The 144,179-nt window shown below is 37.8% G+C and overlaps 1 protein-coding gene across 1 annotated transcript; it reads right to left on the reverse strand.

Annotated features, from left to right (window-relative positions):
• Window positions 1–10,379: 10,379 nt before the first annotated feature.
• Window positions 10,380–80,933, reverse strand: LOC146002073 (protein C-mannosyl-transferase DPY19L3-like). Its single transcript, XM_083139789.1, has 12 exons — window positions 80,832–80,933; window positions 76,886–77,050; window positions 64,290–64,436; window positions 61,186–61,538; window positions 51,088–51,211; window positions 48,269–48,403; window positions 38,772–39,005; window positions 29,572–30,064; window positions 23,433–23,644; window positions 17,991–18,236; window positions 13,730–13,885; window positions 10,380–10,867 (listed from the first exon to the last, which is right to left on the reverse strand). Exons 2-12 carry the CDS (start codon window positions 76,979–76,981, stop codon window positions 10,706–10,708), a joined length of 2,358 nt encoding a protein of 785 aa, XP_082995915.1. The 5' UTR covers window positions 76,982–77,050; window positions 80,832–80,933; the 3' UTR covers window positions 10,380–10,705.
• Between the last annotated feature and the right edge of the window lie 63,246 nt (window positions 80,934–144,179).

Here is a 144,179-nt window from a genome sequence, read left to right on the forward strand (position 1 = left end):
TTAGAGTATTCAAATTGGTCTACTTACGCAAGTGAGTATGTATTCTTATGTGAACGACGTTTCGGGAGCTTTACTGCTTCCTTCCTCAGGTTGTCGTTTTCGGCTCGGAATATCAAGCCATGTCAGAGAAGTGTCACGTAAGGATACTGGGTGAAAGGTTTAGGTTAAAAACACTTCATAGTGCTTGGCATATACAGAATTAAAACTACCTTGTTAAAAACCCTTAAAACTCACAATAAAACATGTTAAAACCACCACTACGGTAAACTGGAGTGGCCGTTGAGAGCCCCCACTCCCTTTCAAGGTGAAGCGTGCGAGCAGATGGCACCGCGCAGCGGAGTGGTAGGGTACTTCCCCTCCCACGAGAGATCCCTCCCCTCTCTTTTTCTTTCCTCTCGTCACCAATCCAAGGAGAATTCGCATTCCACTTCGGCTGCTTTCTTTACCTCCGATGTGACATGGAAGCCTATCGGGGCACTTTATTATTCATATTGTCCCACTTTTTAAAAAAGCTAATCCATACATCATCTAAATTGCCTTCGTCCCGGTTCAGTTTATTTCTGTGTCCCGCGCATATGAATGCCGTTTCGTATACGTTCCTATCCAATTTACTATTACTTCTTTTGATAACATCTCTCTTTTTATTATTCTATACCCACTGTTTATTATATGCTCTGCAAGCCCCGTTTTCGGATCCCTTTCTTGGATGTTCTTATCGTGTTCCCCCCATCTAATATGCATGTTCCGGCCGGTTTGTCCAATATATTCCATCCCGCAATTGCATTCAATCCTATACACCCCTTTTTGTTCATCGGGGTTATTTCGAATTTTTACCCCCCTCTTATAATCCATGAAATGCTTTTCAATATTTCTAGGTGCTCTCGTGCCGCATTTCACACCATACTTTTTCACTGTTTTTTCAATTTTCTCCGTGAGCCCTTTACAGTACGGTATCCCAACATAATTAACTTCACTATCCAACCCTCCCTTTTTCCCTTCCTCCTTAGTGAAGTTAATTATGTTGGGATACCGTACTGTAAAGGGCTCACGGAGAAAATTGAAAAAACAGTGAAAAAGTATGGTGTGAAATGCGGCACGAGAGCACCTAGAAATATTGAAAAGCATTTCATGGATTATAAGAGGGGGGTAAAAATTCGAAATAACCCCGATGAACAAAAAGGGGTGTATAGGATTGAATGCAATTGCGGGATGGAATATATTGGACAAACCAGCCGGAACATGCATATTAGATGGGGGGAACACGATAAGAACATCCAAGAAAGGGATCCGAAAACGGGGCTTGCAGAGCATATAATAAACAGTGGGTATAGAATAATAAAAAGAGAGATGTTATCAAAAGAAGTAATAGTAAATTGGATAGGAACGTATACGAAACGGCATTCATATGCGCGGGACACAGAAATAAACTGAACCGGGACGAAGGCAATTTAGATGATGTATGGATTAGCTTTTTTAAAAAGTGGGACAATATGAATAATAAAGTGCCCCGATAGGCTTCCATGTCACATCGGAGGTAAAGAAAGCAGCCGAAGTGGAATGCGAATTCTCCTTGGATTGGTGACGAGAGGAAAGAAAAAGAGAGGGGAGGGATCTCTCGTGGGAGGGGAAGTACCCTACCACTCCGCTGCGCGGTGCCATCTGCTCGCACGCTTCACCTTGAAAGGGAGTGGGGGCTCTCAACGGCCACTCCAGTTTACCGTAGTGGTGGTTTTAACATGTTTTATTGTGAGTTTTAAGGGTTTTTAACAAGGTAGTTTTAATTCTGTATATGCCAAGCACTATGAAGTGTTTTTAACCTAAACCTTTCACCCAGTATCCTTACGTGACACTTCTCTGACATGGCTTGATATTCCGAGCCGAAAACGACAACCTGAGGAAGGAAGCAGTAAAGCTCCCGAAACGTCGTTCACATAAGAATACATACTCACTTGCGTAAGTAGACCAATTTGAATACTCTAACGTATTTTTGTTTTTCAAGAACATAATGAAACTGCACAAATTTCATACAAAAAGTTACATTTTTAACATCATAGTATTTATTATGTATTTGGTCAATATTGAATAAATATGTACTATGTAAAAATACGATTGCTAATTTATTTATTCTAGTATTATTTAACCCAGTGCTACTCCAGGTCGGATCTGTCACACCATTAATTGTGGGGGAGCATGGCGCTCACCCCATTTATTTTTGTATTTTTAATGATTTTGTTTGCAAAAGTAGACTCCAATCAGGAAATAGGGCATTACGAAGCAAATAAAATCTACTGTAACTCATTACCAGGCAAAAATACTCTGGTGCTGTCATATCAGTTGCCCATAAGTCTTGGATATTTTGAGGAGATGATTTCATAACTCCTGCTAAGAACAGTAATACAATCAGTGCCTTTATCTCGTTCACATTTGTGCCTAACACGTCACACTAACGAGTGTAATTTTGTCTCATCTTATACAAACAAATGTTTGCACAATTCCCTAGTTCAACAATCACATGATCAGGAAAGAATAATTCCTAAAGCTCAAGAACTGTCGTCGCATGCTGAGTAGTTCCTTTCACACCGGGTGGATGAATGACAATGTTATTCTTGCTCCTTCGCCTGTTGCATGGTGCAGGATGAATGTTCCACATGGTGACATTGTCCTTACAGACATCATGAGATCCCCTGTGCTCTCCAGTGTCAGTATCGTCAACTGCCACCTCACTGCTGTTGTCATGACTACTGCTATAAAGTTCACCGCCTGTCTTCACTATCATCATCTGTCAGGGGGAAGCTTGCGCTTTTGTTGTAAGATTCCTCAAAAAACCAATTCTGAATCAGTTCATCACGTTCCACATCACTTCATAATCAGAATCTCACTACTTCGAACTGCACACGAAAAGTCACATGGTTGCTTGCGGGTAAGAGCTGCACTCCCTTCTGCTTGTGCCTCCGACATGACTGCAATGAAGACGGTTCAGAGAGCATTAGCGATGACTCATACTTTGGATTGTATTATCTTATTGAAGAGGATTCTCAGAAAGGAAGGTAGGCGAGAGCTCGGCTCTCACACTTCCATGAAGTTCGAATTGAAAGTGTTTCAAAACTAAAGTATGTGCAGCACTCAGTAATGGCAGGTTAAACAAAATACACCAGATAAGCTATCATTATTGTTCTGTGTTCCACGAGTGGGAGAATCATGATAGAAAGGGCGGAGGGGATTTTCAATGCTATTTTAATGGTTAATGTCACATTGCTGTGTACAACAGAGGACATTCATATTATCAATTTATATCAACTTTCTTAAACATGCCTTTATATGTATGATTTTGGTGATTTTATGTTTTTATTGTCAAATTGTATGTTCCAGATAATAAATCTGATAAAGGAATTTAAAACTTCAAATTATAAAATTTAAAACATTGTTGTCAAAGTACATTTATTTTTCAGGTATTGTACGGCAGCGAATGCTAACTTTCATGTTGTACAAAAAATCAATATTACAAAAAATGATGTAGCACTGACAGGAAAATAATAACAGGAAATAAATGGATCACTGGAATGTCAAAGCTGAATTACAAAAGCACAAAAATGGAATTAACAATAAACAACAGTACACTGAAGGAACTTCATTCAAATGAAAGACAAATATGTATAATTTTGTTTGTTATAATCCTTCAAATACTTCACATACATTTACCTATATTTAAAATTGAACGAAAATCTAAAACTTCCATATGAGAAATATTATAATACATAATGTTTCATAATGTTTTTAGAGGGTAAGAGAACTGTACTCAACCTGAACTTGAAGAAACAAGCAGGTAGAAAGAAGAAAGGTTTATTCTGCTGTAGTACACAGCCATGGAGTTAGGTTGCATTAGTAAGGAAACAGCGGATATGTGTGTGTGAGGAAGACATTCTACATGATACAATCACTGTGTCACATGAATTTAATGCATCTAGTCACAATTCTATTCACATGTGAAAGAGTATAAAGAAACTGGTTGTTTGTACAGAAAAAACAGAATGTTATCTCTCTTGTGTGTTCTGTCATCCTTGTGCAGACATTACACATTTGCAGGTCTGAAAAGATGGAGATCTTCTTTCTTCCTGCACTTGTTTCATCAAACTCTGTAGCTCACTTGTAACAGATCCTAGTAATCCCCAAAAAATTATGAAAAACCATGTAATTTTATTACCTGATTTGCTTTGAGTGAAATTGTTTTTATAACTTACTTTTCTGGAAATAATTTATTTACTGTGCCCTTAGAAACAAAGATAACACAAATATATTTCACATATTACTTACAAAATCTTAAGTTTGAAGGAAAATATTATAATGGTTATCTCCAATTGGAGCACTAAGGTTGGCTGAGTAACTAACAGGTACAATAATTATTTTAAAATTAAATCAAACCTGCAAATTATAATAAATATTTAAAAAAAACAGCATTAACTGTTATGAAATGAGATCATAAAAATAAAATTCTAGAAAGCTATATAAACATATATAGTCTTTAAATTGAGTATCTTGTTGACACAAAAGCAGAAAGAACTTTCAAACAGTTTTAATAATAAAATAAATAATTACAAAACCAATAAATATTACTTTCTGAGAATATGGTGGCTAAGTTAAAGAGATCATGGTTTATCTTGTAACTTCTGCATTACTATATTGTGCATGAATGTGTAAAGGGTTTGATCAAAGAACAAGACAGCACAGCAATCTATAATAGTGAATAAATTTCTTTGGAAATTCCTGAATATTCTACAATACCTTAAGACAGCAAGAAAAGTGACCACTACCTTGACATAATGAGCATTCACTGCATACATTTCAAATTTGTGAGCAATAATAAAAAAAAAAAATTCTACCAACTTTAAACTTAGAATTTCTATACACTGCTCAGTACAAATATGACACTCGTGACCAAGCTAAATCCTAAATAATTATGAACAAAATTACCAGCAAAAAATATACATAAATATTGTTGTTGATATAATCAATCATTGCCAAATATCACTACGTAGCATTATATATGCATTGGTAAATAAACAGTTGTTTTGACTAGAACATAATGACACATTGAACTTCTATGCATTAATCAAATACAGGAAAAGCTTGATTTTCATGTCAGATTTTATATTTTCCTGTGTTACACATTCAACATTCATGATCTCAATGCTCTCAATATTACAAAGTTTTCCCAGAATTAAGTTTCTTCATCTTGGTCTCCTGAAAACATAACATTGAGGTTTGACTATATCGATTTAGTTAATTTCGAAGTTAACACGGGTGACTAGATAATGTCACTGCTTTGAAAGGACTATCAAACTGAATTAATAGAAATGCAATGTAACATGTTATTTCAATTTTCATAACATATATAGTTAGTATTATAAATACCAAAGAGCTCCCATCCAGCCTAATGGATACCACTCTTGCTTTTGTTGCAAGCAGTCAAGGATTTGAATTCCAGGGGGAGTTCCAACAAAAAATTTGGTTTCCACTCAGCATCATGACAACTGCGAAGCTACTTAAAACCAATAGAAGCAGATTGGAAAGCAATGGTGAATAAGATTGCTGGAATAAGATTAGAAAATTAAAATCAATCGATGTAGGCCATTCGGAAAGTAAAGAACGTTTGTGCATACAACCATGCAAGTGCAGGGTGTCTACCAAAATAACAGATCCAAAATTCTTGACTTTTTCATGACCTTTCTGTCTTTTTTCTTGACTTCCCTCCCTTTTTTTTAACATTTATTTAATCGCCCGCTACTTAATTCAGAAGATAGATATTTTTATTCAATGAAAAACCTCTACCACAAGGCCAGTTAAGATCAAAACTGAAGCTGTACTTAACAAGAGATTTAGACTTGCTTTCATTATTAATGCATGTAAAATAAATGCTTCAGACTTCATCCTGAATGGGAAATAGCCACATTACTTTATTCAATATTATTACAAAACTTCATGCATACAAGAATGCAATTCTTAAGAAACAAAGTGACCAAATCTTAACCACAACTCAATACAATTTTAGATTTCCAAATATTCAAATTTATCAATCCCAGTACTGGTATATAAGAATATAAAATTCACTACACTGTAAAAAAATAGCAAAAATTCTTGGCCACAAGCATAATTTCTTGACTTTTTTGACCTACCTGTTAATTTCTTGACTTTTTCTTGGGTGGTAGACGCCCTGAAGTGGTTTGTTGCAGCTGGTCATTCATTTGCTGCATTCAGTGTGGTGTAGCTAGTTGGTGAACAATGTTAGAGCCGGTGACATGCATCGGAGACTTGGAATCTATGGCGAAGTTGTTATGAATGCGGCAAGTGTCCGGAAACATTGCAAAATGTTTAGAATGGGTCAACACATGTTAATGATGCGGAGTGATCCCCTGTCAACATGGATGCACTGAAATAAAAGGTGGACAACACATTCAAGAGAATCGACGCAGCTTCAATTTTTTACCCTTTTCTCAAAGATGAAGGAGCACTTGGTTGGCAAACCCATTGCAAGTGATGAGGACCTACAGGATGCTGTGATGGATTTGTTGAATCACCAAGCGGCAACATAATACAAGGAGAGGTTAGTTAAACAACAAGTGCTTCAATGTCAAGGCAACTATGTGGAGAAGTAGGTAAAAGTATGTGGCAAATCATGTATATTCTGTTTCTGCAATATTATCAATAAATATCTTTGTGTGGCAAAATGTTCTTTACTTTCCGAATGACCCTCGTACAACTCGGTGTTTCTCATGAGGAAAAAAGTATACACAAGGTATAGGTACAATATCTACCTGAAAATCATAACCATCAGAAAACTACATTCTGTGATCTAGTCTTGCATGCAAAGTAAAAGTACATAATGTTTCACGACAAGAAATTATGCATTGCATGTATGAAACAAATATTATTTTTTTTCTGTGAAGCATGGACAAAATCACAACCTTTGTAATCTTGACTACAAATACAGTACTAATAAATAAAACTACACTAATTAGAACCTCATGATTCTTTTATGTGAAACAGATTTCAACTTTAATGACTCACCCAAGTGTAACTTCTCTACTTGCTATGGGCTCGAAAATATAGTTTATAAATGTATACTTTTGTGCAAAATATCTACAGCAATTGGCATGAAATTCTTGGCCACAGTATTATTTTGACTTTCAATTGTGGTTTTGATTTGCTAAAATTTGTACTAATACTTTTATTCTAGTATTGAGCAGAAGCAGGAGGAAACAATATCATTACGAAACACACAATACACAGACATAAAGCATTTACCATGAAAAAAAATACACACAATGTCATATGATATGTTAAAAAAGGACATCCACTCACAGCACAGACTTTACCATATTTCTTTATCCTGCACTTCAACACTGTTGAAATCAGGATATATTTACTAAATATTTACAAACTGGTATCAATACTTCAAACTGTTCAATAGTTGTGAATCCCAGATGAGGATTAATTAAACAAAAGAGAAACAAGAAGCTACCTCTATGTTAAAAATAAGTAACTGAAGCTTATTTTTAACTTTAAAAGCTAAGTAAAGAAATGCTTAGCAAGTCACTATTAAAACATACACATACAAATGAAAATATTTACTTCTAGATATCTATGCTTAGTAAATATATTGCCAATACATAAACCAAAAGGTACTTATACTTTAAGCACAACAGAATTTCATAAAAACTTGAAATGAAATTGAAAATGTATAGCTCATTGTTCTCACAAAATCTCTCTCGTCATATACTTATTTTTAAACATAGTGTTTTGGACATTAAAAAGACAATGTGAATCCATTAAGTATACTTTAAGCACAACAGAATTTCATAAAAACTAGAAATGAAATTGAAAATGTATAGCTCATTGTTCTAACAAAATCTCTCTCGTCATATAATACTTATTTTTAAACATAGTGTTTAGGACATTAAATAGACAATGTGAATCCATTAAGTATACTTTAAGCAGAACAGAATTTCATACAAAAGCTCATTGTTCTCACAAATCTCTCTCGTCATATAATACTTATTTTTAAACATAGTATTTTGGACATTAAAAAGACAATGTGAATCCATTAAGTATACTTTAAGCACAACAGAATTTCATAAAAACTAGAAATGAAATTGAAAATGTATAGCTCATTGTTCTAACAAAATCTCTCTCGTCATATAATACTTATTTTTAAACATAGTGTTTAGGACATTAAATAGACAATGTGAATCCATTAAGTATACTTTAAGCAGAACAGAATTTCATACAAAAGCTCATTGTTCTCACAAATCTCTCTCGTCATATAATACTTATTTTTAAACATAGTATTTTGGACATTAAAAAGACAATGTGAATCCATTAAGTATACTTTAAGCACAACAGAATTTCATAAAAACTAGATATGAAATTGAAAATGTAAAGCTCATTGTTCTCACAAAATCTCTCTCGTCATATAATACTTATTTTTAAACATAGTGTTTTGGACATTAGAAAGACGTGTTTAAACAGTTGGAAAAATTTACATCCTCACTGCAATCAACAAAGTGCATTAACACAATCAATTGTACACATGCAGTATTCAATGTTTGTAACAATAAAATATCACACAGAAGTATCAAATGAAACCTCAATGAACATTTTTCTTTCACAATGCAGGATATTTTCACAACATCTAGTCTAAATACAATGAATAGAAGCGATATGATAATATCAGTTTAGAACATATCAATTAGCCTTTCAATTGTAGCTCACAAACAGTTTGGGAATAAGAAATAATTACATATTCAAACGTGGAGTTGATGATTTGTTTTGTAATGCTTTTAGATCTCAAGCAATTTAATTGTTCTTTTGCATAAATTAATATGAATCTATATGTGTGTGTGTCAGTCGTCATATGTATCAGTGTTTGGAAAGTTACCTACTTACTTACTATTACTTTGCAGTTACTTCACACAAAGAATATTTCTCATAAAACATACTTCACAAATGAACTACAAACTGCTTGTCTCTTTCTCTTCATTGATAACCTAAAATTAGGTTAACCCATGAACTGCAGTGTCTATATATATATACGGTATTTTGAAATTAACAGTTCTTGTATTGCAGCAAGTCATTTTTATAGACACCACTTTTTCGTGCAATTATTAGTCTATATGGGCTATTGGCAATGCATTTGGCACATGTGTAGTAGTGTAAACAAAGATGGCGGCAAGTTGTGTATCTGTTGCTGTGGAACAGCGGTGTATAATAAATTTCTCGTGAAGGAGAACGTGTAACCTGCTGAAATTTGGCGTACATTGCAAGCACAGTATGGTGAATAAACACTGTCACTGGCAAGAGTGTACGAATGGTGTCAACAGTACAGTGAAGGGCGGGAGTTGGTAGCAAATGAACCGTACGGATTTTTGAACCGGTAAGATTTTGGGAACTGTCTTCTGGGACATGAAAGGTGATATCCATGTGGATTTTTTTGATTTGTATTTGGGCAGGATGCACTTCCAGACAGATGAGGAACTCAAGAATGCTGTCCTGTAGTGGTTATGACACCAACCTACTTCTTTCTACGCCAAAGGCATCAAGGAACTTCCACAATGATGGCAACAGTGTCTGGATGTTCAGGGAGAATACTTTGAAAAACTGACATAGTTTGGTGCTTCTATGTATGTATATTTCCTGTCTAGAAATAAAAGTATTGGTCAATCTTGAACGAGCCTTGTATACATAACCACTTATACAGAGATAACTTAAGGCACACAAGTGATATGCATTGTACACACAAATAATTCTCCCATGGTGAAATACATCATCTAATTAGTATGATACAATTTGCCAAGTCATATTTAGATTTAGTTTACTCTGTACTAACTCAATGACACACACTGAGTACCTGAGTGAGATGATCTTAGCTGATTTCTTTACATTTCCTAAAAGTTGTGTTTTTAACTTAATATTTACATATGTGCATTTGCATTACTGTTGGATTAAAAATTACAGATACTCGAGTTTGGACTCCAATTAAAAATTAACATAAAAATGAGTAGTTAATCCGATAGTAGTCTTGTGTGTATTCTATAAACTCATATATCATGGAACAGTTATGATTGAGACGAAAACAACTCTACACAAATATCTCATCAAATATTCACACACGAAAAGCTACATCTCACATAAGGTCAACAAAAGCTATGGTCAAAAACATAAAAAAATTACATACATGAAAAAGGCAAACAATGAATAAATTTTCTCAAGCTTATCGACCAGGTCAATTCTGGAACAAGTTCCGAGCTTTTGAGAGCTAATGTCAATTCTGGAACAAGTTCCAAGCTTTAGCGACATTAGCTCTCAAAAGCTCGGAACTTGTTCCAGAATTGACCTGGTTAATAGCCCAAGAGAATTTATTCATCATTCGTCACCAGGAAAGCTTCAAGACTTACTTAAAAGGCAAAGAATTCTCAAATCTCACATAAAAAAATCAGTAACAAGGGAATAGTATAATAGCAATGATAGTAAAATTTTCCCCCTTATCACACTGGAATGTAGCTATTCTCACTTTCCTGAAAATACTTTGTAAAAAGTAATAAATAATAATGCAAAATACACAACCCTAATGCAGTGCAAATTGCACAATAATACTAGTGTTTCAATTAACAGCACCCTTGATATTATCACATAAAACTGCTCACAAAAATTGTCAAAATCTGGACACCACTCTGTAAACACGAAAAGTCCGGTTTTCAAAAACAGACTTAAAATATTTGCTGTAGCGAGGTGTCGCATAGCGTACTTCATCACAAAACCTTCCTGGTAGTTGAGCATGAGGTTTATTGGGATCTTTCTTCCGTACTTCAGGAAACTACGGAAAAGCAAAAAAAAAAAAAGGTGACAAAAAAGGACTGATCAAAAATAAGTCTGAAGATGAGTAAATTTATATTTACACACCATTAAAAGCTTTCTCATATTCCAAATTGTTATGTTTGATAAACTGTTGAGAACGTTCTACATTATACTAAGCTGATTTGTAGTACACTTTTCTGTGATTAATTGCGTAAATGTAGCAAAGCAAACTTGGTAAGATGACATGAAGCGCTTACGTAGTATTGCACAAGGGTTATTTTGGCCACAGAAAAGGTTCTAAGTTTTTTCCCTATCTTTATGTTATTGCTGATAGCAATTTAAATATGATTTTATGATGAAAAATTGCATATAAAATTTATATTGAAAATGATAGTATACACTCCATTCACACAATAGATTTCATGTTAATACGAGGTGCATTCAAGTTATAACAACACCTATTTTTTTTTTTTGCAGGACTGGAAGCAGATAGAAACATGAGGTTTGTTGTACAATACGTGGGAACTCATTGTCCATGCGTGACAGAGATGGCAGCACTGTACAGCACATAGAACTCTAGCGGCAGCGGCCAGAGTGAGGACTGTTTTGGATACTTGAAATGGCGACGTTTTCATTACAAGAGCAGCATGTAATCATTTGTTTTCTCCATTTGCATGTGGTGTGACACCGACTGAAATTCATCGCCAGTTGAGTGAGACATGTGGTGATGGTGTCATGGATGTGTCTAATGTGCGTTCGTGGGTGCGACAGTTCAAAGAAGGCAGAACGTCGTGTGACAACAACCCAAGACAATCTCGGCCTCGCACAAGCTGGTCTGACGACATGATCGAGCGAGTGGAGAAAGTTGGTTTGGAGGATCGCCGAATGAGTGTGGAATACATCGCCTGCGAAGTTGGCATTTCTGTGGGATCTGTGCACACAATCCTACATGAAGACCTGAAAAGTGTCCTCCAGGTGGATGCCACGAATGCTGATGGACGACCACAAGTCTGCGTGCGTGACATGTTGCCAGGCAATGTTGACGCGTGATGACGGCATGAATGGGACTTTCTTTTCATCGATTGTGACAATGGATGAGACATGGATTCTGTTTTTCAACTTCAATCTGTGTCACACCACACAAAAATGGAGAAAACGAATGATTACATGCTGCTCTTGTAATGAAAACGTTGCCATTTTAAGTATCCAAAACAGTCCTCACTCTGGCCGCTGCCGCTAGAGTTCTATGTGCTGTACAGTGCTGCCATCTCTGTTGCGCATGGACAACGAGCACCCGCGTATTGTACAACAAACGGCATGTTTCTATCTGCTTCCATCCTGCAAAATAATAATAATAATAATAATAAAAAATAGGAGGTGTCATAACTTGAATGCACCTTGTAATGTAAAAAATAGAGTTATTACACAAATTCCAGATAACATTTGCATATTATATGAGTGGCTCAGGAGTAAAACGTGATAACCCGTACTCCAATAAAAACTGATTTAACATTTTATTCACTTGCTGCACAGTCTCCAGTTGCTGTACAATAGTTGCTTCCTCCAGTAGTTGCTGATTGCCAGAAACACATGGTAACATCTTGGTAAACCATAAGCCACAATGTAATAGACCTGCATTTTTCAGTTTCATACTTTTGTGAGTTATCAAGTTTCACTCCCAAGCTGCTCATATATTACAAAAATATTAATCTGTCAATAACTACAGACATTATTTAACCTCACCATTAACTCTGTCTTACTCCATATTGCCTTAATACAATTAGTGTGATGAGAACTAAATGTTGGGCACATTTTTTAGCATGCAGCAAGTAAATAAACTTACTTTGAACTATAGTGTTTCAAAAGTTGCGCGACCCAAATTTTCATGGTTTATAACATGAAAACCGTAAGAGATATTTACACCAGTTTCCTGCATTATAAAGCCTCATCCATTGAGATATCTTTCAATGCTTAACATTATCGGTTTACTGCAAACAGAAATTATATAAAATAATAAATGGCGATTAAAAGTGTAAAGATTTTTCCAGAATGCCACTTTTAGGCCAGAAAAATATGTAACAAATTACCAAAGGGTCATAAAAAATCATATAATTGTATGTCCTGCACCGTGTGGTGTAAGGTGTCATGCTTTGGGCTCCGGCTACGGGATGCATGCAGGTTCAAGTCTCCTGGGGGGATCCGTAACGACTTTTCTCCTTAGATTTCAACCTGTGTATGAGACTGGTGGCCAGTCAACATCGTGAGGAAATTTGGGAGCTATAAATGAGTAGTGTTACCTGGTCATGGAAACCTACAACGGCTGGGGGATCGTGGTGCTGACCACTGGTTGGATGATTTCCCACCTCAGGTGAGTGAGTAAGAACAGCAGTCGATAGATATGCCTGGGATCTCAATGGGTTGTTGTACAATGGGATATATATTGGAATGGCCAACATTTAAGCACATGTTGCTTGCATCTGTTGACAAATTTTGACCTGCTAGTGTTGCCAGCTAAGGTGATATGCCCCTAAAATGGCACTTTTTCACTTAAGCCATATAATCGCATCCCAAATCAATCAAATACTGCACATTCCGATAATTTCTTACATATCTTGCCCAAAGTGACATTCTGGAACAATTTTAACATTATGTCATCTGTCATTTATTAATTTATAGAATTTTCTGTATAGAGTAAATTGATAATATTACACATTGAAAAATATTTCAATGGATGAGGCTTTATAATGCAGAAAACCCAGTTTTCATGTTATAAACCATCAAAGTTTGGGTTGCATGACTTTTGAAACACTCTGTATGTTATCTATAACTATTAGTGAATTATCCGCATCAAGCATACAGACAAGAAAAGTACAATGCTTACATGTCCATTCACAACATCCATAATATGTGGCAGTGAACATTGTCCATGATGAGCTGTTAGGCAGATACTGTCCTCCAATATTACATACGATGCATTTGCCTCTCTTAAGATTTTATGCACGAGATCAGGAGGTTGTTTTGCGTAAATCTGATATATCTGCATAGAAAAATAAATCAAACATTTTTTTTTCTCAATTCGCCATGTGAGAAGTTTGGTATGGAACAGATGGGAAGAAATGTATACCAAGAAAAACTTTATAATACTGACAGCTACTTTTGAACTGCGAGTACAAAAATGTAAGCTCTAAGTCTCATTGAACCATTGTTTTTGAAGAGCACGGTTTGACAATATCAATAAAACAATGCAAAGACCATTTATAGCATGTTCCGCTTAGAAGGATCGAGAAATATATGTTCACCATTTAAAACAGAAGGTATTGTTATGATTTTCATTTTACAGGATAGAGAAAGAAGAGTTTACATGATTCTTGTTGGGAAACCTGATGATAAGAGACCTGCATGAAAGTCAAGACAAAGATGGAGGGATAATATTGAGATGGACCTAAAGGAAATTGGTAAGGATGAAAAAGACTGGATTGATTTTGCCCGGGATAGGGACGGATGGAAGGCTTGTGTTGCTGCAGCCATAAATCTTTGGGTTTAAGAAGGCTAGAGAGAGAAACTCTCCGAGTTTATACACCAATAGTGAATACACATGCTTGTGCATGCACGCCAATGTGTAAGGTGGGAACAAGCCTGGCACTATTCAGTAGAGCAACACACACACGATGGTAAGAATGTGGATGTTTAGATGTCTACAGGGTAACTCAAGGTGAACACACTGAGTTGCATTTGACCATTTTCCTATAAATTCGGAGAGTTTCTACATCAAGATATGCAAAAAGGTGCATTAATAAACTATTATCTACACTTCAAATTATCAATTATTTCTTGATCCCTCTAAGCAGAACATGCTACATATTGCATAAACAGACACTGCATTCCTGGAATTGACAATGTTTCGATACTCTCATGGTAATTTTATCAAGTGATGTAATTGGTATATCCCTTCAATAGAATTGCTCATGTTTTGTTTACATGTGCCGGCTCCCATGGTGAAGTGGTTAGCATATCGTGCCACAATGCCAGGGGTCCTGGGTTCAAATCCTGACCTGGGCATGGATGTTTGTGAGTGTCCATTCATCAATTTCATCCTGTCATCACTCATCTCCATCTTCGCAAATTGGTCAAAAGTGGCACAAAAAGCAAAGTAAAATAAAGCAAATCAATCAATTAATTTATTTACATGTAACAACACATCCCAGTGTATGTGTGATTTATTTTTTGAAGTACAAATGCAACAAGCAATATGCAATACTTAGTACCATGTTTCCTTGCAATGCAGTTTTTTTTTATTATTTTGCCTTGATGGTTAATTGAGATGATGAAGATGAATGACGATATGACACTCACAAAGGAACACTTACGTGGAGGTTGGTTTTTGGAACTGAAACTTCAGTGGCAAGATTGTTAGTCCACGGTTTCTCAACATGTTTGGACAGTGAGGTGGTTGGGTATAACAGTAGGTAATTTTATGAAAAAATTACTTAAAATCTCTATTGAATTACTTTTCCCTCTGCTACTCTCCAAAATTTTATTTACACCCCCCCATAAAGTAGCTCATTACTTTTAGCTGACATTTTGAATGACACACAGACAAAAAAATGAAGTGTTAAAGTCTGGTTCTTGTCCTTAATTTTGTGAGCAAACTTCAGGCAAAAAGGACACTGTATATGGGAGCCAGGGAAATCCAATTATTTTAAAATATTGTCTATTTCCTTGTATTTTGGTTATTTTACATAATTTTTCGGTCATGATTGGCTAATTGCAATGACGAGAATGTTCTGATGAAACTGATGAAGGGAAACTAAGAATGAACACCCATCTCAGCGTCATCGCCTTGTAATCAAGGGATCCCGGATTTGATACCTGGTGGAGGTACATAGTGGTTCCAATCCCGCTTTACACTGTAGGTCCAGTCTCGATTAGCATATCTGTGCAAAACGTGGACTTAAAACAACAATTCCAATCAAACCCATCTTAGGCCAGGATGCAAACCTGGGAACTTCCTTCAGTGGTGAGATTGAAAGCATACCACTTAACATGCTCGGAGTTTTTGTTTCTAAGTCCACTTCATGCTCAGGGATAACAGTAAGGGACAGGGTAACACAAGTTGCCAAGTTTTGTTCATACACATGCACACACTGGGAAATAAGGCTGGTAGGTGAAATACTTACAGACAATAGGGCATCAGTTGCAAGGAATTTGATTGAATTGGTGTTTTAAGTACACTTTATGCACAGTAAGGCTAATTGGGACTGGACCTACAGTTTAAAGTGGGATCCGAACCACTATGTGCCTCCACTGGGTATCAAACCCGAGACACCTTGATTACAAGACGACGACGCTACCACTGCGCCATCGGGGAAGCCCTACTGCATTTTGAAGCATGAGAAAACCGAATCTGTTATCTTCTGGAGTTATATAGAGGATCTGCTATTTGGACCAACACTGCCCCAAATTGAACTGGAAGAACACAATATCATAACCTATCACTTAGGAAAACCAGACAATGCTACAGCAAGTGAGGCTGAATTGGACAAACATCTGCAATGTCACAAAGATTTTTCCATACTCAAGCACTTGTAAAGTAAAGAGGAAAATGAAGATAAAAAAAGTTTGAACATTTATATTTTCTGATGTAGTGAGTGTGTGTTCTGAAATGTCACAACAAAAACTTTGTTTTTATGCTTGTAACAGCCATAAACTACGAGATAAATAATATCTCTTTACATTACCAATAACTATGTTACCTTATCCCTTCCTGTTAAACCAAAATAACAAGTGTTTTAATATGGAGCTGCACCATAGTTTCACAGACACACAAGGAACATGGGACAGGCTAGTCGGTACTCAGCTGGTATTGGCTAATATAAATACATAAGTGTATTGGTAAAATTACTAATAATTTTGACGATCTGACATGCCTATAATTAGCCTGCAATTTAGTGCAAAATTTTGTCATTTTGTTCTTCATGAATATGAACATATTCAAAATTTCTGGTTTTGTGCAGCAAACGTCTAAATACACAGGTTGTTTTCCAAAAGTAAAAATCACTGCCGTCATCTGTTACACATATTAATTAAATATTTATGTTCTTAAAGGAATCTTTGCAATCTTAAATTGGATCAGTAAGATATCAGCTATCAGCAGGGCTCGAAATGGAAATTTTCATGAAACAGAATGCTTTACTTTTGCCAACATGGCCTTGTCTTTTTTTGTGTATGTACAGCGATGAAAAAAACTACTAATGAAATGATGAACTGTATTAAATTAAATTTGTATACTTTGTACACTGTATAAATTAATATTAAAAATATTTACATAAATATCAAATAATATAAAATACGTTAGACACAAGTCTTCTGGAATTTTATTCCATTTTTAAAAATTTACACAGAAAGAGATCGTGAATGGTAGTCAGCTCGCAAACAGATAAGTAAAAAACGAGAACCACAAGGCACGAAAGAATGAAGACAACATCATCTTTTTCTAAGCCCCCCTGGCAACAATGTAGCTTCACATACGGATGCCATAATGTGTACTATTAAAGAGTATTAACAATTTAGTTCACACTGAAAAGAAAAAGACAGTAAAATAAATTTAAAAAAAAATAACACAAGGGTCCATTGCTATATGTAATGACTCGGAATGGAAGGTTCCAGATATTTACGAACCGGCATACTATTCCGGTCCACTGGTCCATTTCGAGCCCTGATTATCAGTACTGGCATTTTTTCAGCATCAGTAAACGGTTCATACTGGTTCATTCCTAAAATATAAGTCAGTTTGAAATATCTTGGACATATCCTTTTGGGATTGAAATTGACTCATTCTTTCAGATTCCTTGCAGAAAATTCCAACACAGGGTACTACTGCAGAATGTTTATGGCTACAGCAACATTAGCGTGCAAGAAAAAGCAGTTAAGGAAGGGCTGACTTGCGTACATAACAAACTCTGTCTTCACACAGCAGGGCAATATTTATCGTGAATAAAACAAACACTTGGCACATTTCGGGATCAAAATCAGTATATAAAATGCCATTTCGATGTTAAAATGGTGAATAAAAACCTAAATTTGAGTATTGTGCATTGATACTCATAAAAAGATAACACAAACTAAGAAAGATGATTACTAACCTGCTTTGTTCTTTCTCGCAACCACTTGTTCTCAAAGTGAGGGTGGTTTGTTATAGCTCGCCCTGTGCAAAGCTTCACAGCCGCCAACAGCTGCATGCTGCCCGTAAATGCAGATGAGGGTGGAGTTTTGGAACTTATCCACTTCATCAGTTCCACTGTGTCAGGGTCATAGAATTCCATAAGCTGTTCAACTTCCTCAGCCAGAGTTGGCATAAACTGTGGTAAAGATGAGTGATCCATTAAGAACTGAAAAAATAACAGTACACTGCCTGTCACATTATAAATGAGGGATGCAAGACAAAGGGCTGTACTAAATTTTAAATAGTGCACACTCCAAATCAAGTTACTTTAGTTAATATTAGAGCCGAGCTGATACCACTTTGAAGCAATACTTACTGATGGTGTTACTTGAAAATTGTAAATTTTTAAAATTAAATTAAAAATTATTTTAATATATATATTTCCACTGGAATTATATCATATCAAACTACCAGTTTTCCTTTAAAATATTCATAATTTCACATCACATAATCATTTAATCTAAAATTCACTTTTCCCCAGATTGATGTTGCGAAAAAATTGCGAATTATGCCTTTCATAAAATTTCCACAACGTTTAGATTGCGAAAGTGTCACATGCCATTTTTGCAGACCTCGTAAAACACACAGACTCTGGAAAAATATTGGCTGGTATAAGTGATTAAATTCTAGCCAATATTCTCTGACATGTATTGGTATCGGTTTCAGCTCAGCCCTAGTTAATATTAAAGTTAGTTTCAGTACCAAACTGTGCTTTATTCAGATTCCATTATTTTATAATAAAATTCAGAGTAATCAGGGGTAGAAAAAATTTAAATAATTTAGCAGACAGCAATTTTTCTTTCAGGAGTCACAAACAGGCTAAGAAAAGACATGAATCAAACTAAGATAAAGCTACACATTTGGAATCAGACCTTAAAACATCTAATTTATTAATGAAATACAAGATTGGATTCAAAGTAATTCATTTTTAGAGATACTTATCGAAATAGCCATCAGTCAGCTCCCAGTCATCCTTACAAAATTGCATTATGTGTCTATTTGATTTTCCACCGAAATACAGAAAACATATACTGTACTCTACCAGGGGTACTGGGTTCAAATCCTAGCTTCAGCATGGGTTTTCTTTGTGAGTGTTCCTTCATCAATATCATCATATCATTTCTCATCTTCATCTTCGTGATTAGTCAAAAGTGGCAGAAAAGTGAAGCAAAATAAATCAAATAAATACACTGTTCTCGTTATTTTCTTAAAAAAGTAATGAAAAATCCTATAAGCAAACTTAAAATATTATTAAAATATTTATAGCATTAAAATTGAAAATTTAGGTGCCAGGTAAAAATTTTCTGGCACCATGGCAACTGGGCACCATCTTTTCTGCTCCTGCAATTGATTCAGAGTCTTGTATTATCCATAAGTGTTACATGATATTTTGTTTGATCATTCTTAGAAAAGTTGCACCAAACACTTCAAGTTCCTTATTTAATTTTAAAAATAAGTCTCAAATTTAGTTTTGATGAAAAACTTAAAATGTATGGAAATCTTGTATATAGCTTCAAGGTAACCATGAAAATTGAATGTATAATGCAGGAAAATGGGGTACAATACATAACATTATCAAAACAAAAACAAAATTAATTGATGCAGAAAATAAAAAATATAATTAAAATTCCACAATTATGCTGTTTGCATGCCTGTATATTGAGGAAAAGGGAACAGGTTACACCAGGTACAAATAATGTAATTTTGTGTGAAAACAACAGGCTTTGTAATTTATATATTCCACCCAACATGTGACAGTTTTGTTATCTAACTTTTGTCATATGGTACACTAATTTCTAAAGTCAGTCTCACATGACACTTAATTTGATCTTGAATACAGGATTGAATCCCTATCTGAAACTTCCAAAAGGTTTTTCCATTCTCAGTTCAAGAGGGTAGGTGTAAGGGGTCTCACACAAGTGTTATTAACCCTTAAATGTGGGACTGATGTCACCCAATGTAGGTATCAACACTAGGCATGCTTTCAGCAGGCAAAGGCTTTAAATAAAAATGTATATCTTGGTAACTATAAATGCTACATTACAAATTTTAGCTTGCATTATTTTGTATAGATTAAGCTACAGGCCTATGGTTGAAAAAAAAATATATTTATCGTCGACGAAGAAGAAAGAAAAAATCTTGTCATTTTTTTACGAAATTTGAAATTCGTCAGGCTCCCATGTAGGCAATGTGGAGACGTGAGGGTTCAAAATGTTACCTGCATATTGCCTGATATGTTCCATTCTCGTGACAAGAATTAAGCGCTTGCTGCTGATACTTTCAAAGAAAAAAATAATCTAATGTAAAACAGTGATTGTTTTTCGGCAGGGGTGGCTCCCGTGGCAGAGTGGTTAGCACATTGCGGTAAGATGACAGGGTCCCGGGTTCGAATTCTGGCCTGGGCATGGTTGTCTGTGAGTGTCCATTCATCAATTTAATCATATCATCACTCATCCCCATCTTCACAAATAGCCAAAGTGACACAAAAAGTGAAGTAATTTAACAATATCAATATTTTTCGGCAGGGAATATAAAATTCTGGTTTTCACAAAAAAAAAAATATTCCTCAGAAGCTATGTATTCTAGAATTACAAATTATACCTAATTTTCTTCAGTCCAGACTAGGCTACAAGCTTGTGGTCGAAAGAAACATATTTTCATTTGACAAGTAGAAGAAGACAACAAACTTAATTTGTTATTTCTTTACGAAATTGGAATTTTGTCAAGCCCCCACATAGGATGTCAGGACTTGAGGGTTCAATACAGTACCTGCATATTGCCTGATCAGTGTATCATTTTCACAGCAAGAATTGCACACTTGCTGCTCATACTTCCAAAGAAAAAAAATTGTAATGTAAACGCAGTACTTTTTTTTTTTGGCAGCAAATCCCCAACCTTTGCTAATAACTAATACGATGCCTCAAGGCTCATGTAGCACTCAAAACATGTATCACCGAACATTACCTGTGCACAGTATGTTCAGATATGATAAAAACAAATGTGACATGTGTCACTTCCTGGCATTAGCAACTACACCCGAATGTGACATACAAGGGTCGTTCAAAGTTGACCAAGACTTTCGTGTGTAAAATATTAATGAGTCAATGTAGTGCTGCATTACTTCAGCAGGACAGACCATGATTCCTTGTGAGTAACCATGATCCTTTGCAATGCATTTGGTGCATGCACAGTAGTGTAAACAAAGATGGCAGCAAGTAGTGTATCTGTTGCTGTGGAACAGAGGTGTATAATGAAATTTCTCGTGAAGGAGAAGGTGAAACCTGCTGAAATTTGGCACAGACTGCAAGCACAGTATGGTGAACAAACACTGTCCTGGGCAAGAGTGTACAAATTGTGTCATATGGGTTCCCCTGCACCCAAAAAAAGCAAAGCGCTGCCGTCTGCTGGTAAGATTTTGGGAACTGTCTTCTGGAACATGAAAGGTGTTATCCATGTGGATATTTTGGAGAAGGGTGCCACAATTAATGCCCAGTATTACTCAACACTGCTTCACAGTGCTGTACGTGGGGCCGTTCGGAAGAAAAGACTGGAATGTTGTCGAAACATGTCATTCTTCTCCATGACAATGCCAGGCCACACACGGCCCATTTGACTCAAACAACACTGGCCAACTTGCACTGGGAGGTTTTACCACACAGTCCTTACAGTCCAGATTTAGCCCCCAGTGATTTCCATTTGTTTAACGCTCTAAAAGAGCATTTGAGTGGGATGCACTCCCAGACAGATGAGGAACTCAAGAACGCTGTCCTGTAGTGGTTATGACACCAACCTGCTTCTTTCTACGCCAAAGGCATCAAGGAACTTCCACAACGATGGCAAAAGTGTCCGGATGTCCACGGGGAACACTTTGAAAAACTGACATAGTTTGGTGCTTCTATGTATGTATATTTCCTGTCTACTAATAAAAGTCCTGGTCAACCTTGAACGACCCTTGTATATGGCATGTCCCGGCAATTAAGGAATATGGTAATTGAATAAACACAATGTACCACTTGTTAAATTTTGATGGTAATAACTGTAGAAGAGATGGAAAAAAATTTTCAAGATTGTTTCATGCCACATGCCAACATTGTAATATAATAAAAGGTGCTCGCTCACTTTGTCATGTGTAAGATTTGTATTCAATGTTTCACTTTCTTCAAGAATAAGTTTTGAAACAGGAGAGACTGCAGAGTTAAAACTAGGTATCCATATGAAGGTTAAAATACAACCCTTTTACCCTTCCTATGAATACCTACATTTACACTTTTAACGTTGCAGTCTAAGTGGGGTAAGCAACGTAAATATAAAACAAATCAATCAATCAGTCCAGTCCCGCAACATGGCCATGCAGTGTAAGGCATCATGCTTTGGGTTCCGGCTACGGGGCATGAGCAGGTTTGAGTCTCCTCGGAAAAGCGTAACAACTTTTCTCCTGAGATCTCAGTCTGTGTGTGGAACCAGTGCACCACTTGGGACCTTACCACTTGCAAAGGTACCTTCTGTTATTGTTGGAAAAATTATTTTAAATGGATAAAAAAAGAAGAACATATGCAGTAGGTATAGTATGTTACACGTGTCACTGGTAGCACTAAGTTGATTACTACTCTACAGAGAAACTGGCACAGCACTGAGGACAAGGGGGAGAGCCACTTGGAAGCAATAGCACTGCAGAGTCTCGAAAGCCAGAAAACAGCGCTGATGGAAAATGATGTTCTGACCACACATCATATAACAAAAAGCCATTTGACAAGCCTTGGCCCTCAAAGGGCTGTTTGCACCACTGGACATCAACAATACAACTTCATCATCTACTACACACAGCACAGCATTTATCACATCATCCCAGTTGTTAAATATACAATATGTATGTACTACTGTAAAAAAACTATAACAGTGGGAAAAGTCAGACATATGGACTAAACTACAAGAAAATCTTTATTTTTGTTAATTAGCGTCACTCATCTGCCACTTTTGGCCAATCACGATGATGATGATTAGATAAAATTGGTGCAGGGACATCACAAAGAACACCCATATCCAGAATGGGACTTGAACCTGGAAACTTCAGTAACACTTAACATGCTTGATCACCGATCCGGCCAACAGAAAAAAGTGTAAAATTTTGTGCACTCCTTGATTCTGATTGATAGTTTAATGAAAATTCAAATGTTCTTTAAGGACGGTTTCTACTTCATCACATTCAGATTCAATTAAGGACAGGAGAAATTTCAATCCTCGATTGTGAAAAAGAAAGCTCACACACAGGCCTGAAATAAGAAGTTGGCATTTTATTCTGAATTCAGGACTAAACTAAGTGTCATTTGAGACTGGCTTAACAGGAAAAAAAATGAATACGTACACTGTAAATAAGTGCTATCAAAATAGAAACTGCTAATAAATATTTTATGAAAGACAAAAAAGCCTTTGATTCACACATTCCGAAGAATCTAAACATGTTCCACAACCAATCATCGGTGATTCCAACACTAGCCAAAATGCAGGCATGTGGTCCCCACACAAACTTCATTCGCAATACAGCAGCTGCCATGAGAGCCAAAGGAAGAGAAATGCCTGTAAAGGAATGCAAAAGTTGGTTTTAAATTATATTTCACTGTCTGAACTGTTCTCAGTAGAACACATTATACAAATATAATAATACATTTCTAAAACCACCATATTTAATTCATTTAAAAATAGTTGGAACTGCATTTAATATTTTTTAAAGAAGAGACCGACACAAATTCTTTTCCAATACCAATAAAGTGGAGATATAAAATTTACCAATACCGACCCTGATATTGTGGCGATGTTATATGAGGGCATTTTGAAAAGTTTTGCCTCCTATGCAATAACTCTGGCAACACTGCCCAGACACGTGGAATTGGTGTGAGAATAATCGCTGATTCACTGACTGTTGTGGCATCATGCATGCACACAATAGTGAGTAAAATGGCGACGTACAAGGATGTGCAGTTAAAACAACATGCTGTTATTGAATTCCTCACAGCAGAGGGTTGTGCACCCGTTGACATTCATTGATGAATGCGTGCTATGGCCAGGCCTGTGTGGACGTGAGTACTGTCAAGAGGTGGGCAAGGAATCTGAAAAGTGACAATCCGGCCACGACAAGCCTGCATGATCAGGTCCGCAGTGGATGACCCATAACAGCCACGTGACACGTCCTTTCCCATTGCACTAATATTTATTGTTATTAATTACCTTTCTCGTTGTACAAATGTTTATTGTTATTAAGCTTAATCTCTGCTATTTAGTATTGATTCTTGTGGTATTTAATATTTAGATCTATCACTGATAATGTCAGGATAGTGACTGACCTGTATATTCATATCTTGTATGAGCTGTTGCCATTGGAATTACGATCGTGTTTTGTCTTTACTTTTAATTTAGGCTTTGAGTTTTAAATAGTGGTCAAGCTGAATTGTAAGAAGCTGTTATTTCTTTCAGTGAAATGGATGAATGCACATAAGTATTTATTTTGCTAAGAAGTAAAATATACTTCTTTTCTCTTAGTGAAAACTTGACTTCAATTTATTTTCACCAACTAAGGAACAGAGATATTATCACCCCTACCCTGAGAGGCATCACATGAATGCTACAAGCCTTCATGTGATAATTTTTATTGTGTTTGGTTTAAATCATGTTCTCTTGACTGAAAGAACGTGTCACACGGATGCACAGGGAAAGTGTTGATGACAATCTCTTGGGGCTGCGACGGCATAGTCCACACAGAATTTTTGGATCACAGAACCACTGTAAACTCTGATCGGTACGTGAAGACTTTGAGGAAACTGCGAGTTAGGACTGGCAAGAAAGCAATTCTTCAACATAACAATGCTTGTCCACGGACGAGTCGCCAAACACATGATGCATTGCAGCATCTCAAATTCCACGAGATATTACCCCACCCGCTGCACAACCCAGATCTCGCACCTTGTGCCTTTTCCTTCTTCTGAGGCTGAAAGAGCACCTGAAGGGACACATTTCAACAGGATGCAACAACTTGCCCGATGTTGGCATTTGTGTGTTGACAATGATGGTGACTACATGGAAAAGTAGTGACATCCTGGTAGAGGACATTACAAGCTTTAAGAAGACATATAGTTCACGTAACTATGTTGCATATTATTGACGTTATTGCGTACGAGGCAAAACTTTTCAAAACGCCATTGTATATTACACAGGGATGGACCAATATGAAATTTTGGCCAATACCAATAAAGTACCGATATAACATTCCAAATAGATCTTGAAGAACCTTAGTGGTTCATTAACCTCCTTAATAAATGTATGTCACCAGATGAACCAAGCCTCTGCAATGCAAAAGAAGCTACAAATATAGGCATTTACTTTTTTAAAAAAGTAAGGAATGGAGACTACCATGTTTATATCCTTAAAAATGATAACAAAATGGCACAATACGAGGTCTGACACAAAAAAAAAGTACTGAATTTATATTTCATAGATGGAAGCAGTTGGAGTAAATTGGTTAGTTTTGTATCCAAGCACCATACCTCCCTTCCGTCTGCATGAAATGTAGACTTGCCCGACCTTAGCAGTTCCGAGTGAGGCATCATTCCGTGAACATGTGTAACTGTGCTGTGATGGAAAATGGCTAGTTTGAAAGTGGAACAAAGGATTAACATCAGCTTTCTTGTTAAACTTAAAAAGTCGCCAACGGAAACATTCCGAATGCTGACCGTGGCATATGGTGTTACTTGTATGTCCAGAGTACAAGTAATTCAGTGGCATAAATGTTTCTTGGAGGGGAGGGAAAGTGTTGAAGACAATGATCGTTGAGGCAGGCTGCAGTCTTCAGTTACTGACACAAACATCAACAGAGTTCGAGAAGTGATCAGAAGTGACCGTGAGGTTTTGACCAGACTTCCCGAAAAAGTGAGGAGAAAGAGGCCTCAACTGTGGAAAAAACCAGGACAACGCACTGGACCATAAGGCTCTCTCTGTCAAGCAAATTTTGGCAGGTATTACCGGATCTGGCACCATGTGACTTCTTCCTTTCCCGAAACTAAAGTTTGGCCTCAAGGGAACACGTTTTGACTCTGTTGAAGAAGTCAAGTTGAAAACGGCAGTCCTCCTATGTAAACTCAAAGAAAATGACTTCCAGTATTGCTACCAACAGTGGACACAGCGAATGTAGAAGTGTGTGAATGCCGAAGGGAACTACTTCGAAGGTAAGTACCAGAACTTATGAGTCCAATACTTTTTTTTTTTTGTGTCGCACCTCGCATTGCACTAAATTGTAAGATATTTGTTCCACGAAGACCCTCATTCACCTCCTTAATTTATGTAGAGTCAGCGGCAATAAAAATGGGATACATACGTGGGCCGTTCAAGTCAATCGGGGACTTTTTTTTTTCCAGGTTTAAATAGACGCCTAGGCTGGAGGTTTTGTATGCAGTAGGAACTGGCAACTGTGTGCTGTTACTGGTAGGCGGCGCTCATTTCCCGCGTTTCTGCATAGATCGTTATTCAAGATGGCGGACAACAGTGTGAATGTCTACATGGAACAGCGTGTTGTGATGAAGTTTTTAGTGAACGAGGACAGAAAACCTGCAGAAATTTACAGAAGACTTCAGGCTCAGTACAGTGATGAGACACTCTGTCGCAGTAAGACATTTGAATGGTGTACGCGCTTCAAAGATGGCCGTATCTCTATTACTGACGATCCCGGTCGTGGTGGATCACAGCCCACGGCAATCATTCCTGGAAACATTCAGCGCGTGGAGCAGCTGATCCTGGACAATCGTCGCATAACCTGTCGTGAAATTGCAAGGGTGTGTAATCTGTCGTTAGGAACAGTGAACACAATAATTCATGATCATTTGTTGTTCCGAAAAGTGAGTGCACGGTGGGTCCCAAAGCAGCTGTCCGCTTTTGACCGACACAGAAGAGTTGAAGTCTGCAGAGAACTCAAGGACCGCTATGGCATGGAAGGCCAGGATTTTCTGAATCGCATCATGACATGTGATGAAACATGGGTTCACCATTTCACTCCAGAATCCAAAAGAGCATCGATGCAGTGGAAGCATACGGAATCACCACCTCCCAAGAAATTTCGAACAGTTGCGTCTGCTGGTAAAGTGATGGCAAGTGTCTTTTGGGATAAACAGGGGATTATTCACGTTGATTTTTTACCCCATGGTGTCACTATCAACAGTGAGTATTACTGCCGTGTTCTGCGTGATGTGCATAAGAGTTTACGGAAGAAACGTCCGGGTTTCATCACAAAGGGTGTTCTCTTTTTGCAAGACAATGCACAACCGCATACCGCTCAACACACATTCCAAACATTCCAGGAAATCGGCTGGGAGATATTACCACCCCCCCCCCCCCCTATAGTCCTGACTTAGCGCCAAGTGATTTTCACCTGTTTGGACCCCTGAAGGAATTCCTTGGAGGAAAACATTTCAACACTGATGATGAAGTGAAGAATGCTGTCCTACAATGGTTCCGCTGTAATGATAAATCCTTCTATGCGGAAGCATTCCAGGCGTTAGTTAAACGCTGGGATAAGTGTATAACTGTAGCAGGAGGTTATGTGCAAAAATAAATCCAGTTACCACACTTTGAAATTTGTTCTTCTTTTTTTTAAAAAAAAAAGTCCCCGATTGACTTGAACGACCTAGTAGATCCTGAAATTCTCTCTTCCCTGCATGGCTTTATGTGTTTTGTCTAATTCTAGGGTGATAAGCGAACAGCAATAGCAAATGTACAATGGCAAGTTAGTTCCATCTCCACCGTAGAGTTAGGCAACACACATAACGCCACACAGGGACGTGAGTATTTCAGGATCTAGGTGTTTCATTTTTATTGCCAGTGACTGTACGTAACCAGCAGACTGAAACAGGTTTGGCCTTGTATAAAGATAAGTGAATATATTATTCCTTTACATTGATAACTTTATATAGAAATTTTGCTCTAAACTTCAAACCATTTATGGAAATATTGGATCAGTGCATTAGCTAGCAAAATTACTGATAAACTGAAATGTTAATATCAGCTGATACTTACCGATCTGTGCATGAGTTATTTTCAACATGGGTTGGCAACATGCACAATGAATTGCACGAGTTATTTTTAGTCCCCACCCTACCACTTACTCCCCCTCTATCATTTTATTTCTGAAGAAGGAGTGGTTGTCTTCTGAAGCAAGCAATGTGAAAGTCTATTTCACCTGCTGAAAAGTTATCGCTGCAAACACTTTTGACAACAATGCCCCCTTCCCCTCCGGCCATGACCTGCTTCGGCATGTTGAGAAGGAAAACAATAGGCAAACGATTTCCTCATATGTCGCTTTCCTGAGATTGTAACCAACCATTGTAAACAAGCATTTACAACAGCCCTCTTTTACTGCGCCGACAAAGAGGAGGTGTAAATTTAGCAGCTGCTGCTGATGTCATTAGGCAGTTGAAGAGCACCAGCATCACTGTCGATGCATATCGACTCTTGGATTCAAGTTCATGAGAATAGAAAATGAACACGGTTGCATGGCAACGAAAAAAGGTTCTGTTCCATCGGTCAGCATGTGGCCAAAAATGCCATCGGTCAGCACATGACCAATCGGGACTTAAAAAGTTAAAACTCTGATAACTACATAAAAGGGGAAATGTATATTTTGTGTAATAAGTGTAGTTTTCAAATAAAATGTAGTTAAATTCACCATTTTATATACCACTATTGATCCCAAATTGTGCTTTTGTACCAAAATCTCGATCTTTTATTCACCATAAACATGTGGCTCAACAAATTAGTAACTAGAAGAAATGGCTAATATCTGCCTCTTGGTTGCTACACCATGTAACATTATTTAGCTAGTTGCAAAAATGGCATTACAATCCTGTAAACACACAACTGAAACTGCATATAAAGTAGGATAGCCGCAATTAGCAAAAAATAGGGCTGACCTGATACCACTTTGAACCGATACCGATACTCTTACCGATTCCCACCGATACCGATACTTGAAAATTACAATAATTAACATTTTTCAAAATATTGTAAATATTCTTTTCCAATGATATGCATCAATTAACCAAGAAATTTGCTTTAGAATATTCAAGAATTACATCAGAATATTAAAAATAGATGTTACGTACTAAAAAAAAATACAGATTTTGTACAAAATAAAAAGAAGTTTCATTTTTTCATAATTTCCAGGATAATTAGATTCCGTGAAAAAGTTGCACAGCAATTTTGCTGACCCTGTGAAAGACCAATATGCCGGTAAAGTATCGGCTGGTATAGGTAGATGAATTCCAATGGATATTTTCCATCTGTATTGGCTCAGCCCTAGCAAAAAAGCCAACGTTTTTGGTCATAAAAGTTAGCTTTGTATTGAAAAAACACCTCACCATTCAAAACAGCTGTTTTTTGCAACTCTAAAGGTAATCAAATTTATGAAAAAAGAAGATAACTTTGTTTTATGCAAACTGATACTATGATGTGATGGCATTACTTACCAATATGGTACGTCAAATCTGGTCGAAGCCTCAGTTCTGTGAAGATATTGTCTAGTTCATCAGAATCTTCCGATTTGCAAGCATCTTTTGCAAAAATCTCTCTCCTGAGAGCGCTGACTGGACTAATGGCTTCACTATCATCACTATCTTTATCACTATAGTCAGTTTTCAAACTATCCAACGTAATGACTTTTCCTACATCTTCATCACTCACCTTAACAAAGAACATATTATTTTCATACATACTGTTAGGCCTTGGTTCGCTCCATCTGAACAGTACAGATAGGACAATTCCCATTAGATATAAAAACAGCACAAGGAGGTAAGGAGGCAACAACAAGCCCTGAGTGAGTCGCTGCAGTGTGTCCGAGTCAACTGACTGAAAAATTGCATTACAAAGATACAACCTTGTATCAAAATCCGTTGGATCTTCAAAAAATTTGTTTTTTGTGAAATTGTATATGTGATCATCTTCATCAACATTTAGCAAAATCTGAAAGAGAACAAAAATACAATTACTTCTATTGCAGTAAAGTTAAAATTTAGAAGAAAATAAAGAAAGAAAGAATACTATATTTCTATAATGCCTTGCATCATCACATTGAAGCCAATAAAATATATACAGGATGTTTCTGTGACTGTGTTACAGGCTTGCAGGGATGATGGAAGGGAACAAACGCAACAAAATGAAATAGGGAACGTTGGTCCAGAAATGCCCCAGTCAAAAGTTACAAGCCAAAACAATCGAAGAGCAGACAACCATGCACAACGTGGAGGGGAACCATAAAAAATGTCTGGGGAAGTGGAAAATAAACACAGAAGAATCACTGTAGTGGCTTTAATGAGTAGTAACTGCAGCCATCATTACAACAGTTGTTCAAAGTGATGCACCTCTGCCTCGATATAGGCATGACAGCGTTGCACTAAGCTCTGTCGCATCCGATCTAATATCCCAGGAGTCATTCGGATCAGATCACAGGCTGCAAGGATTCTTGCCATGAGTTCCTCTGCATTATTCACAGGTGTCTCGTAGACAACACTTTTGACATGACCCCACAAAAAAAATTATTCAAGTGGGTTTAGATCAGGTGAACAGGCAGGCCAAGCAACAGGTCCGCCACTTCCTATCTACCGCTGTGGGAAAGTCTGCATCAGAATATCACAAGCACCAGCTATTATTTTCCAATCATATTTCATTTTTTTATGTAGCACCATTATTTTCCAATCATTTTTTCATGTAGTTACCATTATTTTTCTATCATTTCTCCATGTAGTCACCATTATTTTCCCATCATTTTTAGTTTTTCTATGTAGTCACCATTATTTTCACAATCATTTTTGGTACCAGGGAACACATTTTGGTGTAATAATAATCCTTCTGCATATAATTCCACCGCCTGGAATTTGAGCCAGTCCAGTACTGCCATTTTTAATACTCACTTTTGTGAACACAGTTTCTGTCAGTAACAAATCGGAACAACAAATGTCTGTATTTCTGGAAATTTCATGTGAAAATAATTTTTTTGTGCACTTTGCCAAACACATGCTCAACAAGTTCATTGGTCTGAACACTAGGCCTACAACTCTCTCTCTCCATCTCTGTAGTGAACAGTTGTACAGCCTTCCGTAAACTCAAGACACCATTACCCTACTCTTCCTTCACTCATTACTAGGGCCCGGGTCCTATAAAACTGGAAAATATGTATGTAATTATGTCATAAAAAATTTAAAATATGTCAGAAAATGCAGAAATATTCTCAGTAAAGCCAAAAATATACACAACAGTACTTTCTAATTTCCAATTATATGGGAAGTCAATATCTTTCAGGGTGGGGGGTGGGTATAATATGAAGTCAGAGTCCCTTTAACCCGAAACATGTAGTGGGAAAATACTGAAAATATCATGAGGTTCACTGTAATTATCCTAAGTTTCATTTACTATTATGTCAGAATTACACCTTTGTAGAAAATAAACCGAAAATGACAGCTTGCTGCAGCTCTGGTAAATCTAGGGAATCAATATACAAACACAACTTTTTAAGGCAGATTTTAATTATGTAGAATCTATAAAACAACCTGCAAAATTTTTGTCAGAAAAAGTTACACTTCATACGTTTTCCCTTTATAAAGTTACTGTTTGATTGCCAATAGTGTAGAGCATGGGTGAATATTCCGTGGAATGAGTCACTACCTTACAGTAGAAAATGAACTAATTTATTAATTATGCTTATGTGATAAATTTATTTTTACAGTTTCATTCAAACTATCCTTACATAGATGCATATGTTTTTCTAAGGACTAGAGGTTAATACAACTCTATATAGTGCTGTTGAAAAAGCCGAGAGACATGTGTCTTCGTCCTGGTCCTACTAACCAGCTGGCTCTACCAGTGTGTCGCTCACACTCGGGGTTCGGTTGTTCCGTGATACTTCGGGAAAAGGAGCTCTTCATTCTTCGTAGATCTTCGGCAAAGGGAACGCATGAGCTCTACTCATTCTGGCCCGATAGCTACTTTGAAAGTTAAAGCTGCTTAAAGAATATTGTATTGTAATATTTTTTTTGTTCATTTGCATCAAATTTTGTGTTGTGAGTTATCCCAATACATTTCATTTGCTTTATTTCCAGAATTTGTATCAAAACCATACGTTTAAAAATCACACTTAACAGTTGACCAAATCACTGCGGTTCAATTGACTCAAAGGGAATGAATATTAGAACTCATTCAGGTCTTGAGGCAGCTAGGTAGTGCCGTGAAGCAGGTGAGCGGGGGAGAGTGTACGTGCGTGCTTCATTCAGAGCCCGAGATCAAGAAGTTTTCAAGAGAAAGAGAGATTATTTCTGGTATTTTAGACCAACGCCTGATTTACTGGGTATAAACTGTAGACTACAAGATTGATTGATTGATTGAATTAAAATTTTTGGGTGCGTCAGCACCTCAGGCCATTTTGCACTCTTCGATGAGTGCAGGGAAGATCCCCTTATCTAAAACCCTTACCTTAAATTTAAAAAGATAAAAAAAGGGGTGTAAAAAGCCCCTCAAGAAAGGTTAAAAAATGCACGTTGTAAACAGACCTGCATTGGACAAACACAACACATTAAAAAAGGCAAGGAAAGCTTAAAACTACCTCAGAAACAGTGGAAGAGACCTGCTCTTATCAAAAACATTCGTCAAAACACTGACATCGTTACCCAACATGGATGAAGAGTCCTTGGGAAGGTTAAAACTCTGTCTGAGGTTGTTAAAATCGGCACATTCAAGAAGAATGCGTCAAATGCTTAAAACAACGTCACAACTACGGCACAACAGAGGGTCTAGTCCTTGCAGCAAATGGCGATGCATTAGACGGCTATGTCCAATTCGGAGCCATGTTAGGGTCACTTATTCTCGGCACGATGGCCGAGACGAGGCATGCCAAGCACCAGTGACGAGCTTGAGAGTACGAAGCTTGTTCCTCCTTGTCTCATCCTACTCGACTTGCCATGTTTCAAGAATGCAACAAAGAAACACATTCTGAAGGTCCCTAGCTTTCAGAAGGTGGACGAGAACGTTGCCGTCTGCATCAGCAGACTTAGCGGCAGCATCGATTCCCTTGATGCCCATGTAGACTACAAGAGAAATAAGAAACAAATGTGCCTGTCATTTTAATTCAGACCAATGTGGAAAATAGAGTTACTGTTCTAAGTCCACTTTATGCACAGTTAGGCTAATAAGGACTGAACCTACAGTTTAACGTGGAATCCGAATCACTGTGCATGTCCCTCCACTGGGAATCGAACCTGGGAACCCACGATTACAACCACACATGCTTTTCAATTTTTACTTGAAAAGAGGATCTCTTGGATGGCATAGTGATAACATTGTTGTCTTGGAATCAAGGGGTCCCAGGTTCTATACGAGGTGGAGGCACATAATGGTTCCTATCATACTTCAAACTGTAGGTCCAGTCCTGGTGGGGACTGTGCATAAAGTGGACTTAAAATCAAAACTCATTTGAAAATAGGACGTAAAGCCAAACAGAAGGTATTAATGCTCTTCTGCAAACAATCTATTTTTCCACATTGGCAGGCCTCCCCGATGGAAGTCGGCCTCCGTGGCGGAGTGGTCAGCACAGTGCTACAATGCCAGGTGTCCCGGGTTCTAATCCCGGTTAGGACATGGATGTTTGTGTTTGTCCATAATGAGAAAAACTGAGAATATAGTAAAACTGTGTGATATGTGTGAAAATTGAGGGAAAAAAAATGAATGCCGGGGTATACTACTGCTAAGGGATATTTGTAGTGGTAACATCCTCGCCTTGCAGTTTAGGTATTTTGGTGACATGTAGAGTTTACTTAAAGCATCACAGGGTTATCACAAAACACAAACATCCACTTTGAAATTATGCTGACAACATTTGAAACTATGAGTTCAACTGCGGAAATTGGAGATAATAAATCAAAATGAGAAGTTAAAGTTTTCTGTAACAATTAGTTGATAAAAAGAATGTGAAACAAGTTATTATAGTGACAGAAGAATTCATAAAGGAGGAGTTATAATAACAACAACAATGCTTGTTTTAATTTCTTATGGTATGTGCTTCCCTTGCTGTAATTATCACGGACTGCCTCTGTAGGGGCAGTAATGTACCGATTCTTATTTTTACTTTTGACTGATTGTTGAGAAGGAAAAAAAAGTAAAACAATTAAAACTGCTTATGGTGATTCTTGTGCCAGCACAACAATGACAGAGAACATTTTTCCTCAAAAATGTTCGCACTGCTATCAATTGTCGGTAGGATAAAAAAATGGGGGGTATTATTGTTCTGTACTAGTTGGTAAGAAAAGACAGCATCTGCTTTTGATTTCTTTGTCTGAAATTTTCTTATACTGCCATCGATAAACTATCGTTGTGCTAAAGGTACGAAGAATAAATTACAAAATAACCGATTATATGCAAGACAATTATAAAATTATACAGAAATATGTCTTATTACCAGAAAAATGAAGAAATGTTTTAAAAACAGGAAATTGGTAAAATTTGTCAAAATATACCTTATCAATTACATCCATTTCGTCTGATTTCCAACAGATATGTAAAGATCTCACCCCAGTATTTGTTCCGATGCCAAATTAAAAACATGTTATAACATAAAGTCCCGGGCCCTACTGTCAGACATAACTTCACAATGAGCAGGATGCTTATTCATGCAGCCATCATTACTCTCTGTAACACAAATGCAAACAACAGCAGACTGGTGAATATATGGTTACTACATGCAAGCACAATATGACCACTGTAACCACTCATGTTTTATACCCAATCGCCCTTTACTTTTGAAATGCACCTCATATATTACACACATGCCCACACACAGTGATTTTTTCTGGCAGTACACAATTGTACATTTTGGCACCTTTTCATAGCTCAGAATAAAATCTAAATCAAACATGTCAATGAAAGAAATATAGGGAAACATGTATGATCAGAAATGAATATGCAATACTTTTTTTAGTAGTTGAAATTTCATTAACTTTGCATGATTATTACTTGTGTTACATAGCAGATCAATTAGCAACAGAACTGAAAACTTTGTGCCTCGAAAATAAGCACTGTGTGTGTGTATATACAGGGTAATCAGAACTCAACATATGTTCTTTCTTTTTAGGTTCAAGATGAAATGTAAAGAACAGTTCTGAATTTTTGAAGTTTGTAGTTTAGGCCTGAGAAACATTACCGTTTGCTGGAGTACAATAGTCCAATTTGGGTAGAACAAGCACTTGCATAAATCAATCTTTAACATTAGTATCCAGAGTATTTTTAAAATGGTACAAAGATTTAAGTTTTCCCATACAGGCTTTCCTTTCACAATACATTTGACTTGTACGTACCTCCGAATTTAGGTGTTTATTGCACACAATTCCCAGATTTTTGCTTCAACTCACTTCGCCTTGCATTACATTTTATAAAGTTTTTTAATGATACTATGAGTTCCTTTGGTCATTTAATTGGAGAGAGTTTCCAAGTGATCAATTTGTTATACTAAATACACGGCCATGAAAATAGGCAGCTGGGGAGAATTGGGCTGATATGGGAAAAGCACATCGAGAACAGGACAAAAGTTACTGGTTCCCGCACACTGTGTGGCAACGTCAACCGGCCTGCGTTGCCTAGTTCAAACGTCAGACCGACCTCTCTCCAGGGCACTTTTGTGTCATCCCTGACCTTTAGAGCAAATACTGTCAGTTTGATGAATAAATTCTCTCATGCTATCGACCAGGTCAATTCTGAAACAGTTTCCAAGCTTTCGAGAGCTGAGTGCTGAGCATCAACCCGGTTTATATGTATCTGGGTATGGATGTTTCCAGTGTAGATAGCAGACCAATCGGGAGCTGCGTCTGTTGCGTCCCTGCTACCAGGCAGGATCCAGTTCGAGCCCTGTGTTGCGATTCAGATTCTCCCTTTTCCCTGTGGATCCTGCCTAGCTAACGATAGTCAGCTGGCAGTGGGGATGCAGCAGTTCTCAATTGGTCCACAATCTACAACAGGAACGTCCATATCCAGATACATATAAGTTTGGAAACTGTTCCAGAATTGACCTGGTCGATAGCCTGAGAGAATTTATTTATCATTTGTCGCCAGGAAAGTTTCGAGACTTACTGTCAGTTTGTATTACATGGATTACAAAGCCAACCTCGATACTGTACAACGGGATCTTTCATTCTCTTAAACTTCCGAACACACGGGGTTTGTGCTCCTTGGCAACAGCACAGACTTCTGCCACCTACCTAATTTCATGGCCATGTGCTTAATTACTAGTTACAAGAGATCAAATTGGAGATTGCTCATCACATAGCGAGAGTCGTCTGTACTACACTGAATAAACATTTGAGGGTTTTCAGCATACTGGTGTTAGTTTTATTTACTTCTTCTTTTGGATGGCGAAGTTAAGGCACAAGCCTTTTCTTACACTTAACCATCTGTACTTCACATTTTACAAATTTAGTTGAAATATCTAACAGTTTGCGAAATATAAAACATCAAAATACCAAAAAATAATAATAAAAAAACACAAAAGGATAAAAAAACACAAAAAGAAAGAAGAGAAAACATAAAAAAATAAAAAAGACAAAACACCAAAATACACATATATGCTGTAAGAAACGTAAAAAGTGCACGTACAGCATGAACACACACATAACAAAAATACTTAAAATACAGAAAAATCGGTCTGTGCTTGTCCTACAAATTTAGATCAAGAAAGGTTGTCTTATGTAATTTTCAATCTTATGTAACTTCTGGTACCTGAAATCCTGTTTTTTTTTCTGTTGCTGAGATATCAGAATTTTTTTTTTTTCGTGTTTCCAATAATCCCTTAGTAAACAGCTTAGTATTGTTAATACCATAATTAACCCTTAAATACCCAGCTGGTCAATTTCTGTCCCACGAAAAAAGTGTTCACATACCTCGCTGGAACATTTTCATACCAAGAACTATTATCATGTAAAATGTGACTTTGGAACACACTGTGATGATTTTTTTGGTGACCCTTAGTACATAGAGAATAGTAATTTGATTTGGCTATAATTTGTGGGGTAAGTCTCAATTATATTACGTCTACTCTTTGTGTGTGGATTTTCACAATATCACTTCTGTTCTTCAATTCTACGCTATTGCAAAATGTTGGGCGATTCTACGTATATCTGGAAGTGTGTCATTAGTAATTAGTGAAAGCTAATGTGAATCTGCGAATAATTTTATAAATTTTCAAAAAATCATATATATTTTTGTTGTTCCTTTTTGTTTCCATACATGTTGCTTTACTTAGCAAAATTTTTTTCAGAAGAGTATCAACACCAACTGTATAACTTTTGAAACTGGAGTGGAACATGTATGAAGCAACCTCCATGCAGCGGTGTTGTCTCTGTGGGAGACAACCACAGTCGAAATTTTGTTAAAAACATTACTTATTTTAATATCATAGCAATCTCCCAGAGTTTTGCTTTAAAATATTCATAGTTGCACATGAGATACTCATTAAATTACATAATCCATTTTGGCCCACAGTATTGTAAAATACAGAGTGATCTATTGAAGTGTAGACCACCATGTCAGTGTTTGCACTATCAGCAAGCGAGGGGCTCGTGGCCATATGCCGGCACTGTAGACTGTCAGCGAATCAAGCGTGCACGTTTTCGTAACTAGTTTAAAGAGTGGTCTATTTGCAACATGGAACTTTTACACCCAGGAATCTTGTTTCAAATCGGCTTTGAACTTCATGTGATAACTGAGTTAACACATATGAATCATAAATAAATACACGCTATGCAGTAGAAAACATTTGCTGAGCCATAATAGACTTTGCGGTTGAATACACTAGGAAAAACACAATACGTAACAAGCACTCTAGCACTTCACAGTGACCAGATTAAAAATCAGGACACACAATACAAAACAAGGACCCTTATCACTTCACAGTCTCCTGTCTACTTTCAGGACCTCCGTAAAAAAACAGTTTCTAGCCCCCTCGCCAGCTTACATTAGTGGGTGTCTTAATAAAGATATATAAAAAATGTGTGTATATCGAAGATGACTAGTTTGAACACCTTCTTTTATAAATCTGGTAAGTAAATCACTTTTTTAAAATAATTACGGAAACTGTTGTGCACTTGATTCATCGATGCTCTATGATGCTGACAAATGGCCACGAGTGGCTTGCTTGCTGATAGTACGAACACTGATGTGGCGGTCTACGCTTCAATTGATTGTTCCCTAGAATGAAAATTAAGCACTTTACACGATTTTCAGCATTTTTATACTCCGTGAAAGCGTTTGTATGACATTTGGACTCCCGATAAGTACTGGCCTGGATCAGTGATTAAATTCCAACCAATACCGACAACAATACACTGGTATTGCTATTGGTTCAGCTCTGTTCACAACATATCTTCAAGGCTTTGCAGACCCTCTGGGAGGGTTTGGTGTCATTGTGGTGAATCTGCAGAACCACAAGTTTCGATCACAGAAATCATCCTGACTGTGACTTCAGGCACCAAAGTCTTGTTAGCTGTCACTAGCACATCTTCATGAGTGTTACAATTAGCTACTAGGAGATTCGAGTGCTTTCGAAATAGGTCACTCCTTGCATCCCTTAACAGTATTGCATCTTATCTCAATATGCATGCATTACTTGCTAACTGCTTTAATGTAGGATATAACTTACTCGTATTGATCCATTGAGCAGGAAGGCAATAACAGGAGTAGCAACACAGACTACAATGGACCACACTAGATTTCCACACAGGCTCAAGTATGGTTGAGAAGGCCGACATTTCAACACATACAGCGCAACAGGAATAAAACTAAGTACAAACGATGACAGAATCATCTGATGATAGAACTGAATATACCACACGGTAAGTAAAGCAACAGCTTGAACTAGTAGAATGGCAGTAACCTGCAAGAGAAAGAAAGATAAAGGCATGAAAGAAAGAAATACACACAACTAATCTTAATTCTATGATGCGTAAACATTTTCCAGCAATAAAATCATATTTAAAAGAATCTTATATCATTCCGCCGTGTGAGAAGCAGAGGAATGTTATCAAATTTACAGGAAAGAGAGTAATTAATGTATTCTTAGGAATATGTCTGACTCTTAATTGGAGATGTGTGACTCAACCTTACTGCTAAGGATTAGAAGTAAAGATATGTCAATCTGATTCCAAATGGAGCTTCAGCGGTGATAATTTTAAAAAAGAAATGTATTACATGCAACTAAAGCTACCCTGGTACAGAGGCTATTTCTCCACATAAGTGCCACCATTGTCCAAACACGAAACAAGTTGTTGTATCCCGGAATCGTAAAAATCCACCGCCTACATCTGGAACAAAGTTGTGACTTCTTCCCTGACCTCATCGCCGTTGTCAAAGTGTTTTCCACCAAGATGTTTCTTTAGGTACAGGAACAGATGGTAATCGCTGGGTGCCAGGTCAGGGCTGTATGGTGGATGTTCAAGGATGTCACATTGAAAATGTGCAAGCAGATCCTTGATGACATTTGCTGAATGGGGCCGGGCCTTGTCATGAATAAAGCAGATTCCATGTGACAACATGTCACTTCGCCACATTTTTCCGATTCATTACGTTCCCGTACACAGTCACTATTTCTCGATGGATCTCCGATGGACACTTTCCTTGTGCCTGCAAAAACCTGATCACGGCGTGCACTTCACATCTGGTGGGATTCGGTACTGCTGCTGCCATTTCCAACGCATGTTCCTCGCACAAGACTCAGCGCAGCACTGACGACTCACTCCCAATCCTCATCCTATGGATCAAGGTTACTACCAGTGTTGCTAACTTTGGTACACATTATTCCCCTAATATGCAAATGTGTTTGTATCTTTACTTTCCTGACACGCCTTGTACATTATAGGGTCATTTCATACTATTAAATTGCACTATAGGGTCATTCCATACTATTTCAGCCAACCCTTGTTGCTTTACAATTTTTAAAAATCTACATATTTTTGCTAATTCACTCTAGGTGTTTGAAAGATATTTGACTGGTTCACAGCTTTTGACTCACTTTGTATGTACATATGTAGTTTCATATTTAATACACATTTTAATAAGTTACATTTTCAATGCATTTATAACTATCTTTTGTCTTGCAATTATTTTATTTACCAATTCCACATATGTTTTATTTGTTTTATTTAGTACTATAAAGGGGCTCATTTTGGCTAAATTTAATCTTTAATTTCTCTCTTATTCAGAAAAACACCATCAAATTGTTACATGATGTTGAGCTTCAAGAGGTCCCACTCTGGTGCAAATTTCATATTTTTCCTATCCCCCATTCAGGTTAGAGCATATTAAACTCTTTTTTTTTTTTAATTTTTAATTTTGAGGGCTTACAGAGAAACAGGGACCCGAGAGGCACTTCATATATTGCATAATTTTCAGACTTAACTAGCACCACACAGTACAAATAAAAAATATGGTTAAAGTGTTTTGCCCCCTTCATGTTATTTCATGCTACGAAGATGAGAAATTATGATGAAAAAAAAACATCTATTGGATTCATTGTAGTACAGCAAGGAAACTACTACTCAGAGCAAAAATGTAATTTTAAAAAAGAAAAGAGCATTTATTTATAAAGAAAATTGTTTTTGCATCATTACATCTGGAATTACAGAACAGAAGTTACAGCAAATTTCACAGAACAGAAGTTTTTCACAAACATCTGAAAAAGGTAAAAATCACTGCGTGTGGCTAATTCAAAATGACTACCAGATCCAAATGGAAGCCTGAAAAAAAATTTTAATTCTCATTTTGAGCACTTGAAGGATATAGAAACAAGTGCTAAAATTGTTGAAATTTTTAAAAATGGTGAAGTGACAAAATTAATTCCAAATTGTTTGAAATGGAATGGGATGGTACGGTATGTTTATCTCAGGAAAACTGTACAAAATAAAACATTGCTACCAATAACTATGGGAAATCATCAATCTGATATAAATGATACTTTTCTGGTTAATAACATCACAAACTAGAGTTGGATGCTTTGCACTTATTACACAAAATTAAATTTTCCATCCTAAAAGGCTTTCGGGATAGGACTGGTTATTTGATAATTTATCAATATTGGCTGACATAGGCATATCAATAAAATTACTGATAATTTTGCAAGGGGGATAGGCCGATATGAAATTTAATTGATCCTAATAAAGTATTGCTTCAAATGTGGAAACACGTCTCGTACAGAAAGTACAGAGTTCTATTAACATGAAAATCAGGAAAAAAGAACAAAAGTCAAAACAGCATGAAAATAAAAGGTTACTGCAATATGCTCCATCCATTTTATGACAAATAAGACTACCATTAATATCTGAAATATGCTACTGAATTATTGAATTGAATTGAATTATGCTCTGTAGAACCTGAATTGAAAAATTAAGGCTAGAACTGATATTTTGTGCAAATTTGTAAGGGTTTCAAACCTGTCACATCAAAATTCTCAAATGAAAAAAAAAAACTAACAATGAATTTGACATGCCAATTAGCAATTGTGACAATAGTTTAGATATATGATTAACAAACTACAGTTGGTAAGTGTTAAGGTTTTAAAAAAAATTGAGATACATTGTTAAATGCAAAAATACAAGTTTATATGTATTTTTTGATTAACATAGAAAGCTTTGTACCCAATTTGGAACAGGAAAGTTACCATTTTGATTCACATTTCATTAAAGGAACTTTTACATTTGTGTATTTCTCATACTTTGCTGAGGAGACAATTTGAGATCATGAACGTCTTTTGAAATTATTATTTCATACCATAAAATTGTATTTATATTCAGGATGAGCTGATGCCAATTTGAAATGAAACTCGTGCAGATGGCGTACTCTAGCCACTGCAATGCTTCAAATTTGTAACAATTAGAATTCAGGTACTCACGTTTTCCGTGAAGCTATTTTAAGTAATTTCTATTAATTTCGGTACCCACTGCCACCATCCTTGTTGGAATTCGTTGTGTTGTTGCTCGGTTCGTTTCTGCTGTTTCTTCCTAAATCGCCGCTAGGTGTGCTGTTGTTGCCTGTATGTCTGCATATGTGTTGTTTGCTGTTGATCGGTGTTAATTGCTGCAGTAAAAGAAGCCAGGAATGGTGTGCCTGAGCTTTGGTAAGGTGGTTGGATGTGGTAGGATGGTAGGGGAAGGAAAACCACTTAATTTTGCTACTGGGGTCTGGTTGCATTGATGGAGCAGGTTGTGTTTACGGTGCAGGTTGTCTGACTTGGATTTCAGCTTTGCTGCACCATGTGGAGAGTAGGTATTCAGTATATCCATGTTTTAGTACCAGTTCCGTGATGGTTGCTATCTCATCCCTCGGGTCTTCATGAGCATGCCAACACATGCCATCATGCACTACAACCATGAACTCAACATAGATAGTGGTCAGGCACACCACGCCTGGCTTCCTTTACTGCAGCAATTAACACCGGTGAACAGCAGATGACACATACACAAACATACAGGCGACAACAGCACACCTAGCGGCGATTTAGGAAGGAACAGCAGAAATGCACCAAGCGACGCCACAACGAATTCCGAGGATGGTGGCTACCGAAATTAATAGAAAATTACTTAAAATAGCTTCACGGAAAATGTGAGTACCTGAATTATCTATTACCGTGTCTCTCATTCCCATAGTATGAACAATTAGAAGTTGTTCAAAATATTGATTAACATTTGCGGGTGAGTGTTTCACCACAACTATAAGATCAATTTACCAGAGTTTTCTTCAAAATAATCAAGACTTACATCAGAATATGTAATTACAAAATACAGATTTTTCATACAATGTTGGTGTAAAATAAATGGAAACTTTGATTTTGCATAATTTCTAGGATAATTAGACTCTGCTAAAGTTTGCATGTGCCATTTTCGTGGATCTTGTGAAAGAAAAGGCCAGAAAAGTATAGGTCGATATTGGTAAATCAAAATCCAACTGATATTTTCTGATGCCGATATTACTGATATTCTTTTTTACTCCCACTGGCAGGCATTATATAAGAACTTCATACTTCCTTCAATCCATTAATTTCATATTTGTAACTGTTCTATTTTGTGAGCAATCAAGAGGTATCGAATGGTTCAATTGTTCACACGGTCAGATAATATTTTACTGAATGATGTAGTTAACTGATATCTCATGGTCAGTACTGTAGTCAGGTTAGCAAATCGCGCTACGAGTCCTGGGTTCGAGTTCCGGACTGGGCATGGATGTTTGCAAGTGTCCATTCATCAATTTCATCATGTCATCACTCATTCACATCTTTGCAAATTAGCCAAGAGTGGCACAAAAATTGAAGTAAAATGAAGCAAATCAATGAATCAATCAAATGTTTCCATTAAATGTATGGATGAAATCAATTAACTTTACAAAAAACATGTCATTCATCTTAGAATACTGATGATGGTAATACCTGTTGGCAGAAAAGAGTAATACAGTATGCGCCAAAATATACAGTACTGAAATTAAAAGACGAACATTACATTGCTGTCATCTGTGAGTTTATTTATCCTGAAAGAAACACTACATACACATTATTAGAGAGTTATAACTTCCTTTTCACTACTGAGAACATGAGCGGCTGGAGCTATGCCCCATCGACAAACGCACATGCGCGTTCGAGGTGCGCGAGTTTCAGTACTGTATTTTGGCACATACAATATAATTGAATGTTGGCAATTGATTATTTTTTTAAGTTTTATTTTATGAAGTTTGAAGTATCTTCAACATTATTCAAACTACAAATATGAAGTTGGGCAGTTTGAAAGAATTCTGAATTATTAACATGTATTAATATCCATTTCCTTGATGGATCTGCTATTTGTCTCTTCTCCTAAAGAATGGAAAGGCAGATTTTTCAACAAAAAAGAAATATGTTTTATTGGCTACAGTATAAGATGTTACAGTATTTTATTTTATTGCATTTATGAATTGTCAGATGGGATACTGTTAAAAACTTTACTAAAAATGTTTGATTGTTGATCGATTTGGTTTATTTCTTTGGCTTTCTGCCACTTTTGACTAAACGCAGCTGGGCAGAATTGCGCTGGTGCCACACATGGCAAAAGCAAAGCAAAAGCAGGACAAATGTCGCTGGTTCCCACGCACTGTGTGCAAACGTCAATAAGGCTACGTTGGCTAGATCGAGCATCAGACCGACCTCTCTCCGAGGCATACAGTTGTCATCCCTGACCTTTCGAGCAAATACTGTCAGTTTGCATCACATGGATTACAAAGATTAACTCTAAAACTCTACAACAGGATCTTTCATTCTCTTAACCCTCCAAAAAAAAAAATGGGGTTGGGCTCCGACCTGGCAACAGCACGAACTTCTGCCACCTGCCTAATTTCATGGCCGTGCATTTAATTGTGAAGATGAGGAGTAATGAAATGATGAAAGTGATTAAGGGACGCTCACAAAGAGCACCCATGCTCAGGCTCATGAATTTAGTGTGACCACTGGCACACTAAAAATGAAAAACATTTATAAAAAAGCAAAACAATGAACAAAATGTTGTTTTCTACGAGATTGAAACTGAAATACAACAGACCTCAATTGTCGGGTTTAACAACAAGAAGCGCCTTTATACTATGCTGCCAATTATTACCATTGTGTTCTTGTTTGGCTAACTTCATACTTCGAAATCTCAAGTTGTATTAAGTCAAACTTCTACACTGGTTTTGATAACAAAAACCACATGTTACATTACTCAAGACCAGCAAAAAAGAGACCAACCAAGCTACAAAAGGATATGTACACATTTTTACAAAATTAGTATAGCAGTCGAAAGATGGCGATAAAGTTTTGATGTGCATTTGGAAAACATAGCCAACCCTTCTCAACATTATGTTCTCGATCATGTGAAACCAAAAGTATTTGACTGTAATAAGCTCACTGGAGTAACGGCCAAATTACATAAATAAATATGTGTGTTCGAAATTTAATAGAGGCAACACTACTGTATATATGGTATGAAATGGAACCGGTGCTTCTCACTTATGCCACATGTTTGTTTGATACCTAAGCTACCTCCCAGTAAAGGGACTCATCCTTCCAACACTAGAAGCATGCACATTGACCAGAGGAAGAGTATCGTTGGAGTTGGCGATCTAAAGTTGTGTAGTCAGAACCCCCACTAATGAGAAAGATCTGGCAATTCTCGCCGTACCTATAATGTGAAGTATTACTGTTCATTTTTGGAACATAACCTGCAACCTGCATCGCAAAGAAGAGGGGACACTTACTGCTGAATCCTTCTATCATTTTGCAGGACAATGCTTGGGTGCATGATTTGTTAGCTTGATGGGACTGGTAGATGCTCTACCAGCCCATGTGACTTTGATTTCATCCTTAAGATGAAGCTTCCGAACTGTTCCTGAGATTTTTCAGGCAAAGACGGCTCCATTCAAACCATGAACAGAACAAGCACTAATATAGAAATACTACGACTTCCACATCACTGGCAACAGTTGTACACAATGCTGGTGACTACATAGAAGGGTTGTAAAAGTTTCACAGAGGTATCTCTTTGTATAATTTGAGAATAAATAGTTGCCACTATTAAATTTCCAACTCACGTATAAATGAAACAAAAGTAGAAGGTATACGCCCTGTAGCAGAAAGTATACACTAATGAGTAAGGAAAAACAGAGGGTACATGGCACAGCCGCCAAGAAGTTTCTCTGCATCTTTAGTTGATCGAAGGTTGAAAATATCAAATTGTTCATTTTTGATTGTTTGCTCTCAGATTGGTGGACTTTTTAATGAGTATTTCCATTGTAGTAAGGCAATACTGTAAAGATTTTTCAGTCCATTATACTACATCTTAGTATCCCAAATAGTTTCTGAGTAATTGATAAGATGTCAATCGGATTCTATTCTTTAGGAGAAGCAAGTCAATCAAGAGAATGGATATTAATTCATGTAAAAAATTCACAATTCTTTCAAACTGTTTAACTTCATATTTGTAGTTTGAATAATGTTGAAAATATTACAACTCCAAAAAATAATCAAACGTCAACATTCAATAATCTTGCTCTCATAGATGGAAGATGAACTGTGGTGGTCTAGTCAGTAGGGAGTCTGACTGCCACACGGGTGACCTGGGTTCGATTCCCAGGTTGGGTGATCTAAGGATGGAATTTTTCCAGCCTTGTCCCCGCATAAAGTGGCTCTGGAGTTCAAATCAATGGGTATAGTTGACACGCTTACTTGGTTAACGTGTAAGATCTGAAGCGAGATGCCGCCACGAACGTGCGTGGGGATAAACAGCGGGCAAGTTGTTTTCGTCCAATCACACTCAACCTTCAGTCAATGGGCGCAGATGTCATTTTGCTCGTCTAGTCCACGTGGAGTCTCAACTGTGCGGTGCATGTATTGTTGGAGCTGGTGGGTGCGCTCCGTCGACTTCAAAGCCAGCCGCTTGTTAATGTAGCTAGCACGTCGACTATACCTGGGAACAACCCTGGGGGGTAAAGCTGGCCAGAGCATGGTGTTGATCACATCACCTCCAAAATGATGGAGATCAAGAATATGTGAGGCCCTACCCCCACATTCCCTAAATGTGCCTTCAAGACACGTTGCTATATGCACGAATGCACGGGGAACTTTATCTTTTATTATAGACAGAATGGCTGGAAAACTGATATGGTTTACATCAGTTTAAATTAGTATTTGGTAGGGCTTTTAATTTAGAACATTTTAAATCTTCACTTTCCAATTTAGAACATTTTAAATCTTCGCTTTCCAAGTTAATGACAGGTCACTTTAGATCATTTGCTGGCTTTCACTGACACATGGACAGGGCAATCAAGTTAATTTATTTTGTGTTGAGTTTCTACTTGGTAGGTCTTCACTAAAATTTGTCTATTGTTCTGGTAGTTTCTGAGGTACTGATTGGTGACATGACTGACATATAAGGGTATTGTTTTTAAGCTTTGCTGGTTTTGTACACTAAAACTCACAACACTCAGAAAAGCTAGTCAGGAGATGAACTAATGTCACCTCTCAGATAGAATTGAATTGGTTTATTAGTTCTTATTCTCTCTAAGATCATTTGTGTAGCTCTCTGTATTTTTTCTTTAAGATTGTGGTAAGCCACACGAAAAAAAAGATTACGAAAAATTATTGTCACTGAGGTTTTCTTGATCATTGTTGCACCTTCCTTTGCATATCTTTCTAGCTTGGACTCATATTCCAAGAGTCAAATGAAAACTTTAAAAGCCCAATCAAAATTATAGGGCAGACTGTATACAGCTGAAATTTACATGAGGTATCAACTGTTTTTTACAAAACAACCTCAAGGCTGCAACACTAATTAAGTGAGCTTCGAAATGCCATTTTTGTTATTTTAAGATGGTGCCTCCCATGCAGGAGTGGTTTCTTGCCGTGTGTCAGCCTAAAACTTACAGAAATTTCTCAGCAAATGAAAATGCAATATCTCTGTGCATGCTTACCACAACAGCAAGTTTACTAATCGAGGTGAAAGTTTGACAATGATCTCAGTGGCAGGTAGATGGAAAGGGCTTCGCAGTGGTTCATAAGTGACTGCACATGGACCCCAAAGACTTAATATTCTTAAGGTATACAGGCACTAACTCAAAGTTGTAAATATATGTAGATCAGCAATAGATCTGTGCTAAAATTCAGCAAACTTTTAAAAGTAAATTCTCTCTCCCTCCCAATTAAATATTTAGCATTATTTTACCTTACCACCAGTCGCCGAATTGCAAATAGATTGCTGCCAGTGTGCTCATATGCACAGACCTGTCTTTTTATGCAATAATTGTTGTGTGATTTCTTAAATAATATATCCATTCTCATTTCTCTCTTTTTTTATCACCACAAAGAAAGAGAGAGAGAGAGAGAGAGAGAGAGAGAGAGAGAAATGAACGAGTACATTGTTAGCCATTGCGTAGTTACTTGTGCAATCAGCTCCAATAAATAAGTGCCAATTTAAAAATGTTACTGCCAGTATTCCTTTTTGGCATCTTAATTTACTACCGGTATCCCATACCGGCTCATACTGGCCCAATTCGATCACTGCTTACCACATATCTTCAGTTACAGTTCATCTATTTGTTAATAAACAATTTAAGAGTTACAAATTCCAAGGACAGATGTCCGTTTTCACATACCTTTCTTTTGTCAAGCATCCACATGGCACCCAAACAGAACAGAACAACTGATTGGATGAGCAGCAAAAATTGTGCAAAATGCCACGTCACAGTGAAAAGAAATGTCAGTAAATATAACACCACAATAAATGGCTTCTGGAATTAAAAAATAGAAATGTTTAAGTATTAGGACCATGATACAGGGTGATTCAAGAAAAAAATATGCACATCTAATCATTATTTTACACATCATTATTAACTTATCTGAGTGTGAGTTGCATGTACTGATAGAGCAACTCATAAAGTTCTTTCATTTATCAGCTTATGTAGTACATTGTTGTAACACCAGGATGACAGTGGTTGCAAAATGGCTTTCTGTCATGGAATTTGCAAGAACAGGGTGATGAACTGGTGAGAATTTTTGGTTTGACAGAACACCACTTCATTTTACCATTCATGTGGCAAGTGGCCTCATTACAAAAGATTAGTTCAGTAGAAAATTCATCATGTTTCACTAGATTAAGCATTTCCATGCAAAACTGTCTGCACAAAGTTTTGTTATTAACTGTAATGGTTTGCAACAACTGCAACTTGCACAGCTTAACATGAAGACATCGCTTCAACACCATCTACACTGTGGGTTGTGGAATACCAAACTCTTCACTGGCTCAATGTGTTGGTTTCTGAGGACTATGTTGACATGATTCCCGAATCCATTCCATGCTATCTGTTGGCTTATCGCCTTCTACTGTTCTTACTTTACAAATGCATCCAGTCTTTCAGAATCTTTTCACCCAATCATAGATTGCCTGTTAGGCAGTGGCTTGCAAATTGGGCTTGAAAGTTGCGATGCATTGTCATTATGAACTCTGTTCTTACAAATTCCATGACATAGAAAGCTTTCTCAAGATGTTGCCATTTTGTGACCATTGACTGGCCTACCGATGGTACGACAATGAAATACAGACTGAAAATAAGAATAAATTTTAAAAAGTCTTAAGAGTTGCTCTATCAGTACATGCAAGTCACACTTATCACTTATATAAATTAATTATGATGGGTGAAACAATTAGAAAAGTGTCAATTTCTATTTCAATCACCCTGTATAATAGAATACATGAACATATTTTTTATTAAGCTCACGTGGATTGTAAAATAAATCTTGATGAGAAATAAAAATGCTTAATATGCAACTAAACAGTATCATCTCTGTCATTTTGTTACTGTAAACTTGAATTAGCATTATCTTCTATAATTGATGCAGAAATTGAACATTGAATATAATCTTTACCAAAGCTAAGAAAGAAGACAGCACTTACATATTTATTACAGATCTATCCAATATATGTATAACATGAAGAAAAATTTAATAGATAAAAGAAAGGCACGTATGAAGTACACAGGTCCTGAATTTATTTTTAGATATGAAATATTCCAGCAGATAATACAATGCAATCTTATGTTTAAAGGAAGCATAATATAAGTACTGAAATGATTCGTACTTAAATACTAAATTTAATTTGGTGTATTATTTACAAATTGAAATCAACAAACAATCTAAAAAAAAAAGTTTAATACAAATTATAATAAAAAAATACTCAAGCATGCTTCAGTCTATTCATACATCAACATACACATTACAAATAGAAATGTTAGAATGAACAATGAATCAATTCAGTCATGCTGTTGTTATCCTTATATAAATATACAATGACACTGCTTATAACTACATTTCTAAATGGATACCTCCATTTTCTTAAGGCTGTCATCAAAACTATCTAATACGTTTTTGGAGATGAATATACAATTGAGGTTTTGAATTAAATGTCTGCTCTCTATATGTTCAGACACATACTGAATATGTACAATCTCTGCTACTTTATAATGGAGCAATGCATTGCTTACTTATATTGGGGAACAAATATACGTAGGCTATTTGGAAATCAACCTCTGGCACGAGCACTTGGCTTACTGCAGCACCACAGCACATTTGCAGAAATGAGCTGTCATATGTTGGATCATGCAACGCCAAGTGGTCGATCACTGTGCTCAGTGCTTGTATGTAGTGAGCAAAGCATGATAGCTGGAGCAATAGAAGCTCCTGCCAAATGTCAGGTTTATAGTGTAAGCTTTTTAGCGGGCAGAAGGCAATAGCACAGAAAAAATCCATCGCATGAAAGAGTGCCGTGTATGGAGAGGTCATGAGTGAAGGTTGTGTGAGGGAATGGTGCTGGAAAATTCGAGATGGATGAACTGATGTGCACGATGAAGGTGGACAAGGAAGACCATTTGTTGCGATTGATTGATTTGCTTTATTTTACTTTGCTCTTGTGCCACTTTTGGCTAATTGTGAAAGTAGGGAACACTGATATGATAAAATTGATGAATAAACACTCACAAACATCCATGCCCAGGCCGGGATTCGAACCTAGGACCCCTGGCATCATAGCGCGATGTGCTCCATCTGTTGCGATGGATGACCTTGTCGAATAAGCGGATGTGGTTCGCGAGTGCCGCTGCTTCACGGTACCAAAGGTGTCTCAAGAATTTCCTGAAATTGGGCGAATCACTCTATGAGATTGTGATGATGAATGAGGCTGAGTTCCCTGGTGGCATCTTTTTTTGAAGAGGGTATACAAAAGATGGTGCAACGTTATGACAAATACCTGAATTCAGGTGGCAATTATGTTGAAAAATAGTTCAAGTATGTGTGTAACTTTCGTGTAATAAATATTAGTTCATTTATGTTTTGTTTCATACCTCTCGGAAGTTGATTTCTGAATTAGTACCCTAGAAAATATCAGTAAAAATTGACAGCTGTGCATACATATAGTACTTACCTCTTGAGATTCTTTTGTGCTTGGCCACATATATATCCCAATGGCATAAAACTGAGCGTACAAGAATGGAAGAGAAAAGCTCTCTCTAAGAGGCACTGTGTAATTGACACGAGTAACATCAGGTCTGCAAGGATAAGCATATAAATCTCAATCACATGTGCAATATTTACTTCAAATTACAATGTGAAAGCAAATGACCACCTTCAAAACTAACAACAATGATAACCTACATTAAAAAATTTGGAACAACCATTAAAATGTTGAGAACTTTTTCCACTCACTCACTCACTCACTCGCTCGCTCGCTCACTCTCTCTCTCCACAGAGTTGCACTAGACATCCCACTAGGTTCTCGAATAAATAAATCAGGAAATTAACATCACCACCATAAAATTCGGATGGGGTGGAATCAAGGTATGGGGCGGGGCTGTTTTTGTGGAATGGTGTTGGTTCTCTGGTTTTGGTACTTGGAACCCTGAATGCCAATGCCTATCGCACACATTAGAAAAAAACTGTGCTTCCCATCTTGTGACAACAGTTCACAAGTGGCCCTTTTAATTTTTAGCATGACACGGTGCCCATCCATAAAGCAAGGGCCATAATTGAGTGGTTAGACGACATGGGAGAAAATTAACTTGAATAGACCTGATCTCAACCCCACTGAACCTCAGTGGGATGAGTTAGTGTCAGTTGCGATCCACTTCGCCATTTTGCAGTAGTAATGGAAGAGACTACTGGCTGACAATTACCACAACTTGGGGGAAAGTCTTCCTCCAAGAGTAGAGGCTGTGATAGAAGCAATACCTTGTACTGACATCAGACCAGCTCCAAGTAAGCACATCCCTACCGGTGTCTGGTCATTATTGGCAATATCTATTGGTGTATCTATTATGGATTGACAAAACACTAGGAAGTTTACTTAGAAAAGGCAATTGGAATGTCAAGATTTGGGACCAAAACCACATGTAAGTACACTTTGGCTTTACATTATAATAAAACAATGGTTATGAGGACATTTAAGAAAGTACAAACATGGAATGCACTACAATTTTACTTTCTTGACATTTTTACAACAGATGCATGTTAGAATGTAGTTTTAAATTTTGTTCTTAGGAACTCCGGTCATTTTGCAAAATGACTGGCACACAATCAACTCTTCAAATTTGAAATTAACATTTTTGAATTTCAGACCTCAAATGAACATTCTGCATTTCATATTCAGTCATATGATGATGCATAAATAATTTGATTGCATACATTCTCCATTTTGTAAAATGGCTGTTGTGTTAATGAACAGACCCAGAGATGCTAATAACATAGAGGCAAAAGGTACCAATAATGGCAAAACAGGAACATAAATTTTTGGAAATTAACAGTATCTTCATCATTTAGACACTCAAAAAAGGCAGTTACATGTATCTTGAAAATATGTAATTATCACTAAAATAGGCAAATAAGCAAACTGGCCTGAATATGAGGCTCAATAGTCTCCATTTCGAGGCTAGGGAACAAAAAAAGATCACTAACTTCAGCCAGCAATATTTGCTACATATTTTGCACACAACCTGTGTAATTAATTAGAGGTTAATTTTTTTTTTCTTTCAGTGAATACGTTTACTGATGTAAAGCATTCTGACTGGCTATTACCACCAGATGCACAATGTATGGACTATGTGATAGTATAAAACAATTAAATTGATAGACATGGGCAAAAGAAAGAAAACATCGGAATCCAATCAGAAAATATATAATTTATGCGTGTATAATGTACATGCATGGATAATGCGCACCCTGGTTTTTGATGGAGAAAAGTGACATACAATTATATCTCATATATTATGTGCAGTACAATCTAGTTTCAAGAAATGGCTTTCATAGTTGTAGGTTGTAAAGCTGTTGCTATGCCGACCAAGAGTGAATGACATCATATCTATTCAATGATTCCATTCACCTCTTCTATGTTGACCACGAGGAGAATATCCTCTTGTGTAAACAATAATGGCACTGCTTTTATTGGTGGTGCAGAACATTACATTACAAAGTGAATACACACTCCATATATACAGGGTTGCAAAATATCTGCTACAACGCTTGGGAGGTGATTTGACAAGTAAAAACAAGGAAAAAATGCCATGTGAAAAAATGTCGAAATCGGCACTGTTTTCGAGTGACAGGCGTGCGAGAATCGCCGCACACCATGTTTAACCTTTTGGAGCCCAAGGCCATTTTGAGCAAAATGCAAAGTTTCAATTAAATGAGTGTAGATTGGAGGCTAATTTCCCTAGAGAGATGAGTGATATACCGTTATACGCGGAATGAACCAGAGATTCAGACTATATAAAATTTATCCAAATTCGGCATATATGTGGCGGGGGGAGGGGAAAAACACTCAAAATTCCAACATTCCCCCCTCCCCGCAAGAAAAAAGTACATGACAGTGTCGACATGCACATGGAAATTATCGCTGACATGTAAGGAACACAAAAATACTTTCATTATTATCATATGACCAATGTAACGTGAGTTGTCCCCCAAAAGGAATGGTCAGCATACCACTGATCCAAGCTTCAAAATGCAGCGGTACCTTGAAATGACTATAGCTCAGAGGCTAATTGCCCTAGAGAGATGAATGATATACCGTTGTACGCGGAATGAATCAAAGATTCAGACGATATAAAATTTATGCACATTCAGCATATATATAGAGGGGGAAGGGGGAACTCCTCAAAAAAGTATTTTTTTTAAAAAAAAAGCTCCCCCCCCCCGAAAAAAAGGACATGAAAAGGTCAACATGCACATAAAAATTATCGCTGGCATGTAAGAAACAGAAAGATATTTGCATCACTATCATATGACCAATGTAAGGCGAGTTGTACCCCTGAAACGAAAGGCCTGCATGCCACCATCTCAAGCTTCAGTTTTCAGTGAAATGCGGGGTTGGGAGCAGTCCTACCAGTTTGGGGAGGGCATTGCCAGTCGGATGGTGCAGGAGCAGGAGGAGGGGAAGGGGAACATCTTTGTGACATATAATCAGAATTACATTCTGATGATATATCAGAGAGAATGTCAAGCTCTTCTTCATCCCAATCGGAGTCTGTATCCATATCCTCCAGTTCATCTCAGATTTCATCAGAACGGAGATTACTCGGGGCAGCCATGGTCGACTATAAGCCTTTTGGGGACACAGCAGGCACAGACGACGCTATCACACTTCACACATCACACGAACGAAGTAAAGATGATGATAAAGTCTTGGGAAGAGTCACACTTCACTCAAAAAAATCTTTGGCACTTGGGCACAAAATGAGTCTCATGTATGCACAATCTTCCAGGAGGAAAAGCTAGAAGGGAGTGACAAAAGCGTGCCAATTCTTGCAGCTACTTCCAAATTCTATGTTTAGACAAAGCAGGGTAACCTTTGTAGCCATTTGTGAAACACTGTGCTCAAGAACAAAGGCTTTTCTCCAGTGCACCTCGAACTTACATTATTACGACGCAGTTTCAACAACCCCTCTTCCACCTCCCCCAACTCCTGCTTGCTCCCGCATGGAAAACATTCCTTTTGACAGATATACAAACTTCCTTCGAATGCAGTTTCCAGGGGTGAGGGAAACGCATTGCTTTAGAACAACAAAGCCAGCCTTCCTTTGTCGGCAAAATTTTTCCCTCGAGAAAAGATGAAAATAGAAGTAACCTTTTTCCCGCCCTTTTCTCGCCATTTTCATGAAAAAAAAACATGCAACAATCATTTCTGTTAAATACATGTGTTAACAACAATATGAAAAAAGAAAATCGAAATTCTAGCCAAAAATAGTGAAGCTATAACGTAAAAACTACGACCTTGAAAGAGTGTCTCAATCAAAACGATCGGGCCCCTGAGGGCTAAATGAGAGCATCTCGATCGAGACGATCGGGCTCCTAGAGGTTAAAGCACAATAACTCAAGAAGGAAGAAAGATATTAATGTTGGATGAAAAGAATACAAAGAAAGTCGTACCTGACGAATATAATGGTGCAGCAATTGAGGCCCAGTGTAAATTGTGGAAGGGGACTCACAAAGAAAGTGGGGAATCTCCTGATGGAAAACACAGGAAATTTACTACTAATTTCTACATAATGTTGAGATCAGAATGTAGTCAGTAAAAAATGACGAAGATGTCCACATGTCCCACTACTGCTGGGACACAGTCCCACACTCGGGAAATAGGAAAATAACTGCAAATCTCCTGTTGCACACGGTTCACATTGCGGTACGAAGAAGAAAAGAAACCAATTTGTCGCATGTCCCACTACTGCGACACCATCCCAAATGGAAAAAATTATGGGAAAACCAGGAAAAAACGTTTTCAATCCCCTAATGTTGACACACTATTTTGCAGTACGGGAAACAAAAGTTAAACAATGGCCACATGTCGTCAGGCTGTACATACTACAAGAGAGCTCCAAAATGAAAGTGGGTAATCCTCGAAGGAATGAAGATGGAGAATGGCGAGAAAACACACAAAATGGCATGTAACATTTCCAGGCACAGCAAATCTTGAAGGGATTCCCCTGAGAAGCACACAACCTTCGCACATGCATATCGTCTGTATGTAGTACAGCGATCTCCAGCATCTTCACTCGCACCTTTGACTAAAAGACATTATGCGGTGTTGATAGGGGCTCACAAACACCAGTATACTCAGACGTTGTTGAAAATGTCTGCCATTGGCTTCAAGACAAAGATGGCATCGGCGAAGCACTGATTGTCTAGTACGTGCAAATACCTCTGGCATGTCACCAATTGTCCCAGCAGCGGCACTAACACGAGCAACGAGGTCCTCATCACTTTCCACAGGGGTTTCATACACGAGCCTTTTCATTTCTCCCCACACAAAGAAATCTAGTGGTATGAGGTCGGTGGAGCGAGGTGGCCACGGTAAAGGTCCACCCCTGCCAATCCAACGATCACCGAAAATATCGTTGAGTAAAGCCCTGGCTCCCTGGTCAAAATGCACGGGGGGCGCTGTCATGTTGAAACCAGATACGTTGTCTACCTGCCAGTGGCACATTTCCCAAAAGTTCAGGTAATACGTCATATAGAAACACCCGATAATTCCCACCACACAAAGTAGAGGGCAAAATGTACGGGTCTATCAAGTGGTCACCTACTAGGCCACGCCACACATTCACTGCTAACCTATGTTGATGATGGTGCACAATGATTGCATGCGGAATGTCCATATCCCAGATGTGGCTGTTGTGGCTATTGAACATGCTGTTCCTGATGAACATTGCCTCATCGGTCCACAAAACTATTGTTGGAAAATCTGGAATGGCAAGTTTGTTGCATGTACCATTGGCAGAAATCCATGCGTAGGGAAAAGTACCTGGCCAGTATGTGGTGTACCTTATGCAATTTGTATTGGTGAAATCCCTCCTCCTGAAGAACATGGAACACATTGCTATGGTGGGTTTGTCGTGTACAAGCAATGACACATGTGCTGGTGTATCCAACACGTCCTCTTCAAATTGCAGTGCGCACAGTGCGGGGTCTTCCATGATCCCACCTACGGGGTAGTAGAGATCCAGGTTCACGCAGTCGAGCATCAAGTCTTTGAAAGAGTGAATGTGCTGGTAACCGCCTGTTGGGAAAACGTTCGTGATATGAACGCCGTGCTTCACGGCTATTTTGGTTTGCCTCTCCATAAACGAGATGCATATCAGCAACCTCATGGGTAGAGTACTCAGCCATTGTCCTGTTCGAGAATTGACCAGCAACGGGGAGCACTTGCCCTCCGAGTGACGGATCGTAACTATCGTGATTAGCACCCACATAATGTCACACAGGTGTCCACACAGTTGTTGCAAACCGAGAAAGAACACTGGAATACGTACTCTAAGTAAAATACTCCTTGGCACAATTCAACCACACACACACACACACACCAGACTAAATTCCACGCTGCGACACACAGAACAGACAGGAAGAACAACGGTCGACTACACTCTCTATGTAGTATCCACCAACGCTAATACGTAACAGGTGACCTACACTTCCAGCACCTCTAGTGGGGCTTTCTGTATCACTTAGCTGAAATAACTCTCAGCGTAATCTGATGGCATAGCATCATTTTCGGGTGAATTTCCTATTTCCCAAGTGTGAGACGGTGTCCCAGCAGTAGTGGGACATGTGGACATACGTCGTCAATTTTTACTGTACATTCAGATCTCAACATTAGGTAGAAAATAGAAGTAAATTCCCTGTATTTTCCATCAGGGGATTCCCAACTTTCTTTGACAGTTCCTTTGCGTAATTTACACTGGGCCTCAATTGCTGCACCATTGTATTCGTCAGGTACGACTTTCTTTGTATTCTTTTAATCCGACATTGATATCTTTCTTCGTTCTTGAGTTATTGTGCTTTAAACATGGTGTAGGCGATTTTCGCACGGCTGTCACTCGAAAACGGTGCTGATTTCGATATTTTTTCACATGGCATTTTTTCCTTGTTTTTACTTGTCGAATCACCTCCCAAGCATTGTAACAGGTATTTTGCAACACCCTGTATATCATATTATTTGGCCAGTAATACATTATAATTATTATTACTTTTTCCTCATCTTGTCTTTCATCCAAAGTACCATAAAAATCAGAACGCTCCTTCATTTTGTGATTAGGTTATTTCAACTGCATTTCACATACTGGTTTTGGTAATACTCTATGTAACCAGAAGTATCCGGACACCCACATGAAAATAAAGTACAAGTTTGGGCAACCCTCCATCGGAAACACTGGCAGTCAATACAGTGTTGGCCCACCCTTAGCCTTGATGACAGCGTTCACTCTCACACGCATTCTTTCAATCAGGTGCCGGAAGGTTTCCTGAGGAATGGCAGTCCATTCCTCACAGAGCACCAAAATGAGAAGAGGTTTTGATGTGGATCGGTGTGGTCTAGCACGAAGTCTGCATTTTAAAACATCCCAGAGATGTTCTATGGGTTTCAAATTAGGACTCTGCGCAGGCCAGTCTAATGGGACGTTGTTGTCGTCAAACCACTCCCCACAAGCCCTACAGTATGAACGGGTGCTCGGTCGTGTTGAAAGAGACAATGGTCATCCCCGAACTGGTCTTCGACAGTAGGCAGCATGAAAGCTGTTAAAATGTCAACGTAAGCTTGTGCTGTGACATTGCCATGTAAAGCAACAAGGGGGCCAAGACCCTCCAGGAGAAACATGACTACACTGTAACCCCGCCACCTCCGAATTTCACTGTCAGCACTATACAGGCTGGTAGATGTCGTTCACCAGGCATTTGCCACACCCACACCCTACCATCGGATCGCCACATTGTGTACTGTGATTCATCACTCCACACAACGGTTTTCCACTGTTCTATGGTCCAATTTCAACACCCCTTGCACCACACGAGGTGGCGTTTGGCATTTGTCTGTGTGATGTTTGACTTATGGGCAGCTGCTCGGCCATGGAAACCAAGTTGCCACACCTTGCCCCAAACAGTAATGGTGCTTGGAGTAGATCCTGATACAGTTCAGAATTCATGTGTGATGGTGGCGATGGATGATTGACGATAATGCTGTACGACCCTCTTCAACACTCGATGGTCTCTGGAGGTCAACATGGGAGGTTGACCTGCACGCTTTTGGGTTGTACACATCCCTTCACTATAACATTGGAAACAGTGGACAGAGGGATGTTTAGGAGGGTGGAAATCTCACACACAGACTTCCTACACAAGTGGCACCCAACCAACTAACCACGTTGATAGTCTGTGAGTTCCTCAGACCATCCCATACTGCTGTCTCACACTGCCTGGAGACTACTGAGTTCGCTGACCATGTGTTCCATGCGGTAGATGCCAGAACTGTGTCGCCCTCTATGATAAACACACGTTTCGTGGTGTGTCCGGATACTTTTGATCACATAGAATATGTTAATTAATTGCTGGCCAGCTACAAGGTGTAGGGTTAATTAATATGTTCCATGTGTGTACTTTTATGTTTGATTGATTGATTGATTTACTTTATTTTACTTCGCGTTTTGTGCCTCTTGGCTAATTTGTGAAGATGGGGATGAGTGATGAAATTGATGAATGGACATTCACAAACAACCAAGCTCGACCGGGATTCGAACCCTTGGCGTCGCAGCGCGATGTGCTAACCACTCAGCCACAGGGTCGGGCTGTACTTTTATGTTATTATTGCATGTAAGTGTATGTGCTTAATGGATTGTGATTATACTGGATATTAGATTCCCCTGTGTTTTAGATTCCCAGTTGGGGAGCCGTCTTTCAAAAGATCGTTGCAGTGGAAAATTCCACGGACGTCCCTCGTAGACTACAAAAAAGGCCAGTTGGGCTTTAGAAAAAAACACTTTTTTACTGCCTTCGAAACAATTTGGAACCTTTACTCGAGTCTTGTCCACTCAGGGTGGCTAGACTGAATGATTGAGAAGTAAATGTAATACTTGGCCAAAGAACCTTCTTCGAGAGTTTAGTCCACTTATGGTGGCTAGACTGATGATGGAATATTATGTATCATTTGGCTAAGGAACCTTCTACGAAAGTTTAGTCCCCTTATGGTGGCTAAACTAATGATGGAAAATATATGTAGCATTTGGTAAAGCCAACCCCTGTTTGAAATCCACAAGTTTCCCAATTAGCAAAAGATTTACATTCGTAAGATATTGCCGAGTCGCATCAGAATGCGTAGCGAGCTGAGTAAGGATGCTGCATAAGGAAACGCAAGACTGGTCGGAATATCAAGTAAGTCGAGGGTAGGCCACAGAGATAGTTAGGCTAACTCTGTGTTGATGAAAGTACCAATGGTTAGGCCATAGGTATGCTTTTGCTTGAATTAAGGAAATTGGTTGATTATGTAAATGTACATATGGAAACACTTTGTAAATATGTAAATAATAGCAACATATAATAAACCCATATAATCCTACTTCAAATGTTCTGATTTAATGAATTAACTCCAAGAACTTCAGTACTGTCTATTTTAAACCAAATATTTATTCACTTTCTGTACATGTGTAACGAACCAGGGACTAAAAATATAAATGTTATGTGAAGGGGCAGCTTTTCACAGTGTCATAAAATCATGGAATACTGTACGGTTTCATGTTGGCAGTGTAGATTATTACGTGCATCACACCATACCTTTTGGGGGCAAAAATTTTGGAAAAAATTGTGCATTATACATGAGTAAATACGGTATTCACTATAGGTACTATAAAGTTACAGCATTCCTTTCAGAAATGGCAAGAAATGGGTTTTAAACTTAACAACATACATTTCCTGGTCAGGAAAGGGGGGGGGGGGGTCCTGATGACATAGTGGTGGCATTGTCGCCTTGTAACCACGGGGTACTGGGTCACTTTAAACTGTATGTCCAATCCCAATTAGCCCACTGCATAAAGTGGACTTAAAACTCAACTCAAACAAACAATTTCCTGGCTGGGGAACAAAAGAGGCATTTTAGAGCAAATTCTCAGCCAATTTATCAATAATATAATTTTGATTAGGTTCTTTCCTAAGGGGTACCTGGTGGAGGTACACAACAGTTCGGATCCTACTTTAAAGTGTAGGTCCAGTCCCGATTACCTATCTGAGCATAAAGTGGACTTGAAACAAAATTCAAATCAAATTACTAAATCACTTCCTTTAGTAGCAGCTCTGTGACAGAGCACATTAAGTGGTTGACTTTTGATCTGACCACCAAAGTTCCCAGGTTTGAATTCCAACCTGGACATTGATGTTCTTTGTGAATAAATCATTCATTTTCATCGTAACGATTAGCCAGAAGTGGCTGAAAAGCGACATTAAATGAGAAAAATACAAAACACTTCCTTTAACTAATTCTACTGGTGCGCAAATTGACTTTTTCTTATCAGCAAGGGCAGTATTTTTTTCACACATGTACAATCACACTACTTATACACTTACAAAAGACACAGCATTACTACAGAGATAAAGAAAAAGAAACTTCCAGATTTCACTGAACTAAACATAAGGTACTAACTAGACTAATTTCACTAACAATGCAAACAGTACCGTAATGTAAAAATCCTGACAAAAAATACAAAATATACATTACCTGTTAAATACAAAGAAGGCCACTGCTAAGAATCCTGTGATCCACGACCCAGCAATGCTCCAAGCAGTCAGGAAAATCACTCCAAGGAACAAACCATGAAGCAGAAAAATGCATCTTATGTAGAAAAAAATGGGAGTCAATCCAAAACTATGGTATTTGTATATGGCTGCTAAAATAAATTCCTGATAAATGTTGAACCTTTCAAATGCATTTATTGTTCGGCCATGCTCAGTTTTATTGTCGTGTAGAAGCTCTTGGTAGCCTTCCCAAAAATCATGTGCGTTAACCAGATGTTTGTAGAAGGAGTAATAAAGCCCTTGCTCTGTTCTAAATGATATCTCTCTCTCTATTTCCTGCAAATTAAAGATTGAAACTAAATAATTTCTACATTAGCTTAATGTGTCCAACTTTTCACTGAAGATGCAAGTACTATAACATACAGACAATTGAGAAATTGTGTAGAACAGTACAGCTGACCGCTCAGGAGAAGATTCCTGACGGAAGTGAAGTGACGTAGCTGCAGGCGACTCCACTATTAGGGTCGGGTGTGTGCACCCTGAGTGAAAAACACATGTGGGCTCGCTGTAACCGGTGCACCGACGCAAGTCGTTTACGGTTATACCCTAAATCTTCTAAGTATCAGCAGTTCGGCATCTTTGACATAACCCTGGAAGTTGTCTTTTACCCAGACAAATCCTGTTTTTCGGGTACTAAAAATGCTCCGGGCAGCTTTTTAGGAAAATTTGGAAATATCCGATTTTTTGGGGTGTAGACAACTGTTTAACTTCAAGATTAGTAACAAAATGTTATTTGTAAATAATCGTTAATATTGTTTCAGTTTTCAAATTCAAAGTAAAGAAATACAACACTCTCAGTTGCAAGCGCAAAGAAAATAAACTTTTCTTGCAACAAAGAAAAAATGTTGGACCTTTGCATCTCTTCTGTTGTCACCGGCACGCCGCATGAGGTTTTGATTTGAAAGCAAATTGTGCATTTACTGCGGCTCTTGGTGAGCAGCAAGTTTCTGACAATAGGTAAGAGTATGCAATTTGCCGCGGCTTACTTTGATTTGAGTTTCATGACAGAATTCAGAAATAAATAATATTTTGAAACTGCCGTACTCTTAGTTGTTAAATGGCAGTGGAGAAGTGAAGTTCTGTCGATCAGCGATCTGAACCATGCCAAAATGCAAATGTGTTTTTAGTGACGACTTACAAAAACGGTTTCCTGACTTTAGGCCTGGAAGAAAAAACTCCGAGGCAAAAATGTCAATTTATGTTATTCTTTTAAAGTAAGAGACCAAGCTTCACAACCATATAATATTAGGACCATAGTGAATAAATATTAGAATATTCAGACATTTACCTACAATGAGGCATATTATTAGTTATACGGAAACGGTGTAAAATTATTTTACAGGGGTGTGTGAGCTACAAGCCCACCAAAACACCAGTAAGCACGAAACGTGTCTCTTCGTCTAAAGTTAACAACATTTTGCAATCTAAAAATGCCTTCTTTTTTAAAGTGTGTCATCTGGTAGCCCTAAAGTCGTTACCGTATATTCTTTTAAAATTCTTTGAAATACAGTCTAAATAATGCATAGGATAAGCAATACAAAAGTAATCTGGCCACTGAAAGAAAAGCAGCAAACTGTTGCTGCGGACACACGCTCTGCGTGATTGACGCAAATCAACTCCCACGCACTTCTAAAAGTCACAGCGGAAGGCTTTCTGCTACCCCTAAAATCTGCAAATGAACCAGTCCTTTCCTTCACACCCACTCCCCGTCACCCCTCGTTTGGGGATCTTCTCGTGAGCGGTGAGCTGTACTTGAACTGAAGAGCTTAATAAAAACATTCTCATTGCAAAAACAAAACAGAAAAACAATATGTACAGTGCACTCTCTTTTATTTGAACTCCAAGGCAACACGAAAAAAAATGGAATTATCAAAAACATCACATCATTTAAAGTTGATTTCAAGGGGAATAAACTTCTGTTCGAATTACCGAGTACTTCAAATTATCCAAGTTCGAATTTAAAAGATTCCACTGTATAGTATTTTATACATGAGCCATAACGAGTTTTGGCGATAGTTAATTTCTCTTTAGGTGCACCCTACGAATGTCACTCATTCTCTTAGAAATAATTCTAATCAAATCACTGTTGTCATTGGTTTTTCAGGCTTGTTTGCTTGTCCAGTTCCTTCAAAGCTGAATCTGTACATAATTTTGGTGTTGAGGAAATATGGATCATGCCAGACAAATATATAGATTATATATGTGTATGTGTAACAATATATACACAGTACGTACTACACAGACAGAGAAACAAATGCATACACATCGAGACAAAATGATCAATCACAAATAGGGCTGAGCCTATGCTATTTTGAACAGATATCAATACTCTTACCAATTCCCACTGATACCGAAGCTTGAAAATTGTTGTTAAAAATAATGATTAATATTACTAGGCAGGTACTTCTCTCTAATTTTACGCATCAAGTTAGAGTGGTTTTGTTTCAAAATATTCACAAAATACATTGGAATGTTAAAATGTCTCATATGTAATCACAAAATAGAGGTTATCGAAATAATATTGGTACCAAATCAATGGAAACTTCGAATTTTGCATAATTTCCAATATAATTAGATTCCGTAAAAACACATGACATTTTTTGCAGATCCCTCAAAAGACCAAACTGCCGGAAAAGTATTGGCTGGTATCGGTAAATAAAATCCAACTGATACTTTCTGATACTGATACATCGGCGTCGATATCAGCTCAGCCGTAATATATATTGCTGGTTTTTCGTGAACTAAAAACTAGAAAAGTGTGTTTTAGATCCACTTGATGCTCAGATAAGTTACTTGAAGAGCACAACTTCTCTTGCCTTGAAGTGAATAATTTCTCAAAACGTAGTGGATAATGTCCAAATAATACTGCATACTAATAAAAACCAATTGCCACTAACATCAGAAAATTTTTGGAAATTACTTTTAGTTGATGAGAAATAAAAAATAAAGTAATATAAATTTTGAATTTACTTCATATGTGCCTTGGGTCCTAAATCACCTAAATTAATACAAAAATGATATACTTACTTTGATATTGCTGAACCCTAATTCATTCTCATGGAGGTTTTCCATGTATTCTGCATATTTGGCTACTGCAAATATGAAAATGATTGCTCCAAAAAGGTAATTCACAATCCTGCAATAGGATTCTACAACTCTTTGAGCTTTGGCTTGCTGTGAACAAAGCAGAGGATATCATTAGATGTGGATTATGTTATAGGGAGGTCACCACACCCTTGTTTAGTTAGTATAAAAAATAAAGACAAATGAATTTCTTGGAATGAGTTGCCATATAAGGAGAAGTAAATAATAACGATTAAAAAAACTGCAAGAAAAGTAGCCACAACAGTAATGCAAGCATTGTTAAACAAGTATGCACAATCAGAATATTGTATACATATATAGTAGCATCTTGGTAATCCAATGTTCCATTTAATATGCCCCCCCCCAAAAAAAAATGGTTGCGTTGGAGGGGACAATGTGCTAAATAGAACAACAGCAAGAGACAATACCTAACAACAATCTGTTTTCATACTATGGGAATGAGAGACGCAGTAATAGATAATTAAGGTACTCACGTTTTCCGCAAAGCTGCAGCATAAAAAAAAAAAAACACCCTCGACCTTATATGTGCAGCAGAAAAAGCAGCCTGTTTTCCTCCCAAACCTCAGGATTCTGACAGCATTCGAACAACAACAGCCGGTATCTTGCAACAAGTGACCACGAATAACAAAACAAGAAAACCTAACCCAGTGCATCAGAAAATTAAGTCTGTTCTATCCGAATTTAGCAAGTGGCTTTATGCTAATGATTGCTGGTGCCTAAATCGGACAAAACAAACCAATTTGTATTAATGCAAAAGGGCGACTACACAAAAAAAGTTATGGAAAAACTAAACAGTGACTCCTACAGTACCATCGCAAAGGACCCCACAGACAGACACAACAAAATAGTGAAACGTGAAGTGAAAAGCAGGAAGACCACAAATTTCTCATCAACCCCCACCTCTCACCCGCCATTGCTTATGGCATCCCCAAAACACATAAACCAGGAATTCCCATGCACCCCGCAATAGCTGGCTTCAACCATCCTACCATACATCTTACCAGCTGGCTCAAAAACAAAATATCTCAATTCAACCACAAGCTCTCATATGTATTTCACAACAATGCCGATGCCAAAAACTTGATAACATCCATAGTGCTCTTCAACGAGCTCGAAATACATATGAGAGCTTGTGGTTGAATTGAGATATTTTGTTTTTGAGCCAGCTGGTAAGATGTATGGTAGGATGGTTGAAGCCAGCTATTGTGGGGTGCATGGGAATTCCTGGTTTATGTGTTTTGGGGATGCCATAAGCAATGGCGGGTGAGAGGTGGGGGTTGATGAGAAATTTGTGGTCTTCCTGCTTTTCACTTCACGTTTCACTATTTTGTTGTGTCTGTCTGTGGGGTCCTTTGCGATGGTACTGTAGGAGTCACTGTTTAGTTTTTCCATAACTTTTTTTGTGTAGTCACCCTTTTGCATTAATACAAATTGGTTTGTTTTGTCCGATTTAGGCACCAGCAATCATTAGCATAAAGCCACTTGAATGAAGAATTTGAGCAAGCACTCAAAGAAATGAGGAATGGGAAAGCAATGGGCACTGATGAAATTCCTGTTGAACTTATCAAATGTCTGGGAGATGGAAAAAGAGAAATACTACACTTATGCAATGAAATCTATGAGAAAGGGGATTGGCCACAAGATTTCACGGAGACTGTTTTGGTACCTCTGCAGAAGAAAAGCAATGTCAGAAAATGTTCTGAGTACAGGACAATCAGCTTGATATCTCACTCGGCAAAAATTCTTCTAAGAATTCTGAACAGACGCATATACTCGAAGGTCAGTGGCAAGTTAGAGGAAGAACAGTTTGGTTTCAGGAAAGGGAGAGGTACAAGGGATGCAACTGGTTTACTTAGGACCATTGGGGAAAGATATTTAGAGAAAGGAAAGGAGGTGTTTGTAGTATTTGTAGACCTGGAGAAAGCCTTTGATAGAGTGAATTGGGTTAAACTCTCAGAAATTCTGAACAAAATTTGGGTAGATTGGAAAGAGAGGAGACTTCTAAGCATGAATTCTCATAGATTTCATTGCATATGAATCAACGAGTTAAAGTGAGAACAGGAGACGAAATGACAGAAGGCTGTGAAATTGGAAGAGGAGTACGACAAGGATGCTGCCTATCGCCTACTTTGTTTAATATTGTAACGGTATATTTTGTGCTTTTAAGCTGATTCTCAGCAACATACACAATATACACAACCATACATTTTTGAATCCTTGTCCCGAGGTTCAAAACTTGCAGTAACTGCAGTTCTGTGGATGCTAGTTTAGGCAATAGACACGTACCTCTTCAAATTACAACTTAACGCCCATTTCCTTTTAGATATATATAGGTTTATTCATATTATATTTACAGAAGTTAATTCTTGGCCGTTATTCACAAAATTACATTCCGGTGTACCCTGTCCCCCCTTCCCGAAGAGTGCATAGACTCGCGTAGCCACTGGCTCCACGAGTAAAAAAAAATATAACCCAAAGTACCAAAAAAGGTGGCTGAAGGTATGTGTGTTGTGTACCCGGTTTCCCACATGAAATAAACTATTGGAATAATGTGAAAAGAGCAAGTGTGTGTATTAAAAGAAAGAAAGAAGGTTAAAGTATCTGCCTATTCATATTATCAAGAAAGATTCTTCGTTTCGCCCCATAGAGAAACGACACCTCTTTACCTCGCCGAATTGCACCGAAACATCTGAGACCGACTGCTCCCGTGCCCTTCCTATTTATAGGCCCCGCTAATGACCTAAACCGTTACTGGAAACTTACCGCTCCCCCAACGGCCAAGAACCCAAAAGTACAGGAATACATAGCCAAACACAATTTATAACATAAAAAAGGATCCAGTAATGATCGCATCATTACAATATCTATTTAGAAGATATAGTAAAAAATTGTTTCCAGAGAACAGGAGGTGTCAAATTGGGAAGAAGAAGAATAAACTGCATAAGATTCGCTGATGACATGGCATTATTCGCTGAGGATGACATAACCATAAATAGTATGTTAGAAGAGTTAAACAGCAGCTGTGAGCAGTATGGGATGAAGATTAATGTAAAGAAGACAAAGGCAATGGTTATAGGATGGAAACCAAGGAATATTAATGTCAGAGCAAACAGTGAAAGAATCCAGCAAGTGGATAGCTTCAAGTACCTCGGATGCACTATAAGCAGTGACATGAGCTGCAAACAAGAAGTGAAAATGAGAATCGCAATAGCAAAAGAAGCTTTCAATAGAAGAAAAAATGTTTTTGTGGACCCATGGACATAGGTCTAAGGAAGAGATTAGTGAAATGTTTTGTGTGGAGTGTAGCACTATATGGTGCAGAAACCTGGACGTTGAGAAGAAATGAAGAGAAACGACTCGAAGCTTTTGAAATGTGGACATGGCGAAAAATGGAGCATGTAAAATGGACGGACAAGGTAAGAAACGAAGCCGTACTGAAAAGAGTTGGTGAAAATAGATCTATACTGGAGACCATCAAGAAGAGGAAAAGAAACTGGTTAGGACACTGTCTAAGAAGGAACTGCCTGCTAAGGGATGCCTTGGAGGGAATGGTTGAAGGATGAAAAGTCCGTGGAAGAAAGAGATATCAGCTTATGGATGATATTAAATTAACTGGGTCGTATGCTATTACGAAGCGTAAGGCGGAGAATAGGGAAAGCTGGAGATTGCAGTGAAAAGCCTGCCAATTAGGCAGAAAACAATGAATGAATGAATGAATCCATAGTGCAAGCAGATAGTGCTAAAATCGCAAGCAACGACATAGTGGACATGTATAATTCAATACCCATAAACCTAGCCCTAACATCAGTTGAAAGGTGGCTGACCATATACAAAGTCCCGGTACTGGAAGTAGCCGAAACTGCCAATTTGCTAGAAGTGTGCTTAAGACACAATTATTTTCAATTTGAAAATAATTTCTATGAGCAATCTGAAGGCCTTGCCATGGGAAACCCACTATAGCAAACATAGTAATGCATTTGGCTGAAAAAAGCATACTCCAAACTCCGGAACCCAAATTCATCAGATATGGATGATACACTGATGACACCATAGTCATATACAAAAATCCAGAAGAGATCAACCTGTTGTTGGAAAAAATAGATAACATCCACCCCAGACTAAAATTCACCATAGAACATGAAAAGCAGGGCAAAATCAATTTCTTTGACCTCACCATCAGCTGCGGGGGAAACAAATTCACAACCACAGTTTTCAGAAAACCAGATGCAGGCAACCAATATATCCATGCACTATCCAACCATCCACCCAAGCAAAAGGCCAATGTATGACTAAACTTCTTCCAGAGAGCCTTCTCCTACTGTTCCAGAGAAGAAGACCTGAGGGACAAGATAGCAACCATCACGGAACTGGCACTAAAACATGGATATACTGAATGTCAACTCTCCACATGGTGCAGCAAAGATGAAATCCAAGTCAGACAACCTGCACCATCAACACAACCCGCTCCACCATCGCAACCAGATCCCAGTAACAAAACCAAGTGGTTTGCCTGTCCCTACCATCCTACCACATCCAACCGCCTCACCAAAACCCTCCGCCCCTACAACATCCAAACAGCACACAAACCAACCTCCAAAATAGCTGACCAACTAAACAAACATAAATGGTACTTCCTCTCCCCCCTCAACAATCCAGGCATCTATGATGCTGAACGCGAGTGCAAGGCTCATTACATCGGCAGATCCAGCAGCACCTATCAAATGCAAAAACTGCCCAACCCACCACCGGATTTGCCAAGCATATCAAATTCCACAACCATAAAATTGAGAAAGTACATGTCAAATACAAAGCACACACTCTGATAGACACAAAAATTAAAGAAACACACGCCATCATGCACTACAACCATGAACTGAACATAGATAGTGGTCAGGCACACCACGCCTGGCTTCCGTTACTGCATCAATTAACACAGGTGAACAGCAGACGACATATACGCAGACATACAGCCGACAGCAGCACACCTAGCAGTGATTTAGGAAAAAACAACAGAAACGCGCCAAGCAACAACACAACGAATTCCAACGAGGATGGTGGCAGTGGCTACTGAAATAAATAGAAAATAATGTAAAACAGCTTCGCCGAATTAACAGTCTGTTATTAAGACAATGCTGTTCGAAAACAATGCAACGTCCTGAAGCAGATGACACCTTACCACTTCTTAAAAGTATAAGTCCAATATTGTTTAACGTTTCCTTCCAAACATCATTGATATTACTGTACTGAGCAAGGCAAGGACAATATTCATAACAATACAATTTGTCACATACTGTAGTTTCTGTTGTATTATTTTTCTTTTAGCTCTTCTGATTTTCAACAGGCTATTCTGTATAGTCTGCCTCTTTTTGTAATTCAAGGCAGTCTGGGTTCCATCCACCTAGAATTATCAGGAGTCTACTGTATCAATAGAGGGTGTATCGTAAGAAATAGCGCAAACTGGTACAGTTGAAAGTACACGATAACAGAAGCAAAAAAAAAAGTCTCAGTAAACATGTGTTTGCAAATGAGCCGTTTTTGAGATAACTGTGAATATGTGGTTACAAGCTACCATTGACTTCATTGTTTGTAAACATCGTCCTAGTTGGTAAAATGCTAATAATGTGTGTGAATGTTTGGTTAGAAGCCGTCACTGATTGCACTGAGTGCTTTAATCCTTGTGTGTCCGAGGTTTGCTCTTTGTTTACAAAACAGAACATTTCCAAGAGGTGGCGTTGTAATCAAACAGGATGGATAGAATCAGTACACAGTCTAATCATACTGTGGGAGTCTCGTCAGTTGTGCTGTACTGCGGAGTGAAAATGGAACCTTACAGCAACGAAGAGCACACTTTACCAACTAGGACAACGTTTACAAACAATGAAGTCAGTGGAGGCTTGTAACCACACATTCACAATTATCTCGAAAACGGCTCGTTTGCAGATCCATGTTTACTGAGACTTTTTGCTTCTATTATCGTGTACTTTTAACTGTTTTAGTTTGCGTTATTACTTGATACACCCTGTATAGTACTAATTTAGCAATGTACTCTACCAATATAAAATTAGTCATCACTAGTAGTGTACAGAGTGATCATAAAATAGGACATGTTATAATTAGAGATTGGAAGTTGAAAAATCATTATTTTTTTTCTGAGCCTTGAAAACAATGCAAAACCTGATATCAGTCCATTTCGCTTCAGTTAGAACCAGAAAACATTGTTTTCATTTTGCATATTTTTTTGTCTTTTAGATCATTAGTATTTTTTGCCATTTTTCTTCATTGTTTAGGTTTATTTTCCTCCTACCCTGTTGTTTCGTGAATTTTAAATGTATTTGTTAGCATAACTAAAATTTCCTGTAGGGTTCTACTTTGAGGTGCTGGATACCATTATTGCTTTAATCTGTGGCTATAAAGTAAAATTAGTCACAATATTAAAAAAATTATAATCTGATGTATGCGAAGAACAACTGTACTTTCAGATACTGACTGACTACTGTATCGCGCAAGGTTCACTCTGAAAGTAAGTGAATGACCTACACAAAAAAACTTTTTGGTGTACTGCATTTTATGTAACCTTGAAGTCAAAATAAAGAAAACTACATTAGAAATTAATTGCTGTTTTCCCCCTTGCTTCTGTAGTTAAACCACTAAATAATAGGTTTTATCGAATTATTCAACTACTCTCTTGTCATTTATGAAAAAAAAAATAATTAAGCTTTCACTTTCAGAGCAAAAATAATTATTAGGTCAATTTTTAATAATTTTAAGGTCACTTCTTGGCTTTTTTTAGGTCATCAACTTCCGAGCCCTATTTATAATATGTTAAAACATATGTTAAAATTTAGTAAGGTGGCAGTACAGGGTTGAACTATGCAACTTCAGTCTCTTAAGAGATACCATATACCAACATTATCTGTTTTATAAATGGGGTTGGCATTCTAGGAACTCTTGTACGAGTGCCAGATCTACAAGCTGCAAAACCTCGCAGTGCGGGGGGGGGGGGGGAGATAAGTGAACCTTTAGGGGGTCCTAAGCCATTGACACAGTAGAGGGTTCGTATATGAGTATGTAAGAAACAAACATAGTTACTAAGGGGTACAGGAACGGATACAATATATACAGGAAATTAAAAGTTAAATTCCATGTGCACATAGCACCATACCATGAAGGCACATTTAGGGAATGTGGGGGGTAGGGCCCCACATATTTTCGATGTCGGTCATCTTGGAGGTGATGTGATCAGCACCATGCTGTGGTCGCCTTCACACCCATCCTCTCCCGGGTACCATTTGATTTGAGCCACTTTATGCTGGGACAAAGCCTGAAAAATTAAACCCTTAGATCACCCACACCGGCTGTCCCGCGTGGCAGTCAGACTACAATCAAATCAGGCTAGAATTTCACGAGAAACGCAGTGGTGAAGGTTTCTTCAACCTATCTTTAATCGGGAAGAGTTACGACTGCATGATTGTAATAAATGTATCATTTTCCAGGTGTGAGAAAACATGGTATTTATATACAGGGTGACAAGAAATAACCCATACAAAGTTTGGCGTATCCTGCCAAGAATGTAGTGTACCGTAGCCAAATAATTGTTGTGTTATTGGATTCTCCATAGTCTTTTGTAACTGTACCTGTTGTTTCGGCTTCATAGCGATTACAGTCTTTGTGTTTCAGACTGTCAACCAAACGCTGTGCAATTTTTTAACTGTGGCGTCAAGGAAAGCGTCAATGTGAAATTGTTCATTTGCTGGGTGTTCCAAAAATGACAGTCTCAGACGCAGTTCATCGATTCAAGGAGCTCGGCCATGAAGGCGACCATCCCGGAAGAGGAAGAAAGCCTACCGTCAACACGTCCCAGAACCGCAAGATCATCAAAAAGCGAGTTCAGCGAAATCCGAGGGTCTCCATGAGAAAAGTCGCCCGTGAGATCGGGATCAACCGCGAATCGGAGCGGCAAATGGCGAAAAAGAACCTCAACATCAAGGCGTACAAGCTCCAAAAAGTTCAACTTCTAACAGACGAAAACAAGCGCCTGCGACTCAAAAGATGCCGCCCTCTGAAGCGCCAGGCCGCAGGTCAGCGATGGGAGGGCATTCTCTTCACAGACGAGAAGCTGTTCACCGTGGAGCAGGAGCACAACCACCAAAACAACAGGACCTGGTCTGCAGAGGCTCCCGGTACCTCAGCCATCGTCGAACACCGCCAAAATCCACAGTCGGTCATGGTGTGGGGCGGAATTTGCGCAAGCGGCAAGACACCGCTGGTTTTCATGGATCAAGGGGTCAAAATCAACCAAGAAGTGTACCGCCGTGACATTATCGAGAATGTCATCCTTCCGTGGGCCCAGCAGCACTCGGCGATACACAATAGACATTCCAGCAAGACTCCGCTCCGGCTCACAGGGTGAAAATGACGCAAGCGTGGTGCAGAACCCATTTTCCGGACTTCATCGCATCGACGGAATGGCTGCCCTACTCACCAGATCTCAACCCAATGGACTACAGTGTCTGGTCGATTTTGGAGGCCAGGGTATGTGCTAAACGCCACCACAGTTTGGAGTCGCTGAAGCAATCGCTGCATCATTAGTGGAACCGATTGTCGCCCGAGGACCTGCGGCCCATCGTGCAAAATTTCAAAGCCCGTTTGGACCTCTGTATCGCCGCCCAGGGAGGCCACTTCGAAACCGGCTGAACATCTTGTTCCTAAGGTCCCATGTCATTGTTCTTCAGTGTTGTTATGCTCAATTGTTTCGGTTTAATAAATTTATGATCACAAACATTAGTACGGGTTATTTCTTGTCACCCTGTATATCACATAACACCCTTCTCATTTAAAAAAAAAATGAGTTGGGTGTGTGTGTGGGGGGGGGGGTCGGAAGAGGGAGCCTTTGATAATATTTTGTGGGCGGGGGCAAGACTCGATCCGGCACTGTCTCGTACCCATACTCCATCTACAATTTGTCTCAAGATACAATCGTCATGAACTCTGTAGCTCCTACATCAATGTGATGCTGCGAAGCTATTACATGAATTTGTGATTCTGTTTTTTTGACATAAAGAGTACTGAGTAATTCTTTCTTTTTCCTTGTGAAAAATAATCACAAAGATGAACACAGGCATATATGGAAATTAGGTACAACAAAATGAGCTCACTCTCGCCTTTTGTGTGAGGGGTCCCAAGTTCAATTCCTGGAAGAAGCTACAAATTTCGATGTTGACACAGCAATAGCAGCAGACTCTGGTCTCGAAAGCCAGAAAATAGTGGCTGACCATGCATCACCCTACAAAAGCTGCTTAGCAGACCTTGGTCTTCAATGGCTGTTTGCACCATTTTTTAAAAAGTAAAACAAAGTTGGTGAATATTATTGAAATATTAAATAACAGCAAGCGTGGCAGCATTTGATGTTATAAAAATAACATGTATGAAGGAAGAAAACCACCCGGCTGAAAATTTCTACTGTATGGTAGACAAATTCTACTGGTTTCGAATGACTTCTACTCTGTACTATGAAATGTATTGAAGCCAAACTGTAGGTCTACTGTACTGAAGAAACACAGTGAATAATAATGCAAAATACTAGCTACAATATGTTGTAAATAGGGCTGTGCGACATTTCAATATATCAATATTTTTAAAATATCTACGCATCGATATCATAAAAATATCGACATCAAAAATATCGACGTTGATATCGATATTCGATATATTGATGTCGATATCAATATTCGATATGTCAATATCTATATTCAGTATCAATATTATCAACGTATGGTGGTGTTGCATTCCTTACGGACAAGCTAAGAATGTTAAGATAACAAGTAATGGGCTCACCACGCGAAGACAGAACTTGAGAGGTGAATGATGAGAGATTGCCTCTGATTAACATGGAAAGCGAATACATGCCACAACCAATAAAAATAACAAGGTTCCTACTTTATAGAACTTGTTGGTTACCCTTGTGTGCCCAAGTATAGGGATGGCATCAACATGATACGAGACAATACTTGGAAAAGACTCGGTTTGAAGTTGTAAATGATTGTCTCGTTCTTGGTCTTGCCTCGATATACAGCATATACACAGCATAAAATATTTTGTAATAACATTTTTCTGTTTGATGCATAGTTTCGACAGCTCAAGTAAGAGGGCAGGTGCGAAACTTCAAATTGAAAGATATAGATTTGTTGGTATTGTCGCGATTATCGATATCGGTATTGTCTGGATCATTGATTTTGGAACTTTTGGTAGGGTCGATATTGGTATTTTTGATATCGATATGATTGTAAAAATCATTTATTGATTGCAAGCATAGATAGTTTAATTCTTGACACCACATTTTTGGTGACTTAGAAGTGCGGTGCAAAAACAGTATATGTACTGAATTTCTTCTGTATTGTAATGAATACTACTGAAGTTAGATATATATATTAATGAATAATTTAATGGAACTCTTCCTTAAGAAATAGCTCAATCTTAAAGCAGCTAGTAGTTTGAATATATGATCATACAGGTTTTATTTTTTTTCAGCATGGAATTTTCATGGTTATTATTATGTCTGTGTAATGCAATTAAAGAAATGAGCAAACTTTTGATCAACTTAGTTGACAGCGTTTGTTTGCTGGTTTTTCAAGCAGTGAGGAGCAAGTCTTTCCTTAACCTAATTTGCTGATATTTTCGTATGAATATACAAAGAACAATATGTCATGATGGATGCCAAAAATGCAGTTTAAGAATTACTTACGTGAAATGTTGTATTTCCACGTTGCACAATTTAATGGTTATTTTCGATTAATGTCTTCATTCATAAAGGGCACGGCATCTGTTCGGAGATGGTACTTCTTTACTGCTTTGTTAGTACAACTAACATCTTTTATTGTGTTCAGCTAATGTGGACTGTGTGAACCACTGCCCGGGAACTAACAAAGCAGTAACATGGTACCATCTCCGCTCCAGACGACGTACCCTTACTGAATGAAGACAAGAGTATCTTCGAAATTAATCGGAAATAACCACTAAATTGTGCAACGTGGAAATACGACATGTCACATAACTAACAATATGTCAGTTTATGACTAAACAGCATGTTTATCAGTTTTCTACAAGTGCATTAACGACAATGGAGCTACATACTATATTCACTACATTTAATTTATTTGTTGTGTGAAAGTATTGCTACATAGCAAATTCCACATGCTTTACCATACATTTATTTTAGTTGTTTTACACGATTTTTTTCATTGAAGTTTCTTTATTGATAATAGTACTGTTTTCATATAGCAATATACTGAACACAATAAAAAATGTTAGTTGTACAATCATGTTACTGAAAACATTAGCAGTACAGATCAGCTACTGAAGACAGTACACACATTTAGGCTACCAAAAGCAGTAGAAAACATTAGCAACACAGTTCAGCTACTGAAAACAGTAGACACGGTTGGGCTACTAAAACAGTAGCAGCACAGTTCATCAACTGAAAATAGTAGGTGTTTCAAAATGCCTATTGATCTACTGAAAACAGGACAGAATTTTCAGTAGGGAAGCAAATTCTTTATGGCTAATGGTTGATAAAATATCAAATAAAGCCAAAGTTTGCACAAGTAGGCCTAAACAATAAGCTATTACAACATTGCTGCAGAAAATTGTTGCAGTATTCACAAAAATGTGTAGTGAGCATCATGATGCATGCCTCTGTGTGAAATGCTGCTATGAAAGAAATGCACGCACAGCTCCTTGGCCTGAGAATCAGCCTCCAAGATGGAGTCATTAGCACAGCATGACACAACACCAGGGGTCCCGACATGGGCATGGGTGTTGGTGAGTGTCCCTTCATCAATTTCATCATATCATCATTTTCAATATTAGCCAAAAGTGGCAGAAATGTGAAATAAAAGAAACCAAATCAATCAATCAACCTTGGCCTGAGCAAATTCTTATGTACAGTTAGTGAAAAAACAAAAGCTACACTGTCTTATTGTAATTACTACCTTGCCTGCTTGCATTTTGTTATATAATACCACTTTTCTATCACTTTAGGTTAACACTTTCTGGTCGGGAATCGGATGTAATACAAGCAGAGTAAAACACCCGTTCCGGTCGCCAATCGGCTAGGATATGATCGCCGTATTTCCATTGCGTTTAAATTTATTTGCCCGAACTTTATGCGATTACCGTTGCACACCCTTGGAGATAGTTCTATTTTTTGCCACCAGAGAGCATCTTATGCTGGTTGGGTAAATGCTTACCATTATTTCATTGTTTTTTTGATAACATGCACAGTGCGTGTTTATGCTGATTGACATAAATTATAAAAATGTAACATCTAAATTGAATTATGTATTAGAACAGACCGGAAAGTGTTAATAATAGCAATGAGGATGAATTTTGTGTAGAGAGAAAATGCAAAGTGACAACTAATCCCAGATTGGACTCAAACCCATGAGGAAAAGCAAGAAATAATGAAAAAAAGTACAAGAAACACACAAAGCTCACCATTAATAATAAAAAAAGTGACTTACCCCTTTTAGTTGCTTCAGGGACTTCCTGTCCTGCTTCTTGGAACCCAAAATAACCCTTGGATCTCTATGCTTCCTTTTTCTTAGTTGAGGAGGCATCCTTTTCTGTATGAAAAATCTCAATACGAACAGAAGCTACCTCTAAAACTAAACGTGTTACCTACCAGTCTGAAAAAATGAAACAAATCCAATCAGAAGTCACAAAATACATGACAGTTACCATTCAATTTATCCAAACAAATTTCTAAGTGTTTAATATAAATTTCCAAACTGTTCTGTAGTGTCTCAGTTTATTTAACTCAGTTTACAATATATCTATTAGGGATGGAACAGATTAATCGGTACTCCATACATGTATAGGTTTATTGAAAATTACCGATTATTTTATCGATCCCATATATCTATGAATATCTTATAATTTACTTCAAAATTCTGCCATTTTGTTATCATTTTTATGGGTAATATCCATGTGCTACTTTATAAAAAATGATTGATTGATTGATTTGCTGTTTTAAGTCCACTTTGTGCACAGTAAGGCTAATCGTGACTGGACCTACAGTTTAAAGTAGCATCCGAACCACTATGTGCCTTCACTGGGTATCGAACCCGGGACCCCTTGATTACAAGGCAACAACGCTACCACTACGCCATCGAGGAGGCCCTACTTTTTTTAAAAAAAGTAAATGTCTAAATAAGCAAATTCTTTCGCACTGCTGTCACCTTGAAAGACACATTTATTAAGAAGGTCAATGAACAATTCAGGTTCTTCAAGCACCATTTGGATTTTTATATCAGATTGGTAGAATATTGGTTATCAGTAAATTTTATATTGGTACTTTATAAAACCAAAATTTCTTAGGGCCCATCCCTCATACACAGTGTTCCCTGACATTCGCTATGAGACTCGGTGGCAAGCGGCCTAGCAGCAGCGCTTGTCTTTCCCGGTGAACGGGGTCCACGACAGTCGTTAGAGTAGGCTATTAATATTACAGTTTTCATATTGTGTACTAACTTTGACTACAGAAGGTGTTCAAAATTATGTCCCTCTGCTGCAACACATTCCTGGCATCTCCGAAGGAAATTGGCATTTACACGTGCAAGTTCGTCTACTGTAATTCCCCGATTTCTTGTACAATACTCTCTTTTAACTCACGGATGGAGTGCAGATTGTCTTTGTATACTTTATTTTTTAGATTTCCCAATTTTTCTTTCCACTTTTATTCAGAACTGACCCTGTTACTCTAAACTTTTTTACGAGGTTTAATATAGTGGTCCTATGTGGAACGGGAACACCAGGAAATTTCATTGCAAAACATCGTCGCACTTCTCCACAATTCCTCTTTCCGAAGTAACACTCGACAAGATAAATCCTTTGTTGTAATGTAAAGTTTTGTGGTGCCATATTAAGTCACAATCTTCAACACAGACATGACACAACACAATTTCTGAGGGAGGATTATACTGGCGTCAGTCTGCAATGTCAACAGAAAGGGAAACAAAAACTCAAAAGATGGCACCACTCACCAGTATGAAACTATACAAGTATCTTGTAAGACCCATTGGCACTCCTGCGAGAAATCTCAATATGTTGGCGGTATAGAGGTTCCTATATTATATGTATCTTGAGAGATACATTTTCCGAAAGATACTACAAAAGGTGACCAAAATACACAAAAGCATTAATAGCATTTACTTGGTGAAGATGGCTATTGAGCTATTTTCATTAATTTAAAACTGTGCATATATGCAGGGTATTACCGGTATGCTTAGTGTGAATTCATTTTAATGTAAGCCACTAAACCCAGTCTTGTAAATAATATTTACCGTAACAACAAAAAAATGCACTAACTATAGGATCTACCTGATGACATAGTGATAATGCTGGCCCCTTGTAATCACGAGGGTTCCCTGGGTCTCCCCGATGGTGCAGTGGTAGCGTTGTTGCCTTGTAATCAAGGGGTCCCAGGTTCGATACCCGGTGGAGGCACATAGTGGTTCGAATCCCACTTTAAACTGTAGGTCTAGTCCCAATTAGCCTTACTGTGCATAAAGTGGACTTAAAACACCAGATCAATCAATCAAGAGGATTCCCACCAACATCCATGGCAGAGTGGTTAGCACACTACACTATGATGCTAGGAGTCCTGGTTATAAATCCCAACATGGCCATGAATGTTCTTTGCGAGTGCCCCTACATCAATTTCATAATAATTCAATCAATCAATCAAGGGGTTCTGGGTTCGATACCCTTTGGAGGCACATTACGCAGTGGATCAGATCCCACTTTAACTCTAGAAAGGTAATGCTTAATCAAAATGATGATGCTTAAACACACAAAGCTTTCCCCCTTCCCTATTTACCAGATGACATGATTGATGTACTCAGTACCTTCGGTTGGCATTGGGCTCTGAAGGAACTGATACTGTCTGTGTTGAATTGCTGTCCAGCTGATTCGTTATTTGCGGTTGAACTTTGATTTGTGTAGTCATCCAGACAAAGCGTTAATTTTAAGTTAAGTCTAAGGTGACCAGACATACTCTTTTTAAGAGTATTATACTCTTTTAGAGGTTCATCTACTCTAAACTCTTTTCAATTTGCAAAAATCCCCAAATATACTCTTTTCCATAAAAACAAAGGTAAATATGATATTGAACAACATATAAAATCGAAGTCTCACACAGAATGTTCATCGGTTTCTGAGACAGGTAAGTTGGATGGTTTCTTCAAGTGTATTGATGGATACAGTAAGTCAATATGGTTTGGAAACTAAGGTTGTTGAATTTGTAGCAGATAATGCACCATTAAATTTTGGTAGCATAAACAAGACAACATCAGGAAATAAGAATGTGCACAGAGAGTTAGAATGCAGATTAGAAAAAAATATTTTGCCTATTGGTTGTGGGGCTCATATTCTACATAATGCAATTTCTGTACCTTGTCTAATGTGTAGATGGACAGAAGTTGTGTGCATTGTTTAGCGATGTTATATACATTTGTGAAGTTGTATACATATATTATATTTCATTGTAGGTATTGAAAGAAGTGCATTTAAATATTTTTAATTGTTATTATGCCAAAAAGATGAATATCACGTACAATGAAAAAAATATAAGAAAATTTCTCAATTAATTGATGGGATGGGTAACTGTCAACATGATTGATTGATTAGCATCTGTTCATCTTTTACATAAGTTTGGACAGTTTTAGTGAACTGAAGAGACAGAAATTGATAATTCTGTGTTGATAGACGATGACAACTATGATGTTGATCTGAAGATTTATCTCATCTGGTGCACAATTGCCGTTGCTTTTACTTGCTTCTGTTGCGTACGTTTGATGACGTAACCCCCAGTGTTTCCAACCACGCCGTTGTTTTGCAAGTAGATGAAAACACCATGTAGAAAAGGGTACCGGAGCCGAATGGTTTTTGGGGCTATGCGTGAATGGTTTGTGGGGCATTTTTCGGTTAAAACCCCAAGTTTTAACTACGTTTGCCTAACTTAACCTAGCCTTACCGTGAATGGTTTCTGGGGCTATGCGTTAATTGTTTGTAAGGAATTTTTCGGTTAAGAAGGTTGGAAACACTGCATACCCACTGATGATCCCCGACGCGCCAAGCTGTGCCCACCATATTGTGTCTTACGAAAGCGAAAAAAGGAAGAACAATAAATACTCGTAACATGAAAAATTGAAATTATTTTCGTGAGAAAAGCAAAATCCTTCCATAAGGAATGTTTGGCAATGCATAATAGGTAAGTACCAATGTCAAACAAGACGCAATGAACGAGTGAAAGGTGTTTTCCCCATAGCAAACACGTAATAAATTTGGTTTCTGAATTGATTATTTTTGTGCAAAGTAAACAATAATTTAGATTACTATGGTACGAATATCAGCATTGTCATCCTAAAATACTAGTTTCTACCTGTAAAATTATAGTAATAAACTTACATGGATATCCGTACAAATGCATATTTAATATCTAAAGGTATACACCTAGAAAAACTAATTTTATATACATATTTTCAAACTTCTGTCACTGACATTCCATTCCTGTTTACCTCCGGAGTCAATTGTTTCCAGTATTGCCAGATAGCACAACAACAACACGTCCGTGTCTAGAGAGGAACTAGGGAGTGCTTTCAGTGCACTAGAAACGAGTCAAATGCTGGAAAGGGTTTGTTTCTTTGTTTCAAAATCACTGTTTATTGTAGGACATGCAACGAAGTGTATGAATTACTGGAATCAAGCAGTGGCTGCGTTTTGGCGGACGTGGGTGGGGTAATTGCCCCGCGTGCGAGATTTTTTTTTTACAAACAGCTTAGGGAATTATTCAATCAGATGTGAGGATTTGTTTCCCGCGCGTTCCTGTCGTCTGCCATCCAGGTGGATGGTTCTGGTGAAAATATGTTTTAACTTTTGCAAGTGATATCGCAATGGCAACGAACCATAGGCGTGCGCTCGGGGCTGCAAGAGAGGGCAGTTGCTCTTCCCTAATACTCTTACTTAGAAATTTTGTGTAGAGCAATCTTATCACCATTGTCAAATAATACGTATTATCATGGACGTCCCGCAGGATTTTTCCAGGGAGGGACAAGCAAGGTATTTTTTCCAGGGATGAAAACGAGACACATTTCCCCACATAGTAGTGTTGCCACCTCAAATAACACTTATTCAGATTGAAGTTATCATATTCCTGCAACATTTTTTTCAATAATTAACTAAATTACTGTGACTGAAGCGAGATATATATGTGTGTAATATATAAATTTATGGTAAAATCCATTTTCCAGGGGGGGCACGGTCCCCTCTTACCGCCCTTCCGGACGTTCATGCGTATTATGCTCTGAAAGAAAGTAAGTATTTTCAAGCCGTCGAAAGTTCCAAGCAATTACGGAAAGGCGCAGTTTATTTCCTATGTAATTGAACTATCCAACTTCGTTCTCTTCGTTTTTGTTGTTGTTGTTGATGTTGTTATTAACACTCCCACATACTTTATTCGTTACTTGTGTTTCCTCTAGTGTTTGCAGAATACATTTCCTATACATTGGAAATCAATAGTGGCGATTGGATGCCGAAACTGGTTAGGGCAGGGCGCCTGTGGCCAGAATTTTATTTCGGGGTGGATCATCTCTTATCAGCAGCCGCCATCTAAAAGCAAAAACGAGTGGGGGGAGGGTAAGAAGCCCTGTGCGTCCCTTACCCAAAAATAGTGGCACTGGTAACATTGAAGAGCATAGGCCCATAGCCCTATTTCTAATCTGTGCCCATAGCTTTATTGTCTGCGCCCGCAAAAGTTTTCGAATGTGTTATTTATGAAAGATTGTTGTCACACATATCCCCAGTAATATCTGCAAACCAACAAGGCTTCGTCCCGGGGAGATCCACTGTTACGAACCTATCTGTCCTAAGTCATTTCGTTGCAACTAATCTAGAAGAAAGAAAGCAAGTAGATGTCATCTATACAGATATATCCAAGGCCTTCGATAGAGTAAACCACGATATTTTGTTGAGTAAACTCCCGTATTACGACCTCTCCAAACCCGCACTAAATTTATTTGCTTCTTATCTAAAAGACCGTAAGCAGAACATATCTTACTCGTATAAAGGAATTTTAACAGTAAGAGTTCGCAGTCTTCTCAGGAGTCCCCCAGGGTTCAAATCTCGGACCTCTGTTGTTTCTAATTCAAATCAATGACTTACCAAAGTACCTGTGTGACTCATTCAGACTCTAATACGCGGATGACTTAAAATTCGGTAGGACTATTTGTAATATTGATGACTGCAAATAGTTACAAAATGAAATCAATACAGTAACAAAATGGTGCAGAATAAATGATCTTAATCTGAAGATAGAAAAATGCTGCGCGATGACTTACTCGCGAAACAGAAAGCAAATTGACTTAAATTACAAAATAAAGAACACAAAAATTAAAAGGGTTAACGAGATGAGAGATCTAGGAGTTACATTTGATTCAAAACTTACATTTGCAACACATGTTGAAAGGGTCGTAAATGAGGCACACAGGAACCTAGGGTACGCAATTAGAATGAGTAAAGAGTTTATGAACAAAGAAATAATGAAAATAATATTTAACGCTTTAGTCCGAAGCAAAGTAGAATATGCAGTAGAAATATGGGCTCTTCAGGACAAAATGTACACGCATAAAATAGAAATGCTGCAGTCTAAATTCGTAAGGTACGCCACTTATAAAGAAACAGGCATTTATCCGCGATACGAATACCTCTGTAAACACCACAACCTGCCTTCTCTCAGCAAAAGAAGGAAGATGCAATTGCTGTTTCTTATACAAAATCATGAACAAGTGCAATATTCAAGTGCAACGTCTTCTAGAACAAATACACACACGTGTTCCTATCTCCAAAACACGATCCAAAGGGGGCCTCTTTTACTGTAGTAACAGAAGATCGAACATTATAAATAAATCACCTATCAGGAGAATGTGTGAACTGTACAACAGATGTTCCGAAAGGGAACCAAATTAGATATATTTCACATGCCTATTGGGACATTCAAAAAAGTTATTCAAGGAATGGAAGAATAAATGTAAACATAAACGCAAATTTTGTAAATATATATTTCTTTCGTAGTTTATACTCAATTACATATATGTACGTACTTTCTAGTGTGTCAATTATTTACAGGTCCTTTATTACACACATAATTAATTTATTTCTTCAAGGTAAATAACTTCTATCCTTGATTTATACTGTGTTTATTTTATTTCCATATTTTATGTAATTTATAATATATTATATTAGTATCTCCTTATATAAGAAAATTTTTGCGGCATTGACTTACCCCCTCAATAGTATCAAACTTTTATTCTGTGCAATTTTTCGATTGGATGCATTCTGCATGCGATATTCCATACTATCATTATAAATGGACCACCCGGTATATATATATATATATATATGTATGTATGTATGTATGTGTATATATATATATATATTGTACGTACATGGTGGTAAAGATCTGAAATACTGAGTGTAAAGATAAATACGTCGTGCATTGTACTTAATAGTTGAAATATTGTATTCATGTAGGCTACTTTTGTAGATAATAGTTAGATATTTTATTCCACTCTCTTCAGTTAACATAAAAAAAGGAAAAGTGCTCCCCTGTGCATAGCACCACGCAATGAAGGCGTATAGGGGGTGTGGGGGTAACGCCCCACACTTTCTTGATCCGGTCGTGAGTGGGAAAGATGTGATCAGCACCACGCCCCTGACCGCCTTTACCCCCCAGGGTTTCCCCCAGGTACCCATGTTATTCGACGCTGGGTGGGCGCCGGGGCCGCTTCCATCGTTAGAAAAGTTCCCGGATTTGAACCGGCCGGGGATCGAACCCGGGACCTTTAGCATGGTAGTCAGACGCGTTACCGACTGAGCATTATATAACATGCATTATTATAACTCGGTTTGTTAACTGTTGTATACACATATAATTTAGCGTTGACATGTTTTATGTTTATTTACATTTCTTCACAATAATATTTCTTATCAAACTGTAAATTTACAAACTCAAAGCAAGAAATGTAGAACACTGTAATTGGGCATTCGCCTGTTGTGTTTAATAATACATAAATAATAAATAAACATTAAAAGGTGTTTATTCCTGCTAGGGAAGTAAAATTTATTACCACTACACACTATTAAAATTACACATTTGTAGGAATTCTGGGGAGAGGTTCAGGTTCCTCCTGACTACGTACATGGTGGGGGTGTCAATAACAGTTTAATTTTTCTTCGTAGACAAGGTTTAGCATTAAGAGGCCATAGTGCGGGGGTAAAAACGTGTGTGTGTGTATGCTCGTGTATAGGTTAAATTCCTATTCTTACATGTATAATTCTTTCTGTTTTTTATTCCTCTGTAATTTTTATATTGTTTTTTTTTTAAATAATTTTCAAAACTGCTAAAGAGATAGGTTTGGAAGTTAACAAAGAGAAAACTAAATATATGCTTACAGGCCGAAACCAAGTGTTAGGTAATAATCAAAATCTAATTATTGATAACAACTCGTTTGAACCAGTTTCCAAATTCAAATACTTAGGAGTAATATTAACAAATGAAAATGATATTAAAGAGGAAATAAAAAGTAGGCTTAATTCAGGAAATGCATGTTATCTCTCTTCATAAACTTTTGTCTTCTCGTTTAATATCTAAGAAACTAAAAGTTAAAATATACAAAACAGTAATTTTGCCTGTAGTATTATATGGATGTGAAACTTGGTACCTTACATTGAAAGACGAACATAAATTGAGAGTATTTGAAAATAAGATCCTTAGGAAAATCTTTGGACCTAAAAGGGATGAGGAGACAGGTGAGTGGAGAAGGTTACATAATTTAGAACTACATAATTTGTATTCATGTCCAGATATTATTAGAATAATTAAATCAAGAAGACTTAGGTGGGCAGGCCATGTGGCACGAATGGGAGAGGAAAGAGGAGTTTACAGGATTCTTGTTGGGAAACCTGATGGTAAGAGACCTGTAGGAAGGCCAAGACGAAGATGGAGGGACAACGTTGAGATGGACCTAAGAGAAATCGGTAGAGATGGAAAAGAGTATATAGATCTTGCTCAAGATAGGGAAAGATGGAAGGCCTGTGTTGCTGCAGCCATGAACCTTCGGGTTTAAGAAGGCTAGAGAGTTAGTTAGTTAGTTTTTTTTAAATATTTCAATCTAGACTACTACTAACATCCATATTCCAAAATTGTGGAAATATGGTCAGGCTCCACAGCCTTAACTTCGCTATGTAAAACAAGACGAAATAAATAAATAAAACAATGATGCCACCTAATGACCGTCACTGATGAAAAATAATAAAGTAGGTGTAGTTGTTTTGAATCTGTTGTACAAAACCATTTTTACATGTAAATTAATCTCTGAATCACAGAGAGGGGAAATGAAGGAGGGGCAAAGAACATTGGTGCAACGGAAATTGGGATTTTTTAGACATTAGACTGTCGATTAGTCCGGACACACTCTATAGATGGCCTTGTTGCGTATCCATCAATACAATAAAATACGATAATAAAATACGGTTACTCTTTCAAAGAACTCAACCCCTCCATTTTCTTGAGGTAATATTATTATTTTAGTAACCCATAACAATAATTACGTGGAATTTTTCTTCAGAGCAAATTCAACTTCATAAAGTAAAATTCTCCTGTAACAAGAAGTTAGAAATGCGGATTCGATATATTTTTGTTCCAAATAATGCACCTGGTTTAACTTAAGCAGTATACTAACACTAAGCATTATATTTTAAGAAGTGATGTTATCCATAATATAGTTCATGTCTTGTAATGCAACTATAGTATAAAACTTCACATTCACCCCAGTAAAGCGCCAAACACGCACTTTTAGAACAGATCAATGTGATCGAAGTGAGCAAGAAGGTTCTTTGCAGGCTTTCAAGATTTCAATATAATGGGCTGTCAATACTTTCTTAGGATCCCGAGATATTTAGTTTTTTTTTTTTTTTATTTGGCACGTTCGCGTTTGAAAACGTGTGGATGCCATATTGCTAAATACAGTCTCCAAAATTTAATGTTCGAACTCTCTCTCTCCACTACAGAAATCTCTTGACCACCTAAGATTAAACACTTTTTCAAGAGCTTCCTATCATTCCATTTAAAATTAATGCTCCATCCTACCACCAACATTTCCATGCAAAATTTAGACTTACTGTTGGTATTGAAGAGTGGATATTGCTTCCTCCAAAAAGAAAAAAAATCTCAGTATCCACAGCAGAATTTCCGCAACATTCTAAGACAATAGTAATACGCAAGAATTGACTACCACCTCAATTTAATGCTCAATCCCCCCTCTAATTAAAATACTAGCCATTCTAAGACCTAGAGTTTGGTTATTGTCCCCCACCCCCAACGTTTAATTCAGAATTACCCTCCAAAAACCCACGTGCCAATTAAGGTCTAATATGTGAGTTTGATAATCCCCCCTTTTCTTCGATAATACCCTTAAACACTTTCTTATCTTTATCTAATGGATTAAATATGGTGCATTTAAGGTGTAAATTTTTCACATATATTTTGGAAAAATATCTAAATGTTGAATTGTAGCCTATATTATTTGAAGGGGAAAAGTCCTCCCCAAAAATCTCGATGGCGCAGTCTGCGCCAAATTTCTCCCTTCCCTAGTGGGCACCCCTGCAATAGCCTATCAAAAAGACAAGGGGTGCTTGCGAACCCCCTAATTTTCTTCCACACCCCTTTTTTTCAACACCTATGTTCAAGGGAAAACACTGACTCTTATGCATTGCAAAGGTTCAAAAAGTGTGTTTTTACAGGCAAGGATAATTTTATTTTGTAAGGGACCAAGTTTCGCATCCATATAATAATACAGGCAAAATTACTGTTTTGTATATTTTAACTTTTAGTTTCTTAGATATTAAACGAGAAGACAAAAGTTTATGAAGAGAAAAGTAACATGCATTTTCTGAATTAAGCCTGCTTTTTATTTCCTCTTTAATATAATTTTCATTTGTTAGTATTATTCCTAAGTACTTGAATTTGGGAACTGGTTCAAACGAGTTGTTATCAATAATTAGATTTAGATTATTACCTAACACTTGGTTTCGGCCTGTAAGCATATATTTAGTTTTCTCTTTGCTAACTTCCAAACCTATCTCTTTAGCAGTTTTGAAAAATATTTTAGCACTGTTCTTAATTGTATTTATACCATCCCCTAATAAGTCTACATCATCTGCACATGCTAACAACTGAGTCACACCGTTTAATTTTAGTCCTTCGTTAGTTTCTTTTACCTTCCTAACAGCATATTCTAAGGCAAAATTAAAGAGCAATGGAGATAATGCATCTCCTTGTTTTAACCCATCATGAATTGTAAATTTGTCAGACACATTAATACCCACACGAATTTTACTTTGTGTTTCACTGGTACATACTTTTATCATATTAACAAGCTTCTTAGGTATTCCAAACTCGACTAATATATTATATAATTTATCCCTTTTGACTGAATCATATGCTTCTTTGAAATCAATGAATAGCTGATGGACACTTTGATTATATTCTCACTTTTTCTCAAGTGTCTGTCTGATGTGAAAAATTTGATCTGTAGTTGATCTGTTACGTTTAAATCCACATTGATAATCACCTATAATTTCATTAGCATATGGGGTTAGTCTTGTTAAAAGAAAGTTAGATAATATTTTATATGTTGTTGAGAGTAGAGAAATTCCACGGTAATTATTGCAGTTCATTTTATCACCTTTTTTAAACACATGAACAATTATGGATTCTTTCCACTGTTGAGGGATTTCTTCTTTATTCCATATTAAACAAATTAATTTATGAATTTGACATATTAACGAATTTCCACCATATTTAATTAACTCAGCTGGTATTAAATAAATGCCAGGTGCTTGGTTATTCTTTAGCCTTTTAATAGCATCTTTAACTTCACTGAAGTTAGGTTCTGGAACTAAAGGTTTTGCTGTGTGAACTTCATTTACTTCTGATTTATCTCCTACATGAACATTTAAGAGGTCATTAAAGTAGTTCTTCCATCTATTTAAAATATCACTTGGATCAGCCAAAAAATCACCGTCTTTATCTTTTATCAAGTTTACTTTAGGTTGCCACCCCTTTCTAAATTCATTTACACCTTTATATAAATCTCTGATATTTTTGTTTTGCTGTTTGTTTCAATTTCACTAATTTTGCTTTGCAAGTAATCTCTTTTTTACTTCGAAACGTGCGCATCATTCTATTATAATTGTTTAGATTTGTATCATCAGAGTTATTTAACCACCTAAGTCTTTTTTATTTCTATTAGATTATGACATTCGTTATCAAACCATGGCTTACTTTTTCTCGGTTTATGGTATCCTATACTTTCTTTAGCTGCTGATTCTATTGCATTACGTATGTGCTTCCAATTCTTATTTACGTCTGTTTCATTTATATTTTCATCATCATTTAAATCCTGCAAAACATTAAATCTATTTGACAGTTTAATTTGGTAATCTTTCTTAATTCTTTCATCAGTAAATTTTCCTGTATTAAATTTTATAACTATTAGATTTTGTTGCTTATGATATATCACTGCGAGTCTTTCTCTTAATTTAGCAATTACTAAATAATGGTCACTGGCACAGTTAGCACCTCTATGTGAACGAACATCAATTATACTAGTAAGGATATTGATTGAATTTAAAATAATGGGTGCGTCAGCACTAAGGCTATTTTGCACCCATCACGTTATACGGGGTCCAGCCCCTTGTCCATTCATGAATTTTATCATGTCATCACTCATCGCCATCTTCGCAAATTAGCCAAAAGTAGCACAAAGAGCGAAGTAAAATCAATAAAATCAAACAATCAATTTTCTCAAAGGAATTTGGTTTTTAAAAAATGCAGTGTAAGATAGCCAGGGAAATACTGTAACGTTCTCAAGTTGTTTGACACAAGATGGACAGAAAAGCACGAAAACTAAGTAAGGTGACTTTTGAAATTGTATACACTAATTTTAGAAACTTTACTGTTGCCAATTTTTGGACCATTTTGTAGTAGAAATGAACCCAAGTTTCTCTGAACACAGTCAACACATTGAAAATAGCTACAACTTATTCCAATATGAAATACCTATTCCTCATTCATTGCAATAGTGTCAAAATGTTGGATGACCTGGTTGATAATTTTTACATTTTCAAATCTGAATGAAAAATGTGGCAAGCAGTAATTAAAGAGACATGTCCAGGGTCTGCATCGTAGGCAGTAGAAAATTGTGACAAGCTTTTGTACTCAAATATGCACACATTGTTGGTGATCTTGGCAACATTGACAGTTTCATCTTTAACATCCGACAATGTCCTCGCTATTCAACGGGAGATTCTCGACTAATGGACCCTGCACTGTTAATTGTACAAATAACACCAATTTTGTTATTTTCAATTTTGTAGCAAGGAGGAAAAGACAAATTCCAATATTGTTTTTTAAAGTGAAGCTGGGATTATCTTTTTGAAAAGCATTTTCTGTTCATTTTATGTAGAGAAATTAGAACTTCGTAGATAGACTTCATTTAATAGATTTGTGGCCTTTCATGTGGTGGCAGATTGGATTTTGATAGCCAGATCATAGCTAGGGGGGTTATACGTCCAGGATTTTCAGAGACAATCCCGGAATGGTATAATTTGTCTCTGTGTCCCGAATGTTTCTTCAGGATGCACAAATGTCCTGGAATCGGGTGGGAAAGAAGAAGTGATTAAGACTGTACTTTCCTGAACTTTTTTATATTTAAATGTGTGGATTTAATTTTAAAATGCTCATTTTACAAAACAATCCAACTCCACATTGAACCGCTCCCTCTCCATAATACAAGAGTTATCGAGTTACAAGAAGATACTGCAAACATCTTTGACTTCTCGATGGCGCCGCCGTCTGCTAGCGGTGCTGAATTTCAGTTACGATTCTCTTCCATTGTATAGTAACCTGCTTACTACAAAGAGTCAGTTCCTATCTGTTCAGTCCGCAGTTTTCATATAAAGTTCCCACACAATGTGTGATGTAAATGACAATTATGTTGTACATACATACAACACTATCGGATCGAGCCTTCTCCACCTTCCCCACCCCCAGCTCCCTACAAGCTTCTGGTCAGTAGTGTCCCGGGTTTTCAGTTATGAAATATAGGAACCCTAATTGTACCAAAAGTTAAACCCCCCTCCCCTTACGTGAACTATATATACGCCGATGACTACGGCCCTCCCTGGACAATGATTGTCTATCTAAAATTATATATTTCCCACACATAATTTCATTTTGCAATAATTTATGTATAAGAGCGTTGCAGTTTGCCCTCTCCCTCCCCTCCCTGTAAAAAAAAAAAACATCCACCGGTTGTCCATGTATGTCATTAGTCTTCCTTGAACAAGCGTTTCTTTCAAATTTCCAAACATGTCGTTGTTGTGCTAAAATCAAGCGAAAATGAAGCAAGTATCTAGTATTCTTCATTTTCAATGGCATATTATCATAGATGTCAACGAATAATAAGTGTAATAAGTGACGAATATTTGTGTATAGAGAAAAAAACTAGTTAAACTAGATGCTGTCGAATCATAAAATGTGAAATTAATAATTTAGTGGACAATTAGTACTCATCTAAAATCATTAAGATAGACGGGAAATTGTGAGCACTTAAGCACATTGCTCTTACTGTCAACCAGTAGTATCAGGGTACGAAATTCCCAACCAACGACATTGTCTTGAAAATTCTTGCCATCAAAGCTTTCCGGGGGGAGGAGTTTTTGTTAAAACAGCAAAGATAAGCAGTTAGTCTGGACTTTCAATATACTACTGAAGATAATATCGAAACACACGAAATAATACAGGGTGTACACAAAGTCTCTGACACATTTTACTTATTAATAAATCAGAAACTAATGAAGATATAAATTTACCAGTGGCAACGATATATATATATATATATATATATATATATATATATATATATATATATATATATATATATATATATATATATATATATACTCAAAAAGTTTTATGTCCTGTATCAGTTGTAATGATGCGATCATTACTTGATCCTTTTTATTTTATATGTACATTAATTAATTTAATTAGGTCGGTCGGCTTTTAGTTTCATGTGTTTTGATAATGTTAGTGTGCAACTTTTGTGTATGTATATGTATTCCTGTACGTTTGGATTCTTGGCCGTTGGGGTAGGTAGGTGTGTCGCTGGACAGCCGACCAGCGGAAAGTTTTCAGTAATGACTTAGGTCAGGTCTACAATAGAAATTTTTTGAATGTTACAAGAACAAAACAAGCTGTTTCTAGAAGTTACTGAGCCCCAGAATGTAGATGTAATTTCAGAATTTCTCCATCGGGCTCAGGTTTCCTGTAAAAATGGTTTTTGTATTTGCCTACCTCAGCCCTGTATATGTATTGGTCGAAACGACTCGCTTTCACAAAAGTACTACAAACGTAACAGGTAATAATTCTGTGTCAGTATTTCAAAGGAATGAAGTAAATGAGTAACATGAGAGTGTATAAACATCCCTAAAAATGTTTCCTTCCCGATTTCCTACGAAAATTTGCGTCAGGAACATCTCTTCGTAAGGTCCAGCAGTAGTCGGACAGCATTGCGGCACTCCATTTGCCTTAATACCGCTTTTCCATTAGAGCAATGTCTTGGTGAAACCGTTCACCGTGTTCGTCACTAACGGCACCAAGGGAGTTGGGAGGATGTTCAGGTGGTCATTCAAGAAATGTAATTTTAGAGACATGTTGCATCCCATACGTTGGTATGATCTAATTAGTCCATGTACAATATCGCGATAGTTCACTGCTTTATGGTTGCTTAGAAAGTTTTTACATATACTTGTAAAAGACAACCATGCCATTTTTTCAACATCTGTTAATTGTTGAATGAAATTCTCGTCATTCATCAATTCCCTTATTTGAGGCCCTACAAATATTCCTTCTTTAATTTTGGCATCGCTGATTCTTTGGAATTTCTGTTGTAAGTACGTACATGAATCCACGTGAAGTTCTGTCCATGGCTTTCACAAAGGTTTTAATTAGTCCCAATTGTATGTGCAGAGGAGGGAGATACACATTTTTGGGGTCAACAAGAGGAGTGTTCGCCACATTCTTCTGTCCAGGCACTAATTCATTGCGAAGAGGCATTTTTCCCCACAACAGTGATTTTTCTGTCTCTCCTGTCCCACTTGCATAAGAAGCAGCAGTGCTTTGTGTATACAAGCTACATGCCAAGCAGAATTGCAATTAACTTGAGATCTCCGCATATGTTCCACTTGTATTTCTCATATTGGATATTTGTCAGAAGCTGTTTCAAGTTCTCATACGTCTCGTTCATGTTAACAGCATGAACAATTGGTACTGACGGGAATTTGTTTCCATTATGGAGAAGTACAGCTTTCATACTAACTTTGCTGGAATCGAAAAGACGCCAATCGTGTGAACTGTATTCATGGCCAAATAATCCATAACGGATGAGATGTCATTACAAGAAACCATGTCTCCTTCGTGGGAGAAATATTCTGAGAAAATAGTATGGCGGTCACGAAAAGAAAAACACTTTCGTATCGCAAGCGAGGAGATTCTAAAATTTCAGTCGCGAAGCTAAAAGTTCAGACTGTTGCTTAGACAAATTTAAATTCCGCGTAAGGTCGTTCAGATCCCCTTGTGACAATAAGTGTGGCACTATTGATGACACTTCGAATATTGGGTCGGCAGTTTCGTCAGCTCTTGCACTTTCTTCCCCGTGTTGATCACCACAAACATCTTCACTCATAGTCACATTCTCAGGAGGCTTTGGTACCGGAATTCTTCATTGTGGCATAGAGATATCGTGGCTGATAGTAAATTTGGGTACTGCACAGTGTTCCTTGTTTTCGACGTGATTCCAGCTATTTTGGTCAGGCAGAAATAACAGTCAGTTGTGTGATCTGTTGGTTCCCTCCAAATCATGGGAACAGCAAACGACATGTGACGTGATTCTTTTGACCAGCTTGTCAGAAGTGTAACACAGGTCAAACAGCATATGTGTGGGGGGGGGAGGGGGCATGTTTTGTTCTGGTCCCCACCTTTACACCCAAAAGAAAGTTCGTAGCATTTCTTTACAAGAGGGGTAATTCGTCGCTTTTGTGACTTAAATGTCAACTCTCCACATATATAACGAAACGAATTCGGGCTACATACGCAGGTACGAGGCATTTTCCTCTGCACTAGCACTACACACGACTTCTGAAACTTCGAATTACAACCTAATCACAGGCAGTCACTTCCCACTCCGTCAGAACTCACAATGCTGAGACGCAAGTGACAACAAACAACACGGCGATTCTACGAATTCGGGCATGACTCATCGACAGTGTGTCTCTATTCACGATTTGGTTGATTGATTGATTGATTTGGTGTTTAAGTCCACTTTATGCACAGTAAGGCTAATCGGGACTGGACCTACAGTTTAAAGTGGGATCCGAACCACTATGTGCCTCCACCGGTTATCGAACCCGGGACCCCTTGATTACAAGGCGACGACGCTACCACTGCGCCATCGGGGAGGACTCACTTTTGATATGGAAAGAAAGAGAGAAACTTTCTGAGTTTTTCTGTCGATTAATACCTATACTTTGCTTGTACCTATTTCTAGGCTGATATTATTCAACACTGAAATGTGTCACACACTTTGTGTACACCCTGTAATAAGAAATAATAATAATAGAAAAACCCACGAAGGATGTCTGTCTTGGTGTGTGGTTGTGAGTGCTTCATCCTTCTTTCCTCTCCCCTCTCTGTCGCTCAAGTGCTGGTAAGAGCATCATGGCAAAAAAGATAAAGTGCTCCCCTGTGCTTAGCACCACGCCAAGAAGGCGTATAGGGGTGTGGGGGTAACGCCCTACACTTTCTTTAACGCATCATGGGTTAAAAAGAAATTTCATTGATAAGGAAAGAACCGCTATTTAAAATAATTATAACAATACCAGGGGCAGTTGCACGAGGAGCAGAGACAAAGAAACCGCCGAAATAACAAAAAGACAAAAAGGTTGGTCGAAAGTAAACGTCGCGGCTACCTAGAAAAGTATTGATGCCCTATGGAATTAGTATTATTGTCAAATTCTAGAAATTAGGCGCTTTCATGAGGTCATTAAAATGTAATGTATTAAAATTTAGGGAATTTCTCAATATTAATTTACTTATAAAATAATATTCCGTAGTAGTGCTGCATCATTTTAACAATACTTTTTAAAATTTTTTTTTACTACTAACCATTCTATATAAAGCATTGTAAAATACCTACTTGTGTATTGTGTAATAATACTTTCCAACATGGAAGTTGCATAGCAACAAATATGCGCAAGAACAAGTACAAGTTTACCCCAACGGATGCATTCAGTAAATACAATCCGGCTACGTTCTGCCTTCATGTCGCCCCAGCGTTCGTGAAAGAACAGGGGGTACGGTCGTACCATCGTACCCCCCCCCCCCTGGAGCCGCCTGTGGATAGTTTCACTTACTTTAAAAAAAAAATCGATTTACGAAACAGAAATATGGTTTCCAGTATTGTATCATGGGACTATGTGCTAATAGGCAGGAGTGCACTGTCTCAACCAGAGAAGCCTTGGGCAAAGTTGAAAGTTTACATATTGGGCCACTCCGAAATACAGAATTAACTTACTTGCTCGCAGATGGCCATCGACAGGAAAAAAATACATCTCTTACCTTTATAGATAGCGTATGTCGTAAACGTACAGTGTATCAATAGTCTAAGGCAGCTGGTAGTGATAGTAATAGTAGAATTGCAGTAATAATTACTGATCATACGAATAAAGGTTTTATAGTTTAAGAAAAAAAAACACGTTTTTTTTTAGGGAGGGGCCAGATCCGAAAATGTGTTCAAGGGTTGCCCAAAATGAAAGTGAGACTTTTGGCTTTTTCTGTAATGATTTATTGGTTGGAATATATGAACATACAGGAAGCAAAAGTGATCCATGGGTGACATATCCTACACATAGTCACCTTGTCTGTTCACATTGGTATGGATACCCTGAGCGAAGAATGTCTGTGGTTGACTTGGTAAATTTGGTTTAGATAAAATTTTCACTATCGTGCCAAGGTATCGGACATTAAGTTTCTCGAATTTCGGGAAGAGATCCCGACTAGTATCGTCCCTGTACAGTGGGATCCATGAGTATTACCATGCAAATTGTCCACGACTATTTTCATTATTTTTTCTCTTACATCCTGTGTGTTTTTAAGCGATGGTTTTTATGTATGCTGGTTAAGAAGTTGTCAAAAGCTTGTTTTGAGTTTTCTTTTAATTCTTGAAGTTCTTATTGGGTCAAATAAAGTGCACGAACATGGTGATGGACAATTTGCACGATAATACTCATGCATCCACTGTACCATCCCTATTTAATTCTGTTCTTTAACCTAGATATTCCATTCATAGTTCATCCTATTCGCAGTGGCGTCGCGTGCGGTTCACATACGGGTGTTCACAATAAAATTTTTATACTCAATGGAGATTTTCCTCTCCCTTGTAACTTCATCTTCAATTGAAAAGTAAGAATAACAGTTCAACTTATCTTCAACAATTACCCCCCTCCCTCAAATCACTCTTATATTTGAAGTAATACAAGATTTTTTATTCAATTAACACCCTTTTAATTACGTAATTTACAATTAGTACTGGCTAGTGCAAACTAATTAGTATAACATACAATCTCAGGAATGTACAACGCAAGACTACCATACTTTGCAATCTACTTTCTATTACACCGACCATATGTTAACCAACCACATTCATTCAGCATTGAAAGCACGTGCATCGTTAACGGGACAGAGGGGAGGACGCGTCCAGTCCAGAAAAAAATGTACTATGTGTATGTAAGATATTTGGATATTATACAGAATGTCCCCCCGCTCACAATAACTCGGTTGCGATGCTTATGATTGAGTGTCAGTCAATGTGACATTGCTGATATTCCTTCTTCCCTCGTGTTTCGTATTTTCCCTCCAAGCATCATTTTGCCATGGCTCAGAGAGATTGATTTTCGACCATTTCAAGGGTTCCTAAACTTATTTGCTTCACGGCGCACTTAGTGTTTCAAGATTTTTCCGCGGCGCCCAGAATGTAGCCCTCTCTAAAACTTGCAACGCTCAGTTACTTGTAAGATTGCATGTCTTGAATTAAAAATTAAACACGTAATCCAAATTGAGAAACATTTCATATGTAAAAATGTACTAAATAAGCACATATTTGAAACATTCATAGCATTGACTAACAATTCAGTGAAAATATTGGAACATTTCGCGGGGCCTTGTAAGTCAATCAAGGTGCCCCAGAGTGCCGCGGCACACACTTTGGGAACCACTGAATTAAAGCGTATAGTAGAGTAGAGGAGGCAAATATGGAATGTTCGGCCAAAGTGGAATACCATGATTTCTACAACTACATACGCCTACCATCTTTCGGGGTAGTTTAGAACTATCAGACGGTGTGTACAAATGGCATTACTGATGCAACCCACCGTGATTTTTTGCAGACAGAGCACATGAAGCTGTCTTCGAGGGACAGGACTTTTTTTCGTTACCGTCGTTTTGCACACACAAAGCAAACACAAGGTAAGATTTCTGCAAATGTTCTATGTATCATTCTTCACCAATGTCGTAGCTAAATAAGCATTGTCAATTAGGTGTCCTGGAAGTTTCCGTTTGTATCTCATATAAGATAAAAAAAAGAAAAATATTTGGTGGGTAATGTGGAATACACGAGTGTGGTTAATGTGGAATAGCATTCCACATTACCCTCTCTTTCTCAGGCCTTGATACAATTTGTTAAAATCACATTCTTATAGTTTTATGACTTCCTGCATGCAGTTATAAGGTACAGTTAAATGCCAGAGAATGTTTACCGTCATGTTGTCAGTTGAGTGTGTGTGTATATATATATGCGTGAGTAAATGTTTTTCCTTGCATAGACCTAAAGTATTCCTTCCGATCTAATTTAAAAATTATAATCTTGTAACAATTTGTGCTAGGATGTTCTATTAGTCTATGGAAAATAATAGGTTATATTTGCCCTGCGTGTGACTGGTGTTTAATATTCACCTGCCTATTAAAAAATTATAAACTTATGCTTCAAAGAACTAAAGAACAGCTTCATTTAAATGCAGAAGATACATTGCTCAGCCTGTAATTCTAGAAAAATTACGATTGTGCTGTTAATACATGTTCAAGGGAGGGAGGGGGGTTGTAGGGGTCCAAGACACCCTCAAAATTTCCGCAACTTGTGATTTGACAATGCGAACATTTTTGGCAAATACCATTTCCTCAGCATTTATCTTATTATGCGGCAGTCATTCCTTCTTCAGCCCTTGTTGCTGTTCTTATTACGAAATTAGATTTTCCTAAACCCCTCCAGAAAAAAATGAAATTATGCCCATGTTAAGAGTAGCATAGTTACTGTAAATGTATAACCAAAAAATCTTCAAAAAATCAAATCAGTGTGAAGGGAAAGGAAATGATGAAGTGACAAAATCCAAAACGCAGCGTGGTAAGAAGCAGGAAGACATTGAAAGTACAAGTGAATCGGCCATTGAAAGTGATGGAATCAGTAGTGTGATTGGTGAAAGTGAGGTCCGAGGAACCCAGACACTGAGTGCTTGTTCTGTCGAGAGAATTGGTCGACTGATGTTCCAGGCAGTAAGTGGATCCAGTGTTTATTGTGTGAATTGTGGGCCCATGAGCTCTGTAGTGCATCAGAGGGAGATGTGTTTTTTTGCGATTTTTGCAAGTAAATTTGTAGTTTTTCATGTAACTGCATAATGAATAAATAAATGAGCAGAACAATAAGGCTGTGTGTCAAAGTTGTGAAATCTCCAATTAGAAGGGTAATGTGGAATACTGTATTCCACATTACCCCCTACTTTAATTTAGTTTACATTTAGCACTTTATTCAATAACGTTTTTTCCTCAAAAGCACATTAACTATTTCAAGTATTCTGAGAGTGTTTTTAAAAAAGGAATGTGTATTGTATCTTTTTGTTGAATTTTCATATCAAAATTAAAGTAATTACAGTTAAAAACAAAAAGGGTATTCCACATTTGCCTCCTCTACTCTAACATCTCTTCATCGTCGTCATTAACATGTTAACCTGTGATCATAGTGATTCGGATTACACTTAAAACTGTAGGTCCAATCCCGATTAGTCTTCCTGTGCATAAAGTGGATTTAAAACACCAAATCAATCAATCAAACATATTTACCATCCTTGATCTTATGCATTGCACGAAACGAATCGTTCCAGAAGCAGTCTTTTGGAACCGAGTCGCTTGTATATGTGCAAATGGTAACAAACGCCCAGGATGTGTCCTTTGCCCGTCCATGCAATCGAGTGAATTGATCAATTTCAAGAACTGTCCGATGAAAAAAAAATAACAATTTTATTTTAAATATATTTACCTATATATTTTTTAAATGTATCTATTGCAAACAAAACTACTTACTGATTTGCCCGAATAAGTGGCTAAAGAAAGTGCATGTTTAGTGTGTGTTATTTAGCCACTTATTCGGGCAAATCAGTAAGTAGTCTTGTTTGCAATAGATACATTTGCACACGAACTCGCTCCTGAAGGATGACCGGCCGAAGCCTATAATTGAGCTCTAGATATTACACAGAAAATAAAATTCTCACTGTGGGTCAAGTAATTGAACGCTACACACAATGCACTTAATAACGATATCAAGAGAAATAATTAAAATTAAATTCTACATTATGCAACTATGTAGCGGCTACGCTCTTGTGCCGAATGCAAGAACTATTGCCGCTGGCTTATGGGCTCGCACCACCGTGTTCGCACAGCGCAGAGAACATTTTCGGGGTATAGTGGCCAATAGCCCCTTAGCTGCCAGTTTGATGCAACACGCACAGCAATTGTGTTCAACGCAATTCGTGGAACACCGTGGGAGTCAGTGTTATGTGACGTGAAAGACGTCGTGTCAGATAAATTGTGTGTGTGTACTCGAACATCAAAGAAGGATTTTTTCTAATAAATATAAGTATGTGTGTGTGCATTTAATATGTACGTAATTTAAAACACATACATGAGTGTTCACGTGCTCATGCGTTTCGAATAATCTAGATTTTTGTTGAGTTGGTGTTTTTAAGTCCACTTTATGCACAGTAAAGCTAATCGGGACTGGACCTACAGTTTAAGGAGCCTCCCAGATGGCGCAGTGGTAGCGTGGTCGCCTTGTAATCAAGGTGTCCCGGGCTCGATACCCAGTGGAGGCACATGGCACAGTGGTTCGGATACCACTTTAAACAGTAGGTCCAGTCCCGATTAGCCTTACTGTGCATAAAGTGGGACTTAAAAACACCAACTCAAACCAAAAAATTAAACCTACAATTTAAATTGGGATCCGAACCACTATGAGCCTCCACCGCGTATCGAACCCAGGACCCCTTGATAACAAGGCGACGACACTATCACTGCGCCATCGGGGAACCCCACGAACAATGTAGATAAACGCTACGTGAAATACAATTATTATTACTAGCTACGTTACTTTCAGTATTAGTTTTTCTGTGTAATTTCTGTGTGTGTTTAGTAAGATCGAGAGCATTGAAATGCCAGAGGAAAAGTTGAAGTTAGAACAAAGAATTTTTGTGTGTGACACTTATGCGAAAACCGAATCATTTCTAGACGTTTTAGGCATTTTTTATTTGTGAGAAACCCTAAAATATAACGCCTATAGAAACAATCCTCATGGATAGATGAACTGAAAGGCAATATAAGAACAGAACTTACAAGAATTTCGAAAGAGTAACTTTTGTGTGTCAATCAAAATCTCATCAAAAAATGCGGGGAATGTGTAAAGTCACTTGACCACCGCTTTGAAGAACTCTTATAACACAGGTTAGTACTTATTATGCAACATAAATATAATTGTCTGCATCTTAAAGATTTGTGCGAAAAAATCAGCCTAACGTTACGGGACGAAAATGCCGGCATCTGCGCCATGCCTCAACGTCTGCAGTCAGCCGCTACATCGGCCCCGAGCCAAACTGAACGCAAGGTATAGTGTAATTAGGCATCAAACAAAATAGATTGAAGCCTTCTTAAAAACGAGGAACACGGGTTCGATACTCTGTATTCATCACTCCATATTTAGATAGGCTTATGAGACACTTCACAGTAATTACTAGAGAAAGGAATTTAAGGTGTATAATTATGGTCGGGAAAGGAAAAGAAAAGGTTCTGCTAATGTTTTCAAAAAGGTGCAAATAGGATGCTTATAAAATGCCTTTATTCGATGCTCTCTTTTTCTGCTCATTCTGTATATAATGCGCGCGGACCGCAGAGAGAACTGTAGTTATATAATCCGCGCGGACCGCAGAGAGAACTGTGGTTCTGCCGAATAGGTTTTGTTGAAGTTTGTGTTTTCTCTCGCGGGTTTTGCTACATTATCTTGGGAACTATTGGGGCTGCAATTATTGTATTATACCATTTTATAGCTCTCGTTCTGCTCTACAAAATGTGACTATAGGATTTTATGTAGCTACTCAAGAAGAATGAAAATCATTTATTTTTCTGTCCAATTTTTTAACAAAACATGAGAGAAAAGAAAGGAGAAAGGTGTTCAATTATCAAAGAGGGGGTAAGAAGAGGATGAATGTGCTAATCTCACAAAAAGGTGCAAAAAGGTGCAACAAAGTGAGTTCATTTTACTTGATGTCATGTCCTAAAATACATATCTCAAACTATCGGTATGAAAACAGCTATATTTCCAGAAATATAGCTGTTCTCAGCCTTCAAATTGTAACAATGAAATTAGCTTAATTGTCACATGTAGAAAGGATTATTACGAGCTGAAAGCCGCGAATCATGTAATTGCATTTAATTATCATGTCCCACATGTTGACATGAGAGCGGCTTAATCTAGCAGCTGTTTCATTTGGTTTTTAGCTCCTCATAAAATGCTCACTTCAGGAGAACAAGCCGACCGTTAACCTCTTCTTGCGGCGTTAAACGTGGGATTAATGCTAATTTAAACCTGGTTCAAGAACACCATAAAAACACAATCAGAGATTTCAGAGCGAAATGTTCTTGAAGTAGAATTTTTATTCTGACGGCAGTAAACATTATAGAAAGCAAGTAGTACGTGTGACCTTCAGCGAAAGTGAGTCTATTCTAGAAATAAATAAAACCAACAACAATAAAAATCTAAGCTAGCCTAGAAAATTAAAGTGCGTGGTGATAGGCAGTAATAAACGTTCTTCAAACATAGAAAAGTATATAAGCTTATGACAAAGTAGACAATAAATGTATTGATATGGAGCTTATTATCTTCACTCCAAAGCATAATTTTATATTAACTTTTGGCTCAGTAAATTTCTGATTATGTAAATACGAAAAGTTCACTGCCGCAAGCCATCCACCCCTTCTTGCTTAAAATTAATATTAAATGTTATTAATGTGTGCCAGTTTCTTAGCAGAGTCTATGTTGACAATCACATCATCTTATTTACACATTCTTGGAGGTATGTTGTAGGATTCTACGGTCACAAATGTTTGTATACCTGCTACCCAAGACCTTAAGATATATAAGGAGTGTCCACAAATTGTGTTTACACTCTTTGAACGTTAGTGGGAACACTAATAACATCAAGTCTAAACTTTTTGCGTGTCACATACCTTAAAGTTATAGATGTTCATTGGCAGCAATACTTTCTCTGCATTGCCACAGAACAGATCGACAAATCAACAAACAGCAGATATGGTTTACACAGGAAGGGAAGCACAGACATAGGCGTGCACACGGTGGGGGGGCAAGGGAGGCAATTGCCCCCCCTAATCATGTACGTCCGCATATTTTTTTCCACGGAGGGACAAGCAAGGTAATTTTCCATGGGGGCATATTACCCCGATAATAGTGTTGCCAGATCAAAAGACACTACTTGAATTTGAAGCTATCGCATTAACGTATGTAAATTATTGTGACTGAAATAAAATTATACGTGTGAAATATATACCTCTTAGGTTGACATTCGATTTCTAAGGGGAAGGTGCGGCCATCCTTGCCCCCCCTCCTTCCAGACGTCCATGTTCCTACATTATTATACTTTCACCTAGAAATTTAGTGTAGAGGAATCCTATCGCCATTATTAAACGATATTATACTCTTAAAGAAAATTAAGTATTTTCAAGCCGATTAAAATTTAAAGCAAATACGGGGGAAAAGGGGTTCAGTGGCACAACCTCAGGAGGGCAATGGGCATTGCCCCTCCCAAACCTTGGATGGAAATCAATTCTAGAGAGGCAAGGGGGCTAACATTGAGATAAAAAAAACAATACTAGTAGAATGTAACAGTAGCAGGACAAAAGGATAATCAAGATGGAATTAGATTTCAAATTTTTCTTGCATTATTTCTTCCAGACGGCCAAGAGCACCTGCAGGGAGCAATAAAAATACATTTCGTAAAATTTTATTGCTCTCTCCGCTCGCAATATCTGCTTTTCTTACAGTCTTGTCAAGTTCAGAGCCGTAGCTAGGGGGCGGCGGGAGTTGGCCCTGGGAGCCGAACGATCTAAATGAAAGAAATTGTAAGCGAGAATGCCATGGCGTCCCATGATATTTGTTGTGCCATTTCAGAGATAATTTATTTATTCGTTACGGTGCGCCTATGTTGCTGCATTATATATATATATATATACATATATATATATACACACATGTATATACGAGGGTGGATCATTAAGTATCGCACAACAATTTTTTCCCGCTATGTTATTGTGGCTGGGACGTTGAAATTTTACAGATGTATAGTTTGAAGTTCGCGCTAGAGACGGCACTTGTTCGATCAGCTATAACACTTGCGGCAGAAGCGTGAACTACTTAACAAAGATGGCGCGCCTGTTATTGTCGTCAACGTGTGGAAAACAAAGAGCTGTAGTTTGTTTTTTGTGGGCGAAAGAACAAAACCGTAGTGAAATTCACAGGGAAATGTTGGGCGTGTATGGGGAAGACTGTTTGGACCAGGTGGTGCACATTCTTTCAAGGAGGCCGTGTGCACCTTGTTGACTCGTCACGTTCCGGGCGACCAGTAACAGCTGCAACGGAACGGAATGTTACAGCCATTGAGCAGACAATTCTCAACGACTGGCAGATCAATCTGAGAACATTCTCAGGGCGGTTCAACATTTCAGACTTCCATCTGTTTAGCCAAATGAAGAAATTCCTAGGTGGCCAACGCTTCAATCCCGATGAAGAAGTGCAATCGGTTGTGCGCAGATGGATGTATTCTCAAATGGCGGAGTTCTATGAACAGGGTATATTGAAACTAGTGCCACGATGGGGAAAATGTGTTGATAGACTTGGCTCATATGTGGCCGCGGTTGCTCTGTCGGTAACGCGTCTGACTACTATGCTAAAGGTCCCGGGTTCGATCCCGGCCGGTTCAAATCCGGGAATTTTTCTAACGATGGAAGCGGCCCCGGCGCCCACCCAGCGTCGAATAACATGGGTACCTTGGGGAAACCCTGGGGGGTAAAGGCGGTCAGGGGCGTGATGCTGATCACATCACCCCCACTCACGACCGAATCAGGAAAGTGTGGGGCGTTACCTCCACACCCCCTACACGCCTTCATGGCGTGGTGCTATGCACAGGGGAGCACTTTACTTTACTTTTTTTACTTTTAGACTTGGCTCCTATATCGAAAAGTAGCTAAAAGATGTGGTTTAATTATGTATAATTTATGTTGTCTTACCTATTAAACTTCTTTTTTAAAAAATTGTTGTGCGATACTTAATGATCCATATATATATATATATATATATATATATATATATATATATATATCAATGCAATGAAACTAATAACAGTGAGATAAAGTGAGGTTTTTCTTTCCCGACTGAACTTTTATCAAGGCTTTTGCTCCCCTAATCCGAGGGTCTGTGCACGCCTATGAGCAGAGGTAGTGTCATCCAGTGGCCATGGCATTGTGGGGTACACATCGTTCTTCAGTTTCTCAGAGGTAGAAATCTAACGGTGTTAAATTGGGATATCTGGGTGACTATTTGACACTTCTTACATTGCTGGAAAGAAATATTGCTCACCTCTGTCACTTTGGGTACACAAATGCCTACCGCCTGGTGGCCTGTGATGGAACTAAAAACAACAGAATGCCTACACACGCTTACACACACACTCATTGTAGATATTTCAGCTTGAAATACAAAAGGTCCAGTCAAGTTATCTTTAATAGTTTCTGTTATTAACTTTCAAAGAATGTTTACACTATTTAGGGACACTCTGTATGTGGAAAGAACTGTAGTAAGTCCCACTGACAAACGAGTTAGCAATTTTGTTACGTGTTTTAAATACATGATTCTGGCTATGATTTGAGTATAAGGGTATACTGCACTGTGTGAATTAAGCTTTGCGGCGGATGCCAATTCAATGACGTACTTGTGATTTCATTTCGGGAATTAGCTTTTTACAGTATTCAAAATTTGTATATGTTACCAGTCAGTAAACTAAACTATTGCCTTGCTGTTCTAAGTACCTCATTAACTATTATAATAACATTTAAACGTAATTGATAAACACTTAGTATTATTTATATTACATTCTAAGCAAGCCCAAACTAATACTATAGCCTGTGTAAGATTTTGGTTTCTCTCTCTCTGAATGAAAGAAGGTAAATGCCAATAGATGGCACTGATCGCAGGTTACGTCATTCAGTTTGCCGGTTGGATGTAAGAATCCTGAACCGACACACTCCACTTCCAGCTGGCACACGTTCAAAATCACAATCCAACAGGGAACTCGACGTGACGGGAGAGGTCAACAGGGGACTTAGACGAACGTAGTGGTGATGGTTTAATTTCATTTCTTTAGTAGAGAAATAGTTTAATAGTATTTTATTTAATTTGGTAGAGTAGTTCGTAGTATTACATTAATTTGCTTGTTGATCTTTACCGAGTGATCGTCATTACAGACAAGTAGGAAAAGGGGGAAATTTAACAAAGAAATATTTTCTTAGGTAATCAGGTGAACATGGATGAATAATGATACCAATTAAATAGTCAGCGAAAGGAGAGAAAGTCAATTATTAGTTAAGGATAACTATTGAAAATTATCTTGATTTATATATTAATGTTATCTTTGAGGTCATAATCGCTAATGACAGTTTATGTGTATATATAATATTATTGTTCTAATACTAAATTGAAGTTTTGTTAAATAAACTGTCATCCAATCCTATCCAGTGAACTTTATATTCTAGTAATTAAATTACTTGATGTATGGTGTACCACGTACCTATGGGGGTCCAGTATGTAGGTTCATAGCTATCTTTCATCGGTCAATCGGAAGGGTATGTTTAATCCCATCTTAAATCCGAAACAGAGCAAGAAAGAAAGGGCTATAATACACAAAAATCCTATTGAACTAGCAACACCGAAAACTTGGCCAAATTTCTAATTCTGAGTTCAAGCTGAATGTCTATGAAACCTACGTTACAAGTTTCTTGTCAACACTTTGATACAAATAAATTATCATAACTATGCTATGAAAACGCATATGGATAATAGCCTACTGGACTGGAACCTTCGGTGAGGTTGTTCAGTTGCAGAATGTTGTCCTTCCTTAATCCACAAGACTGCATAGTTTTCGGCAGGGAAATTTTTGATGGCTGGACCATTAATGGACACGAATTATTTTCAATTGTGTAAACTGTGGGTTCAATCCCTATCTGAGCACGAAGCGCACTTAAATGCAACAAATAACATTTGTGTACAATGTTTAATAACATGCGCATAATTTCCAAAGAGAATTGCAAACAGAAATATACCATCGATATTCAAGCTTGGTATCAGAATAACAAATTAAAGAGAATGCGTAATTGTGAAGCCAAATAACCAAAGGAGAGGATTAAACATTTAGTTGGTATTCTTTGAAAACACTCGGAGGGTTTTCTTTCCTTAGCCTTTGATACGGCAGTCCTTGAAAGACCTTGACCTCCTTTGATACACCGACAGCCGCCTCTGCTCCGTGCTTTCTTCTCCAGGCTATCTTCCCCGTTCAAAGGCTTCTTCGCATCATCTTGCAATCGGAGCTTTGTGTACCAATTTATCTTCTTCTTTTAGGCTCGACCGGAGAAACCTTCACCACTTTGATTTAGTCAGGTGTCTGGTTGGAATTTAAAACCGAGATGGTAGGCTCTTTCAGCTGAGTTGTATACAAAGTAAATAGCGTGTGCAGAACATATGTTCCACATGTCCCCGCGAGGGCCCTCCCCGTGGCGCAGTGGTAACCTCATCGCCTTGTAATCAAGGGGTACCGCGTTCGACACCCGTTTCAGGCCCATAGTGGTTCGGTTCCCACTTTAAACTGTAGATCCAGCCTATCTGTGCATAAAGTGGACTTAAAAACAATAACAACTCAATCCATGGCCTCGATCCCCCTCGAACTATGAACTATTTTAATGTGAACCTATAAAACCTACGAAAGTAACATTGACAATTTATCAGATCTTGCAAGAATTTCGATTTTGTCTTTGCATAAGTGAATGAGTTGTTTGTGGAGAAAGACAGGCTCCAGAAGTCTGCAGCCTGCAATATTTGGTAATTTTAGTTTTATAAGCATTGATGCAAGGCTACCAGACGTTCCGATTTAGACGGGACAGTCCCTTCTTTTTAATCCCTGTCCCGACTTTTCTCGAAATGCAGTCATGATGCAAAGATGTTCCAGTTTTTAAAATTTAGTCACATTCAGACACATTCTTCATCATAAGAATAATTGATAGTCCGTATAATTTAATTTATAAAAGATCTATTATTTTCTAAACATAGAATTATCATGACTGTTATTTGGTACTGGCCTTTGTCTGTAAGTGACTGTGTTACTGATTGTCGGGTCGAGTGGGAGTGGGACGGGGGTTGTCTATCTATGAATTGAATTTTTCCCGTTACTTTGGACAATAATATTGCAACTTTACAATTGTACTTTTAACTCTAGCTCAATGCAGTAAAAACTGCATATCCCGGAACCTCTATCAGAAGGAAACCTGTAAATACGGAAAAAAAAAGTCCTTAGAACTTACCGATTTTATACCTGAAAATGACGTGCTTAAGGCGGAAACCTCCTTTACGCGGAAACGGAACACCATTTAAAGACCATCGAAATGTTTTTATTCTCAGTAAGACGGAAATTTCTTCCTTTATTTTTTCCCTCGCAAGAAAACAATGCAATACTGTAAGTGGAACACGCCTCTGTTGCCACTCGCTTATCGCTAACATTATCGATATGAGAGAATGCGCTACAATACTCATAGCTGTTACGATTCCGTTTCTTTCTTTCATCTCTTATCCTCTTTCTCCACCTTTCTTTGTCTATGTCTCCTCTGTTCTTTCCTCATCTTTCTATTTTTGTTGTTATCTCTCTTTGTTTCTTTCTTTTTCTTCACTTTCATCTCAATCTTTCTTCACCCCTCTTATTCCATCTTTCAATCTTTCTCTTTCCCTCTATGCACATCGCGCTTCGACGTCAGGGGTCCCGGGTTCGAATCCTGGCATGGGCATGGATGTTTGTGAGTGTCCATTTTACTTCGCTTTTTGTGCCACTTTTGGCTAATTTGAGAAGATGGAGATGAGTGATGATATGATGAAATTGATGAATATATCGCATTTTTATTCATGTACGTACATGCATTAGTACTCTACATTATAAGTAATGCGAAATGTAAATCTGTCTTTCCATTATTTCCTGCATCGCTCTATACTGTATTTAAAGTCAACCCTGTATAAGAAGTAAACTGTTAAGACGGAAAATTTTGCTCGGAACCATCATGTTCCGGGATAGACAGGTTTTACTGTATTAACATAGCATTGTTGGTCTTATCTAATACTCCAACAGCATTTCGCTTACCGCGGGGTGTTTAGCAACTGCGGCCTATGGTACCAGGGCCCAGGGTTCGAATCCCAGCCTGGGATGGATGTTCTTTGTGAGTGTTCCTTCATCCGTTTTTGATTATTTTTAATTGCGATATCTGTAATCAAAAATTGGAACAGTCCAATAAGCCATGTGTATTCTAAAATATAACAAATAATATTAATTCAAATTAGAGGTGTACTTGAGAATTATTTCTTAAAATCGTAGCCGCAGATCTATTCGTCAGTCCGAAATATAATTAGGGTGCGTTTCTGATTCAGATGTAGCTGTAGATTGTTTAGATTGAGATTGTAAAGATTTTATTTGACTTGAAAATGTTATCCTAGAGGTACTTGATCAAACTTGCGTCCTACATATGTTCACATAAGGCCAATAGAAAGTGATAAAGCCTTTCTTGTTTTATTCCTCGTCATGTTCAATGCACCGGCGTGAGCATGGGAAAAGAACATGTTTCAAGGCAAGGGAGTGGCACGCGAGAAACTGACCCTCCTGTCCTGCTTCGGGAGGCACACCACACTTCATTCGAAGCCTCATCCTGAATCCTCGGCGAAGGAGGAAACAAAAAACCTGCTCTTAATTGTCGACGAGCCGAGAGAGCGGTTTTACTATCGTTTCGACTGCTGTGAAACCTCACCGATGGTAAACAGAACGAAGAAACGAAAGTAGACACACAACTTCTTTTTTGGACTCGATTGCTCACAGAAATTTTTATGGACGTCACCAGAGGCAGGCTTCCGATTTTTATTATTTTTCTTTTTTATGTTCCTGCGTCGCTCGCAATTCATGTCAAAGTAGCTGATATGAAACCAATGGGTTTGGAAGAGGGGAAAAGTGGATCAGTGGACGAAAATTCGTGCCAATGGAGCAAATATTCTTGTCTTAGCTGATAATTTGTTCAAAATAGGAGTGATCTTTAATGAAAGTTGTTTACATCTGATGGAAAGCAGTAGTCCACATTGCATTCTGAATGAAGTAATTGTTTGATCAGCAAGAAAAGTACAGCCATACATTCTCCTATTGCAAAGTCAGGGTCAAGCTCAAGGTCTTACCATGTCGGGTTTTGTCTATTAGTGAGAGTGAGTGGCATGTTGGGTTAAATTATACTCGCATCTCTACATGTTCTAGTATGAATGACTATACTTGTATCATTTCTAGACCTCGGATTTTTAGGCTCTAAAAATCCTAAAATAGGTTCGAAAAACCTTAAAATAGGTTCGAAAAATCCTAAAATAGGTCCTTAAAAATAGGCCCGAAAGATCCTGAATTAGGTTCAAGAAAACTTAAAATAGTTCAAAATTCATGAAAAATGCTGATTGGGTATAGTCACCTATATACTGAAATACGCACTATCTTGCATAATGTTATGTGTGTTGCCTAACCCTACGGCAATAGCAGAACTTTCCATTGGATATTTGCTATTAAAATCCACTCTTCGCCGTATAGTTTGGCAACAATCTTTTTTCATGTTATCCACAGTAAAACTCCGCAATTTTGTCTGTGAGGATCATCTTATATGATGGAAATAATCTTTCAACGAAAACATAGTCAGTGGTGGAAACTTCAATGCTGAAATGTTAGTTTGCAAGGCGTGAATGCCACAAAGCACCGAAGTGACGCGAAAGTGAGCAAGACCACACAGATCAGACCACTTTGGACTGTAAAGGTAACAGTGGCACCAGACGTTTTGCTTTGTTTAGCGCTTTGGAAAATCACACGGACTTGGAGGAAGGGAAATCAACAGAGAGTACGTTTCAAACACCTTCGTCATTGAATTTATTTCGTGACCAAACATAGCAAATGCCTCTATGTGACATAAAAATTCTGTAAAACCTTTAAAAATATATAAAAAACTAAAAAAAGGCTTGATTTAGGCGCATAAACCTAAAATAGGTTCTAACAAGCAAAATAGGTTTTTTAAGGCACTATAAAACTTCATCAGTTGTTGCGTTCTGTAACGAAATGTTGACATAACTTATTAATTTTTACATACATTTAAACGAAAAAATAGGTTAAAAACCTAAAACCCGAGGTCTAATCATTACCCATTGTAACATTTAACGTGCAGGACTACTGACATAATTGATTGATTGATTTGGTTCATTTCACTTTGTTTTTCTGCCACTTTTGGCTAGTCGCAAAGATGAGGATGAGAGATGATATAGTCAACAGATACGACCTTGGAATGCAACAACACATAGTATCTGTCTGGTGGACATTCTCGTCTTTTCGCCGACATATGCCAACGTGCCTATCAGTGGCGTAGCATGGGCATTTCGGGTGGGAACGCCAAGTCCGAAGGAAAGGTCGGCCCTTTTTTGGTTAATAATTTACCCTACGGAATTAGTAGCCACAGGTGTTGTTTATTTGCATGAAGTCAGCTGAGTTTGCAATAAAGCATCATCATCCATGCAATTTTTAGCTAGAAAATGAGATGCCTCACTATGCAACAAATGTTTTGAACTCTGGTGTTTTTTACCCTTCGGCATGACACAAATCATTATAAAACCTACCTGAATCACAAGCCTCTGGACAACAGTAGACGTCATTGTTGTGAATGATCCAACTAATGATTGATTTGGTTTATTTTACTTTGCTGTTCTACCACTTTTGGTTAATCGCGAATATGAATATGAGTGATGATGATATTGATGAAGGGACACTCACAAAGAACACCCGTGCTCACCCCGGGATTCGAATCACGGGCCTCTGTCGTCTTGGCGCGCTGTGCAAAACACTCTGACATGGAGGTGGGTGGATGATCCAACTATCGTACACTCTACTAACATAACAGTGCCGATTAGTAATTCAGACCACTGTTTATTACGTCTTGAGAATGTTGATAAACATTTTAAAATAATTTTGTCCAGAGACCATTCGATGTTAAGAGTTTTCAAATGAATGCTAAACATTTCCATTGACACAATATTAAGCAGTTACATAATAACTAAAAAATAATAACCCGCAAAACTATTATTTTTTTATTATTATTAAGTGGTAGAGCAGCCACAGGCTGAACTTCTACCACGAGGACTTCAGCAACTTATTTGACAAAAACTGTGTTGATCTTTTAGTTTTTAATGCACATCGCTGTTCGTGCGATAAATTATACAATGCAGTGGCCATTAAGAAGTGGTATATTTGGATTTGGTAAAGTTACGTCAGTCAATATTGCGTATTGTAGCAACACACAGCACGAGTGGCACGAGCGCGAAGAACCGGGTGGAAATTCTACCGCTGTCGTCTGCTTCAGAAGGCAGGAAGGGTCACGTGAACCAATCACGTAGCCCTCTGCTCCATACGCGGGCGTAAGAGAGAGCATTTGGGCGCGTGCTTTAGAGATGCAAGCTTTCCCTCCTGCTCGGCGTCTGGCCAGGAAAGGCATTTAAACAAAATGCTAGAACGAGTGTTGTTAGTGGAGCGTTGCAGGCGGATCGCGAGAAATAGCTATTATAATGCCATGAAGGTCAGACATATATGAAATTAGTCAAGATTTACTTTATATTTACAGCATTTACGCATTTTTTAAATATTAAATCTGGGAGCGCCGGGCGTACGGGCGTACTATAACGCTACGCCACTGGTGCCTATCACCTATTGCCTAACATGATAATATTCCAAACTTTTTGTGAGGAGTGTATAAGCCTGACAGAACAATAAGTAACATTGACAATCGTGAATCTGTAGATGCTATATAGACCTAGTACTTCTTTCGAGGGCGTGTTTGAATATACGTATATATGTATGCATGTATGTATAGGTATGTACCTAGGTAGTATATATGGGGTTGGTGTAGGGTGGTGATTTGTGATTTTAGCATAGAGGAAGGTGGACTAATCTTGTATATTTCTGCAAATAGCTTCGCAGAAAACTATAGTAATAGATTCTCAATATTTTAAACCTCGCATGCAGTATCATTTTAACCTAGTATATATATTGTTGATACTGAAATACAAATGAACACCATTCTAAGTTAAATTATAAAGTGCCAGTGGCGACGAAGGGGGCAGTTGCCCTCCAACTTTTCGCCATTTTTGCCCCTGCACTATGCTAAACCTTATCTACAAATGGAAATATACAGTCTTTGTCCCCCCCCCCACCCCCAGTTTTGGCACCTTACCCTCTCGGTTTGGAACCCAATCACCGCCACTGAGTGAAACTATTATACGAAAACTAAGATTTGGACATACATAAATCTGTTGAATAGACTGAGATGAATGAGAATGTTCCTGCATTTTCAATGGCTTACCAGTTGCTTTGTCAAGGGCACTGTGATGCTTAGCCTTGATCCATGTTGTTGCAATTTATTTGCATTGACGTTATATATTTAAGGTCCATTTATTGAAAGCAAAAGAAAGTTTGAAAGTGATGAAACTTCCAAATGATTTCTCAGACCAGATAAGGTTAGATTCATGGCGCTGCCCGAGTTCTCAGCTGTAGATATTGGCCCCGTCTAGTTCGTTGCACTTTTTACAGGTGTGTAGGTGCAAGGCGTTCAATCAAGTAGACGAATGGCAGTGTTCAAGTTCAGAAGATGCAACGAATTCCTGTCAGTTGCTTTAAACGTTCATTTGATTAGTTAGCATGCACCACGTGAAAATACACCACACAATACACAGCTCTAGAACGGTGCAGATACCAAATACACCAAATCAACGAAACAGACGAGTTGGTGTTGCGCAGTATAACCAAATAGCGTAAGTAAGTATACGGGGTTATTGGTAGAGCCAACGGTCAACGACGGTACATCCTGTGTTGTTTTAAGGAATAGAATTCTGTTGATGGGAAGCAGACGTTGTTATTTGCTCATTCACGTTTCATTTCAATGCATGATCATCACATTTAGAAAACATACTGAATGAAAATGATAATGGACAATTTTCTGTTGAGTGTACAATTTCGAATAAATTCACAAGTCCGCCGGCCCCCGTGGCAGAGTGGTTAGCACATTGCGGTAAGATGACAGGGTCCCGGGTTTGAATCCTGGCCTGGGCATGGTTGTTTGTGAGTGTCCATTCATCAATTTCATCATATCATCACTTATCCTCATCTTCGCAAATTAGCCAAAAGTGGCACAAGAAACGAAGTAATATAAATCAATTCAAGAATTTACAATTTATTTGAGTGAGATGGGAATGTATTTTTGGTTTTCTTCTGTTGATGCTAATATCTTTAACTAATGTCGCGCACATGCTATGGAATCGTTTTATTGAGTAATCAAGGGGTCCCGGGTTCGATACCCAGTGGAGGCGCATAGTGGTTCTAATCCCACTTCAAACTGTAAATCCAGTCCCAAATAGCCTTTATGTGCATAAAGTGGACATAAAACATAAATTCAATCAATCAATCGATCGTTTTATTGAATCATTGAAGTGCTTTTTCAGTTCGCTTTATGCAGAGATAGGCTAATCACGACTGGATCTACAGTTTCCAGTGAGATCGAAAGCACCAGGTATCAGACCCGGGACTCCTTGATTACAAGGCGACTCCTTATTTCTTTATATACGACTATGTTCACATGGCGAAATTAAGGCATTAATGCCTTCTCTTCCACTTAACCATTGATTACAGTGATCATTGTTTTTCTTTACACTTAATTAAGTACAATTAAAAAATGAAAAATAAAGTAATAAAAGAAAAAGAAAATAATAAAAATAAAATTAAAATAAAATGAAAGTAATAGCTACAGTTTGTATACGAGAAGTCATACCATTAATAACAATGGTCCTTATTTTTTTACTAATATAATGAAAAATATAACTCAAGAGTAAAATTAAAAATAAAAGCAATACAGTTTCTACATGGACACCCCCACACACACCCTCACACACAAATACATACAGAGAAAGCAAATTTCGTGAGATAAAAACCTAATGCTTTTTTTCTGGGAATTCAATCTGTAGGTCCAATTGTACGTATAACATATGTGATTTTCATTGTCTTTTGAATGTTACAATTGAGTAAGTGGCTTGAATTTCGGGGGAACAGTCTATCCCAGTGGCCTGCAGAGGTAACGGTAAACGAATTGGCATAGAATTTAGATCTGTGGAGAAGAAAGGATAGCAGAGATTTTTCACGTGATCTCGTGTTGCGGAAGTGAAAGTCGTTACTACTACGCCATCGGGGAGTCAACAAAACTATGAATATTGTAACAAATTGTTTCTTAGAAAGGGTTATGGTGGATACATCTGTGTCTTACTTGAATCCTGAGTAAGATTCAGACGTACCAAAATTGCGCCTTCTCTATCATTTATGATATTTCATTAATTTAGTGTACATATTCCTCGCCTCAATTAACTTAGAGGGTTAGAAGAGATTAAGAAAATAACCCAAAATATTTTTAAGTTTCATTTAAGTCCACTTAAATGCACGGGTAGGATAATCAGGACCGGACTAGAATTCGAACCACCATGTGTTTCCATCTGAATAGAAGCCGTGACCCCTCGATTGCAAGGTGACGACGTTAAAACGGCGAGGGGAAGATAATAACAAAAAATACAAATGATATAATATATATCGATTTCACCGTCAAATTGTATTGTATGAATAAATTCGATGTATAACTTAAATTAGCTTACACTGTTGTTCAAGTTGGAATTTATCATTCTTTGATACTTACTATACAGTACAGTGCCGGATCTATAAACGGCGAAACCTGCAGTGCGGAGTGGCCCAGGAATAAGCAAGCTTTTAGGGGGCCCTTGCTATGCCCTTTACATACTCAAGTATGTGTATGTAAAACAATACACGTAATAATCCGCAGGGCAGAGAACAAAATACCATCTAAATATTGTTGGGTGAAAGGATTTGTGATTAATTGTAAGATGACTAACAGACGGTATTTTTCGATTACTAACTTTATGCTCCATACCATAAACTAAACAATAATTTAATTCTAACAGCGAGTTTTTCTTCCCTAGCTCTGTGGTGTCTGACTACTAATAGTGGAGATTGTATTGTACGTACATCTGAGTTAAGAGGCGAAACGGACCTTGCTAGAAGTCCAACACGGGCGGAGTAAGGGACGTAAAATCCGTCTATAGAACGAAATTACTATTTACTTTGAGAGGAATCAAACCTGATTTGCTTGCCTGGCCACCACAGCACACCAAACCCTACACATGACGAACTGATAGCAAAAACAGAGTAATTATAGAAATATTATGAAACAGATGTTGACCCATCATCCCCAACTGAATTGTTGTCACTTCAAAACTCTCACAAGTGACTTATCAAAAGTTTTATCTTTACATGATTTTGAAAAACTTCTGTGTAAGAAGTACAATTCCAGAGGTATATATGCCTGAGTGGCGAAGTGGTTATCACAGAGCGCTAAGATGTCAGGGGTGACGGATTCGAATCCCAGCCTGGGCACTGGTACAAATCTACAGTTTAAAAAAGTAATTGTTTTACAACATACTTTTTGCGCATGACTTACAAGGGGATTGCTCGGAGTTCTCCACCGAGGATTGTGATGAAACTTGCTCAAAGGAACTAAGTAGTCAAGAGTAGCATACAGCCGAGAGCGTTAATTGATCAACATTCGATTCTCACCATTGAAGTTCTCGGGTTAGAATTCCAGCCTGGGTGTCGGTGGTATTTGTCATTGTCCCACATCAATTTCCTCTAATCATAAATCATTCTCATCTTCATACAGTACCACATCCCCCACACATTATACTGTATACGCGCACACAAACAAAAACACTGGCCTCCCCGATGGCGCAGTGGTTGCGTCGTCGCCTTGTAATCAAGGGGTATAAGTGGTTCGGATCTCACTTTAAACTGTAGGTCCAGTCCCGATTAGCCTTACTGTGCATAAAGTGGACTTAAAACACCAACTCAATCAATCAACAAACAAAAACACACTTATTTACCTGGCATAATAACAAGACTTGAGCCAAAATACACAAAATGTTCTCTTCGTTGCTGATGTGTATCGTAACTCAGGTGGTAAGTGAACAACGGTACCTTCCCTGCTGTTGTAGCCGCACCCGTTTTGAACAAACAAAATTTAGTAGATAGCTTTATTGACTTATTAATGACTATGTTTAAAATAGCATTTGTACAGAAGCTACGTTTTCTTTGCGCCTTCAATGTAGATGGGCGTCTGTTTACAATTCATATTGATTCAGTTGGCACTGGCAGACAAGATCGATTTATTGAACAAGTGCACGCTATCTTTGAAAAAGATCAGTTGTTAATGGCTTGGTTGTTTATGACCTAAAGTGTCTAAAAATTGAGTGATAAAATAATCTTTCAATGGTTAAAGAAATAACCTAAAACTTTTAAAAATTCTCATAAAATTACATGATATTTTAAAATGTAGGACTAAGCTTCAAATTTTCATAGATGACAAAAGAATCACGAATTTATAAAAATACTTGAACCATTGGACACAACTGGCTGTTCGGTGCACTGAACTATTGAAATAAGATATAATACTTAGAGTCAACATTACTTTTTATTGCAACTGCATACAGAACACGAATTGCATCAAATCAAAGTTGACGTACTTTTGGTGCATCATGCTGAAAAATGAACGAAAAAGACACGAAATGTGATCAAAATGAGAGAAAAACATTACAGAAATGCCGAGAATTTTATTGAAAAGTGAACAATAAACACAGGTTAATGTGCAAGTTTTGTTTCTTTGAAATGATGGTGGTTAATCACATATGATGCATTTTAGTAAATCACACGGAATAGGAACTGATAAAAGTACTCTTTGATGCATTTCTATGTGTATTTTGATGCACCAGAAGTGCATCGTTAGTAGCTATTGCACTTTAATAGCTCCGTCTAGTCCGCTGCACTTTTTGACCCTCTCTGCACTCACGCGTCTAGTTATTTACGCGGTGCAACCCGACTCGTCTACTTCGTTGATTTGGTGTCAAGTAGTGTATTTGGTGTTTGCACCGTTTGCACCACGTTTTGGAGTGGTGTAGTGTATGGTGTATGGTCACGTGGTGCGTGCTAACTAATCAAATGAACGTTTAAAGCTGCAGACAGGAGAGACATTTGTTGAATCTTCTGAACTTGAACATCGCTTTCCGTCTACTTGGTTGAACGTCATTTCTTTGCACCAGCCTGACACCGGGATACACGTGCACTACACCTAGTGACAAAAAATAAAACGAACTAGGCGGGACTAATATGTGACTGGAGTCAACACATTTGTGTAAAATGACACATATTGAGTTCTGTGTGATGTCTGCAGCATTAAATCTTGGATTTCTTCCTATGTTGGTCGTTATCCAGGCACAAAGAAGCTTACCTTGGCCTCATCTGTTCTGAATTTCGTTTTTTCCCAAAATGTCATTCCGCTTACGTTCTTGTTCTTGAGGCAAAACCCACTGGCCTTCTTAAAAGAACTCCTCACAGAACCCCCATAATGCTGATGAACTAAATTGAAGATGTTAGTGTTCTAAACTTAAGAAATCAACGAAACCTGACGTTCACTCGTCGTGAAATGAAATCAGCGTTGATCAACTTTCGTTGATTGTACACAGTAATCTGCAAAACTGCCCTGTGGTGTATGGGGAAATCTTGATCTGCTTAGAATCAAACAACCAGTAAATTCAAAACAAAAGTAAATACGTAAAATAAACAAATGCAATACGTTCTGGCAGTAGCAGCGATTGGGTTCCAAAACTGAGGAGACGGGGCGGGGGGGGGGGGGGTGATGCTTTCCCCAGTAAAGAAAAATGTCTTAAAGAATCCGAAAGCACTTAATCCACTATCTTTCATGGCACCTCTCGTCCAGGTTTTCACGCTTTCACCATTCGAATTATAGTATATGAAGTCTTTCCATATATCTCAGGGGGGTGGGTCCCCGCGGCTGGCCCCCCTCTGCGAGCTCCCTTGATTATGTTTACCATTATCTTGAAGACCCCGAAATTCTGAAGCTCCTATAAGAAATGACTGAAGGAATGGATTGAAGTTTAGATATTATCATTTTTTTAAAAGTGTTCAGGTATTTAATTGATGTTTCATTTAGAATTTCTCGTGACAAAGTGTTCTAGCATCATGCAGAAGATATATTTATTCATTTTTGTTGGTTCATTTTACAAGTGGGTGTAAATTATCAATACATACATGGTATGACTTACAATACCTACACACTCATAGACTGTATAGAATATCAAGATGAGCAACTTTTAAAAATAACGTTGTGCTTGCTTTGACACTATGAACCCTCGAAAAACAGTTATAATGCATCCACGCAACACTTAGCACAAATTCAGAGCTGGTATTGATAATACACACTCCTATTTCGTTTTCAGTCTCATCGCATTTCAACAAATAATTACAACAAATAGACAACATCCTAGTATTCCACAGCTAACAATAGCAAGAAGAGCATGCCTATAGATTGAGGCCCTAGTTAGACAGAAGCATTTCCTATAAAATTTTTGCTAGCATAAATGCTATGTAAATGCTTCAAAAAATCTTATAGCAGACAGAACTTTACACGGAAGCATATCATGGAACATTTTGGTTAGCTTTTGCGATTACAATGTATAATATATACAGCACGAAAGGCACTTCACCAGAGTGCACGGTGTTTGCAAGAAATAACTAAAACTAAATTGAAACAACTAAAATATTCTTCCATACGTGTACTGTGTACGTTATAAAGTATGCATTTAAGCAGCGCTATTGATTTGTAACTAAAAACTTTTTGTAGGAAACGTTATTCCTCTTCGTTGAAAACTTATCGGCTTTTAAAAATATGAAGTGATACATTGTTTACATTTCACTCGGCCGCCATTGCATCTGCACTCGTGACCTGGAGCTCTCTCCTGATTGGTTATGCTACGAAAAATGCTACGGAAAGAGAGTCGGTTCTATCCCTCAGAAATGACATGAAACATGCCATGGCATCTGAAATGGCACAATTACACGGTAACATTTTGGTTATGGCATAAATGTTAAGAAAAATGCTAAGTCTTGAGCGAGCCTAAAAGCCATAAGGATGAGAAACTTCATAGACTGTAGTTGTTGCTCCGTGCGTGTGCATTGTAAACTCTCATTGAGTAGAAATATCGACCAAAATTATCTACGTGCTTGGAACTTGCATGCTCAGAAACTGTAACATTATGTGCATGAAGTTAAGTACCATTCCGTGGTGTCGTGAGCCTTTAAATATATTATTTATATATTCGTGTGCGTTGCTCTGCATCTGAATACGTTCATTTATCGATTCAACTTAATGATGTCAAAATCTAAAATATTTCGGTGTTTCTCAGTAAAGTCAACTTTATTTGTTTGATTGATTGAGTTTGTGTCAAGTTCACTTTCATGCACAGAAAGGCTAATCGGGAATAGAGCTTCGTTTTAAATTGGGACCTATCTGAACCGCTATGTGTATTTCATATATGCACATGGAATTCGCAACATGTGAGTTATTATAACCAGTCGACGGCCTGAACTGAAGGTAACCTTAACTTGTCAACACCCACTTTCTCTTCAGTCGTGGCAGTATTTGAATCACTCCTTCCTTCCAACGTTCAATATGGTTTTCTCGTGAAGATGTGCGTTATGTAACAGATCGATTAAAAGGAAGCGATCTTAAATACTTTGTGTATGTACAAAACACAAGAAAATGTTTTGCCATTTCATTCGAAAACCTAATGCACACATAATTATGTAATTTGTTTTTTCTATGTTTCCATTCTTCTTTAATGCTCTTGGGAAGAAGGGAGAAGGATGTTATGTTTCTAAGTCGCACAAAAGTTAACATTTTGAACGACGTACGCAAATGGGAAATAATTTAATTGCAGTTTTAAAGTTCATTGCCATCGGGCACCGTTAGTTTATTTATAATACGACTAAATTGACATGACGAAATATACAATTCACTCATAGATAAAAATCATGATCTTTATTTTAAAAAATCATTTTTGATGATCTTTATTTTTTAAAAATCATTTTTTGATGATTTTTTATTTAACTCGGATTTTTTAATTTAAATTGATTTATATATATATATATATTTAAAAAACACGTTTCAAATTGCTGGAATGGTTTTTGGCACCATACAGATACATTTTTCTTACAGAAAGGCTTTTTCTAGTAAATGGACTGTAAAATATTTGAACAATTTGATTAAAGCAAATAAAAATATACGTAAATATACATTTTTCTGTTTCTGGTACTATATACTAGGGTGAATCAAAAAGTAAGTTACACCCGACCTGTGTTCCTGTACTAAGAGAGATAAAATAATCACGCTTGGTGGCAACACTGTCTGGAATGTTTTCTTCACGCACCAGAAGCAGCCGTGCTTCAGCTGGTTTAGTATGCGAGTGGTGACAGTGTCAATATGGTGCGTCGTATTGAGGTGGCGTCCAACATTGAGGTGCGCTCCGTCGTTCTATTTTTGGGGGCACAAAGGCATAATCGGAGTGAAATCCATCGTCAAGTTGTCCAGGTGTATGGTCAGAATGCGATGTCACGCCCCTTGATCGTAAAATGGTGTCAGATGTTCGAAAAGGGAAGATCGAACGTGAACAACGAACCGCGTGTCAGGCGGCCTGCAACTGTGAACAGTATCGACAACGCGGAGCGTGCGAATGCAATCATTGTTGCTAACCGCTGCTTGAAAATTAAAGAGATTGCAAGTGAACTGAACATATCCTATGGTAGTGCGTCTATGCTGATTCGTGATCAGATTGGTTATTGTAAACTGTGCTCTCGCTGGGTGCCGCGCTTGTTAACCGACGGACACAAAAATCAACGTTTTGATGCTGCGCTGTCATTTCTTCGGCGTTATTCCACGGATGGTCCGCAGTTTCTGGGCAAAATCATCACAGGAGATGAGTCCTGGGTGCACCAATAAACTCCCGAGACAAAGAGGGCATCCATGGAATGGAGGCACAAGGACACCAAGACACCAAGAAAAGCCAAAACCTGTCCTACGGTTCGATAGGTCATGCTGACGATCTTCTTCGATTCCGAAGGAGTTGTTTACAGTGAGTTTGTGCCCCGAGGAACAACACTCAATGCCGCAACATACTGTGAGACTTTAAAGAAGCTGAGAAAAGCCATTAAAGATCGAAGGCCCGGAAGATTGAGTGATGGGGTTGTTCTTCTTCACGACAATGGTACCCCCATACAGCTGGTGTCACACAGGATTTACTGCAGAAATTCAAGTGGGAAGTGTGGTCTCACCCTCCCTATAACCCCGATTTGACACCCTGTGACTACCACCTTTTCGGTCCTCTCAAACGACACCTAGGGGATCAGCGTTTCGCGTCAGGTGAGGAAGTGCAGGAAGCAGTCTCAAAGTGGTTCAAACAAATTGGACGGAATTTCTACACACAAGGAATCGAAAAACTGGTCACACGATACGAAAAATGTCGAGAAAAGTTAAATGTTCATGCGTTTTCGTCCAATAATTTTATTCTTTCTAATGTGTTTTGTTTGTTTTTACAGGGGGGTGTAACTTACTTTTTGATTCACGTACATGAACAAACTATGGAAATGTTTGTTGAGTGTGTTAATAAAACTATAATAAAGTAACTTTTCTACGGGTGAAAATAAAACATTCTGATTGCACTATAGAATTTTAAGTTAAAATATTTTCTATAGTCTTGGTAGCTGATATTTGGCATTTTTTAATTAATTATTTGCAAAATATCAGCTGCCATGTATATTTATAGTGTAATGATTTTGACACAATTTACGGATTAACATGATTAGTATTTTGTATATTATTCTACACAAAATGGTTGTTATTTTTTGCCTGTAAAAATTATTGAATTTTAAATCATGAGAAATTAAAGTGTGTTTAGAGTTTATATAGGCCTACATTACATTTTCTTTCGTATGGGCTTCACCCCATCAATGCATATATTCTGTTTCCTTTTCCTTTCTTGTAGCCTAATTAACACCATTAAATGATTACGAAATCACCAAAAGTGATTCTGATATCTACAAAATCATTATGTACATTATTCTACAAATTATTTATTTAAAGTGTTTAAATCAGTAAATGTTTTTTTTAAAAAATCACCTGATTTAAATCTTTATTTAAATCAATCCACCTTTTCAATTATGTGAAATGAAAAATAAAAAATAAGATTGATATTCATACACATACACACACACCACACACACATACATAACCTAATTTAATTTTTTTCTTCTCATCTTTCTTCTGGGTAAATTAATATTTTGTGCAAGTACAAGAACTGTTATATTTAATAGGTCTGTAAATAGGTAAAGGTGAAGTTCCCCGTGTGAATAGCACCGTACCATGAAGGCACATTTAGGGGATGTGGGGGTAGGGTCACATACATTCTCGATCTCGGCCATTTTGGAGGTGATGTAATCAGCACCGTGCTTCGACCGCCTTTACCACCCAGGGTTGCCCCCAGGTACCAATTGATTTGAGGCTGGGTGAGCTCCAGAGTCGTTTTATGCGGGGACAATGCCGGAAAATTCCATAAATATCACTTGCAAAAAACATACTTGGGGTAAACATTGAGGGAGGAAAGCTGTAGAGGATTAACTTGTCGATTTATACTCTGTCCCGGCTATCTCTGGAGCAAGAGAACGAAAACAAGTATGTGCGCAAGTAGTAACGCGAGACTGCTCCACCAATGAACACGTGAGAGGGAATGGAATTGCGTGGAGGCGGTAAAGCAACTGCGGTTACCAGCCTTCGCAGCAGCGTGTACTGCTTCGCTCTGCCCACTCGATTTCCTCCCCTTCTCTGACGCTATGCGCGACTTTGCTCTAGAGATAGTCGGGGCAGAGCATAGGAACCCTGTTCGCTGTTCCTCCTTGCTCATTCTGAATCCATCGAACGTACATTGGCCTATATGGTACGAAGCCACACGCAGAATTTTTTGATGTGGCTATCGCTTCATAGAAATTTATTTTTGAAAAGTCATACTTTGTTAAAAATAGATTTTTGGAGGCTCTCACAAATTTGTACACACACACACACAGGCGCCACCCGTCATATATATATATATATATATATATATATATAAATTTATGGGAAATTGTTTGGCTTTATCAAGTTTTTAAATGTGTCATTAAGTTTAATACTTTAGCGGAAATGTATGGTCAACACCCAATGATAGTGCACTTACCGATAAGATAGGTGGCGGATTAAGGACGTGATAATTGTGAGAGGGCAACATATACTGACACGGATACTAGGTTGATTGCGTGAAGACTGCCTTGATTATAGGTTTTTGCTTTCTGCCTTTCTTTTAGTCATTTATTGATGGAATTTATTTCTTTGTACACTAGAATATTTATATTGAAAGAGTATTGCCATATAATTTATGAAGAGCAAGCACAATGGTCCTAGAGATGGTCCTTGCGGAGCAATACTCTTCATATTAGATATTACTGAATAAGAATTATTAATTTTAACTTTGAATTTTCTGTCAGCAAGATAGTTTTTATATCATTTACAATAATTATCTGGCAATTCATGTTTATCGAGTATATAATATAATATCTCATGATGTACGTCGATGACCTTTGTTATATCTAAGTATAAGACATCAACCTGACTCCTCTTCAAAAATGATTGGGTTATGAAACTTGTGATGTATACTTAAATCAGTTGTTTCTGACCTGTTTCTTTATAAAACCATGTTGATCTTTGTTTATTAAAAGATATTTTGGAAGCTGATATAACCTACTTATTATGTATTATATTTTGGAATATTTTCCAAATAAGTCAAATATGGCAATGCGCTTATAGTTTTCAATACCTTTGAAACCTTGAAATATTCTATTTTATGTTTTCAAGACATGTGCAAATACGTTTTGGCCAAGAAGTAAATTTTTTAATAGTTTATCTCATATTAATAATGTTGCTCTTTGAGAACTGGTACCCCTTTAGCATATATCCATTTATTTGGAAAATTGTCTTTCCTTAAAGATAAATTAAAGTTTTTGTACTAGTGTAGGTGTTAAAGTTTCTCTATTAACTTTTATTATATAATTGGGAAGAAATGACGGTGTAAAAGAGCCCTTAAGTTTATTTTTCTTAACCGCTGCTATTACTACACGGGACTGCCCTGCAACTCGTATTCCCAATTCTGGCTGTTATTTTGGTAGTTGGATTCGAAATATGTTGTCCGCTTCTGCTGGGTCACTAGTCACGTTGGCATAAAGGGTAACGAAACAGTCGATTTTGCCGCCAAGTCTGCTGATGCAGATGGCAACGTTCTCCTTCACCTTCTGTCAGCTAGCGACCTGCAGAACGTGTTTCGTTGTTACCTTCTTGACACTTGGCAGGAAGAGTGGGAATGCTGAAAAAGGGAACAAGCTTCACGCTGTTAAGCCCACTATAGGTGCATGGCATTCCTCGTCCCATCCTTCTTTGTTCTTACTTGACTGCGTATTGGACACAGCCGTCTAACGCTTAGCTGCATGAGTTGGACCGTCCGTTGTGTCGTATTTGTAAAAGTCGTTTTAAATATTCTGCATATTCTCGTCGAATGAGCCGATTTTGCTTTCCTCAGGCAGACTTCTAATCTTCCAAACTAGGGGTCCCGGGTTCGATACCCGGTGGAGGCACAAGTGGTTCGGATCCCACTTTAAACTGTAGGTCCAGTCCCGATTAGCCTTACTGTGCATAAAGTGGACTTAAAACACCAATTCAACAACATTCAACAACAACAATCTTCCAAACTGCTTGTCATCCCTGTTGGAAGATGACAGCAGTGTTTTATCCAATGTTCTTAGCTTTCTACGAAGAGCTGGTTTCCTCCACTGTCTGTGAGAAAGTTTTTAGAAACTTATTTCTTTTAAATGTGTTGTGTTTGTCCTGTGCAGGTCTGTTTACAACCTTGCACTTTTAGCTTTTCACAAGGAGCTTTTACACCCTATGTTTTAATATTTTCAGCAAGAATTTTAGATAAGGGGATATTTTCTCGTACACATTGAAGGGTGCAAAATGGCCTAATATGCCGACGAACCCAACTATTTTAATTCAATCAATCAAAATATGTTGCAAAGGCGTTATAGCAGCAGTTAAGCCATCATTGCTAAAAACATAATCATAAACGTGTTAGGTAGCGCCGCGTCTTTACTAAGAATTAACCCGTAGCTCTTAACGTAGCGAGAAAAAGTCTGATAACGCTACGTTACAATTTTCAACTTTTTTCTCTTTCCTGAGAAACTTGGTCTGACTGTTCTAATACTGTCGCTGATTACAATGGCGAAATCAGTTTCTTTCAATCACGCTTTGTCTATGAGAAAAAAACAAATAAAAATGTTATATTTTTGTTCTTTGTGTTGCTTTTGGTCAAATAGGTACGTAAAATACATGAATTGTTACGTGTAAGTGTCTCAGTTTTAATGCCATGAGAAAATCTGAGGTGCACTATGACTTCTTACTATAAGAAACACTTCGCTGCGTGACGCCATCTTACACAGCGGCTTGTTATGTTCTTCTCAAAAAAGAGAGGGAAAATCAGTTGGGTAACAACATGACAATCTGCATGGTGCTGCTTTCTCTTCGAAATTTACGTAAATACAGTAAAACCTCGTTAATCCCGACCCCGATAAGCAGGACTTCGCTTCATCCGGACAGGCAAAAAAAGCAGAATGCAAGGTTTTAAATGTAGCTAGAAGTCAACAATCGCATTCGTCATATTCCTCCGTAACGGACTCCCCTTGCTTTAAGCCAACACACAATTTTTTGAAGTCGAACAACATTCAGCAACAAGTTTGTTAAAAAACACAACCCCGAGAAAATGTCCTTTGTGCATTGCATATGCCGCCATTGTTAGAATATACAACAATTTACTGTAGGCTACTGTATAGTGTATTTAAGCCTACGCCCTTATAAAACATCATAATAAACGTGTTTTGTTGCTATAAACGGAGTTTTAATGCACTTTCTACTGTTCTTTTAGGTTATTTAAGTTAATCCGGACTTTCGTTAAACCTGTCAACTTATCCTCCCCATTAGTCCGGATTAACGAGGTTTTACTGTATTACCTAGTTGTATACAGTAGCAACACACCACTTGTTCCGAAATATATATTTTTGACAAAAGTTCGGCTTGCCAATTTGTTGCACCAAGCGCTTCAAATAAAATAAGAATTTTATACCGTCGTCGCCTTGTAATCAAGGGGTCCAGAGTTTGATACTTGGTTGAGGCTTATTGTACAGTGGTTCGGATTCCACTTGAAACTGTAGGTCCAGTACCGATTAGCCTATCTGTGCAAAAAGTGGACTTAAAACAACAATTCAAACAAACAAGAATTGTGAGCAGATATTTTGAATATGTCCTATATGTTTCCGCAGTTCATATTTGATTAAAAGCAATCACTGAAACTTATTTTTTACCGACATCTAGAGCAAATTTCATCCAGTCTTTGCAAAATCGGTATTTATTATAGTGAACGTTATTATTAATATTATTATTGAAACACTTTTGAAAGCTCTGTCTGTCTCTATTCAAAGTGTAAACGTCAATGGGCTGGTCAACCAAAGCTAATTGTAGGTGGCAGCACGGTACTTGTGTCTTCACGCTTTCGATGGGCAATTGTTCTCCCATTTAAATACATGGGGAACTTGATGCTGAACGTGCAAACGTGCTGTTATTATGCAAGTTTATTTTTATCTTAACCTCAGACATTATGTCGGACATAATAGATGAATTATCAGTGCTGTAAAACTAGGATTTTAATAAGGAAGATCGTCAACAACAGGAAATACATCGAAACTAAAAAAAAATGCACAATGTTTGTTTACGTCACTTGCAATTTTCACAATGTAAGTGCTTATCAATGGCGGCGATTGCGTTCCAATACCGGGGAGGCAAAATGTGTCGAATAGTAGGAGGGCAAATGCCTCCCTCGCCCCTCCCCTAATCGCAGCCACTGGTGCTTAAGTTATTGTTGTGAATTGGTCTATCAAAAAAATACTTTTGTAACATGATATCACACTTTTCGGCATGGTTAGTGAATATGTTCCCCTGTTTATATTTATATGTACACATTTTATCGAGAAGAATGGTTGTTACAAAAAACATCTTCTCTTTCATGTCTCGGAACGTCTACAATGTTCTTATTTACAGGAATTTTAATTTTGAAAGAGCTGTAACCAAAATAAATAAATAAAAATAAAGGACGAAAGTAGGAGGTGGAAAATACCTACTTAATACAAAGAAAACATACCACAAACAAATGAACATTCGTCCAAAATCAGTCGCGTACCTTCCTCTTCGTCCGTTCAACTAGGACCATGAGGAAGCATGCTCCACTCTGGCCCTCCGTCTCCACGAGTCGTGTGTCTGCACAGGATCTTTTGCGTGTGGTTCCACTGGAACATTAGATTATTGGATAGCATAAGTATAATAATAAATACAGCATATGCACTTAATACATTTTGTTTGGATAATTTGAGAAATTGCTCATATTACTCCAATCGCAGATTAATTACACATATTTTCAAACAGAAAAAACATAATGCATAGTGTAGAATCTAACGTTTCGTATTATCTACTCATGGCAGCTAGGGACGACCGAAATTATGTAAAGTTTAGAGCTCCTTGTGCATAAACGTAAGATATATGATACTTTGACCGTTCGAGCTACCCTTGTACAGTCACGGACACTGCTGGATTGTAACGATTCCATTGAAAATCAATGTATTCATTACAACCCGGCATAGGCGTAGCTAAGGGGTGTGCCGGGTGTGCCTAGGCACGCCCTAATGGGCTGCTTTATCAAAGAGAATTAAAGACAGATATTTCAATAAGAGAGAAAATAAGCGGCAGTTTGTAAGAAGTTGAAAATGTCATTACTTGGTACAAACGTGTCCATTATCGCTGATGAAACAAGTGTCTATAAATTTTTTGATTTTTTGGTGTCGTTGGAGAAAATATATTTACTGCATTCTACTCTGTACTATAGCGCTTTTCTTCTATACCTGTCACAAGCTGCACGTGTGAGAGAGCTTTCTCCAAGCTTACCCAAGTTAAAACTAAATTAAGAGCAACTCAGAAGCAGGATAGATTGGAAGCCCTGCTCTTGCTATTTGTGGAACAGGAAAACGCTTAGTCTATTGATGTAAATGAAGTTATTGGTGAGTTTAAGAACATTGTACGTACCTTTTAACAGACGTCTCTTGTTATAGATGACGTGTATTTCGATGTATTTGTTTGTAACATTTATGAACATTTTGTGTGTCTGTAATTTCTATGCAATTTGATTTTTTTCTACTACATATATTCAGAAATTTTCAACACTGTCATTTAGTAAATTTATATTCCTTTACAAACATCAGTGCAGTTAAAGAGCCAAGTGATTGTGTTGCAAAATATGCTATTAAAAAAGGTACAAGACCTCATTTTTTTTCTTTGTGCACACCCAAATATAAAGTTCTAGCTACGCCTATGCAACCCGGTACTGTCCGTGACGTACGTTAATATATTAATTCTTAGGTTGGAAACTTATGACTTGCTAGAGAATTCAAAACTTTAAGTAAACACATTTTTATTGTCGTATTACACAACAAACTCTAACTTTCGGTGAAAAATACATTTGAATATCCATTCCATCGAGCTGCAATGTAAAGCATAGGGTTACCAAAGGACGTACAAAATTATTTGGGCGCACAACTATGTTGGCGCCGCCACCGTAAAAGTTTGGCAGTGAACAACCCCATTCTTTCGAAGTAAAATCAACCTTGAACAACCTCCACGCTCCTTGCACTTTCAACAGATGATGTCAGCAGGTTTCTCCCTTGTGACTGGTTGAAAATTTTAAAGAGAAAGTTACAATGAACATTAATTTCATCTAATTTCTGGTTCTAGTAAAACAGTAAAATTTTTGATGGAATGAGAAAATGATTCATGTACGTGAAAAATGAAACAGTAGCAAATTCAGGGCTTAGATACTGCAATTTAGGAAAGATCTATGTGAGCGGAAATGAATAAGGTATCATTCAGAATTATAATACGTTAATGATTTTTCCAGTTATTGTTAGTAAAACAATAATAATGCCACAAAAATTATTTTGCAAATATGTATTTCCTAATTACTCTTGAATCTAATGATGCAGGACATTGGCCATAACAAAACTTTTAGTCATACCCTGACGATTCACCAATTAAAGTAGATAAAATCATGTATAAATAAGAAAAAAAATAACCAAACCTAACTCCAGGATTGTTCGCCATGTTATTACCGTAACTGCTTCTTCTTTCTTCGACGAATTTAAAACTGGACTACGTTGAAACAGGTCGACCGTCTTTTTAATTTGTTATCCGTTCAGCTGAACCAGTACCAAACTTTCCGGGCCATCCACTTTCGTTCGATTAGTGAAAGTCGATTGCGGCAACATTAAAATCGCGCATCTTCCCGCTGGCATGCATGCATGTCGCTTGCTCGACACACTAGTTTTCCGTTGAATTCATTCGTCATTAAAATCGCAATACACAGGCTCTCCCTTTTGGGTACTCAACAGTAGTTGTAATTGAAATCGCGATTTCATCATTAAAACTTCACAACACATAAAAACTTTCTTTCTACCTTATATTCTTGTAATTCTCTTACGTTCTGGAGACATTCAATGCGAATTTTATCTGAAACAACCTATTTTTCAGATATTCAGGTAGTGTGTGAACGGTAATGAATTCGGAAGAGGTGGGTCACCCCCGGGAATTAAAATGCCCTTTCCGAAAATTTCAGTAACCAGCCAGAGCATTCGACAATAACTAAGAAATTTTGGCAAATAAGCTCATTTTGGCTTTCTTTCATTCACTTTAATTTAACACAGAACGTATTTTTCAGCTTTTTCTTGTAGTAGTAAGCACTGATTCAGTCCTCTGTATAATTAAAATTAAATAATTAAAGAATTTAAATTATTGTTCGTTTTTTAAAAATAAACAAAAATATTTTGATCTAAAAGGGATGAGGAGACTGGTGAGTGGAGAAGGTTATATAATTTAGAACTACGTACTTCGAAGATTATCATTAATCTTTCAATTCCTTTTCGGTGCTATAATGAACTAAGCTGCTATCTCACAATGTCGAAACATTATTTGAGATCTGCGGACTGAACAGTGCGGGCACCCAAGCACTGACTGTTTACAGTAAACAGCTTACTATGCAGTGGAAGAGATTTGCAACTGAAATTCAGTGCTGCTAGCAGACGGCGGCGCTATCGTGGAGTCAAATATATTTGCAACATCTTCTTGTTACTCGATAGCACTTGAATTATCGAGAGAGAGCGTTTCAATGTACAGTTAGATTGTTTAGTAAAATGAGCATTTCAATATTACACATTTAAATGAAAATAACGTTCAGAAAAGTATAGCCTAATAATAATTTCATCTTTCCCACCCGATTCCAGGATATTTGTTCATCCCGAAGATACTATTCGGGACACCAGAACAAATTATATCATTCCGGGATTGTTCCGAAAAATCCGGGTCGTATAGCAGGCCTAGGTATGATCAGGGTATCAAAATCCAAACTATCAACCAGGCCATCCAACATTTTGACACACTGTTTCAATGAATGAGGGATAGCCATTTCACATTTTTTGCAATAAGTTGTTGCAATTTTGCAATGTGTTCACTGTGTTCAGAGAAACGTGAGTTCAATTCTACTACAAAATGGTTAAAATGATAGACTACAATGGTTTACTTTGTAATATTCGTCTGTGCTCTCAACTGGTGCATTGTGCATCCTATTTGACGGCTGGGGGGGGGGGGGTGTTCTAGGTCTCTTCATTTCTTCATCATAGTCTCTTTGTACTTTCTCTGCTTTGGAATACATTTCATAAAAGTTCTCAGAACTCTCTCTTAGATTTTTTAAAAAATATCTTGACATGTTCACAATACTGAACAGTTCACTTTCTGAGGTGCCCAAAAAATGTTGCACTGCATGAAAACAATTTGGTTAGAACAAGTGAAGATATTTCAAACTCACCTTAGGTTTATACACAGTGAAGAGACTGAAGAGTTTGCTGAAATATTTCTCTTCTCTCAGTATAATTTAAACTCTGTAAAGTTTATTCAATTAGTGAATAGAATTCCACAAGCCACGCTACTTAGTGTTCATACTTTTGTGTCCATCTTGTGTCAAACAACTTGAGAATGTTAAGGTGTATCCCTGGTTTTCTTGCACTGCATTTTAAAAAACGAAATTCCTTTTAAGAAGACTCGAAGGGAAAAAAATATAACTGATTTGACAGTCAGAACGCAGTTTCTCATCGCAGAGATTCCGAAACTATCAGGAAATTGCAGACATTTGGTCTGCAGTCCCATCTGGTGTATGGAATTACGTAATTTCCTTCCCATCCGTATCCCGTCCTATACGTCTCAAATTTAGGAGAATAAAATAAGTCCGAAGAAATTTTTATGAACAAGCGGATAGAACAGGTAATCTGGTAATTTTACTGAAGCAAAGGGGGGGGGGGGGTTGAACCCGTTGAACCCCCCTTAAATACGCCCATGTCTACAGATATTATTAGAATGGTTGGGCTAGAGAGTTAGTTAGCTTAATTAAGAAATAGGATGGATCAGGATACGTTTGAAGCTTGTGTGTAGGTGTCAACTGAGGGGTCGGGAATCCACAATAAGTTCCATTGATGATATCATCCACAGATATGCTGTAGAAAGCTTAGACACATTTGTTTGCTGTATTTCTATGCTGTAATATTAATTTATTGGTTCTCGTAATGTCATTCTTAAAACGATTGTCAATTATACCTAATTACACTTAATTTAATTACATATCAGAAGTAAGGGTAATTTAAAAATAATATTAATATAAAATAGGGTTGAACCGATGCCACTTCGAACCGATACCGATGCCGATACTCTTACCGACTCTTATCGATACTTGAAAATTGCAATAAATAAAAGTTGTTCAAGATATGTATTAACATTAGTGAATAAATGTTCTTCTCCAATTATATGCATCAATTTACCAAGCAATTTGCTTCAGAATATTCAAAAAATACACCAGAATATTAAAATGGATGTTTTATAATCACAAAATCTAGTTTTTCATGCAAAATTGGTGCAAATAAATAGATAATTTTAATTTTGCATAACTTCCAGGATAAAATAGACTCCGCGAAATTGTGGCACGGTATTTTTGCGGACCCCTTGAAAGACCAAAATGCCGGAAAGGTATCGGCAGGTATCGGTAAATGAATTTCAACCGATACTTTCCGATACCGATACAGGTACATCGGCATCTGTATCGGCTAAACTCTAATTACATTAACTTGCAGTGGTTCTGCGGTAACAATGAAAATAGGTGATTCTAATAGACATCAATTACCTAAATCCGAAAATAACAACGGTTTTTGTGTATCACGTCCAGTTGTTGCACAATGTAAGTTTTTTCTTATATGTGCAGCGTAGGAATACTTCCGCATGTCTCCACATTATGCTGAATATGAACAATGATCTTGAATGAAACAAAAATAAATGAGAAATACTGGCACATTAGATATGATACACAATGGCACTGTTCAAACAATTGTGGGTGTTATATGTTCAATGGGACTTCCGGTGGCGGTAATAAGTGAGTCGGACGTGTTGCGTTGAGCTCTCTAGTTTTCGCAAATTACGGTAAGAAGAATCAGGTTCTAGTGTTATCCGGATATTTTCTAGTGTTTCGGAAGTTGTTAGACGCCCGATGTAAGTAACTCGGTTCCGTGGTTGTGAATAATTGTACAAGAAATCGCTAAAAACTGTGCTTAGCGAAGTACACAGATGGTGCTTTGTTTTGATTCAAATGAACTGTTCTTCTGAATCACTGGACTCAAATATCAATATACACACCGTTAGCCACATCTGTGGTTCGTCAGCCTTCCATTGGTGATCGAAATGCCAAAAACCTAAATAAAATCTCACATCGGACTTGAGCACGGGGAAATCATGCTGTATAAAAGACGACATACAGCACATTTTCTTAATTCCTTCCGGACACAACAGGAACGATACAATCGTGGTGTACAATTTGACAAGCGTTGTGTGCACCGATAATATGTTCTTAAACGGAATTGGGGGGGGGGGGAGGCTTGTTTTTCACCAACTTAGGCGTCTTCGTAATCTCTTCCCGTTTTCCTCAAGCTCCGACAATGAAAAACAGGACTTTGAAACACCTAAATCCCCTCCACTCATATTACAAGGATCGACTGTTCAGATTTTCGCTCCAGATAATCACTTCATAATTGCAGGAATTCGCTCCCGGATGATATTACGGACCCTAAACTACAGAAGACCGAATCTACATCTAGAGTTTCTAACAAGAGGCCCCGTGATAGTGGCGACTCATCTGGTGAGGATTCCCGAGTAGATACTGAGGGCTTTCAGCTCAGTAAGAAGACGGCAAGGAGATTACCGATATATCAGCCAATATCCATCCCACTGAATAATCAATTTAGTGCTCTTCGGGAACCTGAAACTGAGGATGCCCCTGGTGATAAAAGGGATGATACAACCACAAGAAATTCTATTCAAGACACCCGTCGAGTGAAACCACCATCTATATATGTGTTTAACCTTAACAATTTATATGCCCTTTCACAACACTTCAAAGCACTTAAAATTAATCCTACAATATACCATACCTCTACTGGATAAAAAATTCATTTTGCCTCTATGGAGGAGTATAATATTGCTATTCATCATCTGAAAAGCCATAATCTTGAATATGCAACCGGGACCCAAAGAGAGGTTCCAGTACTTCGAGTTGTAGTGCGAAAACTTTCAAAGGATACAAATATCATGGATATCGGCAGATTCTATTAAGAACTAGGTTATGATGTGCTCAAGGTATCTCAGGATCAAAATACCCATAAACTCAAACCATTAGAACTTTTTCTGTTGACCATTAAAACGACGGAATTTGCTAAAGGAATCGATAAAGAACCGTATTTTGAACATCACCGTGTGGTGATAGAGTAGTATCACGCACGCCAATTTATACAGTGTTTCAAATGTCAGAGACTGGAACATGCCCAACAGAACTGCAATGCTATAGCTCGCTGTGTCAAATGTGCTCAATTACATGATACACGAAAATGCCCTAAAAAGACTGTACATCACCTGCTAAATGTGTAAACTGTAACGATGACCATCCTGCTAACTTTCGCGGATGTCAAATTTTCCAACGTGTACAACGAGCTCAAGAACTCCGAAAAAGTGGTGTACAGTCTTCTTCCAACACTCCTAAGCAATCACCTCCTTCCTTACAAGACCAGACAGTTTCCCCTGAACTACCAACCACTAGGAGTTATGCTAATGCTGCAAATACAAAAACTAATACAAAAGGCCAGGAATTTAAGGATATTTGGACTAGCATAAAATAAATTTTCGATTTCAGGGCTTTTCTTCAAAAAATTAAATCTGGTCTACAGCGAATTAGTCGTGCCAACACAATCGTAGATAAGTTCAGTGTTGCAATGGATGTTTTGCATAACCTTTTTGGAAATGGCCCTTAATGGTACTCCGATAAGTAGAACATTGACGTTTGTTCAGTGGAATGCTGATGGAGTTCGTACTCAATTCCTGACCTTCAAACATTTTTTGCGTGAATAAAATGTTGATATATCTCTGGTGAATGAAACGCATATGAAACCCCATAATAAATGGAAAATTGCAAATTATACCATCTATAGAAACGATCGGTTCCCGGGACGGAAAGGGGGTACGGCTATAGTTGTGAAGTCCTCGCTATTTGTATGTCAACTTCCATATCCAGCTCTAAAAGCTTTAGAAATCACAATAATTGAACTATTAACTACAACCGACCCACTAATTTTGATAGCAGGATACAATGTTCCAGAACAGCTCATTCCTATACAAGAACTAGAGACTCCTTTTAGATTGGGCCGCAAATTGGATTTAGCTGGCGATCTACTAAATTGTAAAACCCTGCATGGAATTCGCGTTTAGTGAACCGTGGAGGGTGCCTCTCTTCTCCAAAGTGTCCAACAATTGAACTTACTCATTCTTGCCTCAAGAGAACCCACTCATTACCCAAGAGGACGGTGACTTCCAGATATGTTGGATATCTTGATATATCAAGGTGTAAATATTATGACTGGTCCCTATTTTATTCATGATCTAGACTCGGACCATCAACCAATACTATTTGAAATTGTTCATCATAATTTATTGAAGCTCCCTCCTCCAAAATATCACGTTACAACAGACTGCGATGCTTACACCACAGCAGGCATAAAAACGTCTTAGCTTCACTCCACTATCAGAACCCCGCAGTTATACAATAACCACGGTTGTCTATCCCATGAGGATATGATCCTCCTCAACTGTAAAAAATATTACCGACGGAAATGGCAACAAACTTACAACCATCGCTACAAAGAGTTGTATAATCAATTTCATGATCGATTTCGCCGATATCTAATTCGACAGCGACAGGCAGATTGGGACACCGAATTCTCAGGGATATCAATGCAGGATAGTAGATTCTGGCAATCATTAAGAAACTATCTGCGAAAGAATCCACAATCCGCTGCCCACCCTCTCCAGGGTCCAAATGGCATGGTCTACACATCAGAGGACAAGGCTGAAGTGTTCTCCACACATCTGGAGGACCAATTCCACACACCAGATCAACCACACAATGGCAATTATATCCATAATATTCAACATCGACTGGAACAACTACGACATGAACCACTCACAGCCTATCCACTTCTCACAACCCCTCAGGAGGTCAAAGGTGTTATAAATCTTCTTCGACCTGATAAGGCACCTGACTTTGATACTATTACCACATTAAAACTGAAGAACGGCCCCAGAAAATTGCTAGTTTTTCTAGCAAAAGTCTTCAATGCTATATTACTTACCGGCTATTATCCATCAAGTTGGAAACTAGCAAAAATAATCCTTTTGCCAAAACCTGGATAGAACATTCTTCTACCACAGAATTATAGATAAGTCTCCTGAGCCATGTTAGCAAAATCTTTGAACAGATACTACACAGACGATTACAAGCTGTGATCGATTAAAAAGGCTTGCTACCGCATCACCAATTCGGATTTCGTAAACAGCACAGTACTACTATACAACTGGTCCCAGTAGTAGAGTATTTTACAGGAAACTTTAATCTCAGTCGACATACTCTAGGAAAATGTCTCGACTCCGACAAAGCTTTTGATCGAATTTTGCATTCTGGATTACTTGTGAAACTAGCGGAGTTTGGAATTCCTGTTTATTTGGTGCAATTATTGGATCAGTATTGGCAAAATAGACAATTTCAAGTGCAATTTTTAAGTGCTCGATCTACCGTTAAGATTATACGTGCTGGTGTCCCTCAGGGAGCTGTTTTATCTCCACTTCTCTTTGCTTTATATACCAGTGATATCCCTGCCACTCATAAATGCATGTTAGCTACCTATGCAGATGATATTTCCATCTTCACAAATAGCCCTTTACAAGAACTATGCTACAGCAGGATGATACAGCAATTATTAGAGTTGGAAGATTGGTCTACTCGCTGGTGCATGAAGTATAATTCACTGAAGAGTGCGGCAGTTTTATTTACACGTCGACATAGACAAGTACCAAAGATTCTACGACTCCAGGGATCTTCTATACCGGACAAACCTTTTACCACATATCTAGTAGTGGTTTTGGACCGAAGACTAAATTTCCATAAACACATCTCAACTGTGACAGCAAAAGCACAAACTCGAGTTGGACATTTGTACCCAGTTTTCCGAAATCCTACCTTGGGACTGAAGACTGGCTCGCATCTGTATAAGTTGATGGTACGTTCCACAGTCCTGTATGCAGCACCAGCTTGGGGTCATCTCCGACCTTCAGTCATTCGGAAATTTCAGATTATACAGAATAATGTTGTTCGACTTATTACTGGACATATCGGAGATACTAGTATCTCACAAATCCATGAGGACCTTGAACTAGATTATGTTCAATCTGCTATATATGCCATGTGTTACAACTTCTGGACAAAGATCCAACAGCATCCAAATCCAGCAGTTCGGGGCATTGGAACTCGACCACAGGTCCGGATGTCCCACTCCATGCCCCAAAATTTTGAACAAATCTAAATTCAAAAAATGCTATTGCATTATTATGTTATGTGTTACATATACTCCTTGTTTATGAGTACTTCGAAATACTGTTTTCAATGGAGCAGATTAGTGTTCCTTGATAGTGTATCTATAAAAGCAGAGACTGTGAATTTGTTGTTTCTTTGTTACTTATTGTTACTTATATATTGTTATCATTATTATTATTATTATTCTATGTGGTTATTTTATGTTTAATGTGTCTTTAAAGTGATGTGTAAAAATGTAGTTTGTGATTAGAACTTTTCATCAGTGCACCGAACTATTGTATGCTTTGATAAATGAAAGTGATTATTTCCTGGCTCTGTCAATGCAAAATTATAACAAGGTACTCAACAATTTCAAATTTGTGAAATAATACAGATGAACTATTGTCCAAATCCCGGCCCACAGTCGACCCAGGTTATAGCAAGAGAAATGTTGTACATACACTACTTTGTAAGAACATGATAGTAAGTGAAGGGCCCAATGGTCCCGATACTTACATAAAACCTGTCAATAAAGCATTGGCGTTGGCATTGTTTAATGGGAAGGTATGGAAAAAGATTCTTTCGTGAATAAACTGTACTTCTTGTATTTCAGTGTGAAGTTAGGTGATAACGATAAATCTTTTGCTCCACATAGTGCATGTAACACTTGTGTCGAGGTATGAAGGAAAACTAAAGGCAATGCCTTTTGCAATACTTATAACATGGCATGAACAGAAAAATCAGCATGCTGACTGTTATTTTTGTTTGTCCCAGATTACTGGTTACAACAAAAAAAAAAAAAAAGGAATTTAATACCCTGATAAGCCATCAGCTAAGCGGACTATTCTGCATGGACCTGACTTACCAATACCTAAACAACCAGAAGTGACAATGAATTTAAAAGCATTTCCTCATATTCAAGCATTGATGAAATGTATCCCGAAACAGAAGAGTTAGACAATTCCGAAACTATTTACCTAACCTGAGTTGAATGATTTTGTACGCAACCTAGAGCTCAGAAAAGGAATGAGTGAATGACTTTGCTAAAGACTACATGAAACGAATCATTTGAATCCTGAGGTTACATTTTCTAGGTGTAGAAATCGTGACAAATATTTATTTTGGAAATACTATATATAAGAAGGTCAACTGGTATTTTGAACCCATATCCCTAATCTTGTGCAACAGTTAGGAGAGGAAGGATATGATCCCAGTTCCTGTTTTTTTTATCAACTCCTGCAAACGAAACCTTAAATTTGTTTTGCTAAATAATGGCAAACAATTAGCATCCATTCCTCTTGCACATTGTACATTACTAGTTGAGTCATGTGAAATGTTGAAGTTATTTCTGAACAAAATAAAGTACCAGGAGCCTCAAGAGCAAATATGCGGTGACCTTAAAGCCATTGGTTTATTACTGAGACAACAGGGAGGATACACGAAATTTCTGTTTTATGTGTGAGTGGGATAGTAGGGCGAGAGACAAACATTGGAATACTGTATATTGGCCTGAAAGAGAGGAACTGAAAGCAAAGTCCAGAAATGTGACAAAAGCGAATCTAGCAGATCGTCAGAAAATTCTCCTTCCCAAATAAATGGAATTATGAAACAGCTTGTAAGACACTAGATAAAAGTGGCCTGTATCCAATACTTATGCAAGAAATTTCCTTAATTATCACAAGCTAAAGTCAGAGAAGGTGTATTTGAGGGACCGCAAATTCATAAGCTGATGATTGATGATTATTTCAACAAGACAAAATTGATGAAAATACATGGGAAGCATCCAAAGAAGTTGTGAGGAAATTTCTTGGTAATGAGAAGCACCACTGTACAAATATATTAAGAGAAATGTTGGACAAGTTTAAAATGCTTGGTTGTAATATGAAGTTGGTTATTCCTTGCATTTAACGTATTTAACGTATACATTTTTGTTTTAAGTCCACTTTATGCAACCCAGGACTTAAGGGGAGACATGCATACATTGAATTGCTCCACAATACAACACACATGAACAGGAACTGCAAAGACAGCACGATCAGAGTGATGCGCTTGCATTGATACTGCAATTCAGACGAGCTGCCAACGGACAGGGCGAAACATGCGCCGCTCTTTCTGCGCATACACAACATTGGGTTGGGCAACGTCTTCTAATAATCGTGTAATAATCGAAAATCGTGCCAATATATGAATTGCAACTTATTTCTTCATTCAGCTGACTTGAAAATTGTTCAGAGTAGATGGGTTTCCGTTCCAAGAATAGGCTATCGAAATACTCGATATCATCATGTATTTGGATCAAATTTATGTGAATAAATTTTAAAAATTTTGATTATTTTGCTTTCTTTTATATAGTTTTGGTTTTTGAACTAAAGTAAATTTAAAGTAAAATAGCGCAAGCAGCATCATTTTATGGCTCACCGTTATCTCACAAATGCAATTTTTCGAAATTTTCAAAATGGCGGATATTTCTAAAAAATTATGTATGTTACCCACCCCCGAGTTTTGATGTTTTCTCCGGAGGTACAGGGGGCCCCAAGGAATGTAATAAAACAAAAATTAGCTTTCCAAATTTTTTTTCCGTCTCCTACACTAAATTGGAAGAGGCCTTGCCGTTCCAAGAAAATATTACAATTTAATAAAATCTATATCAAAGAGAAGGCACACTCTCCATGTTTATTCAAAAAGTAAGCAATTTTTTAGGTCCTATAGATACAAATTTCCAAAACTGTTTAATAAAGTAAAGAGCGATGATAATCAATGTCAAATGTTAAACGATGTTTTAATGTAACTCTAACACACACACACACACACACACATATATATATATATATATAATGTAAAAAAGTTGTCAGGAAATCGAGATTTGGTATTTCAACAGAATTGAAAGCATTCCTATTTAATAAATAGAAAATGCTAGTGGTTTTTAGTCTACTTCGAAACATCTATTCTGGTAAATACGTATTCTATGCACATAGCATATCTGCTACTGGGTTGACCGATTCACTAACATAAAAGGTTTGGGTTTCAAATTGCTTATACCAACGTCTTATGTTCTTCGCAAGTGGAGCTTAAACATGGAACTTCACACGGAAAGCACGCTGCACAGATATCACTGATTCACGTATCGCAAAGTTCAGAACACAGAAGGACTTCTGCTAGGGGCTCGCCATCTCGCCTATTCTATTCCTTTGGTACGCCAGCGCCGCCAACCTGGAAAACGGAGAACTAATGAACACCAACAACATTTCGAACATTCAAGTCATGGATGAATACTGAATGAACACTGTTCACGTATTCTACAAGAAGTTATAACAAGGAGCAAGGACAGTTGACTTTCTCTTGGTAGACAAGGCTTAGCATTAAGAGGCCATAGTGCGGGGGGAAAACTGGCAAAACTTTGGGCGGCGACCCCTAATTGCTGATACTGTCTGAATTTAGTCGCAATTTTGGTTCGAGGTAAAATTTTCATCCTATTTTTGATTCTCATTTACTACAGTATCATACGAGAGACTAGCTTTTGTTTCGAGATGTCTCGAAAAGTCTGCTCTCGATTTTTGAACGCTGATCTAGACGTCGTTTGAATTTCAAGACCAGAATGATACTATTCTCGATACCGTATACCGTTATACCAATGCCAAAACCACGAATGTGCAAATTTTGACTCTTCACTTAAGTGAAGATTCTGACTATTTTTTGTTGATAGATTCCTGTCCTAACGTAGGCTATATGACCTAATAAACAGCCAGCCATACCTACATCATTTATCCATATGTAAAACTTTTTAAAATATTTTTTTAGGAAACTCAAACTCGAATATTAAAATGGTTTTATATCAAAAGTAAGATTTAGCAGGTTCGTGAGTCTGGAATTGGTGCGACGATATATTTAATGGTAGTGCGAACAACGGTTAAGAGTATATTATACAAATGAATGATATTAAGATTAAGTCTGATTTAAGAAATTGAGTGTGGTATCTGCGTTATTCTGTATTGCTGACTCCGAAATAAACCAATCTTTTTTTCTGTGCAAGACATATTTTCATTATACAATAAGAGAGAGTAATTGGAGTTCTGCTTATCAATAACCTTCACACCGAAATTCAAAAAGATTTCAAACGTTTAGCATTATCGTTGAGGAGATGAGTAATTTTACAAACTTCGAATGTTTAAACTTGGCGTTTAAATGAGTGTAATTTTGCTTTTATTTTTAGTTTTGTAATGGAATTCACAAGGACATTTTTAAGGATTTGAATTGAAAAACATGTATGACTTACAATGTTTATTTTTACATACGCGTCAGTATGTATCACGTTTACATTTTTACAATGTTTACATTATTTAATTACACTCTACAGAAATATTTACATTTGTGCAGGTATTTACACGATTTACAAAGTCCATATTTACAAGATTCACATTTAACAGAACATATTTACAAGAGTACAATGTCTATTTACATCGGAGCAGACAGCTAACGATGTCAAACTTGCAGGAACCACGATTTCCGTCGTGTTACAAAGTTCTTGGCAGGGCTGGAGGAAACTCCTGACTACCACCGGCGTTTGTTCAGGCTCCCGCCAAGAGCCCTTCCCCTCGGACCTGCAGCCTCCAAGGGGTGAGTGGTGGAGTCGAAGAGACGGTGCCCGGTGCCGAACCCCGGCCCACGGAGTAGAGCAACGTCTTCTTCTCTCGCGCAGCATCTAGCCAAGCTGTTCGGGAGTCCGCCGGCATGTTGCTTTGCACGGAGAATGCGGCCAAAGGAATCACCCCGGCCTCTCGATCGTTTCCACGATCCGCAGACGTTATGCTACCACCTACGCTGAAGTGCGGGGTCCAACTTTGTACAGACATCCTCGCCTCCGACGCTGACGAACGTAGTTGCAATGTTTGGTACGTCAGCTGGCTGCTTTCACAATTTTCGCCATTTTGGCAAGACGTTGCTTAGCGACGAGCACCAAATTTGATTATTAGAAAAAGCAATTATTGCTATCCAAAACATTTTGTGGGTTCGGTAGCTATAGTACCGGTACAAGAAGAGATGAATCTCGTGAATAAAGCCACCTGCCTCGTTCACAGTCTCGTCACCAGTTGCAAATCTCATTCTGGACTTAGCCCCGTCTCCAGTTTCGAAGCATTTTAGTTGTTAATTTTACTTGAGAAGTACATTAACAAAACATAAAACATATCTGTCAAGGAATCTCAAAGGCGCTCAATTTTAATAGGTAGGCTAACCAGTAGTTACATTATTTTCCGAACATCCCCATCCCGCCCAAGTCCGGTTAGCGAGCCTACCAACAGACTAGAGCGTGAGCGAAAGTTTAGCGATAGGTGCTGTGTCGACATGATGTCATCGGCACACCTGCTGCTTGGTGGCTTCGGGAGTTTTGACTTCCTCCCAAGCTGCCAATGCAGAACAGTGACAGTAATCTCGTCGTACTAAACGTTTGCGAGAAAAGGCGATACCATAATAGACACTAAACAAACAAAACGGTTGAGGTACATGGAAGAAATGCAAGATCGCCGTCTACCCGGGGTTTAAAGCGTAGGTGCTGCAGAGCGAAATTTATTTCAATATCTTCAGAATGGCTTTCATACTAAAAAGAGACCCAACTATACAAGAGAGTATGAATTATTCCCCATGTTGCAAGTGGAAACGGTTTTTTCAGTTCATTATTAAGCAAGACGCGATGCATGTAAAATTTATTGAATAAGAATTTACAGAATCCCATCCATTCCTTGTGGAGGAGAAAAAGCAACAACTTCAACTTCAAGTTGCGGCTAATCAAACGGGAGTTTCGACTTTTCCTACAACAAGTGTATTCTTCAACGTGCAATCTTTCCGTTCATGTAAAATAATACTCCCATAAGCTTAATGATAAATTTTCTCCTCCTCCCCTCCTACAGGGTCGGTGAGACTGTTTAAAACATCGCGTCTGGCTGGACATTGAAACTGATTCTCGTGCCCTTAAGTGAGCCGGAATGCACTTGAACTCAGTTATGACAAATCAGTTTGGTGCCGGAACTCAGTTTCTGCTGCGATACTGGACATAACGTTACATGTTATTTGCATAATACACTACACAAAAGTCCATCCTGTGTTACGTTAAATCTTGTAAACACTATATTAAATGGAAAAGATAAAGTTCTTGTACTAAATTTGTCTCCTGTTAGTGGGCTGTAATTCTCGTTTGCAGCACTTGTACTCTGCTTATTTAGAAGCAAACTGTGCTACAATTCTCGTTTGCAGCACCTTGTACTTTGCTTATTTTGGTTGCAATACTCGTTTGCAACACCTGAAATAACTCTGTCTCCTAATTGTTCCGTCTTTGAAAAGGATTACTAGGTTTCCTCCCTTCGCTCACAATGTATAAGTGGCTCCTCCAACAAGTTCGGGGTGCAAACTCTCGAGACAGGATAATCCAAAAACAAGACCGAGGCAACTCAAGAAGCACTTCAGCCGATTCAAAAACATCCAGGGATTGCTCTTGATCTCCTCTTTAACAACAGAAGAAACAAAAATATCAAGAACAAGCACGCATATCAAAGTTCAATTCCAGAGATACTGCACAAACCGATGGTCGCACTCAAGTAAATTCCACTGTATACAACTTCCTACTGCAACACTACGATCCCAAGTATAGAACTCATAAGCTGCTTCTTCAACAGTTGCAAAAATACCTCCCCCGAGCACAAGTAGAACAAATTATATTTACCAGAAATGGCATCATTAT

The sequence above is a fragment of the Lepisma saccharinum genome, chromosome 18, assembly GCF_977018435.1.
Source record: "Lepisma saccharinum chromosome 18, izLepSacc3.1, whole genome shotgun sequence".
In the NCBI taxonomy this organism is placed as follows: Eukaryota; Metazoa; Arthropoda; class Insecta; order Zygentoma; family Lepismatidae; genus Lepisma; species Lepisma saccharinum.

What these genes read in the sequence shown, in the direction of transcription:
- LOC146002073 (XM_083139789.1), bottom strand. Translation starts at nt 76,981, where the DNA reads ATGCCTCCTCAACTAAGAAAAAGGAAGCATAGAGATCCAAGGGTTATT. An exon ending in CCCTGAAGCAACTAAAAGGG is followed by an intron (nt 64,437 to 76,885) that starts GTAAGTCACTTT and finishes CTTTGTTCACAG; the next exon opens with CAAGCCAAAGCTCAAAGAGT. An exon ending in TAGGGTTCAGCAATATCAAA is followed by an intron (nt 61,539 to 64,289) that starts GTAAGTATATCA and finishes TTTAATTTGCAG; the next exon opens with GAAATAGAGAGAGAGATATC.